At 41.7% G+C, this 144,179-nt stretch overlaps 1 protein-coding gene across 1 annotated transcript; it reads right to left on the bottom strand.

The window, feature by feature from the left end:
• Window positions 1–36,033: 36,033 nt before the first annotated feature.
• Window positions 36,034–129,632, bottom strand: HIP1 (huntingtin interacting protein 1). The gene is made up of 30 exons (XM_063449719.1): window positions 128,614–129,632; window positions 99,795–99,858; window positions 96,862–97,004; window positions 95,351–95,407; window positions 95,110–95,190; window positions 94,824–94,900; window positions 92,217–92,278; window positions 88,270–88,410; window positions 87,316–87,373; window positions 86,489–86,564; window positions 86,006–86,149; window positions 85,123–85,220; window positions 78,383–78,455; window positions 77,050–77,233; window positions 75,668–75,756; window positions 72,972–73,088; window positions 72,353–72,454; window positions 71,988–72,120; window positions 71,818–71,904; window positions 70,853–70,942; window positions 70,287–70,423; window positions 55,728–55,838; window positions 54,860–54,918; window positions 49,661–49,754; window positions 49,206–49,306; window positions 47,432–47,537; window positions 44,808–44,931; window positions 44,524–44,585; window positions 42,615–42,723; window positions 36,034–37,529 (listed from the first exon to the last, which is right to left on the bottom strand). Exons 1-30 carry the CDS (start codon window positions 128,629–128,631, stop codon window positions 37,519–37,521), a joined length of 2,808 nt encoding a protein of 935 aa, XP_063305789.1. The 5' UTR covers window positions 128,632–129,632; the 3' UTR covers window positions 36,034–37,518.
• Between the last annotated feature and the right edge of the window lie 14,547 nt (window positions 129,633–144,179).

The raw sequence follows: 144,179 nt of genomic DNA, 5'->3' as shown, positions 1-144,179 counted from the left end.
TCAGATGAACGAGAGATATACTGACTAACAGTGGGGTTTATTGTCCCTCAGTGTCTCCATTTTTTTTTTAATTCACCTTGGGTTATTTTATGGGAAGTATGATCTTTGACAATTTGGGCAGAGCTTAATCAGTGTTCAATTTCAGTTGCTAAGATAATTCACCCACAAATCCATCATTCAAAATAATCCCACAGCAGGGCAAACAGACAGACATCATGGACAGAGGTGAATAAAATGGAAGCTTCCAAATATTGAGATCTGGTGCAAGCAAGAAAAGATAATAAATATAAAGGACATATAAATAAAGCAGCCAAGGGAGAATAATAATTAGTAAGATACAAGAGACATAAGGAATAAAAAAAAAAATCTTGGCAGTGCCACTTTAATTTATCAAGCTCAGTCTCTCACTGTCTCTGCTTCCCATTGAGGTCTCAAAATCAAATTCATCAGGCTCTAGCGATACAGTGGAGCCTGGCCCTCATGAACATATGTGCCTTAAACTATCTCAATCTTTAAAATGTTGTGCAGCAACTTAAGCAATACACTTTTCCATGGCTACCCAGATATCATGCCTAATTTGGCTTTTAACGCAATCAGAACTATGTAAATGAGATTTCAAAATGTGAGAATGTCAAGGACTAATACCCACACCTGCAAACTATTGGAGCCATTTCCCTATACACAAAGATGTATTCCCGGGGCTTAGGGTGGTTGGTCTTGATGTAGATAGGCATATAGAAAAAGGTGGAGAATAATCAGACAGGCCAAGGCCAGGAGAGGAGACGGAAGGATAGACGTAGAACAAAGCCAAGGGTCAAGGATACCAGAGTAACGGATAAACAAGATACTATGCTGTGACAAACTGCCCTTTGGAGAAGCCTGGTTGCCAGCCTCCTGCCTTATGACTATGGCCCTGGGGTGTATGACCCTTAAGAACATTATTGGGGCATATTGATACTTGGCACAATGCCCCTTTTAAACTGTCGAAGTGGTCGAAGTGGAACTTCGAACTACCGAACAGCCGGACCCAACACAAGTGGAGTGTGCAGCCAATTTATCTCCCTGAAGCTGTGGTTAACCGCAAGCTAATTGACGAATGGCTGGGTGGTCGCCGTTCGTATAGTCGAACACGTGGCGACGGCCATCTTGTTTAGTCGAACGCGGTCGGCTGTGTTTTGCCGTTGAGTTCATTGAACTCAAATCGGACCCTCGACAGCATGAACACCGCTGAACCTTACCTTCTCTTCAACTTCGACACTTCGACGGAAATCGAAGTGCGTTCGAATATTTGAACGCCACGTTAACATGGGATATTTGCACGAACGGCACCCGTTCGTGCATTTGAATGGAACGTAGCATTTGAATTATGTGAAATAGACTGACAAGTCAGATATGACTTCCATAGAATTCGTGAACCCCTGCTCTGATGTGGGTGATTTTTGGATATGTTGTTCACCCAGATCAGAGCTATCCAAGGATGTTTCCTTGTTTCCTTTCTTGATACCCCTGATGACGGCGTACGGTTACGCCGAAACGCGCGTCGGGATTAGCTCTTTTTAACCTTCTTGAGCACTTTGCACTTTCCACTTATGTCTGTTTAGTGTGTAGAACCTGGGGCTTTAGATGTGTGGACTGAGTCTAGATTAGAACACCCACAAAGGTGTTATCTAGGAGAGTAAGGGCTAGCACAGTGAGCAAGGGATTTGTTTGGGAGTGTGTATCTTCCCTTCCTCCCTCCTTCCCTTTTCTCTCCCCTACTGCTTTTGTACCCTGATTTATGCATGGTTTAGTATACTGTCTCCCTCTCGTTTTTTTGTGAGGGTTTTTCGTTTTTTGGCTTATTGCAAGCCGTCTTTCCATGCCATTATCTCTCTCCTTGTGTGACTCTGTCCATCACTTAGCTGTCCCAGTTTTTAATAGACTTCAATAAAGTTTTTTTGTTTTTTGCTACTACATTAACATTAAGATTGGACTGGGTCCTTACCCTTTTGGTTGTCTTCTTGTAAGATACCCTTCTGGGTCTTCTCTTTTTTCATGTTATTAGATTGGAAGAATATATTGCAAGACTTAACGTATTGATTCACATCCTTCCTCAGGGTTGGTCACCAACATTGCCTGGAAACAAATTTGATTGTTTTAGATACACCCATTTGACCAGCCATTTAACTATTACGATAGTCATGGAATATTCTTTCTCTTAGATTAGTTGGCACGTAGTATTTTCCAAGTGGTATATCACTTGGAGCCTTAATCTGTACCTTTTGGGTACTCTAGAGAAGCGGAGATGTGATACTAGTTCTTGTTAAGGTCATGATTTTTTTCTAGGGGCATGAAAGGTCATGTGTTTCCTCTTCTTTATGAAGAGTTTCCAGTTGCCTAGACAAGGAATCGGCCTAGTGTTAAGATGTCCAAGTCGAAAGGATATCAAGTAATTAAATCCTAAAAGAAAGAGAGACCAACATGCATGTCTGGAGGATAGTGTTTTAGCATGACTTAGGTAAGATAAATTCTTATGGTCTGTGAGTATCATGAGAGGTACAGAAGAACCTTCTAATAAATGATGCCATTCCTTGAGAGCTAGAACTATAACCAATAGCTCCCTGTTTCCAATATCATAATTATTTTCTGCAGTGCTCAACTTATGTGCTCACTTATGTACTCAATCCACAAGGATACAATGGATCATTCGGAGACGCCCTCTGAGAAAGGACAGCCTCAACACCATATTCAGACACATCAACGTCTACAATGAATACAAATTAAAGGGGTAAGTAACAATATATACAGCGCTGCACTCGCACTTTTGTGTTTAGGCGGTGTTTGTTACACTTTGTACATAGTGGAATTGGGATATCCACAGAGCAGCTGAACACCGGATACTCTGTTTTCTATAATTAAGTGCCTATATCTGCACACTTGTTTTGTTTGCTATATTCCGTTGGCAAAAAATGTCTTCAAAATGGTTCTGACATGCTTGTGATGAGTTTGTAAATCAGGTGAGTGTATCATTATATTGTCAAGGTATACAATAGCATAGATATGTAAGTAATCTCTCAAGAGGTCATTAATGTGATCTTAAAAGATGGCAGCTGCATTACACAACCTGAACGGCATTACTATATATTCATAATGACCACTTTCGGTGTTGAATGCTGTCTTCCATTCGTCCCCTTCTTTAATGTGAACTAGTTCTTACGCTCCACTTAGATCCAACTTGGCAATAATTTTGAAACCACGGAGTGTATTAAACAGTTCAGTTATCAAGGGTATAGAATACAGAACGTTATTTTATTCAACCCGCTATAGTCTATACAAGGCCAAAGGTCACCCTCTTTTTTGGATAAAAAGAAAAACAGGCTGTTGCAGGTGAGGAGGAACGACTGATAAACCCCTTCTGTAGGGATTCTTGTATGTATTCTTCCATGGCTTGATTTTTATTTTGGAATAGACGATACACTTTTTCCCTGGGTAGGTTAGTGCCTGGTTAGAGTCTGATTGCACAGTCGTATGGTGTGTGAGAAGAAAGACGTTCTACCTCTACCTTATCTCTACCTTATCAAACACTTTCTTAAGGTCCGTGTACTGTGGTGGAATTAAAAGAAGAAAGACGTTCTACCTCTACCTTATCTCTACCTTATCAAACACTTTCTTAAGGTCCGTGTACTGTCCGTGTACTGTGGTGGAATTAAAGGGATAGCAAAGGAGAAGTAGGAGTGTTAAGTGTTAAGAAAAGATATTTGACCTGGCTGATACATGTATGCCTACATGAAGGACTCCTCCAGGATAACACCTATCTTTTTTTCCAATCAAGAGTATGCTTTTGTAACCAAGGAAAACCAAAAACCAGAGAACAAGATGGAGAGGAAATAACCGATCATGTAACAGCCTTAGTTTGGCGGGTAACTAATGGAACCTTCAAGAGGAAGATAAATAAATGTAGTAAAAGTCTGGTCAATAAAGTTGTCAGCTGCTCCAGAATCAATGATAGCCATAGTTTGGTGACAAACAGTTTCCCAAGAAAGGGTTACAGTGAGAAGAAACCTCTGTGGGGCTGGTTTAGGAAGCAAAGACATTAGACCCAAGGCTGGTCTCCTGAACAAACTTAGACGGTGGGTTTTCTGGATGAGTTGGTCAGTCGTTACACAAATGCCTCTTTTTACCACAGTACAAGAACAAGCCCTCTTTTCTTCTATATGTCCTTTCTGCTTCTAAATGTTTTGTAGTGCCTAACTGCATTGGTTCAGGAGTGAGAACAGGTGCAGGTAATGCAGGTAATTCAGTGATAGGATTAGGAGCAAGTCGTACCAGTGCCCTTCTTTGTCTATAAAGATTAAGATGTTTTTGTCTGACCCTTATATCTATCAAACATGTATTGTATCAGATCTTCGAGGGATTCAGGAAGATCCCTAGCAGCCACTTCATCTTTCAAGGACTCAGTAAGCACTTCAAAGAAAACAGCGGTTAAAGCACTATTATTCCAGGATACTTCAGAAGCTAGAGTGCAAACTCATTAGAGTGTTCTGCTACAGATTTAGAACCTTGTTTGATTTTCAATAAAGCCGTGGCGGCAAGTCGTTTTCTACCAGGAATATTAAACACTGTCTTGAAAGCATTAAGAAACTGTTCGTAATCATATACAAGGGCATCATCATTTTCCCACAGGGGGTTCATCCATGCCAATGCCTTACCCTCTAACAGGTTCATAATGAATGCTATTTTTACCTATCAGTAGGGAATGAATTGGGAGCCATCTCAAAGTGTACTCCCACCTGATTCAAAATCCCCTACATAAAACAGGATCTCCAGAATAATGAGGAGGTGGATTTAAACAAACAGGGGGCATGATGAGAAGTGGAGGAAACAGAAACAGCAACCTTCACTTCTCTCTCATTAGCTTCCTGCTTGAGACAAGCCTTTTTGTTAGTATAGTTTGCAAAGCTTGAACAAACTGATTAATTCTATGATCCAAGCCTTCCATCCTAGATTCTTAAGATGTCATTTGTTGCCCCCAAGTTTGCAGGGTCCATGACCCTGTCATAATGTCGATGATTAATACCCACGCAAACTACTGAGCCCTTTTATACTCAAAGATGTATTACCAGGCCTTAGGGTGTCCAGAATTAGCGTGTATAGAAAAAGGTAGAGAATAGTTTGACATCCCAAGGTTAGGAGAGAAGACAGAAGGATAATCGTAGAAGAAAGCCAGGGGTCAAGGATACCAGAGTAACAGATAAACGAGATGCAATGCCAAAATCTGGAACCAGAAAAGTCAGAAATATAGGAACACACTCTCGGGCTACAAAGACCATGGTAGTGCAAGGAAGGGATGTGAAAGGGAGGTATAAATAGGCCTGTATTGATAGGCTAGGGAAATAATTAGGTTAATTAGGAAACGAGTATAAATGGAGTGCATTATAGGGCTACTTTTCCTTCAAGAAACCAAGACCGGTGCTAAAACCTAAGCCTTGTATATCCTTTACTATCTATTTTCCATCCTGTAATACACCCAGCAAAAAGAGGCTGTGAGCACTGTTGAATGGAAGGACCCAAGATGGCCATTGTCCTTTTCCTGGCTAATCCAAGGCAGCATCACGATAGGGTTAGCTCCTCCCCCTTGGCTGTTTAGGACAGTAAACACTTTACAAATAGGGCCTCCTTACCTGGTATCATCAGTCTTTTTTCCTGTCCTCTTGGCTGTGGACATGTTTCTGGTAACTTACATTACCATTATTAGTTTTTGTTTTAAGTTTACCTCTTAATTCCTGGGAGAGTTCAGCCTCTCTCCTGGAAAAAAAAATGGAACATCTGAGAGTTTTAATATGAAGATATATATATAAGGCCATATACACTTACTAATTGAAGAATTCCGCAGTGTTTGTCTAATAGCGGTAATTTAATAGGTATAATGTGATGGAAAATGTATCCACAATGATCCTTCGGATAGCGTTTGTTTAACCCCTTAAGGACCAAACTTCTGTAATAAAAGGGAATCATGACATGTCACACATGTCATATGTCCTTAAGGGGTTAAGTGTGACTCATACTTTAAAGTATAACCGCAGTGATCCTATTGGTAGCAGTGTGTGAGGTGTACACTTTGTATCTATAATAATTCGGCAGTGATCCTCTTGGTAGCGGTTATTATGTGTGACACATGCTTTCTATCATACAGCTTACAGCCGCAGTGATCCTATTGGTAGCGTTTTATGGTGCAGTATTCATGTGTATATCATTGGATATAAGTCACAGTAATCCTTAAGAATACAATTGTGCCTGCATCAATTGGAAAATTACATTTACTGGAAAATTGATTATTATTTGGGAGACCTCCATATAGACATTACCTCTGATTCTTGCTTTCACTTCTATCATGAAGCTGCTTTCGGTAGTTACGCGCCATTTCACCATTTTGGTCGGCATTCTCCTTTATGGGTTCTGGTCCTGTTCGTCAGTTTTAGAAAATTGCGTTTGTTTAAAAATCCCGTTTCTATAACATTTATTTGATAGTAAATTTTTTTTCCTTTCGTGATACGAACGGTACGTTCGTTTCTTTACATGAATGAAAGTTTTGTTCACTATTTCTTTTGGTGAAAATTTCGACTGATTGGGCATGCACATTTGAATGAATGTCTGTGTGTGTAAAAAAAAATTTTCCTCTCCTTTGGATGTCAAAGTTGGAGTTCTTAAGGATAATTTATCATACATTATTCCTGTTAGTTAAGGAAAATTATTTTGAAGCATTATTAGGTTGTCTTAGTTTTTATTTCCCTCCCCTGGATTTAGCTTGGGTATTACCCTATTGTGATGCTGCCATGGATTAGCCAGGAATTCATAAAATTACCTCATACTTCACCGTAATTACCTCACCGTAGTTTTCTTTTCCTGGATACATCCATGGCAGCATCTATAATTTCCCTTCCCATAGTTTTATATCCTTCGAGCGTGTTACTTGACTGATGATACCAGGTAAGGAGGGCCTATTTGTAAAGTGTTTCCTGTCCTAAACAACCAAGTGGGAGGAGCTAACCCTATCATGATGCTGCCATGGATGTATCCAGGAAAAGAAAATTATGGTAAGTATGAGGAAATATTATGAATTCACACTTGATCAAATTGCCACAAGTCCATCTGACATCACTGAATTACAACAGGAAACCTATGTAATTTTAGTGGTTCCTAAAGGATTAAAACCAATTCATATACACTAGACATGTGAATTTCGGTCAGTTCGGACATTCGGGTACTTCCGAATGTCCGAATAAATGAATTGCCGAATTGTCGAAGTTCCGAAATTACCGAATTTCCGAATTGTCGAAGTTGCCGAAATTCTGAAGTGTCCAAGTGCCGAAGTTCCGAAGCACAGTATTGCCTAAGAACTAATATACTTACCCAGTGGAAAAATGAAAAATATTACACTGTATACAATTTTAAATAAAAAGTATACAAACATAGCCAGGATTCAGCTGTAAGCATTTGCAACACTTACAACAATCAAGTAACATACATTCATATAAAATGTAAGCCAGTCAGTGTAATGACAGGAATGAATAAGTAGATAACTCCTTAATTCCCACGGTATTAGGGAGCTATCTACTAAAAGGCTGAAAGACCTAAATTTGTCTTTCAGCCAAATTTACTAATACTAAGTAAAGATTATTTATTTAGGGCCCCAACCCGCCGCTCAGGGGTGGGGGCCAGAGGGGAGGACATTAGGCCCCCCCTTTTCTAATTTAGGGCCCCCACCCACCGTTCAGGGGTGAAGGGGGGGGAAGACATTAGGTCCCCCCCCTTATTAGTATTTAGGGCCCACAGGCTGCTCACTGTTTAATAGACATGCCCCTACTCGCGGTATAGCGAGTAGGGGCAAAATTTACTAATACTAAGTAATTTTTACTTAGTATTAGTAAATTTGTCTGAAAGACCAATTTAGGTCTTTCAGCCTTTTGGAAAAGCAGACTTGGTAAGTCAGAACAGGTAGGGCGCCCCCTAATTGATAACTATACATATGTACAAAAAATATTAAAACATAGCTTTTAATAGTCACTGTAATAAAATAGTTTGCCTGCAATAGGGAACTTGAAAAGAAAAAACAAAATTTGTAAAAACACAGGAGGATGTAACAAACGAGAACGTGCCTGGACGGGGATAAACGTCCTCAGGGAGTCACCCTGAGAATATGACAAAGAAGTCCCCCTATCCTATGGGGCCCGTCACTCAGCACTAGTGCTTCAGGGAACTGTCCTTGATACGGAACAATTCCTACCACTAATACCCTAGTCACACCCTTCAAAAAATTCCCTGACTATAATCAAAGCAACTTCAATAAACTTAGGAGAGTTGCAAGTAGTAGTCTATTAGGGGGAAAAAAAGGTGCAGCAAAAACAGGGTTGTGGGTGAAGTCTATATACAGTGAACTCAGCCCCTAGTCAAGATCCAACAGCTAAGTGGATACAGTGTAGCAGGTTGAGTAGCAGCTGCTTGAGCACTGTATCTAGGGGAGGGGAGCAATTGAGGAAAAGGTGGTGTGGCACAAAAAATAGGAAGGTAGCCCTAGAAATGAGTTGTACAGCGGCATACCCAATCTGACGAAAATATATGTATATCAATTCCGGATCCGATTTTATTCGTCAGACTTTGTATGTTGCCGATTAGATTGCTTCTAAGACCACCTCCGAATTCACAAGTTTATTGTGCCACACCAGACTCCTCTCTACTATTCTCCTCCCCTAGATACAGTGTTCAGAGCAGCTGTTACGCAAATTGTTACACTGTATACATCTGCCTGTCGAATTACTAAGGTAGCAGGCAGGAAGGAATTCTGTGAACCTGAAAGCCTATTAGCATCAGAGCTCTGCATGACTAGCCAGTCAGCCTTTCCTTGATCATTTTTTAGCCAAGATCTACTAGAGGAGAGAGTGGGAGGACAGTTTAAAGGTGTGGTTTGACGGGGAATTGATATACATATATTTTCATCAGATTGGGTATGCCGCTGTACAACTCATTTCTAGGGCTACCTTCCTATTTTTTGTGCCACACCACCTTTTCCTCAATTGCTCCCCTCCCCTAGATACAGTGCTCAAGCAGCTGCTACTCAACCTGCTACACTGTATCCACTTAGCTGTTGGATCTTGACTAGGGGCTGAGTTCACTGTATATAGACTTCACCCACAACCCTGTTTTTGCTGCACCTTTTTTTCCCCCTAATAGACTACTACTTGCAACTCTCCTAAGTTTATTGAAGTTGCTTTGATTATAGTCAGGGAATTTTTTGAAGGGTGTGACTAGGGTATTAGTGGTAGGAATTGTTCCGTATCAAGGACAGTTCCCTGAAGCACTAGTGCTGAGTGACGGGCCCCATAGGATAGGGGGACTTCTTTGTCATATTCTCAGGGTGACTCCCTGAGGACGTTTATCCCCGTCCAGGCACGTTCTCGTTTGTTACATCCTCCTGTGTTTTTACAAATTTTGTTTTTTCTTTTCAAGTTCCCTATTGCAGGCAAACTATTTTATTACAGTGACTATTAAAAGCTATGTTTTAATAGTTTTTGTACATATGTATAGTTATCAATTAGGGGGCGCCCTACCTGTTCTGACTTACCAAGTCTGCTTTTCTATCTTTACACTTATGTGAGGGTTACCCCCTGCTCAGGTCGCCCTTGGGACACACACCCTAGTTGTTTCCCGTTTGGGTATCCAACTTTCTCTTCTTTCAGCCTTTTGGTAGATAACTCCCTAATACCGTGGGAAATAGGGAGTTATCTACTAAGTGGCTGCAAGAGAAGTGCCGAAGTCCCGAAATTCCGAAATGCCGAAATTCCGAAGTTCCGAAGTGCCGAAGTTCCCAAGTGTCGAAGTGTCGAAGTGCCAAAGTGCCGAAGTTCCAAAGTGTCGAAGTGCTGAATTGCGGAAGTCCCGAATTTCGGAATGCCGAACCGAAAATTTTCTCCATGCACATGCCTAATATACACCAAACATGCTTCGGATCTTAGGGATCACCATATCCACTGAGAAGCTTTCGTGGTGTATACAAACAGGTGGACAAGGAAGTTTATTTTCAGCAGAGGAGTTGGATTATGTTCCAAGGAATCTTTTTTTTGTCCAACTGCTAGAAAACTCCCCAATAAAAATATGTATGACTGAAGCAATTTAGTACCATAACCACACCCCCGAACATTTCAAATGGACAAAGAGAGACACTCTAATTTTAAGGGTGTAAGTGGAGGGTATGGCCGGGGGGGAGCTATTCTGTAAAATATTATGTGGCTTGCTAAAAACAATTTATCCAATTACAATGTAATTTAGAACAAGACAATGTATTTTAATAAGAAAGACTGATTTCTAAAACTTTTAATGTAGTTTACTTTAAACACACTTTACTGGGATTTTTATTACTCTGGGGCTTTGGGGTATGCCACAACCATTAAAACAAACTGTAGTAAGTAACTGGGTTATGATGATTATTATGGAAGTAATGCACCATTCACTGTATCCTTCAAGTATGCAGATCTAGTAAGTTGCTATGTGACAGGTACATTGTAGCGGAGATGCAATATTCTCCTAGTTATCTCCGCTTAGAATCCAAGTGAGGCTCAGGAACAAGGCAATTGTAAATCCACAGGCAAGGTTTTCAGCAGGCAAAGTAATACAGCAATATCCCAACAGCAATCCCAATAACTGGACGACACACAGTTTTAGGAGCAGAACTGACAATCTTTATTCCACAGTGCCTTATAAAGCATGCTCCCATGCAAGGGAGGAGTTTTCAACAATTAGTACAGTACCCAATCTGGGAATAGTAACCTCCCACACCTCTCCTCCCTTCAGCTTACATCATAATCTCTTTTACACTGTACAGATTCCCCCAGTTCCTGGATGTACCCCTAAACCTAGGGGTACCCCTTTAAATGGCACATCCCCTGATAGCCCTGATCTGGGTGAGTAACAAATCTAAAAATCACCCAGATCGGACCAGGGGTTCGGGAAATTTATGGAGGTAATAAAAAGACCGACCGTGCTGGATGTAACAGCCGAATTGGGTTCCATGCGATGGGGCCCTGCGGTCGGTCATCGTATAAGGGAACACTTTACACGAACGGCTAAAGGTACAGCGATTAGGTAGGGTTCACAGGATTCCCCTCGTTCGGTTGTTTCTGTCCACCGAACGAGGGGCCGCTCGGTAGTTTGGAACCGTACGGACCGGGCTGGTGGAGGTCTCAGCGGTGTACGCCTAGTCGAGTGTCCAATTTGGGTTCCAGACACTCGACGGCAAAACACTGCTGTTCGGGAGTTTGTAAAATGGCCGCCACCACGTGTTTGTTTCCCGAATGGCGGCCACCCCGAGACAAAGGACCTACCGCACAGCTCGTTAATTACCCGCTTGCAACATCGTTGCCACGGGTAATTGAAGGCACACTTCACACAGGGGAGGTCTGGTTGTTCGGTAGTTTCATTCCCTTACTTTATTCGAATGATTCTACCGAACAATCAGAGGAATACTCTTCTTTTAAAACACATAGAAACTGGCAATGTACACGAATACAGTTATTCACATGAAAATTGTAGGCCAGCCCAGGGTCATCCGCTACATACATATGGCCAGAGGCGGCTCTAGACTTTATGAGGCCTTAGGCGAAACTCAAACATGAGGCCCCACTAACAAAAAAGTGTCACATATACACATTGATGCAGAGTTTACCTGTGTATGTGCCTGAGAGTGTGTCTGACAGAGTATCCTTGTGTGTGAATGTATGTCTCTGTGAGCATGTTTGCGTTTTTGTCTGAGACCCTATGTGTATGGGGTAGCTGCTTAAAGTGTGTTGTGTGTATGGGGGGGGTGATGGTGAGAAGGAGAGGCGGGTGATGGTGAGAGGGGGTGATGGTGACAGGGAGGTGATGGTGTGGGGGTGATGTGAGAGGGGTGATGGTAATGTGAGAGTGAGGGGGGTAATGTGAGAATGAGGGGGGGTAATGTGAGAAAGAGGGGAGGGTAATGTGAGAAGGAGGGGGTGATGTGAGAATGAGGGGGGTTGATGTGAGAAGGAGGGGGGTGATGTGACAAGGGGGTTGATGGTGAGAGGGGGTTGATGCTGAGGGTGGTGAGGGGTGATGCTGAGGGTGGTGGGGGATGGTGAGGGTGGTGTGGGGGGTGATGCTGAGGGTGGTGGGGTGGTGAGGCTGAGGGTGGTGGGGGGGTGAGGGTGGGGGTGGTGATGCTGAGGGTGGTGTGGGGGGTAGTGAGGCTGAGGGTGGTTGGGGGTGGTGAGGCTGAGGGTGGTGTGGGGGGTGGTGAGGCTGAGGGTGGTGTGGGGGGTAGTGAGGCTGAGGGTGGTTGGGGTGGTGATGCTGAGGGTGGTGTGGGGGGTAGTGAGGCTGAGGGTGGTGGGGGTGAGGCTGAGGGTGGTGTTGGGGTGGTGATGCTGAGGGTGGTCTGGGGGGTAGTGAGGCTGAGGGTGGTGTGGGGGTGAGGCTGAGGGTGGTGTGGGGGTGAGGCTGAGGGTGTGGCTGAGTGTGGTGGGGTAGTGAGGCTGAGGGTTATTGGGGGTGGTGATGCTGAGGGTGGTGTGGGGGGTAGTGAGCCTGAGGGTGGTGGGGGTGGTGATGCGGAGGGTGGTGTGGGGGGTGGTGAGGCTGAGGGTGGTGGGGGGTGAGGCTGAGGGTGGTGTGGGGGGTAGTGAGGCTGAGTGTGGTGGGGGGTGAGGCTGAGGGTGGTGTGGGGGGTAGTGAGGCTGAGGGTGGTGGTGGGTGAGGCTGAGGGTGGTGTGGGGGGTGGTGAGGCTGAGGGTGGTGGGGGGTGAGGCTGAGGGTGGTGTGGGGGGTAGTGAGACTGAGGGTGGTGGGGGAGTGAGGCTGAGGGTGGTGTTGGGGGTAGTGAGGCTGAGGGTGGTGGGGGGGTGAGGTTGAGGGTGGTGTGGGGGTAGTGAGGCTGAGGGTGGTGGGGGTGAGGCTGAGGGTGGTGTGGGGGTTACTGAGGCTGAGGGTGGTGTGGGGGGTAGTAAGGCTGAGGGTGGTGTGGGTGGTAGTGAGGCTGAGGGTGGTGGGAGTGAGGCTGAGGGTGGTGTGGGGGGTAGTGAGGCTGAGGGTGGTGGGAAGGTGAGGCTGAGGGGGGTTAGAAATAACCTACCTTTTCTTCCCTGGTGGTCCATAGGGCTCCCTGGTGGTCCTGTGGCCACTGCTTCCGGTCTGGTAACCCGGGGCAACGCTCTGATTGGCCGGTTTTCGCAAGACACATGGTCTGCAGCTCTGCTCACTGCGGAGCTGCAGACCGGTGTCTGCGGTGGCAAGCCGCCGGGCCCCCTTCTGGTGTCAGGTCCTCGGTCACTGACCGAGGACCTGACACAGTCTGCCCACAGGTGGTTAAGGCGGCCGCGAGGCCCCAGCCAGTGCGAGGCCCTAGGCGGCCGCCTAAACCGCCTAATTAGAGAGCCGCCTCTGCTTACCATAGTCTGTGAAACATTGATAAGAAAAAGACAAATGTCATGAAGAACATTAGATGCTCAGTAGGGTAAAGGATTAGTCTTGGTAACAAACAAGCTCTTTATTTTTAATGGATTACATAGATTATGCAGCAATATATTTACAAAAAATTTAATAAAAAACAAATAAAAGTTGTCCTTGAAATTATCCATTGGCACACTGCTCAGTGGACCTGTCTGCAGTCATAGGCAGACACTTCTACATCAAGATGCACCAATCAGAAGCATCTCTTTCAATACATGGGGACTTATCACATCCTACAATCCACTGTCCATCAGACCTTTATGCAATGAGTAATGTTTAGAGAACCAGTTGTTTAACTATAAGTAGAGCACACTGCATGCATGCCAGGGAGAATAATTGAAGGGAACCTGGGAAATAAGCTGTCCGGTATTGTTGGGCTGTCACAGGAGCAGCATTTTTATAAATTGCTGACACTATACCCACTCCCAAAAGAGACTATTCTGAGCACCAGGCGCTTTGCAGTGATGCAAATTGCTTATGGTACTTAGAATGACTCATTGTTATTACTTTATAAATATTAATAATAATAAATATTATTACTATTTATAAAGTGCTGACATATTCCACAGAGCTGTACAGTTGGGAACAGTACAGACCTAGTATTTACAGCCTTTTTTATACAGAGTACTAAAATGGGTGGCTTGTGAGCTTACAATCTTAATCTAAGTCTATGCACCTATCTGAAAATTTACCAGTCAGGAACTTTTGATTGGACCCTTTGTTAGTAGAACTAATGACCGCTGTACTTAAGCTTACTGTAATAAATAAAACACGACACAAAGTATGGGTATAAAAGGCCACAGCCAATTTATTAAAATTCATTGTCCCACAAAACCTGGAGCTATAAAGAGGTACGTTAACAAGGCCAATGCACCATAACATCTTAAAACCTAAGCACATGACATAACTAAAAATACCCCCAGCTTGCCAAGGTATGAAGGTGCCCATCAGAAAACTAATTCGGGAAAAGCATACCCAGATGCCTGCCCCTTACCTGAGGTTCCCAGTTCCATGCCCCACCAGGAACCTTCCACTGGTCATTGCCAAAAATGATAAACCATGACCTAAATACCAGGCAAGCCCCTGCCCTGACTGTGACAGAAAACAAAAACCACCAAAAGGAAGGGAGGGTGGGAAAACTTCACAGGTATTTTTTTTTTTTACTAAAATGGCCACTGACCACCTTAGTTGACCACTAATTATAGCCCCCTAACTTCCCCCCACCAAAAAACACACACACACATACTTTCTGCCTGATAACTGCTAGCCTAGCCCTACTCATTCCCCTCTCAAGGCTCCCCTTGGTCTATTCTGACCCCCGTGAGCTTCATGATAGTGATGGTATCTGGCATTGTCACAATATATGTATTACTTGCATCACTAACCTCTACAATTGTGTCATTTAAGCACTTTGCATTTTTTGACAGAAGGTGCTAAGCTCTTCACTCACAACAAAACAAATTATGTGAGATATTATGCTGATAATGCTGTACAATGATGCATATTCTGTGCATCTAGCATATTTTCATTGTTGTGTTTGTATTTGTATCATTAAATGCATGTGCACTACTCACATTCTGACGTTTTGGTATGATGCAATAGTCTATTGCCATAAAAACCTGCACAGTCCAGACTATTGTGCTTATTTATGTTTTGACAAGCTACGTGCATTGATAAAGATTCTGTGTGTTTTCATGGTTCCATATCTCTGTTGTCCAGACCTGGCTTGTTTTTAAGTCTTGTACCCACACCTACATGCATATCATTGTGCCTTTATGAAGATGCATTACTTCACCTTCCTTCCTTCAATATTTGTATTGGGGGACTGGCTACTGGCTTGGGGAACCCTAGACTACAATTTTGCGGGTGGTGTACACATCATTTTATTATTAGCCCCTACAACCTGCCAGTGGGTGGGAGCAAGGGGAGACAAAAATCCCATCCCCATTACGGAATTACAAATCTGCATCATGGCAGATTTGGATATGATGGAGCATTTGAATCTTCCTTATCATAATCATATTTTATTTATTCCCTCTCTGACCCATTGGAACTCTAGTGAATACCACTGCGATGCTTAAGAATATTCAGAACCGCTCAGAATACATTTACTTTTATCAACAGCAACCAGCAATAATTGGCACAGTAAATGACAGCAAAGGAAGTCAAACAGGTTGTCAGGCGCTTCTGGTATCATTTTCATGTTATTAGCTTAGTTAATGCCGAAACTTTTCCCTTGTATTCCATTGATGCAGGTGCATGTCTTTTTTGATGCATCATCCTTTGGCACAATTGGCAATTTTTTGCTGGATGCTCTATGCCAGCATCATTTATTGATGCCAGTATGCACCTTTCTGGCACCTCAGCTTCAAGACAAATTTTGCGTCCTTTCAGATTTGACATAAGAAATCTTGGCCTTTATGGGTCAGTGTTAATTCATGGTCCTTGCCACTGCAGTTTGTGCTTGTTCTGATTTGGCTTTTTTTCTATTTCCTGATATTTGCTTCCCTGACCAAGCTTCACTGATCATCTTTGCTTACTGACTGCCTTCATCTTGGCCAGTCTGACTTACCTGCGCTCCTAAATCCTTAGCTAGGCTTGTTTATTGCATTTACTAGTTAATCAAACTTTAAAGTCCTGGCGATACTTCTTTCTAAGCCTTTTGGCTACATCTGCAGTTAGGGATCCAAATATACATTTTGTAGCCTTATATTGATATAGATGTTACAAGATCTGAGACCAAGAGTAGCCTAGTACAGGAAGTAAATCCTAAATACAGTGTGTAGCCCTGATTTGAGTGTCACTCTCTCAGTAATAGAGAAGCTTACACTCGGTGGTGATGTTGTGGTTTGTTTTCTTTGATACTTTTGCTCAGATGGAAAAGAGAGCTACAAACTTTGTTGACACCAACAAAGTGTGAAAAATTTAATATGAAATGGTCCAATCAGAAGCTTCCCTATAAAGTTTTCTGATTGAATGAGCCTATTAACAAAGAGCCAGACAAAGTAAAAAGAGAAGACTGTAGGTAAGCACATTCCTAGGACAACACACGTATTATCAGTAGTAAGATCTCCGCCTCTAGCTATGTATTTTATTTTATAAGGTGGTGCAAAAAAAAAACATTTAAAGTTCTAAACATTTTTGATCTCCACATAGTGCTTATTATTAAATGATAGGGAATTCCATGTACAAGTTACTAATACAAAGTATAATATGTAACTAGTGATGTCGCAAACATAAAATTTTCGGTTCGCAAACTTCCGCAAATGTTCGCGAACGGGCGAACCGAGCGAACCGCCATAGACTTCAATGGGCAGCCGAATTTTAAAACCCACAGGGACTCTTTCTGGCCACAATAGTGATGGGAAAGTTGTTTCAAGGGGACTAACACCTGGACTGTGGCATGCCGGAGGGGGATCCATGTCAAAACTCCCATAGAAAATTACAGTTGATGCAGAGTCTGGTTTTAATCCATAAAGGGCATAAATCAACTAACATTCCTAAACTGTTTGGAATAACGTGCTTTAAAACATCAGGTATGATGTTGTATCGATCAGGTAGTGTAAGGGTTACGCCCGCTTCACAGTGACAGACCAAACTCCCCGTTTAACGCACCGCAAACAACTGCAAACAGTCCATTTGCACAACCGCAAACTCCCCATTTGCACAAGGTTGGATACCAAGCTAGCCATGTCCCGTTCCTTGTCCTCACTGATGTCATTGAAGGTCTCTCTTCCTCCACCCAGGAAGCGGGAGATGGAAAAAGATGCTTGGTCGGTCCTCCTACTTCAAATTTGGGGCACTGCGCGTGCAATCTAATGTGCCACCAGATAGGAGTAGTGTGTTAAGTAGTACTATTCTAATCAGTTTAATCCCTGTTACTTCCCCTATCAGGGGACGTGTATATAAGGCATCAATTTTAGGAAGTGGGAGATGGAAAAAGATGCTTGGTCGGTCCTCCTACTTCAAATTTGGGGCACTGCGCGTGCAATCTAATGTGCCACCAGATAGGAGTGGTGTGTTAAGTAGTACTATTCTTATCAGTTTAATCCCTGTTATGTCCCCTATCAGGGGACGTGTATATAAGGCATCGATTTTAGGAAGCGGGAGATGGAAAAAGATGCTTGGTCGGTCCTCCTAATTCAAATTTAGGGCACTGCGCGTGCAATCTAATGTGCCACCAGATAGGAGTGGTGTGTTAAGTAGTACTATTCTTATCAGTTTAATCCCTGTTACGTGTATATAAGGCATCGATTTTAGGAAGAGGGAGATGGAAAAAGATGCTTGGTCGGACCTCCTACTTCAAATTTGGGGCACTGCGCGTGCAATCTAATGTTCCACCAGATAGGAGTGGTGTGTTAAGTAGTCCCCCTCATCAGGCCTTTTTTAGTTGAATTCATCTTAATAAAGGTGAGGTAATCTCGACTTTTTTGACCTAGGCGACTTCTCTTCTCAGTGATAATACCTCCTGCTGCACTGAAGGTCCTCTGACAGGACACTTGAAGCAGCGCAGGCCAGAAGTTCTATCGCAAATTGGGATAGCTCAGGCCACAGGTCAAGCCTGCACACCCAGTAGTCAAGGGGTTCATCGCTCCTCAGAGTGTCAATATCTGCAGTTAAGGCAAGGTAGTCTGCTACCTGTCGGTTAAGTCGTTCTCTGAGGGTGGACCCCGAAGGGCTGTGGCAATGCATAGGACTTAAAAAGCTCTGCATGTCCTCCATCAACAACATGTCTGTAAAGCGTCCTGTCCTTGCCGGCGTGGTCGTGGAAGGAGGAGGATTACTTTCACCTCTTCCTCTGTTAGATTCCCGTTGTGCTGTGACATCACCCTTATATGCTGTGTAAAGCATACTTTTTAATTGATTTTGGAACTGCTGCATCCGTTCCGACTTGCCGTAATTTAGTAACATTTCAGGCACTTTCTGCTTATACCGGGGGTCTAGAAGCGTGGACACCCAGTACAGGTCATTCTCCTTCAGCCTTTTTATACGAGGGTCCCTCAACAGGCACGACAGCATGAAAGACCCCATTTGCACAAGGTTGGATGCCGAGCTACTCATGTCCTGTTCCTCGCCCTCAGTGATCTCTCTGAAGGTATGTTCTTCCCCCCAGCCACGTACAACACCATGGATACCAGATAGGTGACAACGAGGACCCTGGGATGCCTGTTGTGGTTGGTCTTCCTCCTCAAAGCCACATTCCTCCTCTGACTCCTCTTCCTCACAATCCTCTTCCAGCGTTGCCGCAGGTCCAGCAAGCGATGCTGATAAGGCTGCTTCTGGTGGTGATGGTGACCACAACTCTTCCTCTTCACAGTCATCTACGGCATGATCCAGCACTGTTCGCAGGGCACGCTCCAGGAAGAAAACAAATGGTATGATGTCGCTGATGGTGCCTTCGGTGCGAATGACTAGGCTTGTCACCTCCTCAAAAGGACGCATGAGCCTACAGGCATTGTTCATGAGCATCCAGTAGCGTGGCAAAAAAATTCCTAGATCCGCAGAGGCTGTCCTAGCACCCCAGTCATACAAATACTCGTTAATGGCCTTTTCTTGTTGGAACAGGTGGTCGAACATTAGGAGTGTTGAATTCCAACGTGTCGGGCTGTCGCAAATCAAGTGCCTCACTGGCATGTTGTTTCGCCACTGGATATCAGAAAAATGCGCCATGGCCGTGTAGGAACGCCTGAAATGGCCACACACCTTCCTGGCCTGCTTAAGGACGTCCTGTAAGCCTGGGTACTTATGCACAAAGCGTTGTACGATCAGATTACACACATGTGCCATGCACGGCACATGTGTCAACTTGCCCAAATGCAATGCCGCCAACAAATTTCTTCCGTTGTCACAAACCACTTTGCCGATCTCCATTTGGTGCGGAGTCAGCCACTGATCCACCTGTGCATTCAGGGTGGACAGGAATGCTGGTACGGTGTGACTCTCTGCTTTCAGGCAAGTCAACCCCAAGACGGCGTGACACTGCCGTATCCGGGATGTGGAACAGTACCTGGGGAGCTGGGGGGGTGCCGTTGATGTGGAGCAAGATGCAGCAGCAGAAGAGGACTCAGCCAAGGAGGTTATGGAAGAGGATGGAGTAGGAGGAGTAGAGGAGGTGGCAGCAGGCCTGCCTGCAAGTCGTGGCGGTGTCACCAACTCCTCTGCAGAGCCACGCATTCCATGCTTGGCAGCCGTCAGCAGGTTTACCCAATGCGCAGTGTAGGTGATATACCTGCCCTGACCATGCTTTGCAGACCAGGTATCAGTGGTCAGATGGACCCTTGCCCCAACACTGTGTGCCAGACATGCCATTACTTCCTTTTGCACAATGGAGTACAGGTTGGGGATTGCCTTTTGTGCAAAGAAATTTTGTCCGGGTACCTTCCACTGCGGTGTCCCAATAGCTACAAATTTTTTGAACGCCTCAGACTCCACCAGCTTGTATGGTAAAAGCTGGCGGGCTAAGAGTTCAGTCAAGCCACCTGTCAGATGCCGGGCAAGGGGGTGACTTTGTGACATTGGCTTCTTACGCTCAAACATGTCCTTGACAGACACCTGACTGTGGGCAGATAAGCAGGAACTGCTCAAGGCGAGAGACGGAGGGGCGGATGGTTGAGAGGGGGCAAGGAGGACAGCAGGGGTTAACATGGCTGAAGATGCTGGACCAGGAGGAGGATGGCGGCTTTGAGTTTGTGTGCTGCTTGTACTCATGCATTGATCCCATAGGCGTTTGTGATGTGCGATCATGTGCCTTCGCAAAGCAGTTGTACCTAGGTGGGTGTTGGACTTCCCACGACTCAGTTTCTTTTGGCACAGGTTGCAAATGACATCACTGTTGTCAGAGGCTGAAACACAAAAAAAATGCCACACTGCTGAGCTCTGCAATGACGGCATTCTGGTGGTGGCAACAGCATGCGTTGATTGGCGTGCTGTCTGGCTGACCCCAGGTGCCGATGCATGCTGGCAGACAACTAGGTGTTATTCAATCTATTACAGTCAAAATGTTATTTTTTTTTTAAAAAAAATGTACACTACTGTTACACCAGATATGAGTTGCACTGGTGTGATACTGTGCCCTGGCAGGCCCTGAAACGCACACTCGTGAAGGAAACTGACTGCTATTATATTACAGTCCAAAAAGTTTTAGTTTTTTTTTTAAATGCAAGCTATTGTGACACCAGATATGAGTGAGTGGTGGCACTGGGCAGGCCCTGAAACGCAAACTAGTGAAGGAAACTGACTGCTTTTATATTACAGTTAAAAAAGTTTAGTTTTTTTTAAATGCAAGCTATTGGGACACCAGTGAGTGACTGGTGGCACTGGGCAAGTGAGCAAAGTATATGCTGTGAGCCTGACACACACGCTGGCAGACAACTAACTGCTATTCAATCTATTACAGTCAAAATTGTATTTTTTTTTTATTTTTTTTTAAATGTACACTACTGTTACACCAGATATGAGTTGCACTGGTGTGACACTGTGCCCTGGCAGGCCCTGAAACGCACACTAGTAAAGGAAACTGACTGCTATTATATTACAGTCCAAAAAGTTTCGTTTTTTTTTAAATGCAAGCTATTGGGACACCTGATATGAGTGAGTGGTGGCACTGGGCAGGCCCTGAAACGCACACTAGTGAAGGAAACTGACTGCTATTATATTACAGTCCAAAAAGTTGTTTTTTTTGTTAAATGCAAGCTATTGTGACCCCAGATAGAGTGGTGGCACTGGGCGAGTGGGCACAGTATAGGCTGTGAGCCTGACACACACGCTGGCAGACAACTAACTGCTATTCAATCTATTACAGTCAAAATTTTATTTATTTTTTTAAATGTACACTACTGTTACACCAGATATGAGTTGCACTGGTGTGACACTGTGCCCTGGCAGGCCCTGAAACGCACACTCGTGAAGGAAACTGACTGCTATTATATTACAGTCCAAAATGTTTTGTTTTTTTTAAATGCAAGCTATTGTGACACCAGATATGAGTGAGTGGTGGCACTGGGCAGGCCCTGAAACGCACACTAGTGAAGGAAACTGACTGCTATTATATTACAGTCAAAAAAGTTTAGTTTTTTTTAAATGCAAGCTATTGAGACACCAGTGAGTGAGTGGTGGCACTGGGCAAGTGGGCACACTATACGCTGTGAGCCTGACACACACGCTGGCAGACAACTAACTGCTATTCAATCTATTACAGTCAAAATTGTATTTTATTTTTAAAAATGTACACTACTGTTACACCAGATATGAGTTGCAGTGGTGTGACACTGTGCCTTGGCAGGCCCTGAAATGCACACTAGTGAAGGAAACTGACTGCTATTATATTACAGTCCAAAAAGTTTTTTTTTTGTTAAATGCAAGCTATTGTGACACCAGATATGAGTGGTGGCACTGTGCGAGTCGGCACAGTATACGCTGTGAGCCTGACACACACGCTGGCAGACAACTAACTGCTATTCAATCTATTACAGTCAAAAAAATTTTTTTTTTTTTTTTAAATGGACGCTACTGTTACACCAGATATGAGTTGCACTGGTGTGACACTGTGCCCTGGCAGGCCCTGAAACGCACACTCGCGAAGGAAACTGACTGCTATTATTTATTTATTTATTTATTTTTTTGTGTTACTTTTTTTTTTTAATTCTTTATTTTTGATGTGCTTGAGAGTTACTTGCATTCTCACTTAGCCACAACAGCAACAGCGAGACAAGTTTTAACTTTAAGCTGAACAATGGTGGCATATAGGCAAAACTGTGCACATATTTTGGTAGGAATCAAGAATGGTGCACGTTTAAAACTTAGATGCAGTATGAATGAATAAGGAAAACAACAAATTAATTAGATAACATCAAGCTTGATCATGTAGGTGATTGGCTTGGCAGGGTGAAGCTGTACACGTACCATAACTACCCAGGATGATGACATTAACTATGATTAACCAAAAAAGGTCATTAACTTTGCTTGTATGTCATGGGTTTTGCTCTCATGGATGCTTAATACAGGAGAGTAGGGTCACTGGAACCGTAGCCTGACTGAGGGGAAGTCGAGCCCCAGCGGACGCTGAGCCCATACCATATATACCATTATATTTGGTGTTAACAACACATGCCTGAGGGTAGGAACACTTAGACGTAAGTAAATGTAGCAGAGACCAGTCAGCAGATGCATAAGTATGAATATACATAAGTTGCGGCAAGAAAAAAAAAAAATAACTTAGATGCCGTATGTTTATAAAAATAAAACTACCCCTCAATTAGCTAACAGGCTTAATCATGTCTGGGATTAGGTTAGCAGGGTTTGCTGCATATTTTCTATAGAGACATGTACATATGAGAACTGTGCTTTTGTGTCATGGATTTCCCTCTCGTGGGTGCTTAGTAACGGAGAGCATAGTGATATATATATGGCATTATGTTAGATACGTTGAGACCCGATAAGGCAATTTCAATAAGAGCATGTGTTCCCTGCCCCCGTGTCCTGTGAATTAAGTGCTACAAACGCGTAGAGTCAGAATGCAATGTCAACAGTGAAACATTTTAACTGGAAAGATGGTGTTTAGTCACTTATAGACAATCACCACAGCTCCGTGTTACCAGGAGGGATTGTCAGGGGTTCCACTTGCTTCCGTCAGCCGATGCCGCACATAGTCCAGAGTCGGTGTGGCGGCTTGGCACAGGGCTCCGCTTTCCTCCCTCTTCTCATTCGGTTTCTCTCCCCAGTGGGCCATGAATGAGCTGGTTTTGTCCCCCTGGGTTTTGTCTCGCTGCGTCTTGATCAGCGTCGCCATGGGCTTTGCGGATGGTAGCGTGCAGGTTTGTACTTTGCTGGGCCGCGGTTTCTGGGACCGCCGAGTGAGGGGTATTATTGTGGTAATCGAGGGATTCGGCTCCGTTTCCGACTCTTTTTTGAGCTTTGGCGCTGATTTATTTTGGAGGTCGCTCTGGGTTTGCTAGGGGGATGCCATTGCAGGGTGCGTTGTGTGGACGGGCGGATCCACGCCACCAGCTCTCTCATTGCCATCCGATGAGGTTGCCTTCTGGCTTTGAGCTTTGCCCAGAGGTAGGAGCATAGCAAGCTTCTAAAGTCCCCTGTGTGCTTGGGTGGTGCGATGCATGGGTGCTTGGACCGAGGCCGCAGCCGCGACGCCATCTTAGTTGGGACCTGTAGTCTTCGTCTGTTTGACGACTGAGCCGCTTGTGCAGGTGTGATTGTGGGGGTATTCGTCCCCAGCGAGGACCGGGATGTCCCCCGCCGGTCCATAGGGGGGGGTAGCAGGGCTATGACGGGTTCCCGCTTAGGAGTGCGCCCCGGGCCGGGAGATCGGCCGTCTTCCTCGGGCTGCAGGCTTTGCTCCAGTTTAGACCGCATGGTCATGTGAGGCTTTCCTGTGTTGTATCGGTGCCGGGGTTTTATCGTTATGTTCCCAATGCTGTTCTGTGACTGATCCCGGTCCCCGGTTGCCGCTAGTACGATTGTATCGGTCGGTAGCTTCACACTTTTGTCCGTGGCTGCTGGAGCTCTCAGAATGTGCGGCTGGCCATCTTGGCTGTCAGGCCCCCCCCCCCCCGACTGCTATTATATTACAGTCCAAAAAGTTGTTTTTTTTGTTAAATGCAAGCTATTGTGACACCAGTGAGTGAGTGGTGGCACCGGGCAGGCCCTGAAACGCACACTAGTGAAGGAAACTGACTGCTATTATATTACAGTCAAAAAAGTTTGTTTGTTTTTTAAATGCAAGCTATTGTGACACCAGTGAGTGAGTGGTGGCACTGGGCAAGTGGGCACAGTATATGCTGTGAGCCTGACACACAGGCTGGCAGACAGGCAACTGCAATTACATTACAAAGAAAAAAAAAGTAGACTGATGTTCTAGCCCTAAAAAGGGCTTTTTGGGGTGCTGTCTTCACAGCAGAGATCAGATGAGTGGTGAGAGGGGGTGATGCTGAGGGTGGTGAGGGGGTGATGCTGAGGGTGGTGTGAGGGTGATGCTGAGGGAGGGGGGAGATGTGAGAGAGAACCTACCTGGTCCTTGATTTATTCCCTGGTAGTCCGGTGGTCATTACCACAGCAACGCTCTGATTGGCCAGTTCTCGCGAGACACATGGTCTGCAGGTCTGCACACTGCGGAGCTGCAGACCAGTGTCTGATGGCTGGCCGGGCAGGCAGGAGGGGCCTCGCACCCGGCGGCATACCGGGCAAGCTGCCGGGCCCCCTCCTGGTGTTGGGTCCTCAGTCACTGACCGAGGACGCAACACAGTTTGCCCTCAGGCGGTTTAGGTAGCCGTGTGGCCCCAGCCAGCGCGAGGACTTAGGCGGCCGTCTAAACCGCCTAATTAGAGAGCCGCCTCTGAAGGGTTTGGTAGACAGAGGCCAATATGCGCATGAAAGGCTGCGTAGAAGTTGAGACAAGGTACCGGTAAGGATAAGACAAAGGAGTAGTCAGGATAGCAAGTGGTCAGGTTAGGCAGCATAGGTTCAGAATCAGGAAACAAGCCAAGGGTCAAATACTAAGAGAACAACATGTATAAATAGAAGGAGTAAAGGGAACAGTTGTATAAACAAGGAACTTAGTAACACTGAGCAGGGAGGACTGGCCCCCTGTGACGTAAATGCCCATTACCCTTTAAAACGCGCATGGCTAGGCATGTGCGTGCCTAGGGAACATGGCTGCATGGAAGTCATGTCATATCCCTCTGAATTGGACATCAACTGGGTCGGATTGTGAATTGAAGCGTCTGGCTGTCAGAAGAGCAGACCTCAGGGAGAGGCGCCATCTAACCAACATTCGCCAGTGCTCTACAACCTAGCATCCTGCAGGGAAAGAGAAGCGATGTGTCATGGAAGCGAGAGGGGATTAAGATGTGAAAGCAGAGCAGAGTGGGGGCGTGACCAGTGGTGTATCCTGGTTTTGTGCTGCCCTAGGCAGGACAAAACTCAGGCGCCCCCCCACCCTCTGCTGTTCCTGATGTGACTGGTTAGTTCTTAACTACCTGTACAAGATACAACGAGAGAATACCACCCCATGATATATATACAGTTGAGCGCAAAAGTTTGCATACCCTTGGATATGGTAATATATGTACCATTTTTAAAGAAAACATGAGTGAGCAGGCAAAACACATTTCTTTTATTTCTTATTGGATTCATATTCAACTGTAGGTTATAACAGAATGGCACAATCATAAAACAAAACATGGCAACAAAGAAAATAATGAAATGACCCCTGTTCAAAAGTCTACATACCCTTAGTTCTTAATACTGTGCACGCTACTTTAGCATCAAAGGTAGCGTGCAGTCTTTTGTAATAGTTCTCTATGAGCCGCTAATTCTTGCAGGTGGTATAGCTGCCCATTCGTCTTGGCAAAATGACTCCGGGTCATGCAAAGTCTTTGGTCGTCTTGCATGAACCCCACGTTTGAGATCTCCCCCAGAGTGACTCGATGATATTAAGGTCAGTGGACTGTGATGGCCACTCCAGAAACTTTACCTTTTTCTGCTGTAACCACTGGAGGGTCAACTTGGCCTTCTGCTTAGGGTCATTGTCATGCTGAAAATACAGTTCTTTTCTGCTCCACATGGCTCAGTATCTAGCCTGCTCAGTGCATACATGTGAGAGCTAACAAACTAATTGACTATTTATACACAGACACTAACTGCAATTTAAAAATCCACAGGTGTGGGAAATTAACCTTTAATAGCAATTTTAACCTGTGTGTGTTACCTTGTGTGTCTGTAACAAGGCCATAACAACAACACAGTATGGAAAGACAAAAAATAAAAAAAGTATAACTAAACAATACTAAATAATACAAAAAAGATATTGCACACTAGAATAACTCCAAAGAGATATATACATGAATACTTTTATTAAACAACAATAGGCATAACAAACATAAAGCACAAAGTAAAGTGACAACAAATAAGGCAATAAATTATACAATGATATTTACCACAAATTCCACAAGCCTAATCTGACAGAAACACGAGCCCCTAATACCCCCAATGTTTCGGCACCTAGGGTTTGAGAAAGGCAGCCAAGAGGTGCCGAAAAGTTGGGGATATTAGGAGCTCGTGTTTATGCCAGATTAGGCTTGTGAAATTTGTGGTAAATATCATTGTATAATTTATAGCCTTATTTGTTGCCACTTTACTTTGTGCTTTATGTTTGTTATGCCTATTGTGGTTTCATAAAAGCATTTATGTATATATCTCTTTGGAGTTATTCTAGAGTGCCATCTCTTTTTGTATTATCTGTAACAAGGCCAAACATTCCATGGTATGTTTGGGTGATTTAAGTTATCATTATGATTTAAAAAGAAGTTCAACAACTATATCATAAATAAAATACATATTTTATTTATATAATAAAATACATATTTTTTTGCACGAGCACAACTGTAAAATAAAACACATATGTAGTTTTCCTCCAGGCATTCTCTCAATAGACTGCCACCATGGCTGCCTTTAATGTTGATTGTACCCTGAGCAAGCATTTGTTGAGACCCCTGATCCCTGCAACCCCACTACCTAGCATGAAATCATGCCCTCAACCCAAAGACACACATAAAAAAACATACACACATAGATTGTAGACTTAGCCACACTCATTTTTCACCTAAAGAAATTACACACACTGACACGCATACAGATGCAAGCACTGACACACATACATATACACACATACACAGGCTCACATATACAGACATCCAAATACACAGACATACAAAGACAGATACACAAGTGTACACACAGATACACACTGGCACACATACAGACACACACAAACACACATACAGATAAATTGACAAACGCACCCTGACATACATGCAGATATACACAATAACACGCATACAGATACATACACAGACACACATGTAGTTACAGATACATACACACACTTACACATACAGATGCATAGACACACACACTGACACACATACAGATACACAGACACATACAGATACACAGGGGCACAAACTGAAACACATGCAGATACACAGGCACACATACAGACACACAGATACCCATAAAGACACACAGATACACACACTGATACACATGCAGGTACACAGACACAGTAAATGACAAGCATTCAGACATACAGAATGACACTCATTTAGATGCAAACACTGACACACACAGATACAGAGGGGCACATACATACACACATATAGACAGATACACACAGACAAACAGATACACATACTGACACACATATATACATATAGACAGATACACACATGCATATGCACATACAGACAGATACACACAGAAACACACATACAGACACACATGCAGACAGATACACACACTGATGAATATACAGACAAATACATATACAAACACACAGATACACAAACAGACACATATGCAGATACACATACAGAGAAATACACATACAGTCAGATAGAAACACACAGACATACACACATACATACGTACAAATACACACACAGACATGCATACATACAGGCACGCATACATACAGACACACATACATACAGACACACATACAGGCAGACACACATGCAGACAGATACACATGCAGGTACACAGACACACTAAATGACAAGCATTCAGACATACAGAATGACACTCATTTAGATGCAAACACTGACACACACAGATACAGAGGGGCACATACAGACACACATATAGACAGATACACACAGACAAACAGATACACATACTGACACACATATATACATATAGACAGATACACACATGCATATGCACATACAGACAGATACACACAGAAACACACATACAGACACACATGCAGACAGATACACACACTGATGAATATGCAGACAAATACATATACAAACACACAGAAACACACATACAGACAGATACACACACTGATGAATATACAGACAAATACATATACAAACACACAGATACACAAATAGACACATATGCAGATACACATACAGAGAAATACACATACAGTCAGATAGAAACACACAGACATACACACATACATACGTACAAATACACACACAGACACGCATACATACAGGCACGCATACATACAGACACACATACATACAGACACACATACAGACAGACACATGCAGACAGATACACATGCAGGCACTCATACAGACAGACACACAAACAGACACACATGGAAAATATAAATTTTTAGTCACCCTCCTGTTTCCTACCTTTTGGATGCAGGAGGATGACTCTCCTGGGGTGCAGTGGCTGACCGAGGCTATTGTGAGTCTGGCTCTATCCGAGTCCATGCTGCCCCTCTTTTCCCAACTCCCCCCGCATGGCTGTCACTTCTTCCCAGCACTGACTTTATCACAGGGGGCCCGGTCACGCTGTTAAAGTGTTGCACCCCTGCAGACTCATTGCCATCGGGTGGCCCTAAGAGCATAAGCACCCGCTGCATGCAGCCCGCAGCGATATTTCCATGCTGGTCGCATGCATTACGATCTCTAGCAGCCGGGGGCCTCATAAAGAAGGGCAGCTGCTTTGGGCCCCCAAGAAATCCCTGAGGTTGGGGCAGCTGCCCCTTTTTGCCCCACCTTAAAGATGGCCCTGACTGCCGCAAACAGTAACAAGTGACTAGGTGCTATGGAAATATCAGAACCACATTGGCCTGTGGGGGGCCGTCACTCATCTTGGAACTTGTGTTGTATCTGTTTGTTACATTGGAGCTCATCTGCTAGTGTAGCTTTGCTTTTAAAAACAAGACAACGAGTAAGCGCTAGATAACACAATATGGCAGCAACCCTATAAGGGAGTCCCTCAAAAACCCTAAATAGTACAATTTAAAGTAACAAATATACTTTAATATTAAAAATACACAATTATATAACCATAAACGCGTTTCGCCAAAAGGCGAAACGCGTTTATGGTTGATAACGCCTTTTGGCGAAACGCGTTTATGGTTATATAATTGTGTATTTTTAATATTAAAGTATATTTGTTACTTTTAATTGTACTATTTATCTATTATTACACATTATCTACTTTTTACCTGGCATCTTTTTATTACACCGGACTCCAAGTAATCCTAGGTGGGGATTATACCACCAGCGCTATCAACAAGGAGCAGTTGATCTGCTCCTATCTTGTGAGTACCCATTTTATTTCATTATTTTATTCAATAGTCTCTTACACAGTGAACACTATTGGCTGTTTCTCTCTACCCAAGTGTCTACCATACCACGGACGGAGGAAACACAGACAAAGGAAATTCACCTCATATCCCATAAGCGGGGATCATACCGCTATATGCCCTTCATACCAGAGCGGGTTTTAGCTCTTTTAAATGTGATTTTGCATTCAAGATTCTTATATTTTTACCTCTACTAATATCAGACATACTACACTATTTGGCTTCCTATATATTTTCTTGTCTCTTACATATGAGCTGATCCATAAGGAAGAACATAATAAGGATAATTGTTCCGGACTGAATACTACCATTCAACACAACTTCAACAGACGTTCTTAGATAAGATTTTTTCTTTTTATCCATTTATCTTATTTGGACTATTTTACCTAGTTTTATCAGGCGCAGCCCTTATTTTTATTTTTATTTTCAGCTTTTCTTTTAAGCTTGTTCTCTCCTCTCTTTTCCTGTTTATGTCTGCCGAAACTCAACAAATTGGACTGTCACACCATAACATTTTATAAGGAGATTCAGTTATACATAATGTTTGTAAACTCACTTGAATGTACTTCAACTACATTTCTACAAAAAATAATTTTAAGTTTGTCTGGTTTTTCTAAATGTATTTTTTTTTGTATGCCTACATTTGATGTTAAATCCAATACACTTCAAGTTAAAAATAAAAAAAATTAAATCTACCTGTGGAAGATTTAGGTGCTGAAGTATGTATTCACTTTTGGGACTGGAAGATTTCCATCATGTAGGGGAATGTTTAGAAGATGGCGATAAATTTAATTTAATTTTGGAGATAAGCTTTTCAAATGAAAAAAAAAATGTGTTTCAAATGATCACACTCTGTTATAAAAACATTTCAAATGATTTATCTACCAACAGAATTCCAGACTTTAATGATGACTTCTGTAGACTTCATTTAAAGACAGTGATTGTTTTAACAGCTTATGCTAAAATGTTAAATCAAGACCCATGTTCCTATATCTTGACAATGCGGAGATAACCACTTAAGGCAGATAATTCCACATCTGTATTCAGTGGCGTACATACCAGGGTCGCAGGGGTCGCGGCTGCGACCGGGCCCGGCCCACCAGGGGGCCCGGCCGCCCCTGTGACCCGGTATGTACGTTCTGGGCCAGCCTCTTCTCCTGGGGGGCCCAGGAGCCGGCCACCTCCGGCGGGCAGTCAGGCTGGCAGGCGCGCGAGGGAGCACTCTCCCCTGAGTGCTTCCTCTTCAGCTCCCTCGCGCACCGCACTGATACCGGAGCCGGAAGATGACGTCATCTTCCGGCGCCGGCATCCCTACGCGGCGCCCGAGGGAGCTGAAGAGGAAGCACTCAGGGGAGAGTGCTCCCTCGCGCGCCTGCCAGCCTGACTGCCCGCCGGGTGACCGGCCCCCCAGGAGCCCAGCAGCACCACTGGACCCCAGGGAATCCCCTCAGCACTCCAAAAGGTAAAGGGGGGATTAAATTAAAAAAAAAATGTGTTAGTGTGTGTGTGTTACTGTGAGTGTTAGTGTGTGTGTGTGTGTGTTAGTGTTACTCTGAGTGTTAGTGTGTGTGTGTGTTAGTGTCACTGTGAGTGTTAGTGTGTGTGTTAGTGTTACTGTGAGTGTTAGTGTGTGTGTGTGTGTTAGTGTTACTCTGAGTGTTAGTGTGTGTGTGTTAGTGTTACTCTGAGTGTTAGTGTGTGTGTGTTAGTGTTACTCTGAGTGTTAGTGCGTGTGTATGTAAGTGTTACTGTGAATGTTAGTGTGTGTGTGTGTTAGTGTTACTCTGAGTGTTAGTGTGTGTGTGTGTTAGTGTTACTCTGAGTGTTAGTGTGTGTGTGTGTGTGTTAGTGTTACTCTGAGTGTTAGTGTGTGTGTGTGTTAGTGTTACTGTGAGTGTTAGTGTGTGTGTGTGTGTGTGTGTGTTAGTGTTACTGTGAGTGTTAGTGTGTGTGTTAGTGTTACTGTGAGTGTTAGTGTGTGTGTTAGTGTTACTGTGAGTGTTAGTGTTACTGTGAGTGTTAGTGTCAGTGAGTGTGTGTCTGCTAGTGAGTGTGTTACTGTGTGTGTCTGTTACTGAGTGTGTTTGTGTTAGTGAGTGTGTGTTTGTCAGTGAGTGTATGTTTTGTAAGTGAGTGTGTATGTATGTCTGTCGCTGAGTGTGTCTCTCTCAGTAAATGCCCAGCAGCACCACTGGACCCCAGGGAATCCCCTCAGCACTCCAAAAGGTAAAGAGGCTGGGGGGTTAAATAAAAAAAAAATGTGTTAGTGTGTGTGTGTTACTGTGAGTGTTAGTGTGTGTGTGTGTGTTAGTGTTACTCTGAGTGTTAGTGTGTGTGTGTGTTAGTGTTACTCTGAGTGTTAGTGTGTGTGTGTGTTAGTGTTACTGTGAGTGTTAGTGTGTGTGTTAGTGTTACTGTGAGTGTTAGTGTTACTGTGAGTGTTAGTGTTACTGTGAGTGTTAGTGTGTGTGTGTTAGTGTTACTGTGAGTGTTAGTGTCACTTGTGTACATACCGCGGTCGCAGGGGTCGCAACCCTGCAACCCCTGCGACCAGGTGCCGCCGCCATGTGTTGCGGCCCCGGCCTGCGCAGAGTAAGCATGCGGGGGGGGCCCACGGATCAATTTTCGCACCGGGGCCCCATAGGTCATGTGTACGCCATGTCTGTATTGCTCTTTCCATAGATAATCCTTTCCTTTGCAATATAAAAAGAAAACCTAATTTATGCACCTTTTGTCTTGTGCAGAGTCCTGTAAACCAGCAGGATACAGCATAGCTAGTGGGGCATATATTAAACTGTTATGATACAAATAGGTGTATTTAAAAGTAAATTTGATTTCATATAAATATAGACTTGCAGAAGGGGAAAAAATATTTTAAAATAGCCCCCTTCCTGTCAATGAATTATTTGTCATTGCGTCAGCACAGAGCTCTATGTCAAAGAATTGCCTAACAATAAATCAGGAAAAATGTTCTATAGGTGGTCATCCTCCTCACCAGTACAGCAACTACAGCTCATTTACTTTGGTTAGTGCCCAGCCAACATTCTTGTACTCTTGGGCTGAAGATATGAACATCTGAAAACAACTTTGTGGTAAATATATATATTAGATATATTTTGACAGGCAACAGAGTGTGGTAGTCAATTGAGTATATTAGAAGCAAGATCTACTTACCAATGGGGTGCCTGTACTTGGACCCATTCTCTTTAATATTTTTATTAGAGATATTGCAGAAGTTCTTGATGGTAATACAACGATTTGCAACAGAGTTTACGTTCCAAGAGGGGTAAGCAAAATGACAAATGATTTGGTAAACTACAAAAATGGTCAGAGCTGTTGCAACTGACATTTAATGTGGATAAGTGCAAGATAATGGCATCTTGGACGTAAAAACCCAAGGGCGGAGTACAGAATATTTGAGTCCTAACCTCAACATCTGAGGAAAGTGATTTAGGGGTGATTATTTCTTATGACTTAAAGGTAGGCAGACAATGTAATAGAGCAGCAGGAAATGCTAGCAGAATGCTTGGTTGTATAGGTGGAGGTATTAGCAGTAGAACGAGGGAAGTGCTCATGACATTGTACAGAACACTGGTGAGACCTCACTTGGAGTATTGTACGCAGTACTGGAGACCGTAACCGAAGAAGGATATTGATACCTTAGAGAGAGTTCAGAGAAGGGCTACTAAACTGGTTCATGGATTGCAGGATAAAACTTACCAGGAAAGGTTAAAGGATCTTAACATGTATAGCTTGGAGGAAAGACGGGGTGGGGGGGAGGGGGGATATGATAGAAACATTTACATAAAGGGAATCAACACAGTAAAGGAGGAGACTATATTTAAAAGAAGAAAAACTACCACAACAAGAGGACATAGTCTTAAATTAGATAGACAAAGGTTTAAAAATGAAGTTTTACTTTACTGAGAGGGTAGTGGATGCATGGAATAGCCTTCCAGCTGAAGTGGTAGAGGTTAACATAGTGAGGGAGTTGTGTGGGATGGACTTAAGGCTATCCTAGACTTAATATAAGGCCAGAGACTAATGAAAGTATTTAGAAAATTTGGGCAGACTAGATGGGCCAAATGGTTCTTATCTGCCGTCACACTCTATGTTTCATTGCCTTTGAGGGAAGGAGGTTCAAATAAAGTAAACCTGTCACAACAGGTTCATTATAAGTTCACAATTCTGTATTTTCTGTACTGAGAATGTGGATTCCCTTTTAAATATGGGCACCACATCTGCTTTAAGTCAGAGTTTTATGTCTTCCAAATCTCAAAAGAAAAGACGATGAACTGACACTGAGCTTCTTACAGAGACACTGTTGTTTCTGAATATTTCATAAAGATATAAGCTTTATAAAATACTGATGGTGACTTTATTGGAAGTTTTGGCTGCTCCCGGAGTCAGCGCATGCAGGAGAGTACAGCACTGATGCGGCTCCTGGCAGGTTAAACGCCAGGAGCTGAAGAGGGTCTTCCAGTCTTCCAGTTACCCTTACATTTAACTTAATGTATAATTCACACCAAAAAAAATAAAAAGACAAAATATAGTGCAGATGGTAATTATACGTTAATAACACATACATAAAGAAGAAGTCAGACCACTCACGTTTATTAGAACCTAAATCGATTTACACCTGTGTATGTGATCCGTGTATGTGTGGGGGCACTGTGTGTGGAGCTGCTGTTGTGTGTGTGTGTAGTGCTAGGTGTGTATGTGTTGGGGCTGCTTGTAGTAAAAATTAATAAAAGAAAAGTTATTTTAATTTGCTTATGACTTTCTCCCTCTTGCTTACTTTTGGAGTCTGAACTCCTAGCTGGTCCATTTTGGTCTTGTTATCCTTTTGTGTCATTCCTAGGCAACTCACACTATACATAACACAGGTACCATAACATGCCAACATGTCTTAAAGCTAATTTTTAGCACCAAGAGTCCAGCGTGAATGTCCCAAAAGCCTCAACATTGGTTTTGTTTTTCAAAAGCTAGCATACACTACTCTGCACATATCCCAAGCTTGCATGTGCAATTCAGGACACATCCACAAATTCAAGACAGGTCCATAAATTCAGGAATTTGGGATACAATTGGCCATTTGTTTTATATTATCTTGTATGCCGGTTACCATAGACAAAACCATTCCTATCACGAAGAGCAGTTCAAAAAAACTGATTTGCTCATACTTGTAGCAGATAGGGTGACATTGTGCAGGTTCACTAAATGCTGGAGTGGAACAATTCAAATTTAAAATAAACTATATTTTTATGTATATTGGCTCCAATCAGGCATTTTGCATAGGTTGCATTCATTTGTCGTATTACTTGCAGCAATTGGAGGTAATTTAATTTTTCAAAAAAAACTTGTTAAGGGGATATAACATGTGAATTAGTTAGCTAAGTTAGCTTTAAAACATTTTTTACACAGGCTCCAGGGTTTGTAAATGTACATTATTGGGGACCTAGGGGTAGTCAGTAAACAAGTCTTAGTTCATTGTGAAATATAACAAGATAACAAAAACTAGAGAAGTAGAGAAAAGACAGCTTTATGTCCCATCCTTCCTCTACGGGTATTGGGTAATTTGACATGATAGGTGCACGTATGATGTAAATGCTAAAAATAAATGAAGAAATACAAAAAAAAAAAAATTCTCCTAAAATAAGGGGCACCCAAACATGGGATAAAAAGATGCCATTCCACAGAAATTCTCTTTAGAAAAAATAGACAAATAGGCCTTAGAAAGCAAATTCCCCACCACCTACCACTTGCTGTCAAAATATAATATGTGCCTAGAAAAGAAAAAAGTGGACTAAAGGAGCTAAAAATCCAAAAACATACATGTTGCATCCTAGATTACTGTAAACAGAATCTCGTTAACACATAGGATTTTAGACACTCTTTTGTAAGCAATTCCTATTACGCTCAACCAGTACTCCTAAAAGAACAACCCTATATAATTAGCAACAGCTAAAGTTCAGGATCTTAATCAAGGCCGATGAAGGCAGGTGAGGACTTGAATATCATCTATCTATGCAGCATGTGCATGCAGTACAAATACTTGTACAGTCAGGGGAGGAAGTAGAACTTCCTCTTCTGATGTGTGGAAGAAAAGAGGTAGGATTATAGCTGCAGTAATTTTTGCAAATCACTATAGTTATAAGAAAACTTGTAAGGAGACTCAGAGAGGACCACCTTGCTGCGTAACTCATAATATTAGCATAACTTGCTATGATGTTGGACTACCCCTTTGATGGGGCATAATATCCCAACAACATTTATCAACAGCTTTGCTACAGTATGCAACTATAGAGCTAGATTATTTTCCCTTTAGTATATCTTATTGATCATACTTTTAAAGGAGCAGTTGTTTATTTTAACAAAGCAATACTTTTTATCATACCAGATTAAAACTCAATCACTTTATTACTTATGTATCTGTCTGAAAATCTATGGATGTCAGGTATACAATTATCCAGAATGATTCAAAATTGAAATAAATACAGAATCCTTGGCTTTGTCAACCGATCTCATAGGAAGACTTGAGACCATACTTAAATAGAAGAGGTTACATGGTTGATTGAAAGAGAGAAGACACACTTTTGCACAAAAAAAAAGGACAGAAAAAAAAAAAAAGGAATATGGTTTATTCATGTGAATGGATGACATGTAGTTGTGTCACACATCACATTGGCAGACACGTGAAGTCAATACACCATGGACTACATGATGTGCCTCCTGTTAATCTCACAGTGTGCTCAGAATTACTGCCTAAAGGAACATCTACCGATGTTTCTGTATTTATGGCTGTGTAGGACGCTACAGGACCCGGGGTTGTGAACCAGAAGCACCATAATCAGAGATAATTGATGAAGAGTTTTGTCCTACATTGGTTACTTCTTAATGTGTGCACAAAGTGATGATGTGGTGGTGTCTTCTCCTGCAACACTCCAAATTACCATGGCTAAGATCACTACACTGCACATTACCACCATCTTTTGTATTTTATATCGTCACAGCAAATCATCCCCAGTTAGCAATATTAAAGCTGGAAAAATGTCTTCTAAAGATGCATAGACCCCGTCTTATTCCCATCACTTTTGAATCAGTCTCCACCTTGTGATTATGTTTGCAGCACCAATACTATCAGTACAACTGATGGATTGCATTTCAGAATAAGTGTTCCTGAGAACAGGCTTCTGTGGTTCGTAATACCATCCCTCTTGTAATATCTGTGGTCCTAACACAGGCTCCTAGTAGGATGCCATAAGGTTTCCCATCATACAGGAGCATTCTTTAAGCAGGTTACTGACTCTGATTATGTGTCAGTCATTTGCATATAAAAAAAAAAACTGAACAGTAAGTGCTCTAGTTTTACCTTTTGCAAAGGTTGAAACACTGCCCTTCTGCTACCTCACTGAATCCACACCATTCTATTCCACACATTGATGCCATTAAGAATTCTGGAATATTATTAATGCGCCGAAGATGGCTTAACACTTGTCACCCAGACGGCAATAAAGTATCATTTTATCACCTGTCAGTTAGTTCCATTGTTCTCATATTGGTGATGTTAAATGCTAAACTATAATACACAACAAGAAACAGAGAATTTCTTTGACATCCAAGCATGTTGAAGGGGAGAGGTGGTTTGGAGCGTGATGGGCAATATAATGGTATTGTCTTGTTGTTGGCTTCCCTCTTGTGCCCCCACGCTGCTTCACTGCCGCCATCCCTCCTCTGCCACTTCTGTGGGCCGTTGGGAATACTCAGTACCAGATAGTCCTGGCTTTGTTGGAGAGGTTTGTATTGAATGCGATACGTGTGCTTTCCAAGTCTGGGATTGCCGCTGTGTGTGCATTCAGCATTGTGATAAAAAGCCGTGGTCCAGCTTATTCTGCATCTGCAAATAACGTAAAAACCATAGAAAAACTGTTATATTAAACCCTTAAGGACACAGGTTCACAAGCTTGACTTTTTTTTGCTGCTTGTGTTAAACTGCAATATGCATTTTTCTAATTTATTGCACCAACACATATTATATGTTTTTTTTTGTTTTTTGTTTTTTTTAAAGGCCAAAACAACTTTAATTTAATGTGACATATACAGCTGACTGAGGAAGCTCACAAATGAGTGAAGTGCGTTTCGGCTGATTTGGACTTTTATTTGGACTTTTATTTACAATTTTTATACTCCAAATTTCTGGTTTTATATTTACTTTTTATTTAGAATCAATACATTTTCTTTATCCATTGAAGTCCTTGGAGCCTCTCGGAGTCTTTACAGGGAAGTGCCATTCTTTCATACTGGCACATCGCTGACCACCCTCAGAGCCAGGATTATAAGGCTCTCAACTAGGAGAGCATCTCAGAGGAAGGGGTGTGTTGCTGCCCAAAGAGCACATAGGCGTATGTACGGAGCCAATATTATATAGGCTCCAGACCATGTGAGTGGTTTCAGTTTTTACTTTCATCACTCATTTTCATTAAAACCATCTACACTATATGTTTTTTATCTCTTTGTTCCCGTCATTGTGTGTTTAAAAGCATATTCCTGAATTGAAGACAACACAAAGTTGTGGAGGTAAGTGAACCCCTCTATCACTTATATTTGTATTAGCGCTCCTCTAGGGCAGTGTTTCCCAACCCAGTCCTCAAGGCACACCTACCAGTCCAGGATTTAAGGATTACCCAGTTTTGTCTAAGGTGTTTTTAGAAAAAAAAAAGAAAAAACACCTTAGACAAAACTGGGTAATCCTTAAATCCTGGACTGGTAGGTGTGCCTTGAGGACTGGGTTGGGAAACACTGCTCTAGGGTGTGTATTTTACACTACTTTTCTATATATTGTTAATTTATTGTGGAAAAAAAAGGGTATTCCACTTGATGTGTTTGAGCTGCTTTGTATTTTAGGCACTGAATAGTTTCACCTATCACCTCTGTAATTAGGGTTTTTTGTTTAAGTTGACATATACATTCTCATAAGTTGACATATACATATATACATTCTCATTATTTTTGTAGTAAGCTTAATAGCCAGATTTATATAAAGAAGACATCAGAGGCTATTTACCTAATGGTATATTAACAGCCAATCTCTCACCCACCCCTTCTGCTACCCCGCAAGTATCTGCAGATTACAGCAACACCTGTTCTCTTTCTGGTCTGGGGGTCCACCCGGAGCGAAGTCTGGGCAGCCGTCCATATACCCATGGGGATACCTGAGCATTGGGGATCCGGTGGGCACGAGATCCCACCACTGATGGATGGGGGACCGATGAACATGAGGCACTAGCCCCTTTAAGGCCTGGAGCTGCGGGAACAGGGACAATATGCTTTGTGGCATACTCCGCCCGAACCTGCTAATCACTCTGCAAAGTCTGCACAAACATGGGCTGGATGTGAAACATATCGATCCTGGCAAGGAACTGTCCCAAACCCTGTGACCACCCTGTGGCATCGATGAAGCCTTTTGCAAGCCTCCTGCCACACAGGACTCTACTCTCCTGCTACTACAGCAGTAAAATGTGAAAACACCCTGTGTTTTTTCATTCTCATATAGCCTCTCTCTAATGATTTCACCTAATGTTTATTTCATGATTTAACCAAAACCCAGTGGCTTTCTAACTACCCTCAGAGCCTGGCAGTCCACCCACCTGTCCCATTTTCTCTTGTCTCCTAATTACTGGAAACTTACCTAGCATGTTCTACACACATTAACTAGGCTAACTACATGTCAGCTTCTTAAGCCGATTTCTTTCTTCCCATACTGTTATACCCACTGACATATTTTGTACGACCCTGTTTATTAATTGTTTCTATTATAAAATTGTGCACATCTCGCTAATGCCTCAAATGTAACATGGGATGATACGCTTGAGGATTGATGTTGGGGTACCTCAAGCTTGTATGTTATACTCTCATGCACTGCAAAAAAAATAAAAAAAAAAAATTGAGATACATCCATTCCAGTTTTTTTGATTTTCAAAATTCGAATTTTGACGCTGGGTCCGTTTCCCATTTTGGAGCATTCAAACTACAACACAAAGGGCCTGCTAATTCAAACTACCCCACAAAGGCCTGCCCTTTATTAAAGAAGACACCCCAGGGAACTTCAAAAGGCATATTTTGAACCTTAGCGTGGGATCATTTTTTCTCTAGTTTGTATTAAGTGTAGTGGTAATAAGCATTTTTATGCCTATTTGACACACACTTTGAGATTTTACTGCATATTTTTCAATCCTTATGTGTGGTATGGCAATATAGCACTTCATATGTGGCTTAGCTATGTTGTCTGAGTACAGTAATACCCCCGAGAGTACCATTGCCAGGTACATGTGGATGTTGAAGGGGGTAATTTGAGACACAGCCATTTAAGCTTTTTTTTTTTTCTTCAAACTTTGAAATTTGGCCCTGGGTCCATTTCTTACATGGGGTACATTGTGGATGTTGAAGCAAAAAGTTTGAGATACGCCAATTTCATATTTTTCCAAAGTTGATGCTTTTCCTATGTCTCATTTTAGAGCATGTTAGCTCTCAAATTATCTCTCAAAGTCTTATCTACTCTTAAATATAAGCAGCTCATCAATTCAAATTATGAACAAGCAAATTACTACTTGCTGTGAAAGGTTTAATATTTGGCGCACATCAGGTGGTACCCAGTCATCTGCATTGTTGGCAATGCTATGGGAATCAAGTCTTTCTGCTGTGGTTTAAGCAGAATGAGACAAAAAGTAATCATTGCTGTAATCTGCATCACGTTCTGAGGCACTGTCTGTCATCTGAGTCCACTGTCAGATTTTGTAAGCCTCTTCGGTGCTGAACCTCCTAAGTATTTTAAACATTTTTAAACAAGAACTTTAACTAAATAATGTTACAAACAATGTTTTTTTTTCTATTTCTTAATGTATTTATTTGTTGTTTTTTAACCCCAACTAATGTAAGACTAAAGTTCCCACAAACTACCACCCGCCCCAATTAACTAAATAAAGTTTTGAAAAGTAATAAAATAGTCAGTCAGCGGTCTCCTTGGCCCTGAACCTCCTCAGCATCTCTAACTTTTAAACAAAAGACCAATTAAAAAAACATATAAATGGCATTTAGATGTTAACATGTATTCGCCCAGAGTGTGGAAAACTTTAACCCCTTAAGAACCAAACTTCTGGAATAAAAGGGAATCATGACATGTTACACATGTCATGTGTCCTTAAGGGGTTAAATATGTTCATAATGGGTTAAAATTCTGTATGCCACCTCGGCACTAGGTTGTTAAAATTCTGTATGCCACCTCGGCACTAAATTTCCCAAGCATGGTGTACAGCTAATCTTTAAGTAAATACCGTATTTATTTTTACATTTTAAAAAAACTTTTTTTCTTAACTTTTCTACTTATTTAAACTTTCATTTAACCTTTTTTTTTTTACTTTTCACCACTGTGGTGGTAGTCACCATCACCTGGGGTTTCATACGGACATTTTATGTAGTGCCCTGGATCTATTTTAGGGAAAAGGACCACGTGTGTGGCCGGTCAGAACTTTAACACGGCAGCATTTCCCATACACTGCATGTATCTGAGCGCTATTTGGAGAACTTGGGTGCTCAGATCAGGGCTATTTAATGATGTATTATTTGTGGGGTTATTTTATGTTTTTATTATGTTTTGGGGTATTTTTATGTTTTTATATTTTTGTGTTTGCCTCTCTGTTCCTGAGAGATAATTAGCTTACCAGTCTTTAACGCAATTATCTCCCAGAGATTCCTAGGAGGGGCTTGTGGTGAAGACAATAGAGGCCCCCTGCTGGGGTTTGTGTATAAAAAGGCTGTGTTTAGATACATTAAACCAGTTGTACTCCCAGAAATATGTGTCATCTAGTTACTGGGAGGGGAACGGGCTAATCACTGATCCAGCTTTTTCCAGCTCGTGGGGGATTCAGCAGGAAAAGTCCTTGTAAGGACTACAGCTCCCAGGACTGTGTCGTCCAGTCCCTGGGAGGGAATAGAGCTAGTCCCCTATCCTGTTCCAGAATGGAGAGGCGCCAGGAGGACCCCATGGGGTCAAGCCATGGCAAGGTTTTCCCCTGTTCCAGCTCGTAAGCAGTCCTTGACGGAGGTACCCAGCCGGGGTACAGGGAGTTCCGCTACAACCACTAACTAGCCTAACACTAAATCCCCAGCTAACTAAATCCCCAATTCAAAACTATTGAAATAAAAAAATATGCTAATTTCACTCCGGAGGGTAAAAAATAAACAAAAACAAAATAAGGTCAAGCAGTGATAAAAGGGCAGGAAAAGGGTTATTTGGAAAAAAAAGAAAAATAGGGTTAAAGGGGGGTCTGGATACTTCAATACTAATTTCTTCAAACAAGGACACCAAGTAGCCCACCAATCAGTCACTCTCCACTTCACAACTCACAATAAGGTGGAGGGAGGTGGATCAAATTCTCAGCAGCACTGGCTGTCACAGTGATCACATGGACTGGAACATTTACATTTGCATCTGCTGGTCTGCCTTGGACACCGAGGCACCCAACAACAACATTAACCCCACGATTTTAAGGAACATGGCAATCTGTTGTTAATTTAAATGTTCCGCTATGCGTCCTCAAGGGTAGGAATCACATGATGGAAAACTTCCATTCAACGTTGCAAAGGGGTTAATGTTTATATACACAAGGAAATCTATATCCAAAAGTGGTAGCATAGCAAGAACTCAATGGGTAGCCAATTAAGAGCTCCACATAGAGTTTAGCAGCACTGCATTTTGGCATAACTCATAAGACTTGAATCTTAATAGTATCTCATGAGAATTGGAGACAGTGGATAGATTTCCCAGTCCTTGGAAATAGTCCAAAAGAGAAGTCAAGATCAAGTCTGGGTCAAAGGAGTACAGAATAAACTTGATAACTCTTGATAACCTGGGTCAAGAGAGCAAGAGCAACAGAGAAAATATGAACAAAGTGTATGTGTAGTCTTCTAAATTTCAATAGCTTACCATTTCCCCAGCCCTCTGAGACTCCTGCAAGTTCATAGTGTTTTTTCCGGAGTTCTCCTAGTTTCTCTCTTTCCTTTTGCAATTGGTTTTCAAGCTCCAGGACTCGAACCTGTCAAGGACAAACCAGTGTAAATATTGGATTGTTTATTGCATTGAAATCAAAGATATCCTCATCACTCAATATGTTTACCTCGTGTCAAATAGGAGCAGCAAGATTTGCCTTATAATGCAGTGCTTGTTCCATTGATACATGGACCTTTTATAGAAGGATTCTGTCTAAACGGCAGAGTCTCATTTTACTGTGATGATAGTTATTACCCAGCTCATCTAGCAGTATACTCTATGTGCTGTGTCCAATGAACAGGGAAAACTACAAAGATGAACCAAAATAATCATTCCTCTAAACCTCCACCAATTACTAGGATCCAGCCCAAACCTAGGTTAAATTAAATTAGAACAACGTTAACTATTAGGCTTTATTGAGTGTTGCCAAAAGTGGAAGTTATAATAAGGGAAGAAATGTGATAAGAGCTACTTAAATCTGCTCACACAGTTCTCCAGTACCTATTGGAAATCCCTAGGTGTAGAAGGGAGTAATAGGACTTAAATACGATCTAAATATCTGACAGGTGAGTAATAGGCTGTAACTTCCAAATTGCCCGATTCGCATTTTGGTGCAAAACAGGTGCACATGTTTTGCACCAAAACGCGCGTCGGGCAATTTGGAGTTTTTTTTTTTTTAAATGGGCACTTAAATGTTTTTTTTACATATGGTGATTTGAGCATTTTGGCTCTCAAAATGGTTATTATCTAACTATACTCTGTTTCTTGTTACCTCTCAATACATTTGGATAATGTTGTACCCACTGACCCTAGACAGGTTACAGCCTGTACTCACTGATATTTAGATCGTATTTAAGTCCTATTACTCCCTTCTACACCTAGGGATGTAAAATAGGTACTGGAGAATTGTGTGAGCAGATCTAAGTAGCTCTTGTCACATTTGTTCCCTAATTATAACTTCCACTTTTTTCAACACTGAATAAAGCCTAATACTGGACGTTGTTCTAATTTAATTTAACCTAGGTTTGGCCTGGTTCCTAGTAATAGGTGGAGGTTTAGCCTTATTAGACTGGTGATTATTATTATTATTATTTGACCGTGGTTTGTTATATAGCATTTGTTACATTTATTTCTAAAATGATACTGTTACTATTCCAGGAGAAACTTCCTATCAGTTAGTTCTGAGAGGAATTGTCCTTTTGTTTCATATCTGGTTTTTTTGGACACCTGGAGTGTCTTTCTAGTGTATAGATTCAGTGGAGGTTTGCATGCAAATGCTTGCATCCTACCGCTGACACTTAATATTTTTCTTGTTTGAAAACTACAAAGATGGCTGTATGTCCCCCAAATTAAACACAATGCTGTGCGTTCTTGAATGCTAATGTGATGCATTTTGTTTTGGGTGGATGGCTGTAATTAAGCATACTTAAATAATGTTGCAAATGCTATTCTTGAGGAGGCAGAAAGATGTTGAGGAATTGTTCCATTTTCAATCCATACATTCGCTGGTGGTAATTTCACCAACAGAGTCCCAGACTACCTGTATACCCGAAGCTGACTCAGTTACATGTATGTTTTATTGGATACAAAGAATATCTTTACCAAAGAATATCCGGGTCATAGCCAACACTTTTACTCAAAAAAAAATAAAAAATTTAAAACTTAGTAACATTTTTTTCCTAGTATTTACAAAGCATCTTATATAAATAATATATAATATACATATAATAGAGAGCGCCTAGACCATTTTCTTTTTACATCCAATATATAATTACGTAAATATATAAACTAATAATAATACAGAATACTTTGCTGAACTTATAGTAGCCGAAAATCAAGCTGTTACCTGAGAATCCATCTCCTGTCGTTTGATCTGGGTAAGTGTCACGCTGGAAAAATCCATTGTGTCTGTGAGAAATGGGAGAAGGATAGCGGTTAGAAGAAAAGACAAAATATCTGATGTTAAATGGGATTTCTCAGACAAAACACACACCAGTGATGAGAGAACTGTAATTCAAAAACAATCATTATCAATAATTAGAGCTGAAGACAAACTATCACAAGAAACGAACAAATAAATGCCCGTTAGACGTAGTAAAAAGTTTTTAACCCACAACCCACTGCACTTGCCTTTCTCTTCAATTTGGGACTTGACCAACTTTGTAGACGCCACTACCCCAGCAGCATTTTGGTTTACAACTCTGGAGGCCTGCTGAAGCTTGACAAGATTAGCACTGTCCTTCTCAGACTTTACCTGGAAGAAATAGCATTATGTACATGGTGAAAAATTAATAAAAAACAAACTAAATATAAACATGAATCTAGGATGTTTATTACTAAGATAAAAAAAAAACATGTAAATGGGTGATAAATAGTGATGTCCCGAACGGTTCGCTGGCGAATAGTTCCTGGCGAACATAGGGTGTTCGCGTTCGCCACAGACGGCGAACATATGCGATGTTCGGTCTGCCCCCTATTTTTTTTTTTTTTTGGTTTGTGGCCAAATTTACTAATACTGAGTAAAAATTACTTAGTATTAGTAAATTGTGCCCCTACTCGCAATACCGCGAGTAGGGGCATGTCTATTAAACTGTGGCTGCTCACTGTTAAAAAAAAAAAAAAACGGTCCCCCCTCCCTGAGCCCTAAAGTAAAAAAAGGGGGGAGGACCTATTGTCCTCCCCCCCCAGCCCCCACCCCTGAGCGGCAGGTGGGGGCCCTAAATACCAATAGGGGGGGACCTATTGTTTTTCCCCCCGGCCCCCACCCCTGAGCGGCGGGTGGGGGCCCTAAATACCAATAGGGGGACCTATTGTCCTCCCCCCCGGCCCCCACCCCTGAGTGGCGGGTGGGGGCCCTAAATACCAATAGGGGGGGGCTATTGTCCTCCCCCCCCAAAAAAAATTATCCCCCTACCTACCCCCCTCACCCTAAAAATAATGAGGGGGGGGGCCTTTAACTAAAAACCTGTAAAAAAATTAGATAAAAACAACTTACCATTCGATGTTTTCTTTATTCTAAAATCTTATTTTTTCAGCCCCAAAAAAGCCAAATAAAAAACCATAATAACCGACGCAATAAAAAAAAAAAATCCATCTTCACCCATGGAGGGCTCCACGCAGACTGAGCTCTGCAGGGCGGGGGAAGGCTTATAGAGTTTTTAGTTAAAGGTCCCCCCCTCATTATTTTTCGGGTGAGGGGGAAGGTAGGGGGATCATTTTTTATTTGTGGGGGGGGAGGGGTGACTCAGGGGTGGGGGCTGGGGGGGGACAGTAGGCCCCCCATTAATGTTATTTTTAGGGCCCCCACCCACCGCTCAGGGGTGGGGGCTGGGGGGGGACAGTAGGCCCCCCCTTATTGTTATTTTTAGGGCCCCCACCCACCGCTCAGGGGTGGGGGCCGGGGACAGTAGGTCCCCCCTTATTGTTATTTTTCGGGCCCCCACCCACCGCTCAGGGGTGGGGGCCGGGGGGGACAGTAGGTCACCCCCTCATTGTTAATTTTAGGGCCCCCACCCACCGCTCAGGAGAGAGGGACGGGGGGGGACAGTAGGTCCCCCTTATTGTTATTTTTAGGGCCCCCACCCACCGCTCAGGGGTGGGGGCCGGGGGGGACAGTAGGTCCCCCCTTATTGTTAATTTTAGGGCCCCCACCCACCGCTCAGGGGTGGGGCCGGGGGGGGAGGACAGTAGGTCCCCCCCCTTATTACCATTATGGCCCCCACCCGCCGCCCAGGGGTGGGGGCCGGAGAGGGGGAGGACAGTATGTCCCCCCCTCATTATCTTTATGGCCCCCACCCGCCGCCCAGGGGTGGGGGCCGGGGGGGGGGGAGGGAAGGAGAGTAGGTCTCCTCCCCCCCCTCCCTTCAACCACTATTGTGGCCAGAAAGAGTCCCTGTGGGTTTTAAAATTTGCCTGCCTATTGAAGTCTATGGCGGTTCGCGAACATTTGTGGAAGTTCGCGAACCGAAAATTTTATGTTTGCGACATCACTAGTGATAAAGATCCATAAGGCTTCCTCTTCAAGATACCCCTGTATGGCATGTTGAAGATCCCTGTATGGACCTCTGCAATGCCTTATTAAGAATGTTGAGTTGTTTAAATGAGCAGTAAACTTTTTTTGTTTGGGATCAGTGAATGACATCATGATTTGCAGCACTGCTCATAAGTTCTGAATTCTTCGCACTTCCTACAATGTCATAACTTGGTTATCAGGTGAACTCAGCCAGGACACTGTTAGACATGTTTGAGTCTTGTGCAATTGAGAGAACAATAGCCAGAAGACTACCAAGGTTTTTCACTAAAGTAAGAATTGCTGGAAATTTCAATATTCTCCAAGTCAATCTTATTCAGTTTACGTATTTTTGCCTTACATTTGAAATTCACTTTGAATTCCCAGCTTTCCTGAATAACCGTGTATATCTGTCCATAAAACCATCATATCCTGGAAATAATGTGCATGAAGCAAAATCACACACTTTTTTTCAAGCATCAATTAAACACAGTAATTATGGGTCCTTTAACAGATGCAAACAAGCCATATGTTAGCATAGAAACTGTAACAATATTGTCTTCATGTGTTTCACAAACAAATGGTTCAAAAGAAGGAAAGCTATACACTAATTACTACTCATTTACATAAACTGCTCAAAACAGAGAATTTGCATTTTTAATTTCTAAAATGTTTAGTTACTAGGGCTCTATGAATCTTTAATACAGTCTAAATATGCCTTTCATTGGCAGGGTTAGCGTCATACCTTTGAAGCCGCAACAAGCTGGGCCGTGCTAGCGGCAATTTCATGGGAACACACCATGAGGTCTTCAAACTTTCCCTGTCCCTGGACCACAAGGTCTGCAGCGTCCCTGAAAAGGGGGAGAGAATGAGGAATACAGGAATGGGGGAAGAAACAGATAATGGAATGTAAATAGATGATGACAATGGTGATGAAACAACCTAGAATTATTATTAATTTATTCAAATTGTAGTTAGTAATGGGCAACTATATTCTATTAGACCAGTGGTTCCAAAACCAGTCATCATGGCCCACCAACAATCCAGGATTTATGTATTTCCCTTGTTTATTCCAGTAGAGATACTGACAAAACCTGGATTGTTGGTGGGCCATGACTACTGGTTTGGCAACCATTGTATTAGACTATTCATCAGAGCTAATTAGTAACATAAGTTAAATACCAAGTACATTTCCACAAAATCCGACAACTTACGATCTTGAAGCATTGGTGTAAGAAAAACAAAAGCCTGAAAAGGATGATTTAGCATGTACAAGAAAGTAGGGATTTCAATGTATGATAGTGAAAATAAAATAACCTTACAGTTGTTGTACAGAGGTTGTGATCTAGAAGATTTTTAGATGACAAGTAAGAGGACATATAATTAGCAGACAAGATAGATTTGATGGAGTTGAACCAAGGTGGAAAATAAAAAATGAGCTTACTAGAGTGCCAGACTGAGATTCAAAGTGAAATTTGGCATTCTGTAAAAGACAGCTACTCGCTAAAAGTAGCAATGGGCATTTTAGAAACTAGCGGATGGCCAGTACAAAACAGCAACACGATTGTATAAAAACCCTTAGTGACTGCCAGTTGTCTGGGGTGCCCTATGATGGCTGCCTGTGCTGCCTTATGGCAGCATCAGCCTTAGTTCTAACCATTCTTCATAAACATTTGCACATATTATCTTCACCCAACACAGAAAAACACATATATATATATATATATATATATATATATATACATAATAAAGTAACAATGATTAGTAACCAGAGAGAACGTTGTAAGAAAGATTTTAAAAAAGCCTCAGAGAACCCAAGGCAAACTTTCTAATCTATAAGGAAAGTGTCCATATGTAACAAATCATTATATTCTTGGTTACAAACTTGGAACTATGCCCAGAAAACTAATAGTATGTCTTAAACCAGTTTTCCTGTTCCAAAATATAGGCTCTAATAAAATAATAAGATAGCTGTCTCTGTATTTTATGATTGATGTCTACATTTTGGGTAAAAAAGAGGATTAGTATACAAGTAGATAAGTAAGAAATAGTGGGTAAGGGGCAGGTAAAAAAAAAAATGTGAATGGTCTTTAGGCACCCTCTCATTAAGTGCAACTTTTACTAATGCAGATCAGCCAAACTAAGAACAAACCAAAGATTGGCCTGCTCATATGCTCAGAGCTGTGCAGATCTAACCACTAATACACTAATATGTATATTAATCATACTAAGGATATTCACAGCGATCCACTGTTTGTTTGGCCTGAGAGTGCATTATCACAGTTTAAAATAAATAGAAAAGAAAAATCAGGATAAAACAATGCAATGAGTGCAGAAGCCTAAAAATGGCTCTACAAACAGGTGTGCAATGGCTTAACATCTAAGGAGTTAACCCCTTAAGTAAAGTCTGAAGCCTGTTATCAATGGTCTGCATCAGGCTCAAGAATGGCTGAAAAAGGTAAAGTTAGCTGATAAAACTCTGTGAAAACAAGGGTGAGCTATCACCGGTCTATACTTACACCATGACTGTTGCTCCCAAACCCACTGCTTTTGAAGCAGAAATTAAACCTTCCGTCCAGCGTGAGTTCCTGGCATAGAATTCTTTAGGTGACGCTGCCCCCTGGGGGAAGATACAATGAGTTTTATTTCCTAATGAACTGCATGCAACAAAATATTTACACATGGCATTATGTGGTTTGGAGATCACTTGTGGATGAACTAACACTGTTTTTATAATAAGATGTAGCTGCTATCATAAAGATAAGTTTAAAGGAAAGCTGGCGGGGTGGCGGGGTGTCAATATGCCATGCATGCAAAGAGAGCTCAGAATTTTATTTGCACAATGAAAATGAGTCCAATGTTGCAATTACGCTTTGTTTATTGAAAACTGCCCTACAGAATGAGGAGCAGCTGGGGTTATGCACTTAAGGCAAATATATAAATAAGTGTATATGAGGAAATGGGTGTAACTTACACGTCCACTCTCTACAATCTCTTTCTGAAGATCTTTGGAGGCCATGATCAAAGCTCGTACACCTTGCATGAGATCTGTACATGACCCCAATATCCTGCAGGACAAACACAAAGGAAATTGGTATTGTTAGCAAGTTATGGAGATGTCTCAATATAAATGGATTTAATGAAATGGAACAATTTGGCAATCAACAGTAGAACTTGATGTGGTGTTACACCATTACCACTATGCAAGAGAAATTGGCTGAAGAGACATTGTGTCTGTCTTAGAACCTTAACAAAAACACTTTGGCAACACAGAGTATAACCAAACACTGTCTCAGTCGATGAAGTTTTCTGACCAATATTTTAAAAAGTTGAATACTGACTCAGACCGCCTGGAACAGCATGCTAAGAAATCAGTCAACTGACTCCTCTGGCCAATAGTCATTTTTGTCTGCATTTGCTTTTATAAGCACTGTGTATCATAAATATGTTAAAGATATGTATATTTAGTACTGTAAAAAAACTTGCGTGTTTGAGAAACCAGATCACAAGCAATCTGAGGATAGACTAAGGAAAAATCAGACAGACATTCAGAGTAGATATTTGTTTTCATTTTTTTTCTGCCTCCCAGTCAGAATTCAGATCATAGTTATTTACCATATGATACCCATCAGGGCCGGACTGGGAGAAAAATTCGGCCCGGGCATTTTTTTTATCACAGCGGCCCACTAAGAAGAAGGCGGGGCAGAGAAGGTGTGTTTCGTCCTCACCAATGACAAACACGCCTCCTCTCAAAGTGAGCATGTTGGTTCAATGCTCTTCCAGGGCAGACCATGCGCAGAACTCTGCTAAAGAGCTCTAGCATGAGAAAAAAAGCCCTGTATTTGTTCTACACAGTGCAAGCAAATTTAATAACATGCTTGCACTGTGTTTCCTTGCAACTTGCCTCTGGTGTCTCTATAAATGGATACCCGGAGACAAAAGGGCCAGGAAAGAGTATTGTGCATGTGTTTGGAGCCTGCTTGTGGGGTTGCGAGTGTGTAGAGTGAGCTGATTGTGGTGTGGTATTGTGTAATAAGGTCGGTTTTAGTCGTGTTGTGTTTTTGGTGTAATGTAATGCATATGTGGCTAAGGGCTGTAGATAATGTGTGTATAGGGGATGTAGTAAGTGTGTGCATACAGGCTATAGTGTGTGTGTGTATAGGTGATGTAGTGTTTGCAGGGGTTGTAGAGAGTGTGTGTTTTGAGGTGTAGTATGTGTTTGCTTACAATGAATCTAGTGTGTTTATAAGGGATCCAGAGTGTGTATTTTAGGAATGTAGTGTGTGTGTGTGTGTGTGTAGATGGCGCAGTGTGTGTGTATACAGGAGTCTAGTGTGTATTTGAAGGGCCCAGAATTTGTAGGAGATCTAGTGAGTGTGTATATAGAAACATAGAAACATAGAATGTGACGGCAGATAAGAACCATTCGGCCCATCTAGTCTGCCCAGTTTTCTAAATACTTTCATTAGTCCCTGGCCTTATCTTATAGTTAGGATAGCCTTATGCCTATCCCACGCATGCTTAAACTCCTTTACTGTGTTAACCTCTACCACTTCAGCTGGAAGGCTATTCCATGCATCCACTACCCTCTCAGTAAAGTAATACTTCCTGATATTATTTTTAAACCTTTGTCCCTCTAATTTAAGACTATGTCCTCTTGTTGTGGTAGTTTTTCTTCTTTTAAATATAGTCTCCTCCTTTACTGTGTTGATTCCCTTTATGTATTTAAATGTTTCTATCATATCCCCCCTGTCTCGTCTTTCCTCCATGCTATACATGTTAAGATCCTTTAACCTTTCCTGGTAAGTTTTATCCTGCAATCCATGAACCAGTTTAGTAGCCCTTCTTATATATAACGGATTCAGAGTGTATAAAGGGATCTAGTGTGCGTATATGATCCAGAGTTGGGTAAGGATCTAGTGTGTGTCTGGAACGTAATGTGTTTAGGAGTGCAGTATGTGTGTGAGGGGTGCTGTAGTATATATATATATATATATATATATATATATATATATATATATATATATATATATAAATATGATAGGAAGTATTGCGTGTGTGTGTTTGGTGCAGTGGGTGTCTGTGAGGGATGTAGTGTGTATGTGAAGGGTGAGGTATGTGTGTGCGATGGATGCTGTGTTTGAGGGGTGCTGTGGGTGATGTGTGGGGGCTGTGTGTGATGTGTGTGAGGGTGCTGTTTATGATGTGTGTGAGGGTGCTGTGTATAATGTGTGTAAGGGTGCTGGGTGTGAGAGTGCTGTGTGTGACGGATGTGAGGGTGCTGTGTGTTATGTGTGTGAGAGTGCTGTGTGTGATGGGTGTGAGAGTGATGTATGTGATGGGTGTGAGAGTGCTGAGTGTGATGTGTGATGTGTGTGAGTGCTGTGTGTGTGAGTGTGCTGTGTGTGATGGGTGTGAGAGTGCTGTGTGTGAGAGTGCTATGTGTGATGGGTGTGAGAGTGCTGTGTGTATATTAGAAGGGATTGTGTGTGTTTGGGGGGTAAAAAATAAAAATAAAATTAAGCAGGCATTATGTCCCCCCCTCCCTTCTTACCTTTAGCCTGGGAGGGGGGATCCGGCACGGTGGTATCTGGGAGGGGGGTTCAGGCCCTCTTTCATCCCTGGTGGTCCATTGGTGAGTGAACTCTAGCCTGCGAGCTAGAGTTCACTCTCGCGAGATCCGGTCGTTGCCATGGCAACGCGCCAGATCTCGCGAGAGGAACCCGGCGGAGCTGCAAGTTAGAGCTCTGCCGGGTTCTCTCCCTCCCTCCCCAGCCGCAGGTCTATTTAAGTGGGCCGGTGAGGGAGAGCTTTGATCTCCCCAACGGCTCTCCATGGAAAACAGCAGGGCCGGTGCTCGGATAGTGCCGGCCCTGCCTAGACCGGCAGGGGAGATCCTGGGATCTTCCCTCCCGGCCTCGGCCCATGGCCACCGATGGCCAGTCCGGGCCTGATACCCATGTGATAATAAAGTAATGGCAACTACTACTCTGCTCAAAAAATATATACTTTTTTAGAAATAAATCTAAACATAGACAAGATTACTAACTTTTACTTTTTATATACAAACTTGTATAATTGTGCAATTAAACAAATTAACTTGTGTTACAGCATTACTGTCCTTTTCAAATACATCTAGTGTACAGATGGGGCCGGTGCATCCATAAGGCGGCACAGGCGGCCGCCTTGGGGCGCACTGGCCCGGGAACGCAAATATCCGGGTGGCCGGCAGGAGGGAAGCGCACAGTGCTCTTCTCCTGCCGGTCACTTCTCGTAGCGTGGCCGAGTGCCAGCAAATCCAGTCTGCCTTCCACTCTGCAGTGCCGCTGAGTGCATGGAGGGGGCGGCGATACGAACACGTCATATCTCTGCTCCCCCTATAGCACACGGCGCGGCTGGTGTCCAGCAGGGGCAGAGCTACTGCTGGCCTCCTTCTTCTCATCGGCATGGGAGGAATTCCTCCCAAGAAGATTGGAGCGCGAGAGCAGGAGAAGGCAGAGAGCAGGGGAGGTGGGTAGGGCCAGCTCCCCCAACTTCCAACTACCTTGGGCAGCACTCTGGATCCCAGGTAAGCCACCCTCCTGAACCCACAAGGTAGGAAACAGGAGGATGGTTAGAAAAAGTGTATATTTTGACCAGCATGTGTGTGTGTCTGTATGTCTGTGTGTCTGTATGTCTGTCAATGTGTCTGTGTGTGTGTGTGTGTGTGTGTGTATGTCTGTCAGTGTGTGTGTATCTGTATGTCTGTCAATGTGTATGTGTGTGTCTGTATGTCTGTCAGTGTGTGTATCTGTATGTATGTGTGTGTCTGTATGTCTGTCAGTGTGTGTATCTGTATGTCTATCAATATGTATGTGTGTGTCTGTATGTCTATCAGTGTGTATGTGTGTGTATCTGTAGGTCTATCAATATGTATGTGTGTGTCTGTATGTCTATCAATATGTATGTGTGTGTATCTGTATGTCTGTCAGTGTGTCTGTATGTCAATGTGTGTTTATCTGTATGTCTGCCAGTGTTTGTGTGTATCTATGTGTCTGTCAGTGTGTTTCTGCATCTGTATATGTGTGTATCTGTGTGTCTGTCTATCTGAATATGTATCAGTTTATTTATATTTGTATCTGTGTATCTGCATGTGTGTCAGTGTGTGTATCTTTCTGTATGTGTATCACAGTGTGTGTGTGGCAGTATATGTGCACATGTGCATGCATCTCCGCATTCAATTGCCAACACTACACACAAATGCACCCCTGCATGCAAATGTCAACACTACATACAAACACACCTCTATATTAGACACCAAATTATATATAAATACACCCTTGCATTCTAAAACCAACACTACACATAAATGCATGCTTGCATTTAAACGCAAACACTACATATAAACACACCCCTACATTCACACAAACATACCGTCTGTATGTCTCTGTATGACAGTCTGTGTATGTTTCTCTGTATGCCTTGTGTGTATGTCTCTTTATGACTGTCTGCACATGTATGTCTCTGTATCACTGTGTATGTATGTCTCCATATGCCTATCTGTATGTCTCTTTATGTTTGTGTCTGTATTTATCTGTGTTTCTGTCTGTATGAATGTATGTTTATGTTTGTATGACAGTGTACCTATGTGTGTAGAGTGTATGACTGTTTGTTTGATTGTGTGATTGTTTGTTTTATGACTGTGTGTCTGTATATCTTTGTGACTGTGTGCCTGAATAACTATGTCTGTGTGCTTGTATGGTTGTGAGCCTGTATGTTTGTATATTTGTGCATATATGTAGTTTTGCCTCTATCTATGTCTATTTGGGAGAAAGATAGATATGGGCTGGGAGGGGGGGGGGAGAAAGACAGGGGCTGGGGGGAAGAAAGACAAAGGAACTGGCAGAGAAGTAAGAAATACATAAGAGGGGTTGTAAGAGACACACTAAAGGTGGGTGTAAGGCACAAAGGGGTAAGACATTCAAGAGAGGGTATATGAAACACTAAAAGGGGTAAGAAATTCAAAATGGGGGCTACAAGACACAGAGGTGAAGATGTATTTTTGGGGGTGGAGGGGGGCAAAATGCATCTTCACCTGTGTAGTCAAAAATCCTTGCACCGGACCTGTGTACAGGTTTAATGAAAAACCAAGAAACGTGTAGTGCAGCATTCCACAATGTCATGTAAATCTTACCTTTCACTGACTTGTAATTTTAATCCAGTGTCATCAGTCCGTGACTTGCTGAGCATGTCCTTCAAAACAAAGGTTTATATAGGTTCAAGAACATTTATTATACATATAATCATTACAAATATATAAACGCATTTTCCCTTTGGAGAACACTGGAAAAACACAAGAAGTCTTTCTTCTCACAGTACTAACTGGAATGTGCATCTATTTAAAACAGTCACTTTGGCCTCGTACTGTCATTGTAAGATATATGGGCCTTAGGGTTCTATAGCAGAGTTTGGAATATCACAAATGACATTACATAGTAACATAAGATTCAAGAAAGAACCACCTAGCTAAACCTTCAAGATTCCATATCTGCCATGATACAACTGTTCCTTGTATTGTCACTATAAGAACATGTGGGAGTTCACCCATAGTTTTCTCTCTTCTTCTGGAAGGGTATTTGCAGAAATTGCCCAATTTGGCTTTGTGGCAAGAATAGGGGCAAAGACCAATTTAGTTTGCCATGTCCTCTTTTTTAGTGTGGTGTCAACTATTTTACATGCAGGAATTCCACAGCAGACATTTCTGGGCAAATAAATGCTCTTAGGTATATCCTTAAGTTAAGCTCTTTTGACATGGCAGAGACCCCAGCAAACTAATAATAGATAAGAGTATTTTTTTCAGAATTACAGAACATTTGCTGCTGTACAAATAAGCAGATTTTTAGGAGAGAGGTTTCTTGTTTATTCTTCATAGGGGCACCTCTTTTAAATTTCACATTATATTTATGCAGCTATAATCTCTATGTGCATGAATATAGCAATGATACCCAGTACCTACAAGGAGGTCAACATCATCAAATCTTGTTCTTGTTGTCCCATCTCACCTCAATTCTGCTGACTGCTGCTTCTACGGCTGCAGCCGTGGCTCCCATCTCCTTTTCCACCAGGTCCCCTAATTCCTCTTCTTTGACATCCAGTGATGGAGGCCTCAACTCCTAATGTGCAAGGTAAACAACATCCCCCATGAGGCTTACATTTATCTTTGATATCAGTGCAATCCCCTGCCGTATACCATTGAGAATAAAGAACAGGTTCATTAGACAAATAAACCTCTGTGCACGGATACAAATGTTCACCTAATGATGTAATATAACAGACTGCTAAAGCAAAATTAAAGCACTTAAACAAAGAGCCCAGTTTTACACATCAGTGGTAAGCTGGAAATTACCTCATTGATTTAGTAAGAAACTTGTAAAGGAAGCTTTGCAATTTTGTGCCAATTATTCATTCTTGGCACAAAATTCTAATTGCTGTTTTTTATCTCTGACAAAGCGGATTACATTGAAAACTAGTATCTCTTGATCTGCCCAATGCATAGCACAGAAAAAAAAATAATATTACCTTAATTAATATGAAATGTAACCGCCACCAAGATCTCTAGTGATTTGCATAAAAATCAGTACAAAGTAGGTCAGATCACCAGAGGTCTTCTTCACTGTGGTTACATCCACATTACTAATGGCTGTATAAATATTATGGGTTAAAGCAATCCACTGAGCCGTGAACCGATAACGTGTGCAAAGTGTGTGGATAGTTGTACAGTTAATATTCTATTTACACATACATGTCTGTCAGTCGTAGGGATCACACTGACCATTCGAGAGCTGACCATGTAACTTCCATGAGGCTGGTAAACTGGGTCTGAAAGGCCAGCCATAAGAAAGTCACGTGGATGGTTTGTCATCCTATAACTAGTATTCTATTGCGCTTAGAGAACTGGAACTTACCCTGAATGCAGGAAAAAACTTTACATACACAGTAGAACCATCCCACACCTCCAAACCTCAGGCATCCACACTACAGAATGTTTTTTTAATTATGGTGCAGGAGATAAAATATTCTTCTCTGACTCCATATGTTGGATTTAAGTATGGTTTTATAAATAAGAATGTGCATGTGCTTCTTATTGCATCGTTTTGTGTTGTGCTTTCGTTTTCTAATTTCTTACTTTACTTATGTTGTTTATTTATTTTGGTGTGCATTGGCATTTTTATTTACTAAGCCTCCCAATACTACTCTTGCTTGACCCCAGGACTATTGCCACTTACATGTTTTTTATATGCTGCCAGTCCTGCTGGGTTTTCAGACATCTTGCAAATCCCCGAGAGTGCACACCTTCCACCCCCGCCCCCCTGTTCATAGAGTGTGAGCATCATATCACACACATGCCTAGTTCAGGTGGGGTATATTTCCTTTTCAATCAGAACTCCACCCTTTGTCAACCTGTGGCTTCTACATAAGAATATGTAGACCCTACTTTTTCTCATGTATAACTGTGAAAAAACAATATACCGTATATACTCGAGTATAAGCCGAGTTTTTCAGCCCATTTTTTGGGCTGAAAAACCCCAACTCGGCTTATACTCGAGTCATAGTCTGTATTATGGCAATTTGCATTGCCATAATACAGACTGGGGGGAGAGGGGGGCTGGCAGAGCTGTACTTACCTCTCCTGCAGCTCCTGTCAGCTCTCTCCTCCTCCGCGCCGTCCGTTCAGCACCTCGGTCAGCTCCCAGTGTAAGTCTCGCGAGAGCCGCGGCTCTCGCGAGACTTACACTGTGAGCTGACAGAGGGAGCTGCACAGACCGCGCGGAGGAGGAGGGAGCTGACAGGAGCTGCAGGAAAGGTAAGTACAGCTCTGCCAGCCCCCCTCTCCCCCCCACTGAACTACCAATGCTGGACCACCAGGGAAGGAGAGCCCCCCTCCCTGCCATATATCAAGCAGGGAGGGGGGACGAAAAAAAAATATATAAATAAAATAATAAAAAAAAAAGGGGTATAAGGACCACTATGAGAGGGGGGGGGTATAAGGACCACTATGGGAGGGAGGGGGTGGGTTAAGGACCACTATGGGAGGGAGGGGGGTATAAGGACCGCTATGGGAGGGAGGGGGGGATAAGGACCGCTATGGGAGGGAGGGGGGGATAAGGACCACTATGGGAGGGAGGGGGGGGGGGTAAGGACCACTATGGGAGGGAGGGGGGGATAAGGACCACTATGGGAGGGAGGGGGGGATAAGGACCACTATGGGAGGGAGGGGGGTATAAGGACCACTATGGGAGGGAGGGGGGGATAAGGACCACTATGGGAGGGAGGGGGATAAGGACCACTATTGGAGGGAGGGGGGTATAAGGACCACTATGGGAGGGAGGGGGGGTATAAGGACCACTATGGGAAGGGGTGGGATAAGGACCATTATGGGAGGGAGGGGGGGGTATATGGACCACTATGGGAGGGATGGGGGGGGATAAGGAACACTATGGGAGGGAGAAGGGGGATAAGGACCACTATGAGAGGGAGGGGGTGGGATAAGGACCACTATGGGAGGGGAGGGGGAAGTAAGGACCACTAGGGGAGGGGAGGGTAAGGACCACTAGGGGAGGGGTGAGTCAGGACCACTGGGGGGGGGGAGTGAAAGAACACGGGGGTGGGGAGGTAAGGACCACTGAGGGAGGAGGAGGGGAAGTCAGGACATATGGGGGGGGAGGGGGCGGCAAAAAATGTTTTGCCTACGGCGGCAAATATCCTTGCACCGGCCCTGCACACACTGCATTCACACACTGCATTCATGCACACACACACTGCATTCATGCACACACACACTGCATTCATGCACACATACACTGCACTCATACACACAGGGCCGGATTAAGAGCCCATTGGGCCTGGTGCTGACAATTATGATGGGCCTAATTATGGAATCTTATCGACCAAAAACAGTCATACCTCCCAAGCGTCATGTATCTGATGGAGATGGTGCTGGAGGGAAACTCATAGGATGCAGCTATAAGAAAACACATACTCTATGCTAATCTCTCTCTAATTTATGCTTTCATCTTTCAAGTAAATCCATAACCCCTAACAGCCGTGTCTAGTGAAGCAGGAAGTCAATGGGCGGGGTAAAAGGGTGGGCCACTGGTGCGACCATACCTGCCAAAAGGGGAGAACATGACCAGGCCTGCCAAAAGGGGAGAACACGTGACCAGGCCTGCCAAAAGGGGAGAACATGCCCAAAAAGGGGGCATGTCTGTCCAAAGAATTTGAAGGACAGCCTAGCATGAATGCATGTCAGGCTGCCCGCCAATCCTGCAGGCTGTCCAACTAAGGGCATACTACGCAGGCAGCACCCTGAGCTTGACATAAATGCGTCTAATGATGTGCTCACTCCATGCTTTCTAAGGACTGTCCCCTAGCACTCACTGGTCCACTAGTCTCCTTACCTTCTTACTAGCAGGCAGAAGTTCCTGGTATATAGTCTGAGAAAAAGAAAAGGTGTATGTAGTAAGGGGACATGCCACAGAAAGGGGACATGCCACAGTGTTAGAGAGACCAACGTCTGCATTACCTAAACTAATTTTATTGTCAGCCAGTCCACACAAGTTTTGTTCCCATACATCCTTCTTAAGCTTCCAAACTTAAAGGGACACTATAGTCACCAGAACAACTACAGCTTATTGTATTTGTTCTGGTAAGTAGAATCATTCCATTCAGGCCTTTTGCAGTAAACATTGTCTTTTCAGAGAAAATAACTCCACTGGCCACTCCTTAGATGGCTGCTAGAGGTGCTTCCTGGGGCAGTACTGCCTAGTGTGCAGCACTGCCATTCAGTGTCTCCACCCTCTGCATGCAGACACTGAACTTTCCTCATAGAGATGCATTGATTCAATTTATCTTTATGAGGAGATGCTGATTGGCCAGGGCTATGTTGGACTTGTGCTGGCTTTGCCCCTGATCTGCCTAGTTGACAGTCTCAGCCAATCCTATGGGGAAGTATTGTAATTTGCTCAGACCACCACTTCTGATGATGTCAGCAGACAGTCAGTTCAGAGGCAGAGCCAGCAGCTGCAGACTTGAATACAAGTTATATTTACTATACTTATGGAGGCAAGAAGGGGCCAGGATGGTGGTTTTAACATAATAGGGTCAGAAATACATGATTGTGTTCCTGACCCTATAGTGCTCCTTTAAGCAAAAGTATGTGAATAGTAGTTAGGGTTGCACCTTTCTTGGAAAAAAAATACCAGCCTTAATCATTTGTATAATAACAAGGAGTGACATCAGAGAAAATTCTGTGAAATCACCTACAAACTACTCAGTTTGATTCTGCTGTATAGATGGATTGCTCCCAGTGTCTCAGTCTCGCAAGTCACCCAGTGTCTCAGTGTCCCTATGTATCACAGTGTAAGTGTCCCCATGTTGCCCAGTCCCCTAGTCTCCCAGTGTCCCCATTTCTCCCAGTGTCCCAATGTCTGTGTCCCCATGTCACTAGGATACTGGGGACACTGAGAGACCCGGGGACACTGGGAGACATGGGGACACTGAAACATTTGGGGACACTAAGACACTAGGGACACAGAGACATGGGAACACAGACACTAGGAGACTAGGGGACACTGGGAGACTAAGGGACACTGGCTGGGAGACAGACACTTGGGGACACTGGGAGATATGGGAACAGTTGTGGATATAGACATAGGGACACTGTGACATATAGGGACACTGGGAGACATGGGGACACTGGGCACACTGACACTAGGAACACAGACACTGGGAGACATGGGGACACTGAAACATTTGGGGACACTAAGACACTAGGGACACGACATGGGAACACAGACACTGGGAGACATGGGGACAGTTGTGGACATAGACATGGGGACACTGGGACATATAGGGACACTGGGACACATGGGGACACTAGGCACACTGAGAGACATTGGACACAGACAATGGGAGACTTGGGGACACAGACACTAGCGACACTGGATGCGGGACAAGGGGATACTGGGAGAAATGGGGACATAGTGTCTCCGTGTCCCAAAGTCTTGGTGTCTCTAAATGTCCCTATGTCTCACAGCATCCCCATGTGTCTCAGCATCCCCATGTGTCTCAGCATCCCCATGTGTCCCTGTGTCCCCTAGTGTCTCAGTGTCCCCTAGTGTCTCAGTGTCCCCTAGTGTCTCAGTGTCCCCATGTTTTCCAGTGTCCCCAAGTGTCTCAGTGTTTCCAGGTCTCCCAGTGTCTGTGTCCCCATGTGTCCTAGTGTCTCAGTGTCCCCATATGTCCCCTAGTGTCTCAGTGTCCCCTAGTGTCTAAGTGTTCTTATGTGTCCCCCTAGTGTCTCAGTGTCCCCATGTGTCCCTGCTGCCTTTCCTCCCGTCCCTCACTTACCTGAGCTGTAGTCTGTCTCTGCAGGCTGGGTGCTGCTGTCTGGACTCTGTGCTGTGTAGCTGCTCCCCCACGGATCAGTGAGTAGTAGAGAGAGGCAGGGAGGGATATGCTGTAACTTCCTATCCCTGCCTCTCTCCACACACAGTGACCCCTACTGGCCGGTGCTGGTATTGCAGAGTAATCTCCATTTATTCTGAGAAAAATACCTGCATTTGTATTGCCGGTATTACTGCAATACCGGCATGGCCAGGCAGCCTCAAATACTGGCTGTGCCAGTAAAATACCAGTCAGGTGACAAACCTAAGAGTAGTGTGTAAAAAAAAAAAAAAAAAAAAAACACATTTTTTTTTAAATGGGCCTATTCCATGGGCCTGTTCCTGGGCCTGGGCCTGGAGCTGCAGCTCCATCAGCCCCTATGTTAATCCGGCCCTGCATACACACACTGCACTCATACACACACGCTGCACTCATACACACACACATATGCACACACTGCATTCATTATACACACACTGTAAATAAATATTCAATTAATATATTTTTTTTAGGATCTAATTTTATTTAGAAATTTACCAGTAGCTGCTGCATTTCCCACCCTAGTCTTATACTCGAGTCAATAAGTTTTCCCAGTTTTTTGGGATAAAATTAGGGGCCTCGGCTTATATTCGGGTCGGCTTATACTCGAGTATATACGGTATCTAAGCTTATGAAGGGGACACAATGCAGCACTACACATGGGAGAAATAAAGCGACACAGCCACATTAAAGGAACACTGTAGAGTTTAGGGATCGAACTATTATCGGTCTGGTCGATATTATCGTCCGATATTCAGAATTTTCAGCAATATCTGTATCGGCCTATAAAGATACCAATACTACCGATAATAAGGGCCGGCCTTAACCCCTTAAGGACCAAACTTCTGGAATAAAAGGGAATCATGACGTGTCACACACGTCGTGTGTCCTTAAGGGGTTAAGGGTGTGCGAGCTGTGCGGCCACACAGGGCGCCTTAGCTACAGGGGCGCCATGCAGCCAACACAGCTCGCACTCAGGGGCACACTGAACACTTGGGAAATTAAGCCAGAGGATTTTGGAGGTCTGTATTTGTTTACCGAGTTGTGAACCAGCTCGGGTGGTCAGAGATTTCCCCATTTGGCTTACTAAGACATAGGGCCCCTGTCAGAAGCATTACCGAGCATGTGTAATAAGATAAAGCCTTTCTCCCTTTGCTGATCTTACTGTGTCATTTCCTGGTGTGAGGAAGGGGCAGAGATATGATGTCACATCATATCCCCGCCCACATCTCCCGTACTCTCACCCATGCGGCGTCGCTTCAGTGTGGTGGCAGGATGTAGGAGTAACAAGCCAGCTCCCCAAGCTCCCCAAGCTGCACACTGAGGTAGGACCACAGGAAAAAAATAAAATAAAAAAAATAAATGATAAATTATATATATATATTTGTATTTTTTTTTTTTTTTACTTTTAGCTGGAGGCAGAAAGTAAGTGGTTTGGATAAGACAGGCACTGCTACCTTGCACAAATTCATAGCCACTGCCCAATACACAAATACACCCCCACATTTACACACTGCTACCTTGCACAAATTCATAGCCGCTGCCCAATACACAAATACACCCCCACATTTACACACTGCTACCTTGCACAAATTCATAGCCACTGCCCAATACACAAATACACCCCCACATTTACACACTGCTACCTTGCACAAATTCATAGCCACTGCCCAATACACAAATACACCCCCACATTTACACACTGCTACCTTGCACAAATTCATAGCCGCTGCCCAATACACAAATACACCCCCGCATTTACACACTGCTACCTTGCACAAATTCACAGCCACTGCCCAATACGCAAATACACCCCAGCATTTACACACTGCTACCTTGCACAAATTCATAGCCGCTGCCCAATACACAAATACACCCCCACATTTACACACTGCTACCTTGCACAAATTCATAGCCACTGCCCAATACACAAATACACCCCACATTTACACACTGCTACCTTGCACAAATTCATAGCCACTGCCCAATACACAAATCCACCCCCACATTTACACACTGCTACCTTGCACAAATTCATAGCCGCTGCCCAATACACAAATACACCCCCGCATTTACACACTGCTACCTTGCACAAATTCACAGCCACTGCCCAATACGCAAATGCTACAAAATACAGTCCAAAATAATAAAATAAGAAAATCCATAATGTTAATGTAGATATTTAAGCTGTTTAGTAGATAATTCCCCAATATGCAATCCTTATGTGGAATTGCCCAAATGTATGGATACCAAATTAGGAAGCTGTTTAATATATAACTCATTTTTTTGTTATCCATACATTTTTCAGTTCCATATAAGAATAAGAAATTAAGGAGTTATCTACTAAACAGCTGAAAGATCAACATTTTGAAATAAGCTTTCTTAGTTTTGATATTTCAGCAGTTTAGTAGATAATTTTCTAATTTGCTATCACTAATGTGGGTCTGCCATATTTAAGGATACCAAAAAAGGGAGCAGTTCAGTAGATAGCTCTCCTATTAGGTACACACAGCATCCACTACACAAACACACACACACACACACACACTGCATCCACTACACAAACACACACACACTGCATCCACTACACAAACACACACACACTGCATCCACTACACAAACACACACACACACACTTCATTCACTACACAAACACACACACACACTGCATCCACTACACAAACACACACACACACACACACTGCATCCACTACTCAAACAGACACACACACTGCATCCACTACACAAACACACACACACTTCATTCACTACACAAACACACACACACACACTTCATTCACTACACAAACACACACACACACACTGCATCCACTACACAAACACACACACACACACTGCATTCACTACACAAACACACACACTGCATTCACTAATCAAATACTCTCATCCACTACACTCACATATATTCTTGAAAGCATATACAATTCTGACTGGCATGTATATTTTGTGCATTTACCTTAATAAAAAAATTAAAAAATTTGCAAAAAAAAGAAAATAATAATAATAATAATAATAAATAAATAAACATGTTCAGTTAACAGTAGATATGTGTAGAAATAGTTGATTTTTTTCAAAACCGTAAATGTACAGAGTATCGGTAAGTTATCAGCTATCGGCCTGAAAGTTCACAGATTATGGGTATCGGTATCGGCTCTAAAAAAAATCAATATCGGTTGATCCCTAGTAGATTTGTGAAAATAAAGATGTATTCCTAACATTAAAGTGCCCCTCTGCTCCCAGTCCCCCTCCCCATCCATGAAAGGGTTAAAACTATTATTTACTTACCTGATTTCAGCAGAAGACGGCCTTCTCCTCAGTTGACGTCAGATAATGAAGGGACCCAATGCAAATGTGCTGCATTAGGCCTTCCCCATAGGAAAGCATTAAATGCTTGATACTGGACGTCCCTTATACAAAGCGTGAGGACGTCCAACGGCGTTTCACAGCAGTAAGCTCCTATAGTGGCAGTGTGATAGTCAGCCACTAGAGGCAGTCTTAACACTGCATCGTGTTTCTCTAAAACGTCCATATTTTACATTGTAGGTCTAATGGGGACAGGGACCATTTCAAGGAGATGAGGTAGTCTGGGTGCCTATAGCGTCCCTTTAATATGCTTTAGGTGCCAAGTTCCCTTCCAGGAGGTTCTCATTCACACTTGAGATCTTGGAAATTGATACAATGCTGTTAACAAAGATGTACATGGCAACAGCATCTGAACGATGCAGCACTGTATCAATTACACCTGAATTTAAATGGTACTCTCTAAACTGGAGCTGACACCCATCCTCTAGTAAATTTGTACAACGTGCAGGAAAATAAAAAGAATAAAGAAAAAATACAAACCATAAAACCATTCTAACTATATATTTATTCTCTAATAACAGAATTGGCTAAGCTACATTTTAATGCTTTCGGGGGAAAGACTTTGCGGAAGTGTGGTAATGCTGCAAACACATGCCATGGTATGAGGGTATTTGCAGCAATATTCCGCAGTATGTTTCCTGTTGGATACAAAACCTGAATGAGCAACTAGTTAAAAACTACATATTTAATGTATTATTGATATTCTTATTTTCCCTTATTTTTAGTATCCGCGTCAATATAGAAGCTGTCTAGGTGAGTGTAGTGCCCCTTTGTAGTCCAGGTATAATGTCATATATGAATCATTATTTGTGCTTTAGAAGAAAAAAAAATGCTGTTGTCAATGTTCTATATCTTAGAAGGAGAATGGTTTTGTCACATTTTTTGAATGTGGTATTTAAAATTAAACAATTATTTTTCGACCTTACAATTCTTATGATTCCTCTATTCATTCTTTCAAAGATAGTAATGCATCCAGGCAAGACACACTGTTGCCCTGTGTTAGAACAAAAATACTGAGAACAGGTTGCAAAATTCCTGTATGTATTGGCTCTGCAGAGGCTCAAAGGCGTAGTTGGACAGCTCAGTTGCCATATTTTTTTTAACAGAATATTTTTCCTTCTTTGGAAATTTCCAATACAGTAAAACGGTCTATTAATATATAAAATGGAAAAATAAGCAAAGAAAATTCCTCCTTAAAAATAAAAGCCGCACAGTCCCTATTTAAAGTTCTTTTTTTTTTCAACATGGTGTGATTCAGCAACATATATAAGCTGGGATCACTGCCAAATACTAGCTCTCCAGCTGTTGATGATATCCAACTCCCATGTTTCTTAATTAGCACTTTGCTAGTGACAGTCTGAGAATAATGGGAGTTGAACTGGGTAACTCCCTTGTGGTTATATATGGTACAGGTGCATTACAGTAAATGTGATGTAATTATTGGAGAAAGGGAGGGTCAGTATTTCCATAACAGACAAATTCATGCCTCCCACACCTCTACAGCCTGCCAAATGACAACATTCTCCAAATCAGTCCCACATTGCCCGGTAGACTCACCCATATCCCACTAAACAAGGGTGAATTGTGCAGAGGGCACATTTAAAATTGCTGGCTGATCAACATATTACCCTCACAAGTGGCAATGAAAATATATTTTGTCAATTAGCATTGGGGAGGTAACATAATGAAGTGGTCTGTCTGAAACTGGGGTAGCTGTCGGTGCCCCGACCCCAGTGCCCACCTGGAACTTATGGTATGCTTTATGTCTAGTCTGGGTATGTCACCAGATCCTGTCCCAGCGCCATCACCTCATCAGACCTGTGCTTAGGGACAAATAGCTGCAATTGAAAACCTCTCTAGGTTATCTATGCTTTCTCTTCGGCTACTCTGGGATTTCGTAAGTAACCTGAGAGTAATCTTCTTAAAGGATAACTATAGGGTCAGGAACACAAACATGTATTCCCCCCCCCCCCCCCCCCCCTTTAGCCCACTCAGAATGGGTTATAACTCACCTTATTTTCAGCTCTCCACAGGTCTGCCAGTGCTGGCCCCGCCCCCTTGGTGACATCATCAAAATTGCCGCTTTTTAGCCAATCAAATGCTTATCCATGGTAAAAGCATTGGATTGGCTAAAATCGGCACAGGGGTGGGGCCAAACGCTGTTTTGGCCAATCAGCACCTCCTCATATAGAGATGCACTGAATCAATGCATCTCTATGAGCAAAATTCAGCATCTCCACGCAGAGCGTGGGGACGCTGAACGGCAGGGCTGCTTACTGTGCAGCACTGAGCCAGGAAGCACCTACAGTGACCATCTTCAGAGTGGCCACATGGAGGTGTCCCTAGGGGCAATGTAAACACTGCCTTTTCTCTGAAAAGGCAGTGTTTACATGAAAATGCCTGAAGGGAGCTATTATAATCACCCAGGGCCGGCGCCACCTGTAAGGCGACCTAGGCAGCCGCCTAGGGCGCAACTTACCAGGGGGCGCCGGATCCCTGTCCCCGCTGCGCCTCCTCATGCTCCGCCGCCTGAGCGCTTTAGCAAGCCCCAGGCGGCGCAGCACTGCTGCATGGAGGGCGGCCGGGTTTATGACCGGCAGGAGGGAAGCGCAGAGCGCTCCCTCCTGCCGGTCTCTCCATGTAGCGTGGCCGGGCGGCGCGGAACGCGGGACAGGAACCTTTGTTTCCTGTACCCGGCCGCCGGCGGAATGACAGGAAATGCTCACTGTGAGCATTTCCTGTCATTCCGCCGGCGGCCGGGTACAGGAAACAAAGGTTCCTGTCCTGCGTTCCGCGCCGCCCGGCCACGCTACATGGGGAGGGTAAGGACCACTAAGGAGGGGGGGTTAAGGACCACTAAGGGGGGGGGTATAAGGACCACTAAGGGGGGGGGGGTATAAGGACCACTAAGGGAGGGGGGGTTATAAGGACCACTAAGGGAGGGGGGTTTAAGGACCACTAAGGGAGGGGGGGTTTAAGGACCACTAAGGGAGGGGGGGTTTAAGGACCACTAAGGGAGGGGGGGTTTAAGGACCACTAAGGGAGGGGGGGTTTAAGGACCACTAAGGGAGGGGGGGTATAAGGACCACTAAGGGGGGGGGTATGAGGACCACTAAGGGGGGGGGGGTATGAGGACCACTAAGGGGGGGGGTATAAGGACCACTAAGGGAGGGGGGGTTTAAGGACCACTAAGGGAGGGGGGGTTTAAGGACCACTAAGGGAGGGGGGGGGTTTAAGGACCACTAAGGGGGGGGGGTTAAGGACCACTAAGGGAGGGGGGGTATAAGGACCACTAAGGGGGGGGTATAAGGACCACTAAGGGGGGGGTATAAGGACCACTAAGGGGGGGTATAAGGACCACTAAGGGGGGGGTATAAGGACCACTAAGGGGGGGGGTATAAGGACCACTAAGGGGGGGGTATAAGGACCACTAGGGGAGGGGGGGTTTAAGGACCACTAGGGGAGGGATGGGGGGGGGGATAAGGACCACTAGGGGAGGGATGGGGGGGGGGATAAGGACCACTAGGGGAGGGATGGGGGGGATAAGGACCACTATGGGAGGGGGGGATAAGGAGCACTATTTGGGGGGGTTAAGGAGCACTATGGGAGGGGGGGGCATAAGGAGCACTATGGGAGGGGGGATAAGGAGCACTATGGGAGGGAGGGGGGATAAGGACCACTATGGGAGGGAGGGGGGGATAAGGACCACTATGGGAGGGAGGGGGGATATAAGGACCACTATGGGAGGGATGGGGGGGGGTATAAGGACCACTAGGGGAGGGATGGGGGGGATAAGGAGCACTATGGGAGGGGGGATAAGGAGCACTATGGGAGGGGGGATAAGGAGCACTATGGGGGGGGGATAAGGAGCACTATGGGAGGGAGGGGGGATAAGGACCACTATGGGAGGGAGGGGGGATAAGGACCACTAGGGGAGGGGGGATAAGGACCACTAGGGGAGGGGGATAAGGACCACTAAGGGGGGGAAGGACCACCAAAGGGGGGTAAGGAGGGAGGACTACTAAGGAGAGGGGAGGAGGGTGATTACCACTAAGGGGGTGGGGGGAGTGGGGGAAGGTCTACTAAGGGGTTTGGGAGAGGGAGGACCACTAAGGGGTTTGGGAGAGGGAGAACCACTAAGGGGGGAGGGGGGAGTGAGAAGACCACCAAGGGGGACTGCAGAGGGACAGGGGGCCAAGGGAGAGCACTAAGTGACAGAAGGGGAGAACACGGAGGGACAGAAGGGAAGGGGAAATCAATAATTGAGGGGAGAGCACTATAATTTTTTTTTAAAAAAAGAAAGCTGTTCCCATCTCAGTCCCTATCCTACCCCACAAACCCTCTCTTTTACACTACACACATACACAATGCATCCCCCCCCACACACACACAGAAACATACAATGCATTCCTACTCACACACAGACACACCCGAAACACACAATTCATCCCTTACGTTCTCTTACATAATTAATGCACCCCTTACAGACACACACTGCATTCAATTATATACACAGAAACAAACCTTGCACCCCTTACACACACACACACACACACACACACCCAGAAACATACAATGCATTCCTTACACGCAAACACACACTACATCCCTTACACAAATTGCACACATAAAATATCCCCAACTCATGGATGGGCCATGTATGTGGATTTATGGGTGGGCATTGTAGGCTTATGCCCCCTGGAGGCCCAGACCTTGAGCTGTGTAAGGGGCCCTAAAAAATGGAGCTGCTTCCTGTTCGTTAATTGTTGTGAGCACTGTTAAAAACAGTCTCCCGAGAGCCTCTTCTACACCAGACCTGTGGAGCCAGACTGAGCCCATCATCAGCCTCTTGTCCTCATCTGGTGGTAAGTAGGCAATCCAATATATTATTAGTGGCACTAATCTCTAATTTACCTCACATTAAATGGATACTATAGTCACCAGAAGCACTACAGCATAATGTAGTGGTTCTGGTGTCTATAGCCTGTGCCTGTAGGCTTTTTAATGTAAACACACTGTCTTTTCAGATAAGACACTTTGTGAAGACTGGCGTTGGCCCATATGGCAGAGCATATGGGCGGGGCATTGTGATGTCACATGGTGGGCTGGACATATGGGGGGGCGGCAAAAAATGTTTTGCCTAGGGCGGCAAAAATCCTTGCACCGGCCCTGTAATCACCAGAACAACTACATTAAGCTGTATTTGTTCTGGTTACTATAGTGTCCCTTTAATGAAAACAGTGCTAACCATGAAACTGTTTATTCAATATTTAATGGCCATACGCAGCAGAGTGGCATCCACTGACAATGTCAAAATGAAAACAGCAGATCAACAAGGAAGTAAACACAGACACGATTAAAGCCCTAAAAAGATGTCCGTAAGGGTTTATTTACTAAATTTTGAAATGTATCAATTTAAAAATTGAATTGCACAATTTAGGCTGTGACTATATCTTATTTGTCAAAATAACTGCAGCTTCTTACAGTGCCCACATTTTAGAGGTGTGGTGAGAAGCTGTGAACTAAAACAGTTTTTTTTTTATTAACTACACATTTCTAGTACATTTAAACTTTTTTTTTTTTTTTCAAATGGCTCTGTTTGATTAACAAATACAGAAACACATAATTAATGTCTGATAATATGCAAGAAGTCCTGTTAGACAAATCATTTGGATGTGCTAGCTAACCTTTTAGAGTATCTGTCTATAATCATGAAACAGAACTCAATGAATTAATGAGTTTAGATGCCTTACCTGAGCAATGTCCGCTATATTTTTCAGTGTTGCAGTTATCTTGGTGCAGTCTGCTTCCCCCTGTGACTCTCTGCTCCTCAGACTGGAAAGATAGCTAAGAGCCTCAATACCACAAACACGGCAGCTATCACTCAGCTCTACAAATTAAAAAAAAAAACACAAGTTGATCAACGGATTAGATATGCAGAAAAATATCAGCTGTAAAATCAAAAGCCTATTTTCTTGTAAAATAAGAAAATCTTAAACTTTTCACAATAAATGTCTGCTTCATAGTGGGCAAGGGATAATCAATGAACTAAACAACTAGAGGCACTATCAAATGACAGCCCTGAAAATGGTTTGACAACTTACTTAGGGTTCGTCAGGTGCTGATCACCTCCTCTGCTACTAGAAGAGACTGTGATTGGTGCATGTCAGAACCCCAGATAAGTTATCAAACTGTTTACAAACTATTTACCGTAACTTCTTACCTTGGAAGGGCGCCATAGCACTCCTGGTACCATAACCACGATAGCTGCATTTAAAGTTGACTTTTAAAACATGATGGTTATAGTATAGATACTCACCTACAGAGGTCCTGGTCTGTGCTCCTTGGGTGATAACAGCACTTATTCGATGTGCAAACTGAAGAAGATATGGCACCAAGGTGCTTACATCTAGAAAAATGGATAAGCAAATTTAATAAGCCAGAGATAACTATTTGCCCAAACACATCATATTTGTGTTCGTTAAAATGTTTTGCATATAAAGTCTAACATACAGGATTATTCACTAAAGTGATTCTGGAGTTAATTCAATAAGAATTTCAAATTTAAGGTCAAAATAGTTTGACTGGAAAAAGTCTTATTCAGCTATGCTTTCAGAGAATGCAGCGACAATAAAGCCATCACTTCAATCCCTTCAATCCAAGGTGAAGGGTCAGTGTAGGACCCGCTTAGGGGGGTCTGCCTTGACGTTGGCAGGCGGGCATTCCCTCCAATGGCCATTGGAGCAACTAAATGACCTCCATTTGTCTAAATATACATAGGGATTAAGGAGAGAGCGCAGGTAACTTTTTCTTTGGTTATGAACAGTATAAAGGCAGGGTGTCATGTGGATGATGAATGTAAGTTTGTTCTTTTTTGCGATTTCCAGTTGTTCTGTATTTCACATCTGTGTAACGTAAGCAGGGTTGGCTTTATAATTTAGGCAGATGAGGCATTTCATTTGTCATGTATTTTTTTTGTCGGAGGGCTTTGAGAATTCTGTGTACACAGGCACTCGTGATCTAATTTCGTCCCATAGTGTAAATGATACATCACACATCATGGAACCTACACTTTGAGCTTGCACAACTGCAATTTGACAATCCCAGCAATAAACACATATTACAAACTCGCTACATTCTCTGTATCCGATATATTTTCCTCATTACTCTATCCCCTCTTGCTGCATTTCCTCTTTTTCTGTGTTGCTCTCCTTTAAACCACCCATTTACTTACCTATTGCATTCTGATTCTGTATTACAATTTGATCCATTCTCTTTGCTTACCTGATTGTTCAGATAGCCTTTTCTTCCAAGCTTCCTCCATTTTCTGCGTACTCTCTACCGCAGCTTGTGTTCTGGAAATTAAAAAGTCTAAGAAAAGAAAAAAAGAAGTAGAAAGTTTAGAAATGAAATCAAGATCTGGGATTACAGTATTGCTGTAAAATTATCCTCACCAGTCGATATGCTGCCATTTGTATAAAAGGGTTCATCTAAGAGAGCAAGTGACTCCTGTATAATACACTCAGCTTCCTGTAGCAGGCGCTGTAGCACACAGTCTTCAACTTCTTGAAACTGTATGTGGTTTTCCTGTGATTGCAAAACAGCAAAGCCAAATGTCACAGTTAATCATTTTTCGACACTTAAAAGATCATATTATTTTAACAGACTGAAAAAAACAGACAGCTGTTCGAAAGATACTATTACCCCACAAATAGTTATTTCAAATGATAAATTTTGCTCACATTACTAGATCACTATTATCATTTTACTAGAAAGCTAAGTCAAGATTGCCCTTATGTCTTTTTTGAGTATGTCTCACCTGCTTGGCGGTCTCTATGGTGGTCTTTAGATGCTGAACTTCCGCTTTGCTTGCCTCAAATGCCCCTTGAAGATCTTCCATCTGCTGCATCTGATCCTCTGCCTATGTAGAGATATCACTTTCTATAATCAGAGCGCTCCATCCAGACATTTGTAAAGAGGTTATTCATTAAGCACAAGAATGCTCACTTATTCCAATGAGTAATACCTCATTAGTTAATATAACCTTCAAATGATATTACTGTGAAGTTGTTAATGCAATAAACAGAAATAGCGTTCCATCGATTGCTGTTAAATTGAGATCTCCCTCATTCCCTCCTCCGAGACTTAAATTGTTTAAATGACTGAGCTCTCATTAAGGCATTCAATGCTAATCCTTCCAGATTCCAGTAGCAGTAAGTGCTAATTTAAAGGATAGAGCAACTAATTAAGACACTTTTGTAAAATCAGACATCTGTTTTGGGTCTTATCAAGTGTGTCTCTTGGTATATATATTTCCATGGTGAACTGTGTGGCACCCTTATGGTCAAAATATTTTTTTCTTACACTATTTTGAATATATAAGCTGTTTCTGCACTCAACCTCAGGGCAACATCCAGTGCACATATGTGTATGCTAACCTTTCTTTGTGTGTGTTCATTCACACGCTGGTATGAGTCCTCCAGCTCCTTTTTGGAGCGCTCCATATCCTCATAGGCTTCCCGTGCCACTGTAACCTGCTTTGTGACTTCAGCATTCTAACAGGAAAAAAGCTGTTATTTTCCTAGAGCTATACACCAGACAGTACATACAACAAGAACAATCTGTTGAAATACAGCACATTAAACACTACTATTTTAAGCACCATGCAATACAGTACAGACTATCATAACATCATACTAGCATCATCCTAAGGAGTGGATACTGATAAAATATCATGCTAGCACCTAGGAATTCAGTTCCAAATTACGATAACATAACATTGTGGTAGTCCTATACCAACAATGCAAACTACTATAACATGACAGGAGCATCATACAGTGTAACACACTACCATTAAATCATTGCTCATTGGTGATTGCTGCCGCCGAGGAGTAGTGGGAGTCTGAGCGCAGGACTTATTTTTGTGTATTTGTATTTGCTTTTGTATCACACAGCTATGTTACAATGCTGCCGCCCACCCCATGTGTCCCCTATTAAGGGTTAATAAGTATGTAGGGGTTTAGAGATTTATTTATTTTTGCCTGAAGCTGAAGGAAGCAAGTTGAATTGTTAGCGTAGGACTTGCCTAAGAGGTTTGCCTTGACGTGGAAGGTAGCCATTAGAGTGATACTAAAAACCTTCAGTTATTTAAATATACATAGGGATTTGAGATGGTATTCACGTAACTCTTTTCTGTACCATAACATCATGTTAACCTTATTATTGGCATTTAAAATCCTATTGAGCAGTACAAACTACTAGAATATCAACTTAGCACCATATAATGTAAAATTGACTACTACAGCATCATAGTAGCAGTGCAAACTATTACAACATCGTGGTAAAACCATGTTGTGCAGCGCAAACTATAATAACAGTAGCACCATGCATTGCAGTACAAACTAGTGTAACGTCATTTTAGTGTCATACAAAACTATACAAACTACAACTAAGCACATATGTCTAGAATATCAATAATGTTATCTTCGTATTCTACTGGGTAGTGAACTGGAGCTTAAGGGAACACTATAGGCACCCTTCATCTCAATTTCTATCAGATGGTTTATCTGATTGGTGCAGCACAGTTTTGCCACACTTGCACACTAGCCTTCCAAATGAAAGCATTGGATTGGCTCAGATCATCAATATCGATGATCTTAGCCAAAGAGGCAGATTTTTTCTGAGGAGACTGGTGCAGTGAGGGAGGAAGGGTAAGTAACATACCTTTTTTAACCCTGACAGTGCTGGACCGCTCACCTAAATGATGACTAGGGGATTACAGCTTTGGGAGTACATATGCACTTACCTTTTACTGCAGTTCACGCTACTATAACTTTATGTTAGAGCCATGTACAGTATTGCAATACTCTACAATACCACATCTTACTTCTTACTTTACAGTAAAAAACACTACAATACAATGTTTGCAGCATAAACTACCTTTATACACGTCAATAACCTAAATGGTTTTTTTTTTCAAACTGCACAAACTAATAAATCATATATGACCACAACACATTCCAGAACACACTACTAGAAGATTGTGTATGGCACATTACAATATAAACCAATAGAATATTATGTTATTATCTTATATTACAATATTTTAATGTGAAACATGAAGGTGCTCGAAGTATTTTGCAATATCCATGAAAGGAACATCTATCTGCCTGATTAGTCCTTTCAGAATCACACTCATGCCATCTGCAGGAGGTGCAGTAGAAACATTAGACTCTTTGGCAATCAGTGTTTGCCCTGATTCAGGTTGCAACATGGAGATAATAGATGCAACAATTTAGGGAAAAGAGAGACTTGGGGTATTGTAGTGAGAGAAAAAAATCTCTGTGAGAGAAAAGACAAACGGCAGGAGCCTAAAGGGTTAGAAGAGGTTGTATGAGAGGCATACAGACAGAAACAAGTATAGTCAGGGGAAAGATAGAGAGCTGGCATGAACCGACAAGGAGAAATGAAACTAAAAAGCATATGGAAGAGAATGCAGAAAAATGCTTGGATTAAAGGGGAAAAAAATATGTTTCTGAGAAATAAAATGGAAAAAATGTAGAGAATAATAAAAATTTCAAATCAGACGGCAGCTGGTATGGGGAACTAGAATGTACTAAGATATAGAAGAAGGGATTCAAATATTTCAGCGCTGAGAATGTAAACTAAAGGGGAGGAAAAGGCACTTACCGTAAATATAAGAATAAGCTAAAATGGACAGTGGCAGAAAAAAAGGTAAAATGAAGACACCCACGATAAAATAGAGGGAAGACAGGGGCATAAGAAGGGTAGAGTAAAAAAGAAAATGAGAACGCAACAACATGAAAGGAATGTGTAAAAATCAGGTTTGATTTGTAAATTGACTGCAGAATTGAAATGGCCATGATTCCTGACTGCTGCATAGTCAGACACGTATTGTTTGGAGAATAGGCAATGTAATCATAATGCTAATATCACTAGTATGCATATTGACATCAATGATTTCAACTACAAACAATGCAAATCGGTAAGTCCCAGCTTACAAATGGACGTTACAGATCATTACTGTGGTTGCGTTGAACATATCACACTTTATAAAACATTATTCAGGTTTAACAGATGCTTTTTGATGTACAGAGAATAGAATACCAGGTACCTTTCTCAGCAGTTCTGCGTGGCTCTGCACCAGCTCAGCATATTTCTCCTTCAACTTTGTGTATCGCTGCTCATTAGCTATGGACTTCCCTGTAACAAAGATAATACGAACACAATAAATATTCACTGCTCTTTTGCAGATACTTCACACAATAAGATGCTTTGTTCCAGCTCGCACAATGCATAGCTTCCTAAAAAGACCATAAAGCTATAAAGCGGTTGTTTTGCCCCTTTTCAGCTCCAATATCACTGCTTGTAGATGTATTAAAGATTTACTAAAGGGGCACTATAGTCACCAGAACAACTACAGCTTAATGTAGTTATTCCGGTGTCCACGGCCTGTCCCTGCAGGTTTTTTAATGAAAAAGCAATACATTGCTGCCTACTAGGACCTCTAGTGGCAGTCACTCTGAGAGCCACTAGCGGTGCTTCCTGGGTTAGTGCTGCACAATGTCTGGCACTGACTTTCAGCGTCTCCACGCCCTGCATGGAGGCACTGAACATTCCCCACAGAGACACACTGATTCAATGCATCTCTATAAGGAGATGCTGGTTGGCTCAGAGTGCATGCATGATAGCCCCCCACCAATGTATTCATTTGGGAAAGCATTGGATTGGGTGAGATCATCAAATTTGAATGTTTCAGCCAAAGGGGTCAGAGCTGGGGCGGAGCCAGCCTCGAGGAGACTCGAGTGCCACTGGGAAAAGGTAAAAGTAGAAATACCCCCTTCTGTCTCATTAGAGAATTTTTACCTGAAGCTGAAAGAAGCAATGTGATTTGTTAGAGTAGGACTCACCTAAGAGGTTTGCCTTCACATGGCAGGTGAGCTTACACTTAAATGTCCATTGGATAAATACTAAAAACCTCCAGTTATTTAAATGTGCATAGGGATTTGGGATAGTGCGCAAGTAACTCTTTTCTTTGCTTTTTATTGTACGTATTGAGGCCAATGTGTAACATAGTCATTGCTGCCATCTAGGAGTAGTAGTAGTTGAAGCGCAGTACTTTTGTGAATTTTGCATATTTAAATCACCTTTGTACTGCAGGGAGAGCAGTCCTGGGGACCTAAATGGAGCTAGTAGAGCTATAGTGTCAGCAATATACATTTGAACTCCTGACACTATAGTGTTTCTTTAAACTAACGCTTACATTCCAAAAACATTCACTCCCAGCATGGGTGTATTGCTCTCCAGCCTGTCAGTAGATGAAATCATTGCAATTTCAATATTACACATACTTGTAGTGAGCTGAAAACCTTATTGCTACATTTAGACAAAAACAGTTTGTTTGACAATTATTTTCTACTATCACAGCTTCCTTATTTTCGCCTAATTGTCTTCAATTCAGTTCCATCAAAAGATCCTTAACTTTGTCTTCCTTACTCTCTATTTCGGTTAAACTCTTCTGTGCTTTTTCTGTATCTTGTCTTCTCCTCTTCAGATCTTCCAGCTCTGTGCGCAGAAACTCGTGTTCATCAACGGCCTGTGCTCTCAAATGTTTCTGTTCTGCTAATTCCGCCTCCAACTCCTGAATTCGCCCCTTCAAATGAATAACCAACCGATGGCTCTGCAATACACCAATTAGCATAAAACTCTGTACGTCATGCATTTACTGTAGGGGGCTGCAGCCTCCATGCATCAGATCTTCATGAATGTGCACAATCTATTTCATTAGGGTGTACTCCACAAGTTTTCACATTATAAGCATTTATAGACCTACAACAAATTATGTAGTGCTTTGCAATCATAGATATCTGACAACAAGTCATTGTCATACAGAATATAACAGAGACAAGAGGTGCTCAAACTAGCAAACAATCTAATCTTAATAAAAAGCGAACAGTTAAACATGACAAATAAACTTTACTTACAAAATGTAAACTTAATTAAAGAGGAACAAAATACCAAATTACTACTCTAGTGATAACCTGGTATGTACATAGGGCGTGATTTATCCAGATTTTTAACCAGAAAACAAGCCAACCCATACTTCCCCAAGTATATTTAAAAACAATTATTATTTATTGACTCAACAGTAGAGGCTGCAAGTCAGTATATTAAAATATATATTTGTGCTGGATTTACCGGCACATTTTTATTATATTGTATATTATTTCAACATTTTCTGCATCTCGTCTTCTCCTCTTCTTCTTCTACTGCCTCCAATGCAATAAGGTAAATAAAAAAAACATAGAATTTAAAATATGATAGCCCTACAGACTAGAATCTACCAAGCAACTGCAGAGAAGCCTATGTTTCAAAGTACAAAACCATTTCTAATCAAAACAGTGCACGCTAACATTTCTTTCTTGTAAGGGGCGCAATAAAAAAAAAATTCTACTGCAGGATGCATTGTAAAGGCAACTCCAGTTAAACAAAAGGCCTGGCCTTGTTACTTATAAGTACCGCTCGGCACATTAAACGTTTTACGTTTCCATGATTAGCTGAATTAGCTTTCATAGTGTTACACATTGAAGCAGAGACACCCATTGAGCATTATCACAATCCAGTGAATAGAGGGTGATTTTGCCTCTCAATGGGTCATTTTTATTCATAGAACATTGCAAAACACTTTATTTCAATAAGCACAGGTTTAGTCAACCTCCAGCTGTGTACAAAGCACAATGGCAGGAGATCGGAAGGCTGCCGCCCTTATCTGTACATATATTTCCTTTCATTATTTCAAGTACTTCGTTGCACATTGAAAAGGTCTCACCTCTGCCTTAAAGTTGCCCAAGTCTTCCCTTAGCACAGCAATCTCTTTATACAGCTGCTCTATCAAACGATCTCTGCGAGACAGAATGGAATGTCACATTGCAAGATGAGAAATCCAAAGATACAACAAAGAAATTGGAAAAAATACACAAACTATGAACATCAGAATGAGCACCCTTCTTTTTTCTCTACTTTCTTTAGTCCAAGTGTTCAATGCCTTTCTGGTTTTACCCTGCCTATCATCTTCCCATCTCCTCATCAGCATCTTATGACCCAGATATATATAGTGTGATACCCTCCAATAGTTACACACACTGGTTAACCCTGAAAGTACTGTAAACAAAATAGAATATCAAACAACGTGCTGTGTTTATAAATGACAAAGTGGAGCTTTGTAGTCAGTAACATAAAAGCCGTGTAATAACATTAAATATGGAACAAGTCCGTAGTGGTGTGCTGAAACTGGCGTACGGGTAGGCCTGTAAATAAAAGAGGGCCTCCCCAGAAAAATTTATTAAAAGGAGAATGGTGAGGTGGGTGGGATGATCTGAAAGGTACAACACAGGTAAGATGGAGGTGTGGGTTTATATAGGAACGCTAACTCCTCCCTCAAATACAGGCCTTTGGCCTTAAGACTTGTGGTCGGCAACATAAAAGCCGTGTAATAGCATTAATGATGGAACAAGTCCGTACTGGTGTACTGAAACTGACGTACGGGTAGGCCTGTAAATAAAAGAGGGCCTCCCCAGAAAAATTTATTAAAATGAGAATGGTGAGGTGTGTGGGATGATCTGAAAGGGTGAGGTGGGTGGGATGATCTGAAAGGTACGGCACAGGTAGGATGGAGGTGTGGGTTTATATAGCAACGCTAACTCCTCCCTGAAATACAGGCCTTGGGCCTTAAGACTTGTGGTCGGCAACATTAAAGCCGCGTAATAACATTAATGATGGAACAAGTCGGTAGTGGTGTACCGAAACCGATGTACGGGTAGACCTGTAGTTAAAAGAGGGCAAAAGGGGGTGCAAAGAAGCACACTTTATCACACATGATTATAATACTAGATTCCAAAATGCTTTTCCTCAGCTCTTTTTCCAGTTGAGGATTATATACCTATTATACACAGGAGATTTCAAACGACCTAGACTTTTTATGATATGTACAGGTGTGTCAGTACTAGATGCAACTGGAGCCACTCCGATTCTGAAACACACATGGTATACCTCACATGTAGGATAATGGAGGGGCAGCCTAAGCCTTCATATTAATAAGCGGAACAGGAACAATAAGTGTAATGGTGACAATGATGACTGAATGAATATTTTTTTTTTATTCTTTATTTAGGTTGTGCATGGGTTAACAGAACAGATTTGCACCGCCACAATAGCTGGTACTATCAGAGCAATAAACAGTGTTAAACGACAGTGTGGCTTGTTATACTGTGCACATTTTCTTTTTTATATAATACAGGATTAACCAATAGGCTAGGGGTACAGGTCTATGCTGGACTTGTCATGTATTTTTCCCCTTAGGGTTTACCATCTAGCCTGGTATTCAATTGCAACGAGCAGGGCCGGACTGGCCCACCGGGATACCGGGAAATTTCCCGGTGGGCCGCGGCACCTGGGGGCTGCAGAGGTATGTGCCACCGGGTGGCCGGTCCGGTGGCACACTCAGAGGGAGCCGGCCGCTTTCTAGGCTGGTGCCGTCGGGCCGGGTGGCAGCCTCGCCGGTCCGGCGGCACTTCTAATGCTGAGGACGGAGGAGAATGAAGGAGGAGGGAGGAGCATGTCTCTGTACCATGCTCCCTCGCGGTTCCTGTGCTGGGAATTGTGGGAACCGCGAGGGAGCATGGTACAGAGACATGCTCCTCCCTCCTCCTTCATTCTCCTCCGTCCTCAGCATTAGAAGTGCCGCCGGACCGGCGAGGCTGCCACCCGGCCCGACGGCACCAGCCTAGAAAGCGGCCGGCCCCCTCTGACTACTCTTAGGTAAATGGAGGGGATGGGGCACAAGGGGGGAGGGGGGTAATATTGGGGCACAAGGGGGAGGGGGGTAATATTGGGGCACAAGGGGGGAGGGGGGTAATATTGGGGCACAAGGGGGGAGGGGGGTAATATTGGGGCACAAGGGGGAGGGGGTAATATTGGGGCACAAGGGGGGAGGGGGGTAATATTTGGGCACAAGGGGGGGGTAATATTGGGGCACAAGGGGGGAGGGGGGTAATATTGGGGCACAAGGGGGGAGGGGGGTAATATTGGGGCACAAGGGGGGAGGAGGGGTAATATTGGGGCACAAGGGGGAGGGGGGTAATATTGGGGCACAAGGGGGGAGGGGGGGTAATATTGGGGCACAAGGGGGGAGGGGGGTAATATTGGGGGATGGGGGGTAATATTGGGGCACAAGGGGGGGTAATATTGGGGCACAAGGGGGGGTGTAATATAGAGACACAGGGGGGGGTGTAATATAGAGACACAAGGGTTGTAATATAGAGACACAAGGGGAGGGGGGGAATAAAACAGAGATAGGGAAGAAAGAGACAGTGGGAGAATAGAGAGAGACAGAGAGGGAGGGAGAGTGAGACACAAGGGGAGAAAGAGATGTTAGAGAGGGAGAGAGAGACAGGGAAAAGGGGGAAAAAGAAACAGAGGGGAAGAGAGATACACAAGGGGAGGGGCGAAAGAGGCAGAGGGGGAAGAGAGTGACTGGGAAGGAGAGGGGAGACATGGACACAGAGGAGCAGTGAGGGGGAGAAAGAAACATAGATGTGTGTGTGTGATCCAGGGGGGGCAACGGGCAATTGCCCTTTCCCCCCCAGGCTGGCACTGTCCAAGCACCATGTGCCTTCACGGACCGGAGGGGAGATCAGAGGTCTCCCTCCCTGTTCTGGAGGCACCATGCAGGCAGCCGGCAAGGGAGGGAGGAAGAGAGGACCCGGGAGCTCAGCCTGCAGCTCCTCCGGGTCCTTCTTGCGCGAGTACAGAGCGTTGCCGCGGTTACAGTGGCAACGCTCCAGCTCTCGCGAGAGTGAACTCTAGCGCTGGAGCAACGGGCTAGAGTTCACTCTCACCACTGCGACCTCTAGCCCCATACACACACCTAGACCCCCCCATACACACATTGCCCCACACACACACACACAGGCACCCAAACACACATTGCCCCACACACCCTACACACTGAACCTTTCACACAAACACATTGCACCACTGCTCCTATACCCTACTACAGCCCCATATCCCAGCAGACCCCAGGTAAGTTGTCAAACTGTTCTTAAACGGTTTGACTACTTACTCTGGGAGCGGGTCCCGGCACTCCTGGCACCATAACCACTACACAGAGCAGTAGTGGTTATTGTGCATGGATTATTTCTTTAAATCTATAAGTGCCCCTCCTGAGATCAGGCTCTGGATCCGCCACTGGTGTGGGTGTATATATATATATATCTATATCTATCTATCTATCTATCTATCTATCTATCTATCTATCTATCATGTATATTAATGTGTGTATTAGTTATATATATATATAATTATGCCTATTATATTTACACATATATTAATGTACATATATATATATATATATATATATATATATATACGTAATACACAGAGAAATGTAATTGATATGTACCATATGTAATGAGCAGATATTGGCCAAGTCTTGTTGCTAGGTGCATACTCCAGCACAATAACATATTTAAAGTGAAGAGCGCACCCACAGGACTTCAAACTAAACAAGATACCGTCTTTTTTTACAGTTGTGCCCTACATACATTCACCATTTCAGTTCCATGACCAAGCTTTCCTTAATATGTCAAGGTAGTTGGACTGAAACATTGGTTATATGCAAAGGCACGTCTGCTTAAAATAAATCTGCACTATTGGTTTTTTTGAAGCCTATATGTGCTTTTTTTTTTTTTACGTTGGAGTAATAATTTTTAATCTTAAATTATCTTTTCTAACGCTGTATTTGCACATTATGCTGGCGTGACGCATTATGGGGCTGGTAAATAATTTTTTTCCAGGGCTGCTTTTAATTCCCAGTCCGGCCCTGGCAACGAGAGTAACAATAGAAATACAATAGAAATTGAAAAACATCATGCTTGAGTGCGTGTGATACTACAGTTAGGCGCAGCTATTGTTTTAACATGTAATAATCAAGTTATACTGAGCATTTTTATAGGTTGACAAGATAATGTCTTGAGTGCCTGAGGATGCTTGAGTCATAGTATTGGTTTTAAGGTCCTGCTAGCTATCAGGCACAATTTGCATAGTGTGAGAGGCAGTAACTTTGCTTGGACGCCATGGGTCTTACTCTCATGGCTGCTGAGTGCAGTGAAACATAACAAAGTGAAACATTATGCTTTTTAAGTTCACTGCAGAATAAAATTAAAGAAAATACTAATAAACGATAACCTATCTATGTGCTAGGTGCACTAGCTATTATATGACATGTTAAACAGCTTATAAACTTGTTAAAACCAACATGGGTACAACCACTGGGACCGCTCCCACCGTGGACTGGAGGCAGCCAAAACCAAGAGAGGACAAACTTATTGCGTGTGTGAATTTGCCATGCTGAGTTCAGAGTGTCCGATAGCCTGCTGTGAAGCCCTGTTTCAGCCTATTCCGGTTGGGTGGGTGGTACCTGAATCCGCCGATCGCCTTAGCCTGTGTGAGAGCAGGGCTGTTGGGTAGATTCTGCCATTGTTCAGTAGGGCTCTGTGTGGCATGGCTTTCCTCTGGCTCTGCTGGGTATGCAGCACCACTTTCTTTGCGTGTACCGTGAGTGGAGCTCTGTTGCAGCGGGCTGTATGGTGACCTGTCATCCATGTTCTTTCAGGTGCGGGTCGCGCTCCTGGGTGCCGTCTCATCTGTGTGGGGCCGCGGCGTTTTGGAGGCGGGAGTTCTCTTCTGCCTTGGGGTTGCGTGAGGGCTGGTGCTTGTGGGCCATGAGCCTAGAGACCATCGTGGTCCAGGTTCGACCTTTTCAGGGTGATGCGAGGGGTCTTTGTATGTCTCTTGGGTTTCCGCGTTGCTGTTCCCCGCATACGTGGCTGGCACCTCTGGGGCTTGCCCCTTGTTGCTCTCAACCTGGGAGAGCCTGAAATGAGGAAGTCAGAGGTTTGGGTTGTGGTGTTGCCCTGAGGAGGGCCCCCGCTAACCCGCCCGCCGTCAGCTCCAGTCTTAGTGTGCAGGATGTGGTATGTGTTGCTCGCCCGAGATATCTTCGGGTTGTGAGGTCGCAGTGGTCTGTGCGGGCATCCCCGTTGTGCGGGTACCTGGCTCAGGGTGGTGTTGCCTCACCCTGGTAGGGGCTTGGATCCCTGGGTTTGCAGGCAGAGCAGCGTCGTGGGCACTTTGGTGGATGCGTTCCCAGAAGGTTTGGCACACCATATTGAACTGGTGCTCAAAGTCCGCTCTCCAGGCCTGGATCTCTAGGCTGTCGGTGAGGGTCTTTCTTTCAGGCTCGGTGGCCATCTTAGGCGCGCAAGTGGGGCTTCCCCAGTGGGATAACCACCGCTGGTCCAGAGGGGGGGTTGCGGAGCCGCCAGAGGTCCATTACGTGCAGCTAGCCCCGCGCCGGGAGATCGGCCGCTTCCCCCATGCATCAGGTCGCTGGGCCCCATATCCAAACGGCTCTGTTTCGCTGCCGTCGGTGTGGGTTACAGGTGTCGCTGTGTACCCCCTTGCTGCCGGTCAGTCATCAGTGCCTGGGTTGCTATGATTAGTGTGGGATTTGAGAGTTTTAGGGTTCTTGGTGCTGGAACGTGTCGGAGCTATAGGACAACACGTCCGGCCATCTTGGTTGCCAGGCTCCGCCCCCCTGAATGAATATTTTTAATCACTTAGAAAAAAAGAGAAATAACATACATAGTATAATATCAGAAAAACACATAAACAAAATAAAATAGTATGCACCCACAAATGCCACATGCAGTGGCAAAAGAAGCCCATAAAGTGTATACACTCCTTGAGAAAGTCTAACTGATTAAACTGGTCGGAGGAAAGACACAGGAGCCTTTTCAGATTTTGTAATTTTGTGAACTGTACTTTTGCCCAATTTAAAAAACTTCCCAAAGGAAAAAACAACTATCCAGACTAACTGTGGAATATTGTTCCCCGTAGACTTAATCCTTGGGACTGCTTTATGGGCTTCTTATTTTATTTGTGTGGTGTTTTTTTTAAATCCTTTATTTTGGTTGTGCTTCAATAGGTGTACATAGTAATAAAGACATGTCAGCAGTTTCGTAAATATATCACAAAAAGAGAAATTAATCATGTCAAAAGCTTACAACACATTTCATAATTTTTATACATGATCTGGAGATTTTCCAAGCGTCCAACAAAAAAACAAAAAAAAGGACTGTTGCATGTGATACTAAGTTATAAGTAAATCAGCGATTCCATTCGCCTAAGTATTGGTAAGCTGTAACTAAGGGGATATGCGTAGTAGTAGTTGTCAGGTAGAAATATTACACTGTGTATGTTATTTTTCTCTTTGGTTAAGTGATTAAAGAACAATCATCATTATCACCATTACACGTATTGTTCCTGTTCTGTTTATGCATAGGAAGCTTTAGGCTGCCCTGCATTATTCTACATGTGAGATATATATACACATGTATTTCCACTAGGAACATCCACTTTGTCTGTTGTATTTATTTCCACACCACGTTGTTTGATATTCTATTTTAAACCATATCTCCAGTCTAGCTTTACAAATAATTGCATACTTACTTGTCATCTCTGCTCATGCCATTCTGGGTGGTGAAATTAAATGGATCATTGCTGATGGAGCTTCCAAATAAATCATCAAACTTATTTTCAGGGATGCCCTGGATAAACACAAAAAGCTCCTTTAAAGTTTAAGCACTGACAGATATGAACATGTACTTAGAACAGCAGTGTCGGACATATATAGAACAAGGTGACAGAGGCCCCATCATCGCTGATGACTTTGGAAGCCATTGCAATTTGGCCTGCTGTATTATAGAAGGTGCATGGATAAAGCCACTTTGGGCCCAGCTCTCCCTACATTAAACTGCCAGCAAAATGTGATGGCTACAATTGGGCTATGTTCAAAGTTGTTGTGTTAAATTAATCTGACAAAATCTATGAAGTTTATTGCAATTGCAAAAAGCTTAATTGTAGCAAATACTATGTCAACAATACTGGGAGAATGCATGTGGCAAGAATAATACCTCCAAATATGCAGCTAAGCAAGCTAGAAAAATAGATGGATAAGGTGATACCCTATCTTTTGCAGTTCATTTTATCGCAATGCCATTCACCATTTAGTAGATAAAACCCCCCGTGGCAAATCAGAAGCAAAAGTGCTCTCCAATTATAAAAATGACTTCAAAATTTTGAAAATATCTTTAAATAAATCTGCCTATAGATTGTGTTCCAATGTCCCAGTTGTCAATACACTTACTGTGCTTTAATGTTTCACGGAATGTTTCCATGATAAGTGTGATCAGTGCACTGATGTTCCTTCCTGACGTCTACTTAGAGTGATTATTAGATTCTTAGGGGCTAACTCAGGATTAACACGTTTTTTGTAATATATTTTCACCCCAGGCTATGGTTCTCCCTCACCTGACTGGATGTGGTACCTCACCTGACTGGATGATGAATCCATCCCTACAAGGTCATCTGTTTCTATTAGCGTCTCACTGTCAGGAGGTGAATTTCCTGTAGGTATCAGCACCACAGGGCTGATGTGCTCAGACAACGCTGAAGCCCGCAAGAAATTTGGGGGATTCTGAAATAAAAAAAAATATTATACATACCAAACACTCCATTCTACAAATAACCAAAATGTTAACCAGACCCAAGGACAATGGATTATGATTTTGTGTAAGGATAAAAAATGTAACATGTAAAAGGACAGAACATTAGGTCTCATTAAGACTGGTTCAGAAGGGATGTTATACAATGCATTGACGAATTTAGAAATGATGCTATAATTGCAGAGTGAAGTGATTCTAATAGAATGCAGGTACCCATTGCAGGTTACCTGCTCAGACGTACACCATCTTTTTTTAAGATGACATTCTCTGTTTCTAAATGGAGCATAGTAAACTTAAGCAACCCTACTTACCTCAGGCAACTGAGGAATCTGTAAAAGGCGTTTAAAGTATTGCAGGTTACTTGAACGGTAAAACAAATCCTTTAACCTGAAAGCAAAAAAAATATCAAAATGGGTTTAAAAAAAAGTGTGAATATACAAATCTTCCAAGAATCAGTTTTAAATCCAATTGTCTATTTCCAGTCATGTTTTCCTTTTAGGATTACTAAAAAAAATAACAAAACTAATATCTATATGTATGCATTATATAGATAGATATACATAAATGGACATTGGTCTAAGTCACAAGTTAACAATATATATTTGCCTGTGATACATATGAGAGGAAGTAGATACTGTTATTTCATATTTGTAGTTCTTTTACTTCTCGGATTTGGCACACGCAGCTAGTAGGAAATGTATCTGACCGTGAAATGCCAAAGGTTCTAGATACAAAAACAGCCGTTGACATTTGACAAAGAGTGATTAACTCCAAGGACTTCAATTTTCTCCATGTACATTGTTATTCTAGAAAGATTTCATGTACTAACTGATAAGGTACACCTTTTTTATTTATTGTTAAAAAATGCTCAATGTTTGAAGTTTGTTTGTCGACATGAAACTTTTAATAACAGAAGGTCAAATGACACCAATTACCCTCAGTTTGGGAAATTTAGAAGCAGATTTGGTCAATTTAATTTATTACCTTATTACCTCTGATTTTAACGAACAAAAACAAATAGGATAGGTGTGTTAAAAAAATTATATAAATCTGTTAACCTGAAAGCAAACAAAATATATCATAAAATCAGTTGTCTATTTCCAGTCATTCTTTCCTTTTAGGATTACACTTTACGTACTTTTGAAACTGCTCCATAAAGCGATCTCGATGTCCTTGCAGAGTGTCAGTAGGAAGGCCTAGGAAACAAGGAGGAGACATAACAGTGCTACTGTGGATCATATGTCAATAAAACTGAGGAGATATTTTTTTATGGCAACTAAACAATGATCCATTAAACTTCTCTGTGAACTAAGGTGGCATTCAACTCTTTGGCAGTGAATCATTTGCAATGTTATTGATTAGCAGATGTCAGAATGAGATTTACCGGAAGATATTTTTTATCCACCGATGAAATGAAATTGACAAATACTACTGAGATTTCCTGTTTGCCTTATTCTAAATCACATTAAGTAAACATACCATGACACTATACAGATGATTAATTTACAATTAATTGAGGAGGCCAGGGGAGTTTGTTTTTCGTTTTTGAGAAAATCATTTTAGGATTGTCTGAATACATGTCTAACCATAGCAACAATATTTGTCCAACATAGTGTGTATCATTGCACCGGTTACACTTCAATACTATTATAGGGAAGCCATAATGTAAAGATACATTTTCTAGAAAGAGATTTAAGTATAAAATACAACAGGTATTTGTATAGAAAAGAGGACACTTAAGAGTGGAAAAGGGAGAGAGCAGCATGGCTTAGCAAAGAGCAGCTAACTGGAATCTCCTGCACGGAGTATCTGGAAGCAAGCCTGTCCGGTACATAGTTTTAAAAATTACTCTGGAATGGGGAAGGTGGCATAACTACTACAGTGATCTGTGGTTCTTGGAGTGTCCTTTTAACATTTTGCATGGTATCAAAATATATTAATTTTTATCTGTTAGGAAAATATCTTAAGGAGAATCACTGAACATTTATGCAATGATTCATAGAATATTTTAAATAAAACGCACTGTAAATCGGATTCCTTTGCTACACATAGTAAAAGCGAACATTTCAATCTTTGGGTTCAAGATACTCACATGAGTGCAGCTTAAACAGTAGTTTGACAGTGTAGTCATATAAATGGCTGCAATCGAGAATGACTTGGATAAGAGGTGACAGACGACACTGCCCAGCTGCAGTGACAGACACAGAACGAGACATATCCAGGGATTTAAACACTAGAAAACAGAGGAAGAACAGAAAAAATATATAAATACACCTTGTAGTAACAACAAGATACATGTTACATTTACATGGAATATTTTTTTATTTTTTTTTTATAGCTGGGAGTGGATATTTTAAGCTTGAATCCAGTCCATTTGGCTTTCTCAGGTGAAATTGTACGGTATTTACTGGATATCATTAGAAATGTGCATTAGTTGGAGTACCAAATATCTGCACTGCTATACGAATTTAAAATGGTCTTGCATGTAAGAGATAGTTAATCACTAGTTTTGACTTGTAGCTCAAATTAAATTGTTCTTTGTCCGTGAAGTCAAACTATAGCAGGCCAGGTCTTGTTCAGTTTTTGTGAATGCTAGTTTCTTCTGGGCATTCGTGATCTTAAAAAAAAAAATCATTAAGCTTTATTAAATGTAATTAACTATTAAAAATGACAAGTGCACAGTTGATATTACAGTTGTCCTATAAATTGAGTTTTTATTTTATGTGTTTTGTTTTTTTTAATTTAACATTAACAGTATTTTCATATTTTCCAAAAAATGAGCAGGGTTCAAAACAAAGAGGGCAGTAAGTTTCAACATGGCGTACGTGTTGTACCTCTGGTTGCTTAAAATTATCCTAAAAGTTCTTCCGCAGTACATGATTAGCAAGAAGTAAAATATTCAGGAAATGTTGCTTCCCTATAGCAGATATTTTCATTTATTTCAAGGAAGTTACCCCTTTCCTTAAAGATTAGCAAAATGTTTTACACATGTAGATGTTCCTTTATTTTAGCATCACATGTAACAGAAAAAATAAGGCATATGATCACTTGAATAATGATAAAGCAACGATAATGGGCTTTATGAGCATTATATATACATATAGATATAAATAAATAAATAGGCATATATGAATTATATTTATAGATATAAATAAATGGGTGTTGGTCTAGATCACAAGTTAGCAGTATATATTTTGCTGTGATACATATTAGGGGAAGTAGATACTGTTATTTCATATATGTAGCTATTTTACTTCTCTTATTTGGCACACGCAGTTAATAGGAAATGGATCTGACCATTAAGTGCCAAAGGTATGAGATACAAAAAAAAACAGCCGTTGACATTTGACAAACCGTGATAAACTCCAAGGACTTCCATTTCCTCCATGTACATTGTTATTCCAGGAAGATGTCATGTACTAACTGATAAATGTACATATTGTACATATTTTTTTTTGTTAAATAATGCTCAATGTTTGAAATTTGTTTGCCTACCCTCAGTTTGTGAAATTTAGAAAGCAGATTTGGTAACTTTAATTAATTAGCTCTGATTTTTAGTAACAAAAATAGGATAGGTATGTTAAAAAATAATAGTAAAACATTGCTAAAAAAAATGAGGGGTCCTGGGCACCCCATAATGACAAGAATTTAACTTGTTCACTCCTTTTACCCTCACTTATTATGTGACAAAAAAAATATTAACTTGTGTAGAAGGTAATAGAGGCCTCGATTTAATATTTTTGGATGACCTTTTCAAATAAGGTCATATTTTCGGATTACCTTTTCAAATGATGTAACATTTTTGGATCAACTTTTAAAACTATTTAATATTCTTAAAAATATTTTAATATTTTGATATATTGATATATTTTTTGACATTTCAAAATTACGAAATATTTTAAAAAGTTTATTCAAAAATATGAAATCATTTCAAAAACACATCCAGATATATTAAATTGAGGCCAAAATCAGAAATAAAAAAAAATACTAGGCTCACTACTATTCCCCAGCCCAGGGTTTTAAATTTGTTGCTGAATATTCTATCTTAACAATACTCTGATTTTGATATGTCAACAGTATTTCTTGGAATAAGGTTTGGTGTTCCACTCAAATATATAGATAAATAAACTCTCTGACATATCAGTTACAATATAAACAAGTCAGAAAGAATGTGCTTGAGTGAATCAAAACATTATTATTGAACTGAAATTATATTTTATCAAAGTTCATCACAAATTCTCTGGCTATCAGATATCTAATTTCCTCCTAGTCTGATCGAATGTCTTAATGTATTTTAAATCATTAATACTCAGTGATTCCTAATACAAAACAATAAAAATCAAAGACTGTCTCTCAGTGAATTACATTTTAAGTTCCTCAGCTCTTTTTAATTTGATGATCTAATGGATTGTTTGTTTGTTCAATATACATTAGCCCCATGTATGCATGCATATTTGTAAAGTCATCAGAATCAATTACTTATTTTTATTTATGAGTATTTATTTTTATAAATCATACAAGTATAGTTACTTTCATGCATATATCTCATATGTCAGAATGTATCAATGTACATTGTATGCATCCATAGTTCTGAGAATGTGTGAGCATATTTGTTACACATATGTAATTAATGTCTGTGTGTGTGTTTGTTAGTATGTGATGCTGTGTTTGCTGAGAATATGAATTTGCATTCTGTATCTGTGTGCTGAGACAAGATTCATATGTGTGCAACGATTGTATGTGCTGAGTTGGTGTGAGTGCAGTGTGCATCTGTATCTGTTAAGAATGTGAAATGTGTGTTTGTGTGCAAAATGTGTTGTGTGCTGAGAATGCTTGTGTCTGTACAAATTATGTATGTGTTTGCATTTATTATGAATATATATAGATGTATAGCTCTAGGGGTTATAAATCCAGCTCTCCACACCCTAAACCAAGTGAGTATGTAATCTGAAGAAATAAAACATGCTCATTAAAAATTACACACGAATAGAACATAATGCTCTATACTGTCAAATCTGAAATGATTCTTGATTTTTTTTAATTATTTCTTATTAAAAAATATGTGCTACACAATGTGTTTATCCAGTTGTTCACTGTACCGCGCACTGTTTCCACAGACTTATGATAACATCATTATATGGGGAGGGGAAGGGGCATAGATCCAAGCATTATATGTGGAACATGGGTAGGGCAAGTCCAAGTGAAAAACATATATATATATATATATATTTTTTTTTTTTTTTTTAAAGGGCTTGGAGGGCACAGAGCAACGTTTGCTGCGGTACCAAACGAGCTTGCAAGCTTTCAAAAAGAGCATTTTAGAAAAAAACTGAAGATGTACGTTCAAATTTCATATCTAACTCAATTACAAAATAATCTATTTAAGGAGTGCTGGTCAGGCGTATGCTGGTTATTACAATGTTACAGAAAACAAATGTAAAATATATAAGAACTACGTTAAAAAAAATCATGCTTTTTAAATTATCGTTATGGAATGTAGAAAAAGAGAATTAAATAAAGATATTGGTCAGGCCCTAGAAGGGTGCACAATCTATCATAAGGTTCTAGAACCTTTTAAATAAAATCTAACACGCTGATCAAGTGTTAAACAGTAACCCTGAAGCTGTTAGACAGTCAGATGCTAATGTTCCTGATGTCTTTTTCAAATGAACAGTGACAGTAGAGCTGTGAAAATTGGCCATGAAGAATGTGCAGCAGTGGTAGTGGGTAATGATGTGACCTAATCACGTGTCTGGATACATTATTCAGAGCCTCTTTTTATATCAGTGAATATTTGACTTGTAATAAGAACAGATGAGCTTCTCTCAAAGAATCCAAGCATAACCTGGCATTTATTCTGTGTTAAACAACAAGCTGAAACGGAAAAGCTTACAAAGAGCCCTCGATTTTGAAGACTCGCTCCATACATTTTTCCATAAATTATTGAATGATATTGTCTATTGCAGCAGGTTTCTCTCCCACACATTAATCCCGGGTTCAAGGACAAACAGCAAAGATACAGATACAAGTTTTACTGACCTGTGTGGAACAAATTGAGCTCCCACTCCATATAATCGAAAATTTCCACTGTTAACTGGAAACTGAATAAAAATACAGATATATGTGTTACAAACTGGAGGAGGCTTGCTAGTTATAACGGCATGCATGTTGCAATAGATAATTTACATCCATCCATGAATCTCTGCTTGCTGGCCTTACACAACCAGAGTCAACTACTTGTGATGAATAACTCTGAACCCATCACCCTCTAATGTCCAAATTATTAAAGGAACACTATAGTCACCTGAACAACTTTAGCTTAATGAAGCAGTTTTGGTGTATAGAACATGCCCCTGCAGCCTCACTGCTCAATCCTCTGCCATTTAGGAGTTAAATCCCTTTGTTTATGAACCCTAGTCACACCTCCCTGCATGTGACTTGCACAGCCTTCCATAAACACTTCCTGTAAAGAGAGCCCTAGTTAGGCTTTCTTTATTGCAAGTTCTGTTTAATTAAGATTTTCTTATCCCCTGCTATGTTAATAGCTTGCTAGACCCTGCGAGAGCCTCCTGTATGTGATTAAATTTAGAGATTGAGATACAATTATTTAAGGTAAATTACGTCTGTTTGAAAGTGAAAACAGTTTTTTTTTTTCATGCAGGCTCTGTCAATCATAGCCAGGGGAGGTGTGGCTAGGGCTGCATAAACAGAAACAGAGTGATTTAACTCCTAAATGACAGTGAATTGAGCAGTGAAATTGCAGGGGAATGATCTATACACTAAAACTGCTTTATTTAGCTAAAGTAATTTAGGTGACTATAGTGTTCCTTTAACAGGCCAATTACATATTCAAAGCACAAGTTTGTTTCACTAAGTCTGTTTTACCAGCTGACATGGTAGCCGGAATGGACAAGAACCTCTATACTAATGTTTATTCTATCCAGTGATTCCAAAACTGGACAATGAAGGTTAGGCCTCGGGAAAGGAATTACACACATTGTGTTTCCCAGACATTATAAAGCTAGACACCCTGGAACTGGTACAAATTAGATCCAGAGCAAATACTAACCCGTTCCTGCATTGTATGTGCTTAAAGGGACACGACGGACCTCTAAAGCACTTTAGCTTGCTGAAAAGCTTTATGTGTGAAGAGTGTGTCCACTTTTTTCATTTTGCAAAAAGTGCACATTACAATAGAAATTTACACTTTTATAAATTATACAGGTTACAACCCGCTCACATGCATAACCTGGTCTGCTTGAAAAGTAACCTGGCTCACTTTTCAAGCAGACAACGTGTCCTTCCTGATTTAGTTAGCTTATTTGCACTAAACTCAAGAGGCAGCAATAGCTCAGATCCTCTGCCTTCTGACTTCTCATTGAGCTGCATTGGGAAGTCTGCGATTGGACTGTCCCAGAAAGTCTAGGCGGGAATAGAAGAGGAGGGTTTGCAAAGGCAGCAGACAAGAGATCTGCAGGTTTTGCAAGCTGTTTTTAGATATAACTCCAATAAAACAATGCATAAATAAATGCATAAAAGTTTTCATTTGGGGTATATCTACTAAACAGTGATTTCTATTTATTTTGTATTCGGGCAGTGGAGTGTCCATTTAAACATGTGCATGGGGGAATGTGTGATATCACTTCAGCAGACTCAGAAAGAGTGTAAGCAGCAGCCAGGTTTTATGACAAGGCCAGTGCATCCTTTTTATTAAAGCTTTTAACACTTGGCAATGGCTTCTGAGTCCAGAGATATTTTAACAGCAGATAGGCATGGATGCAGCCACTACAAGCAAAACTCAAGCACAGTGTAATGGGTCAGTTATGGGTCCATTTTGAAAACAAATGAGAAAATTAAGGCAAGTTTATATTTTTTGAGAAGTTTCATTAAGTATAAAGACATGGCTACACTTTTTCCACTGGGTATTGTAGACGTGGATATTTTTGGACACCTTCAATTATTTCATCAAACCTAAAAGAAATACTACACATATCAAAATATTGCCAAGTCCACTTTGTTTAAATGCTTGAATATGCACGATTCTCTATAGATATGGTCTCTTTATATTTACAATTAGGGTGCATAGGTGTAGGAGTCTCTACTCAGGCAAACAATTAATATGAATTCACACTTTCCGTACTATGTTTTCATTGAAAACAGGAATTAAGACATTGAGATTACCAAACTCTTCAGCACGGGGTATTCATAATCTTAGAGCATTTGAAGATTCACTCAGCTCATTTAGAATGATTAGAAGCATGGAGATTATGGTAAAAGAATGAAGTACAGTTCTATGGAAGTGTGAGGGAATCATTCAAAAGTTGAGGTGACAGGAATCTCAAAATCAGAGGTGATAAAATTGGAAAGTGAAAGTAACACAGTTAACCCCTTAAGGACACATGACATGTGTGACATGCCATGATTCCCTTTTATTCCAGAAGTTTGGCCCTTAAGGGGTTAAACTAGCATCCAAGATACTATTTTGCCACATGCACACTAGTTCGCAGGATGCCTAAATGTGTCTGAATACTACTGGCAATTTATGTAAGAGTTTCTCATGGACAATTGATTTCCAATGTCCTTTAGATCACAGAATTAGTAAAGAGGTTACAGGAATAGGATACACAGATATAAAAAAAAACTTACAAATTATTCACATCATTCTCCCCAGCTTCATCCAGTTGTCTGTCAGTCATCTGAAGGTTGCCAGGGAAACGGGGATTCTGGGTGCACAGAACATCAAAAAAACAGCAATTTACTGGGTGAGGGTGGCATTTTTTCAAGGAAACAAGGCTTGGGTTTGTCGAGCTAAGAGTGCATAATAGAGGAAGCCTTTGGCAGCATGAAATAAAAGTGGAAAGCAGGAAAGAATAAGGCTGGTGTGAAAATACACTGGAGCAGGAAGCAGAGGCCGCAAAACATGTTCTATCACCTTTGTGTGAAACTCCATTCTTGTGTTCAGCAGCTTGAGATATATGCTGCATAGCTGGCCATACCCTTCACTGAGATGGCCCTTGGAAAGGAGAGAAAAAGAGAAAGGCTTCATCACATACCGAATATCGACTTTATTATTATCGAGTAACTCCAAAACTTTAACCCATTCAGTGTAAGGTTAATTCCTCCCAGCACTGGACATTACATTCTCCTAGAGTTCTGTCATTGGAGTGTCTTACCCACATGCGGCTCATGTCGATGAGTTCATTTTTATAACGCAAGGAGTCCTTTAGAACCTGGAAAGAGATATGATTAAGGATTATGTGATTAAGGCGAGTACGGAAAATCCTTTTATAACCACGTATAGGAAGTCCATGCAATTTTGGAGAAATCCAAAGCATATGTTAAAACAGTAAGCCATATCATGAATTAATTAATTAATTAATACTGATATGCCAAGATTAGTTCTTATTCATAACTCACTTCATGTCTACAGTATAAAACCATTTGGAAATAACCTTATTTTTTGGAACCCCTGCTGTTACATAAGTCACACAAAACATGATGGACTTATTAACCTTATTAGTTCTCATGGCACAAATGCTCTCAGCAACCATGTTTCCAAGGGCTGTTCTAAGTTCCAAATGGTCTTAAGTGTAAGTATTAATACAGTGCTATTCTTTTAAACAAGTCAAAAAAATATGACATGCAAAAAGTAAAGAAAGCAATGTACATATTCAGATACATTGTAATGACATATTAGGACAGGTTTGCACAACACGTGGAAAAGTCTCTATAGTTCGTCCACAAAAAGGGAGCCCATGAATTTATTGTAGTTTGCGTTAGATGTTTATATAGTGAGACACCCGTTATATGTTCCTGCTCATAATTCAACTGAACAGACTTCATTTAAAGATGTCATCAGTAAGTGGACACAGTGCACACTTAATTTCATAGCGAACAGCTTCATTTCAATGAATTGGGCGCCGTGTCCTGCATTTCTGTTAACATTGCAGGATTTAAATGCCTCTGGTGGCTGTCACTAGTGGCACTTCCCAGGAAATAGTTGCGTTTTGACGCACATGCGCACTGGCTTCCAAATGCTTTCCTTTGGGACAGCATAGGATTTGCTGAGATCATTAGTCTCGCAGCATTAGAATAAAAGTGAGTAAGCCTCAATTTGACTTCTTATAATGCGGGGTCAGGAACCTAAAAACTTAACAGGGCATAATAGCGTTATGAATACACATATGTGTTCCTTTAACACTATAGTATACAGTGTTAAGTGTGCTGTATGTATACTTATGACAAAATAAATACATTCAAATAAATATACAAGTGCAATATAAATATATATAAAAATTTTTATAGGCAGATAATGATGTAAGATGCCTCTATTATGAAAAGTAAAACTTAAGACCTTACTTTTCTAACAGTAAGTAACATTAAATATTTGGAATGATGTGTATTCATTTTAGTGGGGCAAGGTTCCAGATGGGATACTATAAGGATATACTGAGATTTGAGAGCCCCATGGACATGAATTAAATAAAGGGGTGCTGATATTTAAGACTAGAGAGTCTGAATTCTCTGACCTAGAATGGTGTATTAGAACCCAGGGTGAGTTTCAGGCCATTATTATCACAATGACATAAGCCCACCTGTGAACAACTATTTATTTGTGAATGGATAACTGATTGCTTCGTACATTCAACACTGTTATTCAGAGCATTAAGAAATCTGTACTTACATTGGGATGGCCATCTCGGAGGAGTTTGTGGAACACGTGGCAGAATTTCCAGCACAGCACGGCATTACTGGATAAGGGCAGACGGTTGACAGCTGCCCAGAACGTGTGAGCCCCTTTCTCATGGTGTGTCCCCAAGATGCAAGGTAATTACAGGGTTAAGGACAAACAAACATGCTCAAGAAAATCATGAAACAAACACTTATATTCACTACAGCCAGACTGAAAAGTGACCAATACTAATAAATAACAATAACAACTATATGTAACCAGGAAGGATAATTTAGCTTTTGATAGTTTTCAAGTATGTTATGCACTTTTGCTGGCTTCTGGCTGGCTCAGATTAATAGGAATGTGTGGACCAACATAAAACCAATATTTGTGTGCTTAAACACGTATAGAACTTACGTGGTACTAAAGAGAAAAAGCTGTAATTTTTTGTGATCACTACTAACAGGAAGAGAAATTTGCACATATCTTAGTGCATTGCTTCAGGACTGTTTAAACTAGGCCAGCTGTCACAGTACAGCATTAGCCTGATATACTGTGGATAATGCATCATGTTACTAAATAAGGGCAAATAGAAATGAAAATAGCCTAATGAAAGATCTTTGTCTAGAACAGGGCCGGATACAGACCTCTGACGCTTAACAGAATATGGCCATAATTTTTTATTTTGACCTGAAATAACAGAATACATATATCATAGACTGTATGTGCATTGATTTGTAATATAAGTAAATACCAATTTCATTGCATGCTCTGGCCGTGCTCTAACAGGGTGGCAATCTTAAGTCACTCTGGTCTGAAAAACTGCTCATCTATCCAAATTAAAAAATAATAATAATAATTCAGACATCTTGCCCAAACATGGAATCTGAACAATGAATTCTGAAATGATTTCATACCTTCAAATTCTGCAAGGTATTAGCAAATATGTGGAGTTTGGTGGTGAAGAACACTAGACATTACATGCAGGGCACACTAATAAAAAATGTAACCAAAGCAAGGTGCACCATCAAAGAGACCTATGCAGAACTTTACCATAGTAACAATGTCAGGGAGAGCCTGCTTTTACATGACTCACAACTGAAACCCTCTGGGATTCCTCAACCACCAGCCCCAGAGGAATAAGTCCCTTGGGGTATTAAGGGACCGCAATGGAATATGTTGTTTTTTTTTGTTTGTTTTTTTTCTATTTCTGCAGAAAGAGTTGAAAATGCATGACACAATACACCAGCAGAGGTGTGAGATATTAACACAGTTCAAAAAAGCTTTGAATAGGCAAGCTACTTTCCTAAGCAGGAAACAAAACCAAGGTTAAGGCCTGTGCTTTTAGATTGGAAAACAGCAGACTAAATGGGCCAATTGTTTTCTATCAGCCGTCAAAATCAATGTATCTGGCTCTCTTCTCTGGTTTCCTCGTTTTGTGCCCTGTTCTAACAGCGTCTGGAAGTCCAGGGATATAATATAACATACCGCCTTCATCTCTGCTACCGTATACCAGGGAGACAGAGAGAACTGCAAAAACAGCCTCCAGATCTTAGCACCCCATTCTGATAAGCCCACAGGAGCTGTCCTAGAAAGTGATTCTGCAGGATCTAGAAACTGCGCTGTATCACAGATGCAACATCTGAGACAACTGGAGATGTTTCGCCTAAATTTTGCGATCTGATTTAACAGACACAGTTCAGTGTTTGGCAAATTAAATGTATTCATTAAACCTGAAGTCATAAAAAACACTGTCAATGGAATTTAAATTTTTAGGCAAAATTAATCAAATTGGAAATATAGGTGTGATGGAGAATGTCTATAATTCTGTTAATTTAACCTAAAATGCCCTTGTTAATTTGCAACAATTTTCAGTCCAGTGAATAACCTCTCCCCTCCTCCCTCTCCCCCCCTTCCCCTGTTATGTAACTAACAGTACTTTTGGTTTGTGTTGAAGAGGGGAGATTTTTAAACGTATAGTTAATTTGTGCAGAGCGAGTAGGGATCAACCATTAAAAACCTCAGCATATGTCCTAATGGCGCATTAAATGGCCACGATCATACATCAAGACACCAGAAAAGATTACCTAACCGCTTCTCGGACACATGATCAATAAAATACTGTATCTTTAACAGCACAGAGGGAAAAAATTACAGCTGCCATTAACTGCTGGATTGCCAGGCAAAACATACCTTTAAAACAGCCTGCCCTTGCAAAACATTTAAAGCAAATTAAGTAAAATAAAAATAGAAAAACAACATCAAAGAGCTAGCGGAGAAGGTTAAAACTGGAGAAGAAGGCAATTTATGTAACCGATTTAATGACAACGTGTTTGTGTTCCTGACTGCACAGTCGGAAGCAGTTTCCTCCCACTGTTCTTTTAAAGTTGCATGTTTTTATGAATAAGTAAAATATGAATCCGGTTTCCAGAAATAGCCTTGCAGGCTGCCAGCTCTGTCCCGTCGGGATATAAATCCTTGTGTGTTTTATACCCTCCGCTAGTTCATTAACAAGAATTAACCCCTCGTGTGCCATTAACACAAGTATTTACTACACGAAAGGGTTAAAACTTGCTGTTCATCACTTCCAAATCTGCAGATGCAGCAGGCAATGAGCAGTAAGGATTTTTATTCTCTAAACCAGAATTATTGAGAATTTACAAGGAAACTGAAAATGTTAGACCAAAACTGCCAAGTTCGAAAAAAAAAGTCCCTGCTGACGTATTCTTCCCATTTATCTTTTTTTGGCCTAAACCTGGCAATTAACTGTGAATGTTCCACAATTCCAAATTTAGTGAGTAAAACCCTTTGTGCACGTGGCCTGCTTCATCCTTTGATTTGGCAGCATTTTTAGCAAATCCTACCTATTGCGACCTCAACCTTGTACACAAGGAACTTTTGAATGCTGGTCGCTTTGACACTTATTGGGGATGTGGAAAGGATATTCCTTGCATGTTTTTCCTTCACGGCAGCTTCTTGAGTGTTTATGGCTTTGTTTATACTCACAGTCTGAAAAGAGGAAATAGAAACGGTGGATGAGAAACAGCCTAGAACAAAACACATCTCACACTCAGTGAACCCAAATAATACACGACGTTACAAAGTATTTCAATCATTCCATGTTCTAGAAAACTTACACACATCTTTCTTCATCTTCAAACAGCTTTAAATTCAATAGCCCATTCTAAAGGTTTGAGAACTTGCTACACTGTTATCACTGGTGTATAATATAGTCCCTAGACTGTATAAATTCAGATGTGATTGTCACTGACAGGAGTATATGTCAAATAGCCTGTGGATGTGTCACTTTTCTGTTAGTGACAGACAGTGACTCATTTCCTCACTGCAAGAAATGCTGCTAAATCATTTACAGAGATAAGGTATACTGCGGTGGGATGTATAAAAAATGCATCTACCTCTGCTGAGCTTCCAGTTATCTACTCTAATGCCCCAGGCTTCATATTCCTGTGATGCCTTAAGTCTATGGTCCATGCAAGAGGAATTGTGGGACATAAAGGCTTTGTATTTGCTGCCAAATTTTGTCAGAACCACTGTGCATTTCATTTAAATTCAAATAGAGGAGTAAAAATGAAATAAACAAAGGCGCAACAACTACTAGCTAACTTTAACCCCTATTGTGACTTACTGTTAATTTACAGTTAAAGGGACACTCCACTAACCAAATACAAAATAAATAAAAAATCACTGTTTAGTAGATATAACCCAAATGAAAGCTTAGATGCATTTAATTATGCATTTTTTTTATTGTGGGTAAATCTAAAATAGCTTGTAAAACCTGTAGTTCTCTTGTCTGCTGCATTTGCAAGCCCTCCCCTTTTAACCCCACCCAGACTTTCTGTAGCTGTCCAATCACTGACTTCCCAATACAGCTCAATGAGAAGTCTTTGCAAGGCAGATGCTCTGAGCAATTGCTGCCTCTTGAGTTTAGCTCTATCGAGCAAACAAAACCAGGAAGTAATAGGACTGATTGTCTGCTTAAAAGCTAAAGGTGTGTAACTTATAATGATAATTTATTAAAGTGTCAATTTCCATTGAAATCTGTACATTTAAAAAAATGAAAAAGAGGACACACTTCACACATAAAACTTTTCAGCAAGCTAAGGTGCTATAGGGGTCTGGAGTGTCCCTTTATGGATCTCTAAATGATTAGTTGACAAATATTTCTAATTTTCATGCATTCCTCTTATTTTGGCTACAAAAAATGTTTATTTCTAATGACTTGGTATAACTAGTATTTTTAAAAAGGGATATTTAACTATGAACAATTTTTAATAGTCATGAGATCTAGTGCACTGAGCAAAAATATTTTTTGATGAATCTAGTGCTTTCGTAAAAAAAAAAAAAAGAAGAAAATATGAAAAATTCATACAAATATAATTTGCTGAAGGGTTTAATACAAACCAAGAGTAGCTGCACAGTTTCCTTAACATTTATGTTGTTGAGATTTATTCCTTACAGTTTCGCAATTAGCTGTATTTCCTGAGAAGTTGTGCATAAGAAGACTTTCACTTGTTTACATTCATGAGCATTTCCCGTAGTTGGAATGAGGAATTTACATTTCTATGAAGCACAAGTTCGGGCTTACTCATTGAAATGTAACGGTTATGCTCTAAATCCTTTAGAATTTTCAAACCCACATTACGACCTCACTCGATAAATTTTGCGAGGTTTATAGAGCTATACGCAGATTATTCACTACACTGTAAATCATCTAAACAAAACCAGGGACTTGTACATTTTAAGAGAAAATATCCAGACTGGAAAGATTTTCCAATTCAGTTCATTTCAGGAAAATATCGAAGGAGCACTATAGGGTTAAGAACACAACCATGTATTACTGACCATATAGTGTTAAAACCATCATTTAGGTGGCTTTCCCCCCCTTTCCCCCTTTAGAAGGGGTTAAATTCACTTTATTTCCAGCGCCGCGTGGGTCTGTCGGCACTAGCCCGCCCTAAATCCGCCTCCTTAGTGAAAGCATTGGATTAGCTGAAATAAGCAAGGAGGCAGACTGAGGGCGGAGCCAAACACTGTTTTGCCCAATCAGCACCTTCTCATAGAAATTAATTGAATCAATGTATCTCTATGAGGAAAATTCAGCGTCTCCATGTAGAGAGTGAAGACGCTAAATGGCAGTGCTGTCTACTGTGCAGCACTGCCCCAGGAAGCACCTCCACAGGAGGTATCCTTAGGGGGCAATGTAAACACAGTTTTTTCTTTGAAAAGGCAGTGTTTGCATGCAACTGCCTGCAGGTAATGATTATACTCACCAGAACAACTACATTAAGTTGTACTTGTTCTGGTGACTATAGTGTTCATTTAATTTTCCTGGTCAATTCCAGATAACTGCATCACTGAAGGATAGGGCAACTGTCCCCAGATAACTCCATTGAGATGAAGTAGACTTTGTGAATTTAGTGGTCTTTTACGTGGCCTGTAAGTGTGTATTAAGGCTTTATGTGTATGATTTATTAATCGAAGGAAAGACATCTTGTTCAGTTAATGTCAGACATGTTCCTGGATGTGTTTCTAACAACAATACACCACAAATATTATTAGGGAATCTTACCCACCCTTTTAATTAAAGACAATTATAACATATGCATCACTTAAGGCAGTCATGTAATATTACTTTTACAGAAGGGCTCCAATTACTTTTAAAAAAAAAATGATGTCTGTAAAATAGCAATAGGGGATGCCAAGCTGTGCAGAGCTAGGACTCCCATCCCTCACAATCAGACTAGGCTTTACTGGGCATGATGGTAGTCAAGGTCATCATTACTTTGCGGACTATAACTGGGATAGTCCCCTAAACTTAAGTACTGGTCTACCCTAGAAGATGGCCTCTTTTAAATGCAGCTCCATTATATAATCGCAAAACACTCGCGTTTTGAATGCACCCCACCCCAACCTACCCAGACGATCCAGCCCCAAGTCTGTTTCCCCTGATTCTTTCACGCTAACTTGGACAATACAATCCACTAGTCTCTTTTGATAAGACTTCAGACCATGAAATGCATCCTTCTGAGACACAACATGTTTAAACAGAACTCTTCCCCTCCAGTCCCTCCCACTCTTTCCCTTATTGTATATTTTTCTTGTATTTATACTTGTATGATGCTTTTTATTTACGAATATATATATTATTTATTTCAAGATGACGTTTATGTCATACTTGAAAACAAGAGAAGTCTCAATGTATCCATCCTGGTAAAATATTTTATAAATAAAATAAAATGTTCTGTAGATCCCACAGTGCAGAGCCTCTAATGTCTGTGCAGTACAGGACATGCCCGATTCTGCCTACTATTAGTGGGAGTTACACTGCTAGGCAGCGACTACGCTTTGCAGCTGAGAATATTAATGGAACCCAGTAAGCAGGAATTGTCAACTGCCCTAATTCTGCAACACACAGTAAAATGATAAACAAACAAAAAACAATACTTATATATACTTTTCTTTACATAGGCAAATGCCAAAGTAACAAGACCCACTCCTGACCAAGTATTTACTTTACGATCAGGAGTCGCTCATTTCAGTGTAGAGATGTTTAATCCCATGAATTTTCTGAGTGGGACTGCTAAATAAGCTGATAACCACCATATTGTACTTTTAGTTGTTATGTATTTTTAACAAACCATTTATGAACACAGTTCGATAAAGAATCAGAGGACCGCAGCCTTTGCCTGCAATCACCATAACCACTACAATGGGCTATTGTGATTATGATGCTTTGACTGTCTGTTTAAATTTCTCTATAGCTAAGTCATGTAAACAACACACACACAAATCTTTTAAAATGGTTACCCCCTTGGTAAATGTAGCTTGCAAGCACAGATATTAGTGCAGAAAGTCTGTAACTGCTTTTAAAAATAACAGGAAAAAAAATGAATGTCTAGCTAGTGCAACAGTGTATACGCAACACAAGCTTGGAATCTGCTGATAGCCTGTTATCAGGGTCAGTAAGATTAATCTCCTACTACTGTAAATGTCAGTCTGCCAACACTGGTTAATTCCACATGTTATAACTGAGCTGGAATTGCAGGCAGTCATAGTTCAAAAGGCTTGGACTAAACACATGATTAGAGAAGCAGACCTGGCACCACAAACTATTTTACTACAGCCATGTTTAACATCAAAAGGCATGTAAAAATCGAAATACTTAACACGATAAAAGATTGGTTCCTCACACCTGACACACAAAATATTTTATATACAACATTTTGAGATGCAGCCAACCTATAAAAGAACAAACAATGACATGACCAAGCCCTACGCGTTTCGCCACTCACATTTCTGCATGAGCTAACAATTTGTTTTTAGTTACAGATTTGTTACATGGAATCTTTTCCATGAAGCAAGATGTCAAATTGAACATTTGATCTAAATAATGAACACGTTTCCACCAACTTACATTCGGTTTCAGAAGCTCCTCTGATAGCAAATAAAGTTGGACTCCCTGACATAGCAGACCACGTGACCCATGTGGTTCGTGATGACATTGACAAACCATGTGGTCTGCATGCACCGAAAGGACCCCAATTGATTCATCTGGCTGTTGTCGTGATTAGAAGGGGATCGGCATGGACACTCCTCTAATCTTGTTTCTGGCTGAATGTTGGCGGAATCGGTGAATGGGAAGGGATTTAATGGATGTTTTTAGGGAATGTTTACATGACCATTTAAATGCTTGTTCTCCATTACACCAAAGTTTTATTTTTGGTTTTATTGTATGTATTATTCTGAATATGGGTTTATGGGAAGTCCACCTTTGGCCAACTAACATGGAAGATATGTTACTGCAGTTATAAGCAGCATATTGAAGAGGCACATGTTTGGAATGTCTTTTTAGGCATGCACACTACATTATATTATGGCATGAACTGAGAGTAAAAAAAAATAACATTGAAAATGGAAATCAATAAAATGAGCTACTATGTTATTTTCCACTAGTGATCGGAATTTTTTCTTTGAAACAATAACAAGCTAAACCCAAACAATGTGACCCTGAATAAGGGTGTACCTGCCAGACCCCTTGCATACACCCACTCTGATCTCATTCTCTGACCGATGCATAAATAGTGCTCTCCGATTAGTCTAGCCAAACACCCCCCATATCAGTTTGTCAGGCCATTTGTTATTTAACCCCTTAAGGACACATGACATGTGTGACATGTCATGATTCCCTTTTATTCCAGAAGTTTGGTCCTTAAGGAAAATGGAAATGGAAATCAATATGCTTCAATATGCTTTCATTATAATCTATATTTGCACTACAAAATATTTTATAGCCATATCAAAATAGCTTTTGTTGTTTGCATTCAAGGTAAAAAGCCCAATATGTTGACTGCCACAGGTTGGTGAGCATGAATGTGCGTTGGTTGTTTGTCATTTTTGCTGCATTGCATTCACCTTTGTCAAATATTAACCCATTCATGGATAGGCATAACTATGAATAACATAGTTGTCCCAGTTAAAGTCATGTCGTTATAGGGTTAAAACATTTGCCATTTTGATGTTTGAAAGCTTTTCGTAGTCAGGTTAATGGAACGTTTTAACTTATGAATACGTTTAAAAATAGGGCTTTGCTAGACTAGACATGGATGGCTCTTGTATGGTGGAGGTATGGGTGTGTGTGTGTTAGGGGGTCTATTTATAGAATGCAATGTGAGACTTTCCCGTGCAAGACAGGAAACACCACTCCTTAGTTTGGGAGCAGTTTGATCTTCCAAATTACATCTGGCTGAATAATATCCCAGATTTGTTGCCATAAGACCAGCTCCTGGCTGTTCTCTGTTCCAGGAGTAAACAAACCCTGGCTTTATCTCATCTTTAATGCACAATGTGCCTCCAGATGGCACTTTTAAGGTGGCAATTCTTTTTTTCAGACAGCTTGACTTGCACATGTTGTCAGGAGAACACGGGTAATGATGCACAGCAGCATGTACACACCACAGACTGGCAGAGAGAATCAATTAGTGTTAAAATGGGCAATGGTTGTTTTTTCAAAATTTGAGTTGATTTTTTTGCATGCTTTTTAATAAAATTCAAATAAAAATAAAAAAGTTCCTGTGGAATACTCTTTGCCGCAATGTGAATATTACATACCACCTGGTTTGGCACAATTCATGTAATATGCAAAAGTAGAACTCAGGGATCAGATTAAAAGGTTAATCTACATGTGGACACCTTGCTCACTGTAACGAGAAGAGTACCATCTGCACTTCACTAATAAAGCCCAAACTGAGTGCCAGGGGTTGTTATATCCCTCCTTGGTTCTTAACTAATGATGTTAATTCTGGTATGTATAGCATTCCTGAGTTATGAAATAAATTAACTTGTTTTAAGACCTGAAATGGCAAGCTAGATAGTAAGTTTTTTTTTTCCCATTCTCAGTTTTCCCACCGTTTTGAGAAATCAATTGCTACAAGTGCACATATGAAAGAGCCACAGATATCTGTTAAATCCTCTGGCACTTCACAGCTCTGTGAAATGTCGTACTTGACCAGGGTGTTCTTTTAGTCTTTATAAGCCTTACCTAGGCCACATTTCCATCCATCTCCGTCCCTACTGATGGCAATCTATGGAATTCTCAGAGTTTGTACCTCAAACCCTGTGTATAAACAAATAGCTATAACTCTCATGCATGGAGAAGGGTGTCTAATGTGCTCAATCTCCAGAAGATATTTGCCAAAAATTACAGCATCTTGGCCCAATTTCAGGCAGAAAACCTTACTGCTCTAGTAGAAAGAAAACAAATCAGTAACATGGAAACCTCTGGGACAGCAATCTGTGTTTCCCAGGTATACTTATGGGTAAAAGCAATTGCTTTCTGTAGAGACTGCTAACATTGGCTTTTCTTTACGTTTTCCATGGTAAGTGGCAAACTGGCTTTCAAATACTTAATATACCTTCTAATTGTGTTTGTTCTAGTCCCATATTTTTAAGGTCTTTCAGTAAGGAGGTAAAGTGAGTGCAAAATGGTATAAGGGCACTGATTGAATGATTATTTAAGAGAAATGCATGAGTATGATTTGCCCTAACACAGGAATGCACAGAGGACATCATTGTACACAAGGACGACACAACAGCATATGCACTATTACACAGATAGATTCCAGCAACATCCCAGAGCATCATAACACAGACAAGCAGCTCTTAGAGCGTAGATAAATCCAGTACCAGATAAAATGCTACAGTCGCAGGCTGGCACCATCCACTCAGCACAACAACTGCTTAACCCTACTGCTGCCATTCTGGTCAATAAAAGGGAAGAGCTTTAGGGCTGTATCTGCATTACAGCCAATTTATTTTTGTATACCTATCTATCAATGCAATATAACTGAGCACTGCAGTATGCAATAAGATATTATTTATAGTGAAAACATTTCAGCGGTGAGGTGAGCTTCCCAGACCAGACCCGATTGTTCTGCACTGGAAGAAATGCTGTAAAAATGTTTTTAATGAGGGATCTGATCTCTATTCTGTGCAATATAGCAGGTTGCACAATGTAGAACAAATTGGCTACACTATGCAATGTTAGGGATGTAAGTGTTAGGGATGTAAGTGGGTGACATGTCATGATTCCCTTTTATTCCAGAAGTTTGGTCCTTAAGGGGTTAAAGACTCATGACTTGCAATAGTATTTATGTGAGCTCTGTTATACACTCAGACACACCAACAATATGAATCTCACAGAAAACAAGAACACTAGGATAGACATGCCTGATATGGGCCAAAAATTGGGGCAGTCCCTCCTAAATAGAGGCACTTGGAAAGTATTCCACACTTGCTTTAAAGGTATTTTACATAGGGGAAAAGGTGTGCAACTATACTGTACACATGGGCCAGTCCATGACATGAAATAAGGTTCCAAAATCTACTTAAAGTGAATTACAGTTTTATCATACCTTGCAAAATATAACCATTGGTACACAGGTTAGAAAAAAATAATCTCAATCTTACCAGCAGGCTCTCTAACCATTAAGTCCTGTACTTTCACAGGCCCTGAATCTGAGACACTCTCATTACTGGTGCCCAGACATTATGGAGGCCCCATTATTTCATATGGACCCGGCCAGAAGTGTATGTAAGTGTGAATGTATGATGTTGAGTTTGCTATGTGCAAGTGTCCATTTATGAGGGTCGGTTCAGGTAGAGGTCTGATAGACAGTCCAATCAGGCAGACAGCCTTGTAACTGTGTGTGCCTGCAACGACATGACAGACCCCAGTTCTAAATTAGATAGGACCAAACCTAATTTATTTACATTTAGAGAAGTTAACTACACATTTGGTGCATCATACTCTCTATAAGTCATTGCAGTGATTATGGTCTAAGTTGCAAGAGATCTTTGAGTGCTTTTCTAAAGTTTTCTGGAAAACCATTTTAGACTGGTTTGAAAAATAGATCTTCTTCCCTCACAATTAGCCCCTCTGACCTGAAAAACATCCAAACTCACCCCCACGATGTGCGCCAACCTTCGTCTGATCTCCCTGCTCAATGCGGACATAAAACTATACGCCAAACTAGTGGCAACGAGACTGAAACCTCTACTCGCTACACTGATATCCAAGGAACAGGCGGGATTTGTGCCTGGAAGATAGTTTGGGGCCAATACCAGACATTTCCTGAATCTTGTAGACTGGGACAATCACTCCTCTCAAGAAGGGCTGATCCTCGCTTTAGACGCTGAGGACACTTTCCCCTGACTTCATAACTAGCATCTTAGCTCTCTATAGATGGCCCTCTGCCAAGGTTTTTAGCACGGGCTTTCTTTCCAAACCTCGAACTGGGACAGTATGGAAAATCTCTTACTATAAAAACAACACAGTCAAGACCCAGGCACTAACCATAAACCTACCACAAATCACGGTGGCTCAACTAGAGGAAAGCTTTAGCTTCGACTGGCAACGTAAAACACTGTCCTATAATCTAGGTGTACAGTTAACATCTTCCCTTCAGAACATTCCGAAAGCAAACCACCACCCGACACTACACAAAATCAAAACGACGCTAGAGACATGGGTTGACTCAGAAGTGTCCTTGCTGGGTCGCATTAACACGTTGAAAATTATGGTACTACCTCTAATCCTTTACTTGTTCCGCACACTACCTATAACCTTGCCGAACAAGCTCATCGCCCAATTTCAAGCCACCATAAATGCACACGTATGGAAAAGGAAGCCCCTCTCGAGTGGCACACTGAATCCTGGGGCTGCCATACAGCAAGGGGGGGTTTAGGCTTACCTGACATTAAAGCCTACTACAGGGCCACAACACTAGCCCAGGGCATACGGCTCCTACGGCTTACACGCACTCACCACCGCCCTCTCTGGCTATCACTGGAGAACGCATGCTTGCGACCACATGATTTGGTATATTCACTGTGGACACACACAATCCCCCCGACAACAGCTATCCCCAGGCTGCAATGCACACAATTTCTAGTAAAGTCCTGGATATCCTGGTGCAAACATATCATAGAGCCTGACTCATTATTCCAATCGGCACCAGTGGAGTCGCTGGTAGCTATGTCCCCTGATTTATCGGTGAAGACTTGGGTCACTGGGGGTGTGCTCACGGTTGGGGACCTGTATGCAGGGCCAAACATCAAAGCATTCCCTACTCTCCAACAACAATACTCACTGCCAATGGGGGACATTTTCTTGTACCTGAGGGTGAAAAACATCCTCTTAACCCTCCCCCTTTAAGGGCATTGACACCGCAATACGTACTGTCGCCTAGGTGCACAAAGCCCCTGGCCCTCTGTTACGGGGCCATCCTCCAGGGACCGACCACAGAAAAACTGTCCTACATGGCCCAGTGGGAGAGGGAGCAAGGGTGCACAATCCGACTATCGCAGTGGTATGAAGCCATGAGTAACACAAAACGAGCATCAAGGAGTTTGTCACTCTGGGAGGCTAATTGTAAAATAATGATGAGGTGGTATGAGGTGGTATCTGGTACCCGCCAGACTGTCGCACATCTACAGGGATGCGTCGGGCCACTGTTGGAGATGCGAAGAAGGAACAGGCACGATTCTCCACATGTTTTGAGAATGCCCAGCTCTGAGCAGGTATTGGGAGAGGGTGGGAGCCCTGATCTCCAACACCACACACTGTGTCATCCCTAGGGGACCCAAAATTTTACCTATTACACATCCTCCCCGGTCTGACAAACCACGTCAACTGAAAGGTGACACTCAATATACTCACAGTAGCGAAAATAAGCTTATCGTTCCACTGGAAATATGCATGGGACTGTGAATGCTGGTCCGCGAGGGCAAAGGATAACATCCACCACGAAGCAAGATATAACTCTGGGACTTAGTAAACTAGAGGTGCTACCTGACCACGTCAGGGGACAGGCAGATCCACAAAGTAACCACTGACTGAAGGAACTCACGAGCATACTGGACTAACGTGTACACAAACACAGACCCCTGTAAAGGATGACGGATCAGCGATAATGTGAACCATACACACCTTTTCCCTTCTGCATCCCCCCCCCCTGGTGACAATCCGTTAGATAATGCTGATGGTAAAACTGTATCAATGTTTTCTGACAAGATAAATTACATGCAGCCAAACACTGAGCACGGGTGTGAGATTTGAACAGGAAAGTGTGACTAAGGCAGATACAACTAGTCTCCCAGCGCACCGCTATAGAGACTACACCACACTGCAGGCAACTGCAAACAGAGCACAAGCATCTGACCTGTATATATTGGAAATTCTCTATGTATTCTCTAGTTCTTTATGATAATTGTTACACTGATGCAATAAGTTTAGGACCAATGAAGCTGACTTAGTGAAAACCACAGGATAATTTATGTACCCCATGAACTGCTCATGCTGGATGCAATGTTCATATCCATACTGTCTAATGTGTACCTTGCAATGCTGTGTAACTGTCATCTTCCCCTCCCCCTCTTCTTTTCTGTATCCCAAATGTTGTTTAGTTTAATTTATTCTGAAAAGTTCAATAAACATCAGATATCTAAAAAAACAAAACAAAAAAAAAAAACATACAAACTCACATCCAAACTGTGCAACTGTTGTAAGTACTAGGCTAAATATTTGGTAGATGTCAGAGCAATGTTGATACTAAATGTTGATAGTTCCCTAGATTTACTGTCCCCTGTAATTTATTTAATTGCCATCAAATCCGTCTGGAGAGGTTCCAAATCAAAATTAATCTGAATCAATCTGATTTAAGGGATTACTCCAGCCTCCATGATCACTGTATGTGCATCTTTTTAGCTTAAAAAATATCTGCACTTTGTGCTAGGGGCTAGTTGCAGCCCGCCTAATGTTAAATCTGTGCAAAAATAAGTTTTGTGGAATGCATGCATTTTGAGCCTGGGGATCTGTCCAATTAAATACTTCTCTGCGAGAAGCATTTGATTGGACAACAAAGAGGGAAGAAATGATGAGGCATGATGACAGATAAGGCATGAAAATGAGCAATGAGTACCTCACCTGACACTGGATACAAAGTAAGTCTTTATTCTTATAAAAAAGGGTAGTGGTCATCAATAATAGTGCCCAAAAAGGCATTTTATATTAAAACGGAATCAGGGATTAATTTCTAAATGATCCCGAGCTATTTCCCCAAATAGCCATTGGTTAAATAGTTAAATTAGTTACACCAAGCATGGAATTCCTGCATCCTCTACTACCCAGTAGGTACTCAATGACATGGTCCCCTCTATTCCTTCACATAATAAGCAACAATGTGAGAGTTAAAAGGTTACTCCAATCACGATGACCAGTTCAGTGATTTGAAGGGTTCATGGTGGTAGGAGCATGTATGTTCAGTGTTTCAGCTTCATACACTGTGCATACTGAGATAATTTAATTGTGTGCCAGAGGCTAGTTGCATCCGAAGCACATGTGACTTTGGCCGCCCAGAACCCTGTTCCAGGCTACCTAATGCCAATTCTGTGCATATCTTCCCCTGCAAGAGATACAGAAATATTTGGCCTACCTGCCCTAGGTCTACCTTCACCTACGGCATCATCTGGAATGAGAGCTGGCTAATGTCAATTCTGTGCATAATTCTGGCTACATATTCTCATTCATTGGCAGAAAGCATACAACTGAAGCTCTCGGTCAATGATTGTCATCTGGCTTCTGTATCTCTGCATAAGTCCTACGCGGTTCAACCACCATCATTTGAGGCTTGACTCTGCTGCAAAATGGTTTGTCCCATTAGAGAACAGAGCCAGGGTACTACTAGCATTATAAACTCTACAGCGGGCTCTAGTCAGGGCTGGATTAACATAGGGGCTGATGGAGCTGCAGCTCCAGGCCCAGGCCCATGGAATAGGCCCATTTTAAAAAAATTACACACTACTCTTAGCTTTGCCATCTGACTGGTATTTTACTGGTTTGCTGGTTTGCCACCTGCCTGGTATTTGAGGCTGCCTGGCCGTGCCAGTATTGCAGTACTACCGGCAATACAAATGCAGGTATTTTTCTCAGAATAAATGGAGATTACTCTGCAATACCAGCACCGGCCAGTAGGGATCACTGTGTGTAAAAAGAGGCAGGGATAGGAAGTTACAGCATATCCCTGCCTCTCTCTACTACTTACTGATCCGTGGGGGAGCAGCAATAGAGCACAGACAGCAGCTCTACAGCTCAGGTAAGAGAGGGATGGGGAGAAAGGCAGCAGGGACACATGGGGACACTGAGACACTAGGGTACATATGGGGACACTGAGCTACTAGGGGAAACAGACACTAGGGGACAAATGGGGACACAGACACTAGGGGACACTGAGACACTAGGACACATGGGGACACAGACGCTGGGAGACCTGGAAACACTGAGACACTTGGGGACACTGGGAAACATGGGGACACTGAGACACTGGGACACATGGGGATGCTGAGAAACATAGGGACATTGGGAGACACTGGGACACGGAGACACTATGTCCCCATTTCTCCCAGTGTCCCCATGTCCCCCATCCAGTGTCGTTAGTGTCTCAGTGTCCCCAAGTCTCCCAGTGTCTGTGTCCCATGTCTCTCAGTGTGCCTAGTGTCCCCATGTGTCCCTATATGTCCCAGTGTCCCCATGTCTATGTCCACAACTGTCCCCATTCCTCCCAGTGTCCCCAAGTGTCTGTCTCCCAGTGTCCCATAGTCTCCCGGTGTCCCCATGTCTCTGTGTCCCTAGTGTCTTAGTGTCCCCAAATGTTTCAGTGTCCCCATGTCTCCCAGTGTCTGTGTTCCTAGTGTCTCAGTGTGCCTAGTGTCTCAGTGTGCCTAGTGTCTCAGTGTGCCTAGTGTCCCCATGTCTCCCAGTGTCCCTATATGTCCCAGTGTCCCCATGTCTATGTCCACAACTGTCCCCATGTCTCCCAGTGTCCCCAAGTGTCTGTATCCCAGCCAGTGTCCCCTAGTCTCCCAGTTTCCCCTAGTCTCCCAGTGTCTGTGTTCCCATGTCTCTGTGTCCCTAGTGTCTTAGTGTCCACAAATGTTTCAGTGTCGCCATGTCTCCCTAGTGTCTCAGTGTCCCCATTTCTCCCAGTTTCCCTAAATGTCTCAGTATCCCCGGGTCTCTCAGTGTCCCCAGTATCCTAGTGACATGGGGACACACTGAGACATTGGTACACTGGGAGAAATGGGGACACAGACACTGAGAGACTAGGGGACTGGGCGACATGGGGACACTGACACTGATACATAGGGACACTGAGACACTGGGTGACTTGCAAGACTGAGACACTGGGAGCAATCCATCTATACAGCAGAATCAAACTGAGTAGTCTGTTGGTGATTTTACAGAATTTTCTCTGATGTCACTCCTTGTGATTATACAAATGATTAAGGCTGGTATTTTTTTCCAACAAAAGGTGGCAACCCTAACTACTCTTCACATACTCTTGTTTAAAGGAGCACTATAGGGTCAGGAACACAATCATGTATTTCTGACCCTATTATGTTAAAACCACCACCCTGGCCCCGTCTTGCCTCCTTAAGTATAGTAAAATATAACTTGTATTCAAGTCTGCAGCTGCTGGCTCTGCCTCTGAACTGACTGTCTGCTGACATCATCAGAAGTGGTGGTCTGAACAAATTACAATACTTCCCCATAGGATTGGCTGAGACTGTCAACTATGCAGATCAGGGACAGAGCCAGCACAAGTCCAACATAGCCCTGGCCAATCAGCATCTCCTCATAAAGATAAATTGAATCAATGCATCTGTATGAGGAAAGTTCAGTGTCTGCATGCCGAGGGTGGAGACACTGAATGGCAGTGCTGCACACTAGGCAGTACTGCCCCAGGAAGCACCCCTAGAAGCCATCTAAGGAGTGGCCAGTGGAGTTATTTTCTCTGAAAAGACAGTTTACTGCAAAAGGCCTGAATGGAATGATTCTACTTACCAGAACAAATACAATAAGCTGTAGTTGTTATGGTGACTATAGTGTCCCTTTAAGTTTGGAAGCTTAAGAGGGATGTATGGGAACAAAACTTGTGTGGACTGGCTGACAATAAAATTAGTTTAGGTAATGCAGACGTTGGTCTCTCTAACACTGTGGCATGTCCCCTTTCTTTTACACTCACTACATACACCTTTTCTCTGTCTCAGACTATATACCAGGAACTTCTGCCTGCTGGTAAGAAGGTAAGGAGACAAGTGGACATGTGAGTGCTAGGGGACAGTCCTTAGAAAGCATGGAGTGAGCGCATCATTAGATGCATTTATGTCAAGCTCAGGGTGCTGCCTGCATAGTATGCCCTTAGTTGGACAGCCTGCAGGATTAGCTGGCAGCCTGACATGCATTCATGCCAGGCTGTCCTTCAAATTCTTTGGACAGACATGCCCCCTTTTTGGGAGGTATGACTGTTTTAGTGTTTTTGGTCAATAACATTCTGTAATTAGGCCCATCATAATTGTCAGCACCAGGCCCAGTGTGCTCTTAATCTGGCCCTGGCTCTAGTGTTTATGATGTTTGGCGTAATCCTTTAATCTCAAATGTACTGATGTATTTTGACTTAGTTTGGTGTCTGCTCAAAAACAAGCCTTTAAAAGTCCAATTTTGATACAAAGTCATTTAGCATTGCATCATGTTCTGCAAACGTGTCAACCCTCTTAACTGTGTGTTAGTCTGACAGGGTTATTGACTAAAGTGAGAATTTTCAGACATTCAAAGAAAATTTCAAATTTAAGGGGACACTATAGTCACCAAATACAACTACAGTCTTTTCAGATGTATATTTCCATTGGCCTCTCCTCAGATGGCTGCTAGAGGTGCTTCCTCTGGCAGTGCTGCACACTGTGCAGTACTGTGCACACTGAGCAGTACTGCCATTCAGTGTCTCCACCCTCTGCATGCAGACACTGAACTTTCCTCATAAATATACATTGATGCAATATAAGGAGATGCTGTTTGGCCAGGGCTGCGTTTGACTTGTGTTGGCTCTGACCCTAATCTGCCTTCTTGACAGTCTCAGACAATCCTATGGGAAAGCAAAGTGATTGGCTCAGAGAATCACTTCTGATGATGTCAGCCAAGCAGGCGGATCAGGGGCAGAGGCAGCAGCTGCATACTTGAATACAAGTAAGATTTTAACATATTTCGGGAGGCAAGGGGAGGGGGGCTAGATGGTGGTTTTAACACTACAGGGTCAGGAATACATGTCTGTGTTCCTGACCCTATAGTATTCTTTTAAATTTGCAATTCACTTTGAATTCCTGGCAATTATCTCTTTAATAGATATCCATATAAGAATTGGTAGCTTTCAATAATATAAATATATATATTTTTTCTTTGTCCTTATCCATCCTCTAAATTGATATTATAATTTAATGATAGCACATAAAAGCATATGGAGACATAAATCTTTAAAAGCTTGGGTTGTTACTTCACAGGGTAAACATTGTAAGGGGAATTTACAGTTGAGTACTGTTCTCTAGCTATGTGTAGCAGGGAATTGGCAAATTATTCACAGTGTCTGTGCGATCGCGATAGAATTCAAAGAATAGAACAATTCATTTTAAACAATTCCAAACATTGCATTCTAGGAAAAGACTGGAATCTTGTGTCAGGTTCTTGTGACCTTACACACACTCTCTCCTTCTGTCTCACCATGAAAAAAAGCCTTTGCTAATCTGTGAAACATAAATGAATTAAATTCCAAATAATCTCTTCTAAATCACCTCCATCAACTGATGTCCTTGTAATTGAGATGAATTTAGGTTCGCTAATGCCTATTATACTGCAAGTAAATGCAACAAAAAGAGTTTATAAATCTACGCCTCTGTATAGTTGAAGGGGTATGCTAAGTACCAAAACTGCTACATTTTATCGCACTGGTTTTGGTGCAATAACTGTGTCTCTTTTCTGTGATTGAGTAAGACATTGCTGTTTATAAGAAAAGGTAATGTTTACATTTCGTCAAAAACACACCTGGAGTGGCTAACACTAGAACCATTAAGCCCTCGCATGCTTCTAGTTTTTAAAGGTCTCCTTGTTCAGCTTCATCACACACAGCATGATGACACCATATGTGGCTTTAAGGCATTGAAAGCAGCCCACCTGCTTATCCTACATAAAGGGCAAGTTGAGCTGTCACTCAACTCAACTCTTGTGGCTGTTCACACCGTACGTGTCCACAGCGCCATGTTTATCATATGAATTCCTGCATATCTGTGCTTTATGGGCACGGTATTCTGGGAGTTGTAGTTCAGTTGTGAGCTTCTAACTGGTAAAAGTTAACAGCTGAACTGCACTCCCAGAAGTCTCGGTTGTGCAGCCTTTCTGAATTGTAGAAATACTTGTATGGGCAGAGAGAAGCATATGTTGACATATTTTAGTGAGGAGGTGGATCTATAGCTGTAGCAATTTTTGACATTATGCGTAGGGATCAGGGCCAGAAGACATCCTTGCACCATAACTAAAACAAGGAATATGAGTTATTACAGTGCTGGAAGTGTCTCTTTAAATTCTAAAGAATGATTACTACTGGAGATGCCCTTCTGGTTAGAATGGCTTATTTGACGATGCCCACCCACAACTGTCTCGTTATGCTGTTAGGTCTGCCTTCGAACTGCCTCTCAACAGTTGGATGGCTCCAGAGGACTGTATTGGTTTTGGTGTATAGTGTGCCCCTTTCAGCAAGGTAAGTTATTCTACTTACATGTGCATGAAAGCTGTCAAGGTCCAAAGAGTTTCCCTTTAAATATCCAACTTCTTCAGCACTTCCAAACACAGACTATATGTGCTACATGTACTTAACGTGCACCTGTCATGGAACCCAAAGGTAAGTCTCCTTTTAAAAAGCATTAAATTACATTTATATATGCTGTTAACAGAAATGCTAGCAAATGTCAAGATTTTAATTAAAAACTCTTTAAAATGTTGTCCCTCCCTACCTGCCAATCAACTATTCTACATTAAAAGATGCTGAGTAATGAGAGGCAAAGAGAGGAAGAGAACCTTCACCCAGGTGGCAGGTTCCCCCCAAGTCAAACTAGAACTCCACTAGCAGGAGTTCCTCACACTTGCTGAGGAAGGTTCGGACTGGGACACACTGACACCAATGTGCCAGCAATGAAACCCGCATATTAGTGCCAGCATGGAGGAATGTCCCTTTTTTCAGAAGCTATTTTTCTCTAAAATTCAACATTTTTATTAGAATCTTCTACAATTAGGAGTTTAGTGAATACACCTTAAAGTGAATTTTAAATTCTCAGCCAAAATAGACTAACTGAAAACAATGCTAGTTTGGAGAACTTTGATATTCACGTTCAATTCAAAACAATGCACACTTTACTGAACAGCCCAGAAGGAAACTTGTGGTGTCACACAAAATTTGCCCTCTCCTTCTAAGTGTCTGAAATCTAAGAGCAAAAATTACATGGATATGTTGTGAGGTCTACATGATATGCCAGAAAAACAGAAGAGGAAACCAACAACTTAGAGCAGTTGTGAATGTAGAAAATGCAGGATGAGGACAAAACATTAATTCTGTTAAGTGGGTCTATCAACTAAACAATGGGTCACTTACATATCAGACAATAGCCCAACAGGAAGAAAGCTTGAATAATGTCACATACAGCAGTAGAAAGACTTCTTCTCAGTCAGAACACTAGACGCAGAACTATCTGCAATGGGGAGCTGATTTGACAAATTCAGTTTATTTTGTTAAAAAAATAAATTAAAAAAATGGAAATGTATTTTTGGAAAAGGAGGATAATCTGCACTGTAGTTGTAGCACTTTGCTGATCAAAGGAGAAATCTCTCTACTATTTCCACTTTGGAGTAAGGATGGATTTATTTCACTTAAAAGGACACTATAGGCACCCAGACCACTTTGTCTTAAAGAAGTGGTCTGGGTGCAATGCCCTTGTCTGTTTAACCCTGTAATGTAAAACATTGCAGTTTGAGAGACACTTGGGGAAGATTTAATGTGCGCACATCACTCACAGCACATGCGCATTATATTCTCCGTCGCCGTAATTTCCTAGGAATCCGAGAGCTTTCCAGCACCAAGACCCCCTCAGAGTTGGAAAGCAGTAAGTGTAAAAGGGTTATTAACCCTTTCAAGAGAAGAGGTGGGGGGGGGGGCCTAGAAAGTGACGGACAGAACACACTATAGCAGTGGTTCCCAACCCAGTCCTCAAGTACCCCCTAAAAGTCCACGACTCAGGTGTTTCCCAGTTGTGTCTAAGGTATTTAAAAAAAAAAAAAACACTTTAAACACAACAGGGTAATCCCTGAGGACTGGGTTGGGAACCCCTGCACTATAGCATTAAGAATAGAGGTTTGTATTCCTAATGCTATAGTGTTCCTTTAACCCCTTAAGGACCAAACTTCTGGAATAAAAGGGAATCATGACATGTCACACATGCCATGTGTCCTTAAGGGGTTAAAGCCTTCTTTGGATAAAACAAAGGGATTTGTACTTTGTACCTAATGTATATTATAGGGAACAATGAGAGAGATTTTTGGCAAAAAAAAAATTCAAAAAGAATTTAGTTGCAACTGTTGCTGTTTCTATTTCTGAGAAATTAATTTTGTAAAATTTGACTTAACTTCTCATGCATATTTCTTCCTGTAGTTTTGGTCAGACACATAAAATTGGCTTTTCCTTGTCACTAATCAAGTGATGTCACTACTGTCTGCCAGGAAGCATGACCTCAGTGTTTACCTGCACATACTCTTCTGGGTCCAATGACGGATTGTGACAGTGCTACAGCCATGTAAGGAATTTTACCAAATACAGCTCACACCAGATGCATAACTCATTCAACTATAGTAAATAAAGACAGGCACTAAAGATGAATGACTCAGACAAAATGTACGGAAGCACTTTTCTATGAAAAGGGTTTTACCCAAGTTCTAGCATGTGAATACAAAGTAAGGGAATATATTGTAAAACAAACAAACACACAAGAAAAATGCATGAACTGGAGTTTATCCACTAAATAGTGGATTCTGGCAAACCAGTTACCAAATTACAATCTTTAGGCCAAATCAGCTATTTTGGCCTAAATGTCCAATACAATTTCAATTCACTGTTTAGTGAATAAACTCTCAAGTGATTTTGTTTAAATAAAAACATTTAAACTAAAACCAAGTTTTAAAGGGACAGTATCACTGGCATGATTGAGGCTGGCATGTGTATCTGTGATTTGGAGACAAAGCCTCCACGGCGCAATGTGGGTTCAGTACCTAGTAATAACATTGACTGCCATTCTGCCAGAAAACGATGCTTTATCCAGCCCTTCTGACTACATTACTATCAGTCTAAGTTTAGAGTTCCTACAAAGTCATTCAAGCCTTGCCAAGATTAGCCATAATTCACAACTTATAACTAAAACAAAACTCCTCACACGAGGTCAAAAAAGGGCTTTACATATATAAAATAGCAGCTCTACACTTTAATGTGAGGTTCAAGTACATTGTTTGAAAAAGTTTTATTTTGAGGTATATTAAAGGACCACTAAGGTCAACCAGGCCACTTCATCTCAATGAAGTGGTCTGGGTGCAGTGGCTCTGTCCTTTTAACTCTGCAGTGTAAAACATTGCACTTTTTTTCAGAAAATGCAGTATTTGCATGAGGACTTCCAGTGTGTTGATAAACACCATCGCAATGTATTTAGTCAATACTTTCCTAAGGGGAAGGCCTAATGCATGCAAGGAGGTGCCTGACCCAGTGGCCAGCGCCGAGTGACATCGGGGCTGAAATCAGGTGCTTCATTCCCTTTTCCCCACACAACACAAAATTATAAACACCTTCTAACGGTAGAAGATACACGTGTACCTATAGTGGAGCGCTAGAGTGCAAGAATATGGGGAATGACTTATCCCCATTTAAAACAGGTATATACAGTACGAAATTCAAAACATGAAAAACTAAATAATACACATATAGTGCAGATGGTAAAAATATTTCAATAGTGCAATAGCATAAAGTCAGACCACTCACATGTAACAGAGCCTATATACATTGGCTCTGTATATCAGGCAGCTATTCTCTTAGGGCAGAAGCTCACCACTCATTCATGAAGCCAATACCCGCCAATAAAGAGAGAAAGAGACTGATATGCTGTAGTATGTCAATCAAATCGATAACCAATATGAGATAAATATTGAGCTCACCTTAACTAGAGCCAATACTAAGGTATAAAGGTATAGTGCCACTATAGAGGGAATGGCTCTTCCCCAAAAATGAAGATTCCTGAGGCTGGATAGAATATCTTAAAAATACTAAAACACTAAAATATAACAATAATAAAAAATATTTGATTGACATACTACACCATATTGGTCTCTTTCTCTCTTTATTGGTCTCTATGCTTTATTGGTCTCTATGCTGCCGTAAGAGCGTAGCTGTCTGATATGCGGAGCCAATATACGTATATACTCGAGTATAAGTTGAGTTTTTCAGCACAATTTTTGTGCTGAAAACCCCCCACTCGACTTATACTCGAGTCAATGTCTGTATTATGGCAACTTACATTGCCATAATACAGACAAGGACCGCCGGGCTCGTTATATGCCCGGCGGTCCGGTTGGGGGCTGGCAGGTAGCTGTAACTAACCTTTCTCTCACCTCCGGTCCGGTCAGCTCTCTTCTCCTCCAGTGTAAGTCTCCAGTGTAAGACTTACAGTGGGAGCTGACAGGACCGGAGGAGAGAGAAGGGAGCTGACAGGAGCTGCTGTAAAGGTAAGTAACAGCTTCCTGCCAGTCCCCTCCTACACAGCCCATCCACTGGACCACCAGGGAATGAGAGCCCCCCTCCCTGGCCAGCTAACAAGCAGGGAGGGGGGACAAAACTAAATAAATACAAAATTAAATAATAATAAAATAAAATATTAATAATATTAAAAAAATTAGTATTAAAATAATAATATTTTTTTTAAAAATAATAAAAATGCCCAACCCCACCAAGGCTCTGCATCACATACGCAAACACACACTGCACTCATACACACACTGCATTCATACACACACACTGCACTCATACACACACTGCATTCATACACACACACTGCACTCATACACACACACTGCACTCATACACACACTGCATTCATACACACACTGCACTCATACACACACACTGCAATCATACACACACTGCATTCATACACACACACACACACACACACTGCATTCATACACACACACACACACACGCACACACACTGCATTTATTATATACACACACTGTAAATAAATATTCAATTAATATAATTTTTTGGGGGATATAATTTTATTTAGAAATTTACCAGTAGCTGCTGCATTTCCCACCCTAGTCTTATACTCGAGTCAATAAGTTTTCCCAGTTTTTTGGGGTTAAATTAGGGGTCTCGACTTATATTCGGGTCGACTTATACTCGAGTATATAGGGTATATAGTGAGTGGTCTGACTTTATGCTATTGCACTATTGAAATATTTAAATATTTTAAACGGGGGTAAGTCATTCCCCATATTCTTGCACTTTAGCTCTCCACTATAGGCACAAGTGTATCTTGTACCATTAGAAGGTGTTTATAATTCACAACTTGTCAAATGTTAATTTAAAAAAAGACAATGTTAATTAAAGGAACATTATAGTGTTAGAAATACAAAGCAGTACTCATAACATTATAGGAACTGTCTGCCCCTGTGAACCCCCCACAAAAAAGCACTCACCTGATTCCAGCACCGATGTCCCTCGGCGCTGGCCACTGGGTCAGGCACCTCTTTGCATGCATTAGGCCTTCCCCATAGGAAAGTATTGACTCAATACATTGCGATGGTGTTTTTCAACACACTGGAAGTTCTCATGCAAATACTGCATTTTCTGAAAAAGTGCAATGTTTTACATTGCAGAGTTAAAAGGACAGAGCCACTGCCCCCAGACCACTTCATTAAGATGAAGTGGCCTGGTTGACTTAAAGGACCACTCTAGGCACCCAGACCACTTCAGCTTAATGAAGTGGTCTGGGTGCCAGGTCCAGCTAGCTTTTACCCTTTTTTTTTATAAACATAGCAGTTTCAGAGAAACTGCTATGTTTATTCTGAGGGTTAAGCCAGCCTCCAGAGCCTCTAGTGGCTGTCTCACTGACAGCCGCTAGAGGCGCTTGCGTGCTTCTCACTGTGAAAATCACAGTGAGAGCACGCAAGCGTCCATAGGAAAGCATTATGAATGCTTTCCTATGCGACCGGCTGAATGCGAGCGCGGCTCCTGCCGCGCATGCGCATTCAGCCGATGATGTCGCAAGGAAGAAGAGGAGGAGGAGTAGAGCTCCCCGCCCGGCGCTGGAGAAAGAGGTAAGTTTAACCCCTTCCTCCCCCCAGAGCCCGGCGGGAGTGGGTCCCTGAGGGTGGGGGCACCCTCAGGGCACTCTAGTGCCAGGAAAACGAGTATGTTTTCCTGGCACTAGAGTGGTCCTTTAAGTGGTCCTTTAACATACTTCAAAATAAAACTTTGTCAATCAATATACTTAAACCTCATACTAGTTCCTGAACAAATCATGTGGGGAAAAAACAAAACATTATCAATATCCCTTTAAACAGGTTACCTGGACACAAATAAGAGCAGTAATACTAGTAACTAATGAACGGGGAATAGGTGCGTTGTCTGTTGAGATGTGCGGTGGTTGTGGTAATGTAGTGTGAATATCTTGAGGACAGAGAAGAGCAATGTTTTAAAACCTGCGGAGATTTTTCAAAACAAGTAGTAGAACACAGACAGTGCTATGCTTAATTAAACTAAAGGTAGTTTTCGCGGACAGGGGCACTTTATTCCGGTTATTAATTAGTATTATTTAAATAAAAAGCGCCAATATTTTATGTAATGATGTATGAAAGGAAACATTCTAACAAAATGTATGCCATTGTGAAATATAAATACAGTCTAGACTTAAAATCTAATTGTGCTGGTACTTATTAATGTCATCTGAGCATTTTAATTTAATCTTAGTATAACATTCATGTGACTAAGTGAGTATTACTCTTAAAGGGGCAGTAAAGGATACAGAAAACTAGCCATTAAATAGTTCTCAGTTTTGATCAGATTATTGGTTAGTATTGTGGGGGGATATTAATCAGAGATCCCTGCAGATAATCACTTCAATACTGCAGTAAATTTAAAAAGTTCATCCTATATCTGCTAGCCACGTAAAGTGGGCCAGCTACCCACTTCTCCCGATTACGCTTACATACAGCCACACCACTTTTAATATAAGATTTGCATTAACGAGGCATTTTATATACACTGTAATCCTATAGTGCAACTTGCCAACCTGTTTGTACATATATTTTAATTTCTACTCAGGATTCAAGCAAAACTGGAAACAAAAATATTTGATTGAAAGGTTGCAAATTGATAGTGTTTAATGCAGGTTCCCAAAATGCAATGTAGGCTTCTATTTTGGTATTACATATTCTGTATTGGGTAATGTGTGGCCACCTTTTATTCCATGTAATAACAGTTAACTTAGTTAACCCCTATGTCAACACTGTATAGATGTAACATAAAATCTTCAGGGACACTACAGAACATTTGACCTGCATCCTGGTCCATTTTATTGGCTCAATTTTATTATGTAGTCTGTAGACCAGGTATAGGCAACCTTTGGCACTCCAGATGTTTTGGACTACACCTCCCATGATGCTTTGCCAGCATTATGGGTGTAATAGCATTGTGGGGGATGTATTCCACAACATCTGGAGTGCCAAAGGTTGCCTACCCCTGCTGTAGACTATAAGCTCTTTCGAACAGGGTCCTCATCAACCTATTGTTCCTGTCACATTTTGTAATTGTCACATTAATTGTTAACCCTCCCCCTCCCTCCACCCCCACCCCCAACCCCTTTATAGTGTTGTAAAGCACTGAAGAATAAGTTGGTGCTATACAAATGCCAATAATATTAATAGTAATAATAATAATAATAATAGATTGATCACTAAGCAGATTCTTCATAGAGTTGATTCAACAAGATTCTGTAAACATTACTTTTGGATTTTTGTCCACACTGACTAAAATAATTATGAAAGCCATGCGGATTTTCTGGCCACCTCTCCATTTTGGAAACCTTCCATGGTACACTGCAGTAATTGTAAGTTACAGTCATATTTGTGAAACCAGATATGTTCTGTTTTAATGGGCACTATTACATTATAACAGTTCAGTGTATCAGTTTGCAATAGACTTTGGCCATAGTCAACCAAAACTTATAGAATTTAAATAGTCTTAAAGGAGCCTAAAGAGGTTTAGTTAAAGCTCCATATCATAACAACTCCATCACTAACCTGAGAATGAATCTACCAATTCATTTGTTTACACCAACCTTTTAACCAACCACTTGTTGCCACAAAAAGGAAAATTCTTCATACCAGAAGTTACTTTATAACATTCCATCATACAGTTTTGCTTATACGGTTTCCACTGTATATTTCAAGACTAAATGCGATGGGAGCGTTTCTGCCAACTCGACTAGGGCTGGCCATTGTTTTCCCAACTCTGTCTTTAACAAGGTGGTTCCACACAAATAACTGTCTCTCACTGAAATGCTTTTACTTTTTTGGACCACACTGTAAAGTCTAGAGACTGTAGTATTCTACAATTTGAATATCCTGGCTGGTCAGATATTATAAGATAATGGAACCACCAATCTTTGCACCAAGAAGCACACTGCTGTCAAAGATGCATAAAACATTTTCCTTCCTATTTTAACATTTTGTCAGAGAATAACCAAGCATCTTGACACACTCTTTGGCTAACTGTGCTAAAATACAAAAGAAGGGGGGGGAGGGAGGGGTGGAGGTTTGGGAAGGGGCGAATGTTGTTTTATTTTTCTACCAAAAAATAAAATGTTAGAAAAACGCTCTGTTTATTATAACAGATATAACGCACTTTACATTGCAGCCTATCCTGTGTTAAAGTGGAGTATATCTTTGCACATTACAAAATAACTTAACACAAAAAAGTGCAAATAAAACAAGGTGTTCAAAGTGGCGCTAAAGATATGAATAAGTGCGACTTCCCCAGTGTCTAAAACCACTCTAAAAACACTTATTAAAATGATACAAACAAAGATAAAGATAGGGGGCGCAGGTATAAGTGCAATAAGAAAACAAATAATACTTATTTACACTTGATCATCAATTAGAGTGGATTCCACCTAAGTGAAAAAACAATATATAGCATAATACTGTTTTATGTACAAGATTGAGAATAGATGTCAATTTCACACTCACACTTTGCAGAGCCGTTTCCTGGTATAAGAACCAGGAAACGTAGAAGGAAGATATACACTTTGAGAAAGACCGGACGGGTCGAAACGCGTCAGTGCTGCCAATTTGGACTATCCATTTCATCCTTGTATGTACTAAATATAACTTTTTTATTACTCTTCATTTTGTGAAAGTTTTTTTAATATCCCCACTCTATTCTTGCGTTATTATTTTGCTGATTTCTGGCACCAGCGTTAGTATCCTAAGAAGTGGAGGAGAGGAGAAAATACCAAAAGGGATTTTTAAAAGCCTTGAAAGTCAGAGCCTTCTATATGTGGCTCTGCAAAGTGTGAGTGTGAAATTGACACCTATTCTCAATCTTGTACATAAAACAGTATTATGCATATATTGTTTTTTTCACTAGGTGGAATCCAATCTAATTGATGATCAAGTGTGAATAAGTATTGTTAATTTTCTTATTGCACTTATACCTGCGCCCCCTATCTTTATCTTTGTTTATATATTTGCACATACATTGACAGCTGATTAGAGTGCAGGCACACCTTCAGTCAATCAGCTGTGACTAGCAGAGAGGATTCACTGACAGAGCTTTGTATTATTTGAAATTAATACAGATGACCTAGTTATCTATCGATTACATATATTAAAACCTGCAGGTAAGAGTTAGTAAATGTCAGCGACCCAGTCAGGCACCATGCGTCAGTGTGCAGCATGGGGGCTCCCAAATAACAAAGTAAATAGTATGTATCTTTAAAGGTACATGGTAGTTTATTTACAGAATATGTACATATGTTCTTTTTTGTTTTAACTTTGCATAAGGCTTAATGTAAAGCACTGTCGATCCAGTCATTCCTTTAAAAAATGCTAGCTTGCATAAAAGCAGTAGCACCACTCTTTTTAGTAATTGATTGCAAAGCAATTATTAATATGACAGAGCTGTTTACTTGAGGTCTGCTAACACATTAAAATATATGGAAAGTCTATATATGGAAACGCACATGACAAAAACACAAAAGCTATTGTTGGCCATTAATGACGCTAGCCACGAGTGTCATTTTGTTTCCTTCTGAAGAAATTCCCTTGACCTGAGTTGGCACAAAACATAGAGTCCTCAAACCATGTTACATTTGGACAGCTACAGAAAGGAAACGTGAATATGACAAACTGAAAGTTTCCTTGTAATATCAAATGAAATTGATAAGCGCAGCAAACAGAGTTCTTGGGATTGAGCAAAAACATTAAAAACAACGATATGATTGTGTATATGACAATTTACGCAACTAGAAGTATTGAAGGACAATATAGGCCTCCATTCATTTAGCTCTTCTCGTTTTAATATATTAATATACTGATTTTAATTTGTAACTCAACTCGAAAATAATTACAGACGGAAGCCATTTCCTCTGTATCAAAGTTGTACATAACGTGAGGAGAAATAGCAACCAGACAGCCCGATTCTTGATACATATTTTACACCTGATATCAGATGGTTGGGGTAATTCATTTTGTTCAATTCAGACACTGATGTAACAACACTCCTAGTGGTTTATTAACAGAACAATTGGGTTTGTTAACTATTCTGGGGGACTGTGGAGAATTGGCATGGTAATACTCAAGTAAAAAAAAATGAAATTGGAAAAATTCTTCAGATCTCATATAATTTTTTTTCCACAAGACTACATAGGCCTAAAAATTGTCAATCCCATCCCAGTAACCCCATATTCCACTTTCTATTGAATAAATCTCCAGTGGGTTGTGGTAATGTGATAAAAAGTTTGTGTAGATCAGACTAACATTGTTTACATCAATAAACTGTCCATTTTAGCTCAGTTACAGTTTTTTGAAGCTTTGCTAATTCAGCCTACGTTAACTAAATCATTTAGCAAATCATTATAATTAAATTTCATCTACACTTAATTTCTTGAGATTCTGGTCATTTGTATTTAAACCTAGGCCTCCGGTGATATATTATTAATGATGTACTCCCCTAACTACTTCACAAGGGCTCATGCTTAATTTTGTTCTGTTTGTACAGAGGAGAAAAAGAAAACAGATGAATTTGCATTTGCATTGTAACATTAGATGCAAATTAAGACTAGATTGTTGTTTCTCTTCTTGTTTTTTACATAATGGGGTTTATTTACTAAAATGGTTGTTGTGAAAATACAGTTGGGAAATGGAAATTGCAGAAGAAATGGCCATTTTATGTCAAAATATTCAAGATTGAGAAAATGTAATAGGTATATAAATGTTGAATGTTTGTCAACCCATCACATTTTTGTAAGTATCCAACCCCCCCCCCCCCACCCCTTCTCCCCTTCCCCCTCCCACTGCATAGATTGGTATTTGATGTTTATATTTTCAATTTCTTCTTGATACAAGCAAAACTGTATCCTGAGAACAATCCTAACCGTTAGCTGACATAATGTATTATTACAAACCAACTCATTTTCAAAATTGTAACAATAATAGAAAATGCACCATGAAATGTAAGTGATAGTATCACCAGCACCTAACAGTTTATGATATAAAAAGTTTTGAAATGTTTTGCAATCCTAACAAAAAAAAAACAAAAAAAAAATGTACAATTGTCATATGTAAACATCCTGCAGCTTTAGTCAAAGTGTCCAAATAAGAAATGTATTTGGTTAAACTTTGAATATACTATGTATATTAGATCCTGGACAAAAGTACCATTGAATCCATTTGCTTCCATCACACAATGCATTGTAGTGATTAGCAACAAACACAAGAAAACGACTGAGAAATGCACTTTATAAAAGTCTTAAAACATTAACAAGTGGAATTCTGTTATTATCATAATAGCAATACTATAATTACTCCACGTTCCACCTGCAAAAATCCTGCAGACTACAATACACGCCTGTTTAAATAAGTTAAAATGTATCCCACTTAGTCACATTCCCATCTCACAGAAGCTATTTTTAATCATGTTGAATTGTTTCTCTCTCAACTTTCACAGTTCAGGCACATCTGATAAACTAGAGTATTATTTTGGTTCCATGCTCACCATTTTTCCTGCGTCCATGTTTTCGGATGGGCCCCTTTGAAGGCCAAGAGAAGACCCCCTAGTTGTTGCACACAGGCACCGCCTCCAATGCCCAAAATTCTATGGATGAGTTAATAGGGGGGTTTAAGCAACATGCTCACCCTATACACACACACACCCTGGGACATGGGAGCACAAAGAGAACCAGGCAGTGTTGGTCTAATGAGAGCATAGGCACTGTGAGACTGGGGGCATCCAGCATAAAGGGGTACACAGGCTGAGAGAAGAGGGCACACAGACTAAGAGACAGGGGGACACAGAGCAGGACAGAGAGGGATACAGAGCAAGAAACAGGGGGACACAGACTTTAAAGCACAGGCACAAGGAAAAAACTAATTGAAAATAAAAATAATAAAACAAAACAGGGCAATGAGGGGTAAGGTGTATATTAAAGACTGTCAGAGGTAAGACCAGAGGGTATAAGAGGAAAGGGACACACAAAGTACATAGAGAAATAAGCAGGCACTGGGGCAGGCAGTCAGAAAATCAGGAGGGAGACGGATGGAGAGAGAGGGAGGGGGTGGGCAGAGTGATGCAGAGACAGTCCAGAGCCAGCCACACGCACACACACAAACAAGCTGTGGGCAGGGATACAGTAACAAGCAGAAACTGCAACAAGCGATGGACAGATGGTACCGAGACAGCTAGACTGAGTGCTTAGAGATCAGCATGCATGGGAGAGATCAGAAAAGAGAGCAGGAGGGGTGGGGAGACACGGGCTTTGTATATTCAGTGAACAGGGAGAGAAAAAACACTGTCTGACCGATGCACAGAGAGACACACACACAGCAGCAGACAGTCAGAAAGGAAAGCTAACACCCACAAGCATTCATGCAAGCAGAGAGCCTAGCATGCACACAATAGACAGACTGGGAAGGATGTTGCAATGTGCAGAGATTCTCTGACTGATCCACCAACATTTGGGAATAAGTGGTCTGATCAGACTGCCTGGCATTGGGCGCTCAACCCCCTTCTTTCTGCTAAAGTGTGAGGGAGCTTGAGAAGGAGGGGGTGGCTGAGACTGCCCCCAGAGAGGACGGACACAGAATGGGGGATGATGATGGGAGGGGAGTATTCTGGGATATAACCAAAAACACACCTAATTCTGCCCAGATAGAAAAAGGGGGTGGCCCTGGGCATGTACCTTTATCATCATTAGAATAAGAATAGATACATTTCATGGTTTTGGTGGGGAGGGGATGGTGCAGGCTACCTCCCTGCTGTGCTAAGGGCTGGACATTGTGCTCTCTAACCGTTAACTGGACATAAGAGATACGAAATATCCCAAATCCCTTTTCTGAAAGGTTCATGTATGGATTGATTGCAATTTAGGTCAATTGCAATTTTAGATAAAGTGATGATGTTTTCAGAATGCATATCTGCAAAACTCAATAAACAATGCATTATAGTACAATGTAACAGTCTGCATGATCTGACCTAGAGTCAAGCCAGGATGTTATGATAAACTGCTTCAAAGCCCTTCCTGTCCTCTTACATTGAAAGGACAGGCATTCACTGACACACAAGCCCCTGTGCAGTATATAACTCCTACAGCTACTCTCAGTTCAACACCCCCCATTCTCAGTCATTCTGAAAAAGTCCTGAAATTCTAAGTTATCCCACACACACTTCTAGAATTTTCATTTCTGAAGAGGAATACAGATTAGCATAAGGCCAGGTGGCTTATATGAGGATATCAATTAGAAAGGGAAAGCTGTATTTGCAAATTGCAGTTATTCACATATTAAGATTATACATTTACAGTGAGGGCTGTGTGCGTTTCTCACTCTTGTTTAAACTCTATATTTTTTGACACTGTGTTAAAAATATAATAAATAGTAATAAATACCATACATTTATTTCAAATGGGAGTAGTACATGATTGGGCTACACATAAGGCACCCTGCCCCAGCTATGGCTCCAAAGATCATCATCAAGGAATTGAGCATGGGGGTTAAATGTTGCATTCTTTAATGATACATAAATATAATAAAAACACGAAACAACTTCTTTATTCAATTGTTTATTTTGATTAAAACTGTAACATTTGGAGAATAACCGTTAACCTTTATTACGGATTTCACAATTCCAATTTAACCATCAACATCCTTAATAATAATAAAACCTTTTAAAAACTTTTAAACCTAAAACCAGAATAAACCATTAACCCTTTCAAGGCACCGCCCCCAAAGCCATAAATATATATTAAAACCAAATAAACCAATCCACCCACCTGTGATGCCCAGGAGGGTAATTTACATCCCATAATAAGGTCACGACATAATAAAAAATTCATAAAATGGGGGTCGGCGGGGGACTTGTTTAAAGCAGCCAACCTTGTTAATTGTCTGGCACAAGTTGAGGTAAATTATTTTGGCGCATTTAAATTTATACTGCCGATTTTCCCACCGCTGGCTCTTTGCGCTGCAACCCGCCAATCAGGGCACTGGCCCTGAGCGCGAGCTTCCTGCTACACAAACGGCGCGCACTGCTCCTACTGAAGACTACCCAGTACTTACCCACTGGTCTCTGCTCCTTCAAACCCCATGAGGTTGCTCCCCATGTGTTCGCCTGTCCGACAATAAATGCATAGGGAATAACGATGACTATGGTATTTAAAGGACCACTCTAGTGCCAGGAAAACATACTCGTTTTCCTGGCACTAGAGTACCCTGAGGGTGCCCCCACCCTCAGGGACCCCCTCCCGCCGGGCTCTGGAGAGAGGAAGGGGTTAAACTTACCTCTTTTTCCAGCGCCGGGCGGGGAGCTTTCCTCCTCCTCTCCATCTTGATCGCGACGTCATCGGCTGAATGCGCATGCGCGGCAGGAGCCGCGCTCGCATTCAGCTGGTCGCATAGGAAAGCATTTACAATGTGTTCGCCTGTCCAACAATACTTTGCTTTCCTATGGACGCTTGCGTGCTCTCACTGTGATTTTCACAGTGAGAAGCACGCAAGCGCCTCTAGCGGCTGTCAATGAGACAGCCACTAGAGGATTTGGAGGCTGGATTAACCCTCATTATAAACATAGCAGTTTCTCTGAAACTGCTATGTTTATAAAAAAAAGGGTTAATCCTAGAGGTACCTGGCACCCAGACCACTTCATTAAGCTGAAGTCGTCTGGGTGCCTAGAGTGGTCCTTTAACTTGTCCAGTATGGAAGCAGCGTGTTGGCATCAAGCCAACAGCATTTTTGCTCATTTGGTTGCTTTTACTTCAGATCACATTCAGGAAATGTTCACATCTAGACTGAATTGTGTTCCCTGTTATAATTAATTTGCTGACCTCTGGGCATTAAAAAATAACATCCATGCATAGGACAATGCTTACAAAGTGTAAGACAATATTTTCATAAAACACTGATTTTGGTTGGAATAACGAAGGACAAAAAAATTACTTTTGATCCAGCGTCAAAAAACATTTAAATATTTTCCTACTGCTGGAAGCTTTCTTCATTGGCTGAAAGTGATTAGCTGAGAGAGAGCCCTTCATTCCTGCTCTCCTGCCACAGGAGAGCAGGTGTGGGACACACCCCGTCAGACACCAGGTAAGAAGCCAGATTGTTACTAAATGCTTTGACTCCATAAATTGAAGGTCTGTGTCTGGGTACTCCTGGAACCATAACCACTACAGAGTGGTGCAGTGGTTATGGTGCTTGTAGATTTCCTCTAATGTCTGCAAATATTTTTAGCACATAAAAATAACAAATCTTTTTCCATGCACTAGGTATAGGCAACCTTCGGCACTGCAGATGTTTTGGACTACACTTCCCATGATGCTTTGCCAGCATTATGGGTGTAAGAGCATTATGGGGGATGTAGTCCACAACATCTGGAGTGCCGAAGGTTGCCTAAACTAGACATTTCCCAATTTTCAACTGATTCTAAGCATATAGGTAACAATCTTGCCACCTGCTTAGGTTAATACAAAATGCAATTTAGAAGATCATTGGCCAATATAAAATTTCCCAAGAGCTCTTTCTTATGACAAAGATAAAACTTTGGGTTTCCTGTATTTGGGCCCAGTCAGGTGTGAGTGGATGCCAACAGACGTCACCTTGTAAGCTTACTCCTTCTTTTGAATCCAGGAGTCCTGACACTGGGTCCAACTCAGCAGTATTTGAAAACCAAATACTCCTTTCTTCATCAAATCAATGGAGTCTCAATTCATGTGAACGTGGCAAAGTTATAAGTTCCTTGACAAACAATGAATGCTTTGACTATGCACTTCCTAGGGTAACCTGAATGTAGAGTAGTTGTCCCAATATTTAACTACATGATTATCTTACTTAATAGATCCTCATTGTCTTGCTATGCTATAATTCTATTCTATTGTTTCCTTACCTTTCAGTCATCTAAAATAATTCAGAAAATATACTGTCTTTTCTCTAACATTTTATGAATGATGTCTCATTTATTGGAGGGGCTTATGAAAAAATTTATATTCAATGGCTCTAATAAATTAATTGTCTATAATTAAAGTGTGGCGTAGTCCAAATATATGTAAAAAAAATTAGGTTATCCATGCAGTGGAGCCAATTGACCCAAGTACCGGCTCTAAGGCTCTCTGCCTGTCACTTATCTTTTTTATATTTCATTTTTCTCCCCGAGTCAAATCACCTGTCTATGTCATTCAAGCAATAGTTAATAAACTTAACTTCCTTAGAGTTTAATCACAAACATTGCGTGCCACAAAATTCTTTCCGTTTCCAATTTGCATCATTGTTTCTCAATAAGCTGCTTGACTCTGCAAGTGGCAAAATGAGTGGCATTAATAATGAATGCTAGGAACAGATGTCCTACACAACCTGTAGCTCAGCATTTATAAGCACCAAAAAATATGTCCTTCATCATGTAAGCTACATGGTGCAATGGCAACACTATAGGCACGTAGACCACTTTATCCCAATGAAGTGGTCTGGGTGCCATGCCCTCCCACCCCCATTTTAACCCTGCAAGTAAAAGCATTGCTGTTCTGCAGAATTGCAATGTTTTCTTTCATTGCAGGGTTTAAATGCCGCTAGAGGCACGTCCACTGAAGTAGCAGAATACAATTTTGCTATTTTAATCAGATGGTCTCATAGAGACCATCTGATTTGTACATTGCAGTAATTTGCAGTGCATGTTCATTAGCCTCTTGAATATCTCATACAAGTAAGCTAGACATAAGAGCTGAGCCTGGAATTAGGGTTGCCACCTGGACGGTATTTTAATTGTTCAGCTGGTTATTGAGGTTTTTTGGTCAGTTCCGATATTCAGGGCCTTCTTTAACTAGGGGCAAATGGGGCAGCTGCCCCGGGCCCAGTTACTCCTGAGGGGCCCAAGGCAGCTGCCCAGTGGGCCTCGCTGCCCTCAACTATTTTTTCAGAAGCATTTGCATCCATCAGTAATGGAGGGGGAGAAGACTGCATAACTAATCGTGGCAGACACAGCTTTTTTTCCTCTCACACGTATCACTAGTCCTTAATATGCCAGCATTGAAATTCATTGAATAGTCCAGAATTCACAATATGAATTATAACGGTAACATACTGAGCTAAACATAGGAGGATCCTCCCCACACCCGCCAAAAAAAAAAAAAGAAATTGCATGGTAGGGCAAGTAGCTCGCAGTACAGCTTTGAAGCGAGGTTAGAGATAATTTATCTCTGGCCAAAGAAGATGACCAAAAATTTACAGACCCCTGGAAACAGGAATACCACATCCAATCTCCCTGCTCCATCTGATACCTAATTGTTCCATAGACTTCAACATGTCTACTTAAAAAAAAAAAACAGATTTTGGGGGCGGAGCTAGCAGCGGTGCTGCACGGACGCAAAATCAGACAGCTCCGGCTGACTTAATCAAATTTTGCCTGAATCCAAGCCCACACACGCCATTGGTAAACCTAACAACCAGCAACAGGCACAGGAGGTACACCCACACCGATTGATGCCCTTTTTTCTACCCAAAAACGCGCCCAGGCAGAGACGCAGGCACGGGGGCCTACACCATGCAAGAGACCCCGGACTGGGGGAGCCTCCTAGGCGGAGCATACGACCACTGGGACAAAGCTTACCTGCCCGGCTCACCACCACAACCCGAACCGGTGGCCCAGATTCCCGCCATGGGACGGCGATCACAGAAACAACACCCTCCGGCCGCTCACCAAGACATAGGAGCCCTGCTCCAGAAACAAGCGCCGCCAAAGATGGCGCCCACGGAGAGCACCCCTGCCGACACACCGGCCGATACACCCGAACAACGGGACTTACAGGAGAGGGGTAAAACACTCCCCACACCTCAAATAGCTACAGAAGCCACAGAGTACACCAGTCCCACAACTAAACACGACCTGAAAATTCTACTACAAGACTTTCACAAGGTACTAGCAGCCGAACTCGCAGTATTGAGAGCAGACATGCAAAACACAGCTGACAGAGTGAGGGCCACTGAAGAGGACATAGTGGACATCCAAGCTGACCTCTCCCAGGTACATACAGAGGTACAACAGCTTACCAAGTCCCACCAAGCACTAGCCCTGCAGCTTACCTCACTAGAGGACAAACACAGACGCAACAACGTCAAAATCCGTGGCATACCAGCCACTATCTCACCCGACGAATTGCCTCATTATGTGAGACGGTTGTTGGCAAGCATCCTACCCCAGGCCGTTGCAAAGAAATTAGCAATGGACGGAGTGTACAGAATCTCAGCCCCGAACCGGGCCTCACAAAATACAGACCGAGACGTCATACTGCGCTGCACTACATCCCAGGACAGGGGACGCATCATGGCAGCACTGAAGGGCAAAACGCCCCTGCCATTCGAAGAAGCACAACTGACCTTTTACCAAGATCTGACACGATCAACCCTGCAATGGCGCAAAACACTGGCGCCGCTCACCACACAACTGAGAGCAGCTGGCGTAAAGTACCGCTGGGGAGCACCGGGAACCCTCATGGTGTCCCACCAAGGACAAACTCACACCCTTACCTCTCTCCGAGGCACCATCACTTCTCACAGCCCTGGGACTACCAACACCATCATCCGCTCCACCTAGGCCCACCTCTACGAGGGTCGGGGACCCTGCCACGACCAGACCATTCACCCCAAGAGCGGCAACGGAAAATCAATCCACAACCTGACAACACCGGACAGTCGGGAGGGCCATATTGATACTGACTGAGAGAAACCTGAAGCCCACCGTGGCAGCTAATGCCCCAATTATCGTTACTTATGTTGTTAATGTTTTATTTTTAACTCTGCTAACACCTCCAATTGACTTCTTATAAATCAAACCAGGAGCCCACTACGCAAGCTCCTATACCCCTAGCAGCAACACTAACAGGCGAGACACTCCCCCCCCCCACCCCCCGCTACCCCCACCAAGTGTTTACACAAGTAGGAACACGCAGATCCATCAGGGAACTCACCCCCTAGATTAACAGGCCCCCTAAACACTTGGCCCCTCTTCCCCTCAGTGATAAGCCTACAGCAAGCCGACTCCCTGGACGGTAACCAACCAGTGTAACTGGCACGTACCAACCACCTCCACCAGAGAGTTTCCAAACACAACACCATCTTACTAACACTGAGCCTTACCTCTCGAATATAAACCAACCCTCTTGTAACACCACAACGTACCACTCTTAGTAAACACCTTGCAGGACTTGACGAAACCTCCTCCTAATATACGTTGTTCAACCTTGTTTAATATAACAATTATAAGCCAATTTCTCATGTCACATGACAAGCTAAAGTACAAAACTACTACTTGCATTATTGACATAACTAATACCAATGTTGTATTTCTCTGGCACGAAAAAAAAAAGAATAAAAAAAAAACAAAAACAGATTTTAACATTATTGCTATGTGCATGTATTATTTAAATGTGTATTTGTTAATAACTACATCTGACTGGGCGTAGGAAGTGCTAAATGCAATATTTTATTAATTCTATATTTGACCAATGCACCCCTGTTACACTTTCGAATGGATCTAAAACACAAAAATGTATGTCTACTAACCCATGCTAATGTTTACAAAATGAGTCTACACACTAAGCAGTGATTTAAGTTGAATTGGTTGCACACTTGCAAGTTGTATAGAGAAATTAGTCAAATTAGAAGATTTTTTTTTTCTTCCCAATTTTACTATTTTGGTCAAAAATGATCAAGTCAGCACTGAATGAAAGCGTCTCAAGCCTCTGCTTAATGAGTTTAGTTGATGTATGATTTGTAAACAAATTCTTGTCACAGTGATCGTTCTGGAACTTGTCTTTAATAAACACATACTCCTTGAATTAACCAAGAAGCAGAACCACCACCAAGTTGATAAGGTGTAACTTTTGGATGTTCACAGGTTGTCCACCATGGTGATAGACTAGGCTGCAGGGGTGGGCCATCTTGGCACTCCTGATGTTGTGGACACTACATTTCCCATAATACTCTCACAAGCACAATGATGGCAAAGCATCAGGGGAGATGTAGTCCACAATATCTGGAATGCCGAAGGATGACTATCCCTTAGAGATGGTTAAACTTGGTACTGAAGATATTTGTGCACTATGTTTCCTGGGAGACCCATCTCAGTCTTTAGGCTGGCTGAGGTTTATGAGACAGGAAGTATACAAATATATGCAGTGCCAAGTCGTCACTGATACAGACAGTTTCTATTAACTCCTTCAAACCATCCCTCGTGAATCGAATAAAGAGTCCAGCTTACATCTGTACTTTTTATTACAGTTCTCAGCTGAACACAGTGGTTGCCAATAAAAAGTGTCATTTCACAACTTGATAATTGTAGAGGTTTTTTGGGGTGGGGGTTTATTGTTACAGTGTTCTTTTTTTTTTTCTTTTTTTTTTGCTATGTAGAAAAGGTTCTGGTACTTTAATGTATTATGGTAAACATAACCAAAACAAAATACATTTACTTCCACATGCCCAGGTTTTACGATTTGTTGCTATGATAGCTCCAATGCTCTGTCCAAGTCATATTCATCATAGAAACTAGCTCGATTAACCCTTGAGATGCCACCAGAGGCTGTATCCGTTGGCAGTGGATGTGTTATCAGGGAAATGATCAGCGTTTGTTGGCAGTAGAAGGATTAGTATCAGAGATCCGGCCTTTAAAGTCCGCTGAATAATAAATTGTCAGCTGCACATGGGATACTGAGGAGCAGTGTATCTGGGTAGAAAGGAGGGAGGCATGGGGAACCTAGGCCACTTTAGCACCCTTATTCATTTGCAGCTGGTCTCGTCTCCCAAATAGTCCACTGTATCCAAGTGAAAGTAAGAGGTCATACCTAATGTCACAAAGAGACTAGAAAGACCACAGACAGAATGAAGAAACTGGAAAAGCTGGAGCGGGAAAGCATTCAGAGACAGATATACATTGTTACTGCAGGATGCTGCCTTAGCTGGTTCTAATGAATAATTAAGGGACATTTGATGAGCCGGATTTAGTCTGTCCTGTGGGACCATTAAGAAGCTCCTAGTCTGGCTGGCTTCATCCTTTTTCATTGGGAGTAAAGTCTTCATTCAATGTTAGAGGGGCTCACTCTGAACTATGCTCTGTCTTGGGACCCCCTCTCTCTCTCTCTCTCTCTCTCTTTCTTTTTTTTCTTTTTTTGTGGAATGTATTATATTCTACCCACTCAATATTTATCGAGTCTTTCATTATTTACATATTGGCAGAAGGCAATGCCTTTCATTCATTCACCAAAACATTATATTCAACTTTACGGAAACAAGACTCCCTTTCCACTACAGTCTGCCACTAAATGGAACTTTATGCATTAAAGGAGCTTTATTATCAAAGTGTTACTTTCTTTTTTTAACGATTGTGTTGCTGCAAACTGAATTGCTAAAATTAGGCCAAAGTAACCAAGTGAGCTAATTTCCTAAATTGGTGATTTCTTCTAAGATAATACATTGTCACTTATATTTTGCAATCTGGGCTCCAGTGCTCCACAATTTACTGTTTGATGTCTTCCTTCTAGGTAATGGCTGCTAGAAGTTTGAACTGTTATAGAGCACGATATGCTTTAACCCCTTAAGGACACATGACATGTGTGACATGTTATGATTCCCTTTTATTCCAAAAGCTTGGTCCATAAGGGGTTAAAGGGACAGTAAGCACCATAACCACTATAGCTTACTGCTCAAGCAGTCTTGGTGCAGTTTCTCTGTTTTTAGTCAAACTACTTTTGTGCAGTGTGATGAAAACCTTGCATCTACCGACACCCAAACCTTGATACCCACAGTTGTTATTTCTTCTTTATCGATACAAATTTGACCATCAATGACATCTCCAAACACTACCATTGTCATCCAAATATGAACAGATTTGCGTGGATTATCTTGACGTTTTGTCAAGCCACTCAAAAACTGTTTAACCCCTTAAGGACCAAACTTCTGTAATAAAAGGGAATCATGACATGTCACACATGTCATGTGTCCTTAAAGGGACACTATAGTCACCAGTGCAACTACATGTATTCCTGACCATATAGTGTTAACACGACCATCTAGCCCCCCTGGGCCCCTCATGCCTCCATAAATTTAGTAGAAATCTTACTGTGTTCAGGTCAGAAGCTGTAAATCTGCATGCTGTTAGACTCAGGAAAAACAAGCAGTCTGCTGACATGTGATAGCCTGATCCAATCACAGTGCTTCCCCAGGCAGATCAGGGGCAGAGCCAGCATGATTCAAACACAGCCCTGGCCAATCAGCATCTCCTCATAGAGATTAATTGAATCAATGAATCTCTATGAGGAATGTTCAGGGTCTGCATGCAGTGGGAGGAGATACTGAATCACAGTAAGCTCGTGCACAGCAGATCTGAGTGCATGGAGGCATATTATGCCTCCATCAACTCCGAAGTCCCTCTGGTTCACTCTGAGTTACTGCAACTGGAGGTGTTCCTATCTTTCAATGTAAACACTGTATTTTTTCAGAAAATACAGTGTTTACATGAGAAAGGCTGCAGGGAGCTATAGTTCTCACCTGAACAACCTCATTAAGCTGAAGTTGTTCAGGTGACTATAGTGTCTCTTTAAGGGGTTAAAGTTAAATATCCTGTACCGCTCCCCCCCCCCCCCCCTTACTTCCTTACTCCCAGCCACCATAGTATGTAGCAGTAAGAAAAATGCAAGGATGATTTCCAAGAGTACCGATTTCTTATATAACTGTGCCGAGTAAATGGAACTTGGCATAAAATGCATTCTCCCTGCCTTACATATGCAGCCTTGCTCTTTACTGATATATTTGCCAGGTAAGTTACTGTGCCCAACAAGTGTAGCCTGGCATAAAAAGTATCCCACCTGATACATTTTCATTGCTCTACGCAATGTAGGGAAATGATAATGCCTTGCTCTTAACTGCCAAAGAACCCACATTGCCTGGCAAGTGTTGCTATTAGCATTGTCTACCCAGCAAGCTTGTCCAAGCAACCATGTTTCACAAGAGCAAAATGTGAGCAAAATCCCTAACGTTTTGACACAAAAGTCATAGACAAACGCCTTAAAGGAACACTATAGTCACCTAAACAACTTTGGCTTAATGAAGCAGTTTTGGTGTATAGATCATGCCTCTCAGGTTACACTGCTCAATTATCTGCCATTTAGGAGTTAAATCACTTTGTTTCTGTTTATGTAGCCCTTGCCACACCTCCCATGGCTCTGATTGACAGCCTGTACAAAAAAAAACTGGTTTCACTTTCAATCAGATGTAATTTATCATAAACCATTTTATCTCTTGCTCTGTAAATTTAACTTTAATCACATACAGGAGGCTCTTGCAGGGTCTAGCAACTATTAACATAGCATGGGATAAGAACAGAACTTGCAATAAAGGAAGGATAAACATTAGATTACTCTTTACAGGAAGTGTTTAGGAAGGCTGTGCAAGTCACATGCAGGGAGGTATTACTAGGGTTCATAAACAAAGTGATTTAACTCCTAAATGGCCGAGAATTGAGCGTTGAGACTGCAGGGGCAGGATCTATCATCAAAACTGCTTCATTAAGCTAAAATTATTTTGGTGACTATAGGGTCCCTTTAAAAAACACATTGCAGATTTTGCACATAAAATGTACAGGTCAATAATAAACCTGAAATTTTAAGATAAGTTAATGACAACTTTGCTACCAATTCTTAATTGCATGCGTCTGACTATGTATCGATTGGACACATGCCATTGCCTATTTATTTGATTTATGAATCTTCATTTGCTTATTTACCTAACTAGTCATCGGTATTTAATACATCCAAAACCCAAAGATAGATTGTCTCTCAAAAATGTGGGATACTTGTTGTCACAACACTGTCACAAGAAAGCACAAATTACTGACACGGTGGGGAGATTCAGCAAAGTGTTTTGAAAAGTGTTATATCAATGATATTGTTTGCCTAAATTCTGCCAATTTTTGCAGAAATAAAAACTTGAGTGGCAGAAAAAGATAAGTGAAAGTCCTTTTGTGGAGAAAAAAAGTAACAGAAAGTTTATTAAATCCATAGTGTTGCTATACAACAAAAAAAAAACAAACAGAATTGATGAATTGCACAATAAAGGTACAAGAAAATGTGCCCATTATCTTACTTTTTATAATTTCAGTTAATTCATCTAAATTTTTCAACCAAATGCCGAAATGCATAAGAAAAAAACCTGAAAGGCATTATATTATTTTTGGCGGCAATTGAATAAATCCATTAATTATATACACTTCCCGGTATAGTAGTGTGGTATACTATATTTCCCACATAATATTAATAGCCTTCATCCCGCACAGGAATATTTAACATCCTGTATAATATGGGTTAAGTGTTTTGAGTACTGGGAGACTGTTTCACAGCATATTAAAGCACAGCGATAGCAAACAACCACTCTCTTAGACTTAGTTATGTGGGCAGTGTCCGCTTTGAATCATAACTTTCCGGACTCTTGCATAAGATTTTGCATCCTGTGACCTCTGGCAGATTTAAACAGAAAATTAAGCAATAATTATAAAAACAGAGATTCAATTCAAATATATTTAACTACACACTGTTTATGCACCTGGACATTTACTATTCTATCCATACTTAAAATAACACTGTCATCTGCAATTATTTTTCTATGAATCATTTGAATTGATTATTATTATTTTTATCTCAGTAAGCTATAGTGCTTTTAGTTGAAATGGACACTTCAAAAAATGCATGGGGTTTCAATGTTGCATTCTTCCTGATTAGTGATGTACCGAACTGTCCGCCGGCGGACAGTTCCCGGCGAAATTAGCTTGTTCGCGTTCGCCGCGGCTGGCGGACACATGCGCAGTTCGATCCGCCCCCTATTCGTCATCATTGGGCAAACTTTGACCCTGTGCCTCTCGGTCAGCAGACACATTACAGCCAATCAGCAGCACTCCCTCCCTTCCACACCCTCCAACCTCCCTCTCAGCATCCATTTTCGATTCATTCGGAAGATGCATGCTTAGTGAGAGGAGGGAAAGTTTAGCTGCTGCTGATTACATTGGGAAATTGATAGCTAGGCTAGGGTATTCAGTGTCCACTACAATCCTGAAGGACTCATCTGATCTCTGCTGTAAGGACAGCACCCCAAAAAGCCCTTTTTAGGGCTAGAACATCAGGCTGCTTTTTTTTTTTTTTTCCTGTGTAATGTAATTGCAGGTGCCTGCCTGCCAGCCTGTGTGTCAGACTCACAGCATATACTGTGCCCACTTGCCCAGTGCCACCACTCATATCTGTTTTAACAATCGGTTAAGCTTTACATTTAAAATAAATATTTTTTTTTCACTGTAATAGAAGAGCAGTTGCCTGCCTGCCAGCTTCTGTGTGAGGTTGGATGCCTTGCCCATTTGCACAGTCAGTGCCACCACTCATATCTGTTTTAACAATCGGTTAAGCTTTAGATTTAAAATAAATAATTTTTTTTCACTGTAATAGAAGAGCAGTTAGTTGTCTGCAAGCATCTGGGTGTCAGGCCTACTTCAGCGTGTGCTCTGCAGACCTGTGCCAGCGTGCTTTGACAGTTGCCAATCATATCTGGTGTCTCTTTAGCGTGCTTTTACAAAGAAAAAAGGTTTCCAGTGTAAGCTAATAGCAGCCAGTCAGTGTCCTTCAAGCGGCTCTGTCAGGCCTTCCATCAGCGTGTGCCCTGCACAACCCTGCCAGCGTGCTTTGACAGTTGCCAATCATATCTGGTGTCTCTTTAGCGTGCTTTTACAAAGAAAAAAGGTTTCCAGTGTAAGCTAATAGCAGCCAGTCAGTGTCCTTCAAGCGGCTCTGTCAGGCCTTCCTTCAGCGTGTGCCCTGCACAACCCTGCCAGCGTACTTTGACAGTTGCCAATCATATCTGGTGTCTCTATAGCGTGCTTTTACAAAGAAAAAAGGTTTCCAGTGTAAGCTAATAGCAGCCAGTCAGTGTCCTTCAAGCGGCTCTGTCAGGCCTTCCATCAGCGTGTGCCCTGCACAACCCTGCCAGCGTGCTTTGACAGTTGCCAATCATATCTGGTGTCTCTTTAGCGTGCTTTTACAAAGAAAAAAGGTTTCCAGTGTAAGCTAATAGCAGCCAGTCAGTGTCCTTCAAGCGGCTCTGTCAGGCCTTCCTTCAGCGTGTGCCCTGCACAACCCTGCCAGCGTGCTTTGACAGTTGCCAATCATATCTGCTGTCTCTTTAGCGTGCTTTTACAAAGAAAAAAGGTTTCCAGTGTAAGCTAATAGCAGCCAGTCAGTGTCCTTCAAGCGGCTCTGTCAGGCCTTCCTTCAGCGTGTGCCCTGCACAACCCTGCCAGCGTACTTTGACAGTTGGCAATCATATCTGGTGTCTCTATAGCGTGCTTTTACAAAGAAAAAAGGTTTCCAGTGTAAGCTAATAGCAGCCAGTCAGTGTCCTTCAAGCGGCTCTGTCAGGCCTTCCTTCAGCGTGTGCCCTGCACAACACTGCCAGCGTGCTTTGACAGTTGCCAATCATATCTGCTGTCTCTTTAGCGTGCTTTTACAAAGAAAAAAGGTTTCCAGTGTAAGCTAATAGCAGCCAGTCAGTGTCCTTCAAGCGGCTCTGTCAGGCCTTCCTTCAGCGTGTGCCCTGCACAACCCTGCCAGCGTGCTTTGACAGTTGCCAATCATATCTGGTGTGTCTTTAGCGTGCTTTTACAAAGAAAAAAGGTTTCCAGTGTAAGCTAATAGCAGCCAGTCAGTGTCCTTCAAGCGGCTCTGTCAGGCCTTCCTTCAGCGTGTGCCCTGCACAACCCTGCCAGCGTGCTTTGACAGTTGCCAATCATATCTGGTGTCTCTTTAGCGTGCTTTTACAAAGAAAAAAGGTTTCCAGTGTAAGCTAATAGCAGCCAGTCAGTGTCCTTCAAGCGGCTCTGTCAGGCCTTCCTTCAGCGTGTGCCCTGCACAACACTGCCAGCGTGCTTTGACAGTTGCCAATCATATCTGGTGTCTCTTTAGCGTGCTTTTACAAAGAAAAAAGGTTTCCAGTGTAAGCTAATAGCAGCCAGTCAGTGTCCTTCAAGCGGCTCTGTCAGGCCTTCCATCAGCGTGT

Source organism: Pelobates fuscus, chromosome 1 (assembly GCF_036172605.1).
Source record: "Pelobates fuscus isolate aPelFus1 chromosome 1, aPelFus1.pri, whole genome shotgun sequence".
NCBI lineage: Eukaryota > Metazoa > Chordata > Amphibia > Anura > Pelobatidae > Pelobates > Pelobates fuscus.
Note: the sequence above shows the minus strand (reverse complement) of the source record. Positions and strands in the feature narration are given on the sequence as shown.

What these genes read in the sequence shown, in the direction of transcription:
- HIP1 (XM_063449719.1), bottom strand. An exon ending in TCCGAGATGGCCATCCCAAT is followed by an intron (nt 95,408 to 96,861) that starts GTAAGTACAGAT and finishes ATCTCTTTCCAG; the next exon opens with GTTCTAAAGGACTCCTTGCG. An exon ending in GAGAATGATGTGAATAATTT is followed by an intron (nt 92,279 to 94,823) that starts GTAAGTTTTTTT and finishes ATTTTTATTCAG; the next exon opens with TTTCCAGTTAACAGTGGAAA.